Source organism: Pocillopora verrucosa, chromosome 6 (assembly GCF_036669915.1).
Source record: "Pocillopora verrucosa isolate sample1 chromosome 6, ASM3666991v2, whole genome shotgun sequence".
Lineage (NCBI taxonomy): Eukaryota > Metazoa > Cnidaria > Anthozoa > Scleractinia > Pocilloporidae > Pocillopora > Pocillopora verrucosa.
In genome coordinates this window covers 7315202-7459380 of record NC_089317.1, presented here as the reverse complement: position 1 = coordinate 7459380, position 144179 = coordinate 7315202, and the positions used below count along the sequence as shown (strand labels likewise).

The following is a 144179-nucleotide window of genomic DNA, read 5'->3' as shown; positions in this document are numbered from 1 at the left end:
GGAGGGGGACAGGGGGCGGGAGCCCGGGAGAACAGGGGGGGCAGGAGAGGGCGGGAGAGGGTGGAAAGAGGGAGAACAGGGGGCGGGAAGCGGGAGGAGAAATAAAGAAGGCAATAGTTTGTTATTTATTACTGGGTATTATTCAGTCAAAAACGCTCATCTAGCAAAGTTTTGAAATTTCCTATTAACATCCACCAAGGCTTAAAAGAAAATTTTGGAAGCAAGAAAACGTAAATTTGAACTCGGGCTGGAAAAACAGCATTTATTCAGGTGAATTTGGAAATCCCTTCAATTCGATTACGTCATAGGTCATGAACTGTAATAACTTTCATCGGGACCCAAGGGTCCCCCTGCCAAAACAAAGGCCAGCAAATGAACAATAATGTTAAGTTTTGGCACAGTTTGAAAGTTAAACCCAGGTTTCTGATCCTCTTGATTAACCTGAAGACAGAGCAAGACAATGAAGGGTGGGAGTCGGGAGGCAAAGGGGCACAAAACTACGGGAGGCGGGAGAACGTGGTACGGGAAGTGGGAGACTCTGACCCCCCTGTCTCCCCCCACAGTAAAAATCAGTGCACATTTTACAGGTTGACCACCATGCAACACCTGCAGTTCCATGAGCAGACCCAAAACTGCACCAATACCACTACCATAAATATATTAACACTACGTCTGGTTGCCAATATTTGCATAGAATCACCATGGTAGCAGCTAATTACTGAAGGGTACCTTGGAGACCTTACATTAGGATCAACTTGGCAAAACCTATGATAGACCGTTTGCATGAATGTACCAATTTCCCAAGACATGTAAACATGGGATAATAATTGCCAAGCCATGTACTTTGTCAAGGATGGAACCAGCTCTCTGCATAAGATCTTCCACATTCCTATTTTAAGAGGGGAGCTTAAACTTTGATTTTATATAAATTAATACGTCTTAAACAGTGAACCAATGACAACCAAATGACAACCAAAGCCAAAGAGATTTGATTTGCTCAGCATAAAATTAAGCCTCTCAAATGCTAATGTTCAAGTGCATCACAAAATGATCAAAACAACCCATAGGTCATTGTGCAGAGGAAGCACTCTACAAACCTAGCTCTACTCAATAATTACAACCAACTGTATATCAAAACTGAGAGAAAAAAAGAGTAGTAAGTCCTCCTACCTTGAATGGTCAGTTACCTCGGTTCAAGAAAATAACCCCTGAATCAGGGACAATGTCAGAAAGTCTGAAAAAGGGAGGAACAGAACAACAATTACTGTATATCAGTTTTGAAAGACAATGCATGGTGTTGCTACTGCTAATGTGCAGTTGTTGTTATGGTTATTGTTATTAGTATTTAGTCAAAAGCACTGAAAACTTGGATGTGATAAATTTGAACAAAATAGGTGTGCATGTAGCATTTATTTCTCTCAAAATAATTACCATAATTAAAGTCATGCAGTCATAATGTCCATCAATGTCCAAACAGGACACAATTATTCCCAGCAAATAAATTATTAACCCTTTAACTCCCACATCAAATTTGTAATTCTCCTTACTCCCAACCATACAATTCTAATAATATTAGTTCAGAGAATTTAGTATTGAATCAACTTATTATCCCCAAATTTTTATTTTTCTTTACTCTCATCACTTATCTGGTTGATATTGTGTTGATATTGTAAGGAGAAATTCTGTCTTGGTCACTCATGGCAATTAAAGGGTAAACAAAGATTCAAAAAGTGAAGGCAAGTTTCAAAAATGAGAGAAAAAAAGGGCAGCAAGTCCTCCTACCTTGTTTAGAGTTTCCTGGGTTCAAGAAAATAACCCTTGAATCAGAGATAAAGTCAGAAAGTCTGAAAAAGGAAGCAGCACAACAACAGTTACTATATATCAGTTATGAAAGACAATGACAGTCACAAATAAGGGCACTAACAGGTGCCCCAAGGTTATGAGTGGTGTTAATGGCCACATTATATAATTATATCAAAGTAATTTCATATTATCTGCTGAGTTAATAATATAAATTCGCTATTGTGGTGAGGTTAAAAGCTGGCAATTCGTTTGTCAGCTTAATTGCTCTGACAAAGGGCTAACACTCAAAATGTCATCTTTTTAAACCTTATGAACTCAGTTGATAATACTAAATTATCCTGGTATAGTCTCCCACCGCGGCAGCGCCACAGTTTCTTTAGAACTTACCCCCTTTATTCATTTATAATTATCAAAAGTCAACTAGAATTAAAAAAAAAACAACAACAACAAAAACCACCATGATTCACAAAGGCTGACCAAATATGACCCTCCATATGATATCAGGGACAAAGGTGATGACACACACGCAACACACCAACACATCGTGCAGAATTCCCATTGTTCCGCGACATTTACTAACAGAAGCCAAAAATATATAGATCTGTAATATTAGCAGCGAACTGTACTCTGGAGAGCTTTGATTAGTCATAAATTACGTGGGCTTTCCTCCTCAGGGAATATCACTCTAGCTCATTAACTGTTCAAGCAGAGCTAAGGGACAACTGCTTAATAGAAAGTTATTGTTAATGCTATTTTTAGAAAAAATCATCCATTCGTGCTTGTGTTACATGCTGGACGAGCGTTCAATTTTGAAACCTTCCGTTACATATTCATCTCTTTCTACACCTTACTCAATCAACACTTCGGTTCTACCATTAACCATACATAGGATTCTATTTTTAGTCGGGCGACCGACCATAGGTTTACCCTCGGGTTTCTCCACAAAGCTCAGTTACGTGCAATGGCGAATACCGCAGGCACGTAATGGAGGCGCAACCTTCTTTCCACTCTATCGAACATGGCGGATTTGTCGAATATCTTAGCGAATGGTGTCATCTTTTCTACGCTCAAGCATACAGACTCACGCATCGTTCGCGGTAGACCCACTCGAAAGGATGGTTTGTGTAATGAGCGTATATTTCGAAACGGGTCGTTCCGCGAACTCAAAATAGCAAAAGAATCAAATGATTTAGCGAAGGTCTCACTAGAATCAAACCAGAAATCAAATAAGTTATCAGAGAACAGAAAATGTGGACAGAGTGACCTAAGAACATTTGCTGATTAAGACAAGGTGCCTCGTTATCAAACTCTAGGAAACGACGACAAAGATGCCATGTTGGACTTTCATCAGAGTAATTTTTATATTTATGTGACCTCTATGGTGATTATTAAGCTTACATTCGTTATGTTTTCACTCAAAAAGAATACATTACCAGCTGTTATTTTTCCATTTGTTGCATTAGTTTTGTCGCTTTTGTGCGTATATTATATTCGCATATTGTTGAGCAGGAATGTTTGTTTGGCACCAAACGAAGTGGTGTCAAATGAATGCGATGATGTATTGGACAATGTAGCGCCATGTATAGAACAAAAGTGTGGCAAATCAGCGTTGTGTATACAAAAAAATGATGTTGCAAAAGAAATAAAATTGCAAAAGAATTCAGGTCTCGTTATGCGATGTTTGTTAATCATTGTAATATTAACAATGGTGATTACCATGTGCGAAGACGATTCGATCGTGAGCCCAGCAGAATACCTATAAAATCAAAGTGCTCTGTGAGCAAACTCGTGAATTGACACATGATTTTTTGGATTATGTTTAATGTTATCTGGTTTAGGGAATTTTGTGGTTGATTTTCATATCTAGAGTACGAGCAGTAGTTCAGTGTTCGCTAATGTAGCAAAGAAACAAAGTAACGTTAGGATAAGAAGGCATTACAACTGAAGTGATCATGCCATTACATTTGACAAGGGTGGATGATGTCATGTGTTTTAAACGTATATCATTTTTGTTTCTGGCTCAAAAGAAAAGGTTGGAAGTAAATGAGGGTGAAAAGTGAAATTTACTGTCTATCATTGTAAATGTTGGAAAATCAAAGCAGTACTGTCATAATGAAAACATTAACGATTCCCGCTTTATCAAATGAGACAAACGGGAACGAGTTTTGAGTGATATAACTAAGCCAAGACTGCCATCGTCATTTTGGATCTCCGCCTGGGTAGATTTAGTCACGTGCTAGGCAACGTATAATCAAGAACAAGATAGAATTTCATTTCAGGCCCATTTATCAATTTTGTGGAGTATGACTTTCGCATTTTAGTACGTAATATTTATTTTGAATCTTCAAGTTGTCTTGAAACTTAAAAGAAAATTGTTCTTTAAGAATTCGCTGAAAATCGGTAGCTAAAATTGTCTGTTTAGGTGTTATTTGATTTTCGTGTTAACTTGTAATTTCGTCAGTCGCCGGTGTCCCAGCGGATTTGGACCCCACTAGATTTGGACCCCCCGGTCCAAATCCGCTAGCGGATATGGACCCCCCGGTCCAAATCCGCTAGCGGATATGGACCCCCCTCTGCGGATTTGGACCCCTTAAAAAAACTGAGTGAAATCATCATCCTTAATGTTCTAATAAAAATGGATGATACTTTACGTTCCAGAGCGTACTAAAGTATGTTTTCAATTCAAAACATGCGTATCGTTAATGCATACGAACTGGCATCCCGTCGGATGTTTCTTTTGACCAAGGGAAATTGGGCAAGAATTTAGTTTGATGTCTGGAGAGAGGTCGTTTTTTAACCTTTTCCGCGATAGTCGAACACCGTTAGATTCAATAAGAAACAAACTTGTGACACTAATTTATTTTGTCATTGTTCAATGCCCGAGTGTTGGGACGACATGTTACAGTGCGAGGGATTTAATACTGCCTCGGAGGACGAGTGGCTTTGCATTGTCTGCAGATTGCCAGACTCTAGACGTCTTCGTAATTGTTAAGGTGTTATTTCGGATCCTTCAACAGTTAATAATCGTTAAAATTAGAAAATAAGATTGAGTTCGATGTAATAGTCTCCACTTTTGTTAAGACGTTGACATTAACGTTGATTTGCATCTGAAAATAAGCTGAGAGTTCCAATAGTTCAGAATAGAAACATTTTTACTTATTATAGGCTTTACGAAAGACTTGTAATACGAGTAGTTTCTTCGTTCTTGTTCAAAAACTGTTTAATGTTATTATTTTAGAAAATTAGACTGAGTTATTTCTGTGACTGGACGGAATAGTCTCCACTATTGTTATGACGTTTCGTAACAATGTTGATTCGCATCAGAAGAAGCAAAGATTTATTGCAACAAATTCAATAGTTCGAATGCAGTAGTTTGTTCACATCTAATTCTTGCGTATACTGTTCGACTCGCTATAATGAATGCGATAGAATTGGAACGAAATGGCTGTTGTTGTTTTTTTTACCTTCATTGAGGAAATGTTGTGTTGTGATTGAAAAGAACGTCGACAAAAAAGCTTGCAAATGGAATTAGTTACCAAATATGATACAAAGGATGCTTAAAAGGAAAGTTTGGTAGGGGGTCCAAATCTGCGAAGGGGGGTCCATATCCGCTAGCGGATTTGGACCGAGGGGGTTCCGAGATTCTCTATGCAAATCTTCACAATGGGGAATCTTTGAAAGCGGGAATCTTTAAAAACGTAACAATTTTTTTGGCAGATGGCAGTGTCACTCGATTATCATTTCTTTTATCAGCCTGAAAGATAAGTCAGTTATCAGCCCTGTAAGCAATCATGATTGAATACTCTGATCTACATCGTTCAGGGTTCAAAATAACAGCCGGTTGCCGTTTTAAAAGCTTTCTGGAAACGTAAACAAGTAGAAAGTTTCGAAATTTGAAACGTGCTACAGGGATAATTTTTGTTTACAGTATTCAGCTTTTATGTATTTGTTCAAACGTGCAAGTTTGTGTCCATACCGTCAATTTACCGTGTTTATGTTTCTGCACGTACATACTACTTTTAATCAAGATTTATTTTCCGCCAAATCCTGGTTAATGTAATGTTTAAAAAACGAGCAGGAGTGTTTTATCGGGTCTAAAACCACGCGGCGTAGCCGAGTGGTTTTTGACCCGATAAAACACGTGCTGCGAGTTTTTTGAACGGCTTCAAAAACATTCTTGGAAAAGCGTGTGTCAAGAGAGTTCATAACAATTATGCTTTTGTGAACGTTTGAAATTAGCATACGAGAAAAACATTAGCGAAAACGAGTTGGAGTCACTTCTGCCAACTGATCTTGAATTCGAAGTTTCAGATGATTTATTGTCTAATATGCCTTTACCAGATTACTGTACTAATGGAATAGATAATTTTCCAGATGTGTATTTCACAACGGTACTATTTATTTGGTGCAAAAGTAAATTTACTGTGTGAAATTTGTTGAAAGAACATTAAATATGTTCCCACCATTTGTTGTGTCAGTTTCTGTGTTGATAACTAATTAATATTCATAAGTCACGTGCAGTGTCTTTATATCTGATAAAACACCGCATACTAATAAGGATGAGGTTTATCGATATAAAGTCACTGCACGTGATGTATTATCTACCATTTGATAGGTTAATGGGTTTATGAATTATAAATGAGTTTTTGAAGTAAAATTAAAGTTCTGCTACCAAATGCATGACTTAAAGCGAAAACTGATTTCACAGGGAAAGTAGTTTTTCAAACTAGATGTTTTTATCGTTAAATTTTGTTTGGTGTTCTTGAAGATTATTATCTGCTGAAAGTCATTTTTCATGATCACCTGAGCAGAACCACAGCAAGATAACTTCACATGAGTTTGCATATTCTAAAGTCAAAGATGAATCGTTGAAGTGGTTCATCTGCAATCCATTTCTACATTCTAGTTGATTATTTTCTATCTTATATTTTTCCATCTCTGATAAGGATGAGTTGGCGCAGCATTTTTAAAAATCTTTGTGACAATGCTTTCTAAATATAATTCGGCTGATTGTCAACAAAATACGTTGATTGTTATGTATCCCAATCCAAAACATTTAGGGTAACTGAAAAAAAACTACGAAGCGTAACGATACATCAAGAGTTAGAGAAGAAGACTTTTGCTTGAAAAACAACTCTCTTTTGCAATATACAAGGATTGCCTAAAGGTTGAAAAATGCAAAGTTTTACTTTCAGTTTCGTTTGCATAACCTCCTCAAAGCTAATTACGGTTTCCTGCTTTAGCAAGGTGCTGTCGCTAATGTGGATAACAGGAAGGCTGTTGAAAAAATTTTCTCGCCACTGTACAGTAAAGCAGAAATATTTTGAAGCATGCAATCAGTATGTAAGCAAAAGCTTGCTGATTTGATCAAATATCAGTCGCGAAAGTCTGCTAGTAAATAATCACAAAGCCATTCATGGCTGACTGACTTACAAACTTTCCAAAACTTTTACTTGTTGCGAAATGATTCAGAGACATCCAATAACAATAACAAAGAGTCAAATGATTAAATACCTATAGCTAAGAAAGGAATTTTGTTTGACCGTATATTTAACACATAAACGATTTCACTTGATAAAAACGAGTTAAACTTTTACTGATGTAATAATGTAAAAAGAAACAACTTTGCAGGAAAGTTGAATAAAAAAAATTCAATCCAGTTGAATCCACGATCAAAACGCAAATACCTCTCAAATTTTTCTTCCAGCTTTGTGTCAAATGAACTGAAAGTGATAACAAACTTAGAAACTCAGAGCGAGGCCGGTTGACGACAGATCGAGACAGGAACTACCAAATTAATGGCAACCAAGAGGAAATTTCTTCTGTACATCAACACATTATCAGAACAAACATACGCTCATTAGTCCGATCGAATCAGAGAGACAAAATTTACTTTTGCCTCTTGGAAGTGCTCAATAATAGTCGTATGAGGCTAATTCGATCTCAATTAATCTCTGGTTGCAATTGATGTTCGTACAATAAACAAGCTTAAATTAAATGCACCGTATGATCATAGTGGAATAAAACTCCAGTTTTAAGTTGGACGATTACAGAACGAAGTAAAACAGTTCTAGAAAGTGTAATTTAAGGCTCGCATTATAAGTTAAGCTTTCTCACTTTTTCATTTACCAGAGCCATAGTCTACTAAAGTATCATCGTACGTAAACATGATCGAAGACTACGCAACAACATACCGTGACTCAGTCCTTGTCGCAACCACAAGTCACGCATGCATGCATTCATAAGTAGTTTCCATAATAAAAGATTCACAACATCTCGAAAACATTTTCAGGAACATTCCCGGCTGATGTTTTCCCGCTAATTTGACCAAGGTTTTTTTTATTCTTAGATGTAACTCTATATAAAACAGTTTGATTAAGAGCTCGAGATTTATCCTCAACTTTTGTTTGGTATTTTAGAAAGATTATTATCGGCTGCAAGTAATTTTTCATGATCATCTGGGCAGAACTACAAATAAATAACTTCACAGTAGTTTGCATACTAATAAACTCAAAGATGAATCTTTGAAGTAGTTCATCTGCAACCCATTATTTTCTCTCTTATATTTGCTCATCTCTCTAATAATTTACTTAGTTATATGCTTCACGTTTAGGATGAATTGGCGCGACGTTATTTTAAAACTATGTGACAATGCTTTTTAAAAATAATTCGGCTGATTACCCACGAAATGCGTAGTTTGTTATGTACTTAAAAGTAAAACATTTAAAGTAAGTTTCAAAGACTACGAAACCTCGCGATAAATCAAGAGTTAGAGAAGAAAACCTCTGCTTGAAAAGCAAGTCTCTTACAATATTTAAAGATTGCGTAGAAGATTGAGAAATGCGAAGTTTTACTGTTAGTTTCGTTTGCGTAACCTCCTCAAAACTAATTACGATTTCCTGCATTAGCATGGTGCTGTCGCTAATGTAGATCACAGGACAGCCGTTAAGAAAATTTGGTCGCCACTGTCAAAGTGAAAAGAGCTTGTAGAAGCATGCAATCAGTATGTAAGCAAAAGCTTCCTGACTTTATCAGTTCAAGTCAGTTCAATAACCGCACAGCCATTCATGGCTGACTGACTAACAAACTTTCCAAAACTTTTTCTTGTTGCAACATGATTCAAAGACATCCAGTACGAATAAAAAAGACTCAAATGATTAGAGTCCTGTGGCTAAAAACGGAATTTGTTTAATCATAGCAGTAACACATAAACGATTTTACTTGCTGAAAACAAATTTTAAAAAGTTTTACTTATGTGTTAATCTCAAAACAAACAACTTTGCGGGGAAGTTGAAGACAAAAACTTCAATCCAGTTGTGTTCACTATCAAAACGCAAATACCTCTCAAATTTTTCTTCTGGCCTTGTTTCAAATGAAATATAACAGTTTTTATGAACCACTCAATCAACTGGAAATTGATGACAAACTTAGAGACTCGAAGCGAGGCCAATTGATGACAGATCGAGACAGGAACGGCCAATATAAAAGCAGCAACGAAGAAAAACTTCTTCTGTATATGAACCCGTTTTCAGAAAAAAATACGTCCATTAGTCCGATAGAATCAGAGAAACAAAACTTTTTTCTTTTACCTCTTTAAAGTGCTCCATAATGGTCGAATGAGGCTAAATCAATTTCAAAATATCACTGGTTGCAAGTGATGATCACATAATAAACAAGCTGTCAATGTACAGTATGATCATAAGCGTATAAAACTCCAGCTTTAGTGACAGTGACAGAATTAAGTAAAGTAGCTATAAAAGGTGTAATTTATGCTTCTCACTTTTTCATTTACCAGAGCCAGAGTCTACCAAAGTATCATCGCAACGTAGAAATGATCCAAGACTACGCAACAACATACCCTGGATCAGTTCGTGTCGCACCCACAAGTCACGCATACATGCATTTATAAGTAATTTCCATAATAATAGATTCACAACATCTCGAAAACATTTTCGGGAACATTCACGGCTGATGTTTTTCCGCAAATTTGTCCAAGGTGTAATCTTCGCAAAGGTGTAAGCTACCTTGGACGCGGAGCAAATGTCGAATGATGAAATACCCGAGTCAAATCTCCATGCCTCCTTCATAATTCTTCTTTCTTCTTTATTTGTTTGGGTTCTTCCTAAATACCTTTTTGACTCTCAGATGTAACTCTCTTTGAAACAGTTAGAGTAGAACTTCGAGATTTCTATCGTGTGATAATTCAACGATCGGGGCATAACAGTGAGAATAAATAAAACAAAAACTATTTGCATCTTACTGAGTAACTCTGCTATCTGTAAAATTAAAGCTCTACTACAAAACGCATGACCTAAAGCAAAACTGATTTCACACGGAAAGCAGTTTTTCAAACCAGATGTTTTAATCGTTAAATTTTGTTTGGTATTCTAATAGATGATTATCTGCTGAAAGTCAATTTTCATGATCATCTGAGCAGAACCACAGCAAAATAACATCACATGAGTTTGCATATTCTAAACTCAAAAATGAATCCTTGTAGTGGTTCATCTGCAATCCATGTCTACATTTTAATTGATTATTTTCTCTCTTATATTTTTCCATCTCTGATAAAGATGAGTTGGCTCGGCATTTTTTTCAATCTTCGTGACAATACTTTCTAAATATAATTCGGCTTATTGCCCACAAAATGCGTTGATTGTTATATATCCAAAAGCAAAACATTTAAGGTAACTGACGAGGATTATGAAGTCTAACGATAAATCAAGAGTTAGAGAAGAAGACTTTTGCTTGAAAAACAACTCTCTTTTGCAATATACAAGGATTGCGTAAAAGATCGAGAAATGCAAAGTTTTACTTTCAGTTTCGTTTGCATAACCTCCTCAAAACTAATTACGGTTTCCTGCATTAACATGGTGCTGTCGCTAATATGGATCGCAGGAAAGCCGTTAAAGAAATTTTCTCGCCACTGTAAAAGTAAAACAGAAATATTTTGAAGCATGCAATCAGTATATAGGCAAGAGCTTCCTGATTTTATCAAATATCAGTCGCGAAAGTCTGCTAATTAAATAATCACAAAGCCATTCAGGGCTGACTAACTTTCCAAACTTTTCAAAACTTTTACTTGTTGCGAAATGATTCAAAGACATCCAATAACAATAAAAAAGACTTAAATGATTAGAGTACTATAGCTAAGAAAGGAATTTTGTTTGACCTTAAAGGTGACACATAAATGATTTCACTACCTGTAAACAAAGTTAAACTTTTGCTGATGTAGTAATCTCAAAAGAAACAACTTTGGGGTAAAGTTGAATACGAAAACTTCAATCCAGTTGAATTCACGATCAAAACGCAATTACCTCTCAAATTTTTCTTCCAGCTTTGTGTCAAATTAACTGAAAGTGATAACAAACATAGAGACTCAGAGCGAGGCCGGTTGAAAACAGATCGAGACAGGAACGGCCAAATTAATGGCAGCGACTAGGAAATTTCTTCTGTATATGAAAACATTCTCAGAAAAAACATACGCTCATAAGTTCGATCGAATCGGAGACAAAATTTTATTTTTGCCTCTTGGAAGTGCTCAATAATAGTCGTATGAGGCTAATTCAATCTCGATTAATCTCTGGTTGCAATTGATGTTCGTACAATAAACAAGCTTAAATAAATGTACGGTATGATCATAAGGGAATAAAACTCTAGTGTTAAGTCGGGTGATTACAGAACGAAGTAAAACAGTTATAGGAGGTGTATTTTAAGGCTCGAATAATAACTTAATTTTTTTTCACTTTTTCATTTAACAGAGCCAGAGTCAACCCAATTTCTCTTACAAATCTTCGCAAGGGTGTAAGCTCCCTTGGACGCGAAGCATAGAAAACATTACAGACAACAGTAATGATATCTAATGCTGAAATACCCAAGTCAGATCTCCAAGCCTCCTCTCTTTGCTTGGAAAGTAAGTCTCTTTTACAATATTTAAAGATTGCGTAGGAGATTGAGAAATGCAAAGTTTTACTTTCAGTTTCGTTAGCATAACCTCCTTAGAAAACTAGTCACTGTTTCCTGCATTAACATGGAGCTGTCTTTAATGTAGATCACAGGAGAGCCGTCAAGAAAATTTTTTTGCCACTGTCAAAGTAAAAATAGCTTTGTCGAAACACGTAATCAGCATTTAGGCAAAACCTTCCTGACTTCATCAAATATCAGTCGCAATACTTAGTTCAATAACCGCAAAGCCATTCATGGCTGACTGACTTACAAACTTTCCAAAACTTTTTCTTGTCGCAACATGATTAAAAAACATCCAATACGAATAAAAAGACTTAAATGATTAGAGTCCAAAGGTAAGAAAGGAATTATGTTTGACCGTAACGGTAACACATAAATGATTTCACATGTTGAAAACAAAGTTTAAAAAGTTTTACTACTGTAATACTCTCAAAACAAACAACTTTGCGGAAAGTTGAAAAGGAAAAGTTTCATCAGAACTTGAATGCCTCTAAAATTCCTGGTCCACACTTTTCGTGAATGAACTTTGAAAGTTCGTTCAGAACAAATCAGTTTGAAAGTGATCACAAAACTGAGAGCCAACCTGTTTCCCGTTAGCTGATCAGCCGACAACGGATCGAGACAGGAACGGCCGAAGTTAACGTTAGCCACGAAGATATTTTTCTGTATGTGCATGTACACATTTTCAAAGCAAGCATCTATTATTCTTCCAGACAAATAAAAGAGATCAAATGTTATTTTTTCCTTTTTTACGTGCTCTATAATGGTCATACACGGCTGTTTCAATCTCAGAATATCACTGGTTGATAATCGTATAATAACTCGGTAAGCTTTAAATTTACAGTATGATTATAAGAGTATTGAACTCCAGCTTAAGTTTAACAATGACAGAACCAAGTAAAATAGCGATAAAATGTTTCATGTAAGGCTCGAATATTGAAAAAAGTTTTCTCACCTTTCATCTACCAGAGCCACTGTGTACCAAAGTATAGTCGCAAGGTGGAAATGTTCTCTGACAACAACGTACCGCGAGTTAGTTTATGTAGCACTCACAAGTCACGCATGAATGCCATCATAAGCAATTTCCATGGTAAAAGATACAACATTTTGAAAGAATTTTCTGGAACATTCACGGCTGTTTTTCCGCGAACTTGAACAAGCTACTATTTGTTTTGTAAATCACTCCAAGCGAGTTGTTCTCCGGGGGGTGAGAAATTTCATTCTGTTTTTTAAAACGCCAGAGTTCAGAATTCATGGGTGTAAAAGCGGACTTGCTGATTGTTGCGAAGGCACGAATAAATGATGGTTTTTGCTAAATCGGTTGGAATCTTGACCGGTATAAATTGGCGAGGCCATTATTATGGCTAAACAATCCTCCCTGGTCATCGAAAGATAATAAACTTAGGGTAGAAGAAACGCATTTATTCGAAGTAGTCAGCTTCCAACCTAAAAGCGGTCCTTAACCTCATCACATTGACGATATTCACGTAAAACACGGCAAACGCTGCCAACATGAGGCGGACAAAGTTGATAAGGTGAATTTTTTGGAATTTAATTGACACAGAGCCACGGAATTGTAAAATAGGTATTTAGCAATATGAATCCAATCAACGGGAAACTCTTATTCGAACGTACCCGATGCCCATCTGATTGCCCTTTGATTCAGAGACATCAATTTTGTCGAAGTTCTCGTTAGGCTGAAAGCAAAACTTGGAATCCAAACATTGCCCCAAGCAATTGCAAAACTCACCAAAATTTGCATGTCAAACTTGATCCAAAAATAGAACTTGTTATACTGAAAAGCGGATACAACGTTACCTTTTGTTTTATTGGTGTAAGATCAAAGATATAACTGTATAAATCAAACACGAAATTCAAAACTTTAAATCTTTATACTTTTACACGAATATATTTTCAAAGGCTTTAACATTTTTTTCCGGTCCAATAATTTGTTGTGTTCGTCTTCCATATGTGAGCTCACGAGACCTTGGTCATAGACTGTTTACCTCTGATGGTTTGAGAAGTCCATGCGATGCAATTACCTCCTCGTTTGCGAACAATTTTACTGGCTGACGCCAAAAGAGAATGTAGGCATGTCTTGACTGACCTTTGTTTCTTGCCACCCTAAAATTTGCTAGTTCCCAGTCTTTTTGCGCGGCCGAGGGTTTCGCGAGAGATTAGCACTATATTGACAAAGGGAACGATGAGAAACGAACGAAAATCTTTTTACAGGCGGACCTCTCGAGCACTACCTAAATATCTAAAATAAGAGAGACAACTAAGAACGAGTCAGCCTCAGAATGGCATAGGATCATTCGCACTTTCCCAGCAGACAACATCATTTATACCCAGTGCAGGGCGAGTTACTAACGGGTCCATTCTTCCATCATACAAACCGAACACACCTCCTGTTGGAAAATCAGACACACCCTATCAGACGTGTGCGAAATTCGCATGAAAATGTTACAAATCAGGTCTCGCCATTTTCAAAGGATTGGTAACACCATCCTCTGAGCAAAAATATGAAAGTTTATCACCTGTGGATGTTGTCGTATTCAGTCTTCCAACAAAAGATATATCTTATCAGAATTCTTGGTTTGTTGTATCGGTAACTATTTTTACGAGTTGTGACATATTTTGTCGATCAAGCAGGGCGAGTCCAAACACAAACTATGAGTAAAAATACCCAGCGATACTACACACCAAAACGTCTCATAAGTTATTGCCCAACTGCTTTATTTCATGGGCAAAAAGTGGGAAAAGCGACGCAAATAGAGAAGTGCAGCACGTGCAGCCAACCGATTATACAAGTTTTTTTACAGTACAAAATAACCAAATGTACAATATCACAGGAAATTTTTTACTAGATTCGCGCGTTAATTGTACTCTACTGAGTGCAATTGAAAAATAATGAGCAATTATTGGATGAGGTTGAGCACAATATCATAAATTAGCAATGCCGGGGTCTGAGTTATCTGCCGAAGCCGAAAGCCGAGGCAGATAACACAGATGCCAGGTTTGATAATTTATAATATCATGCTGCAACCAAATTCAATAACTGATTTATCATTTATTTTTTGAAACAATTTGCTAAAGAAGAATCTTCTCTCTGATTTTGCAAGAGTTTGAGAACACTACACGGACGAAGGGCTTGGACACTAGGCAGAATTTAAACGCGACACGAGAAACCAATATCTGCTATTGTATATCGAATGTATGCTCTCGACCAATCAGTCTTCATAGTAAGTCTAACGTATAATAATTTTGCTTCCACGCGAAAGAAAGTACATACCACATGCAACCATAGTACATGTCACGGACCACTGATACTTCTAGAGGGATCAAAAATGGGATCTCAAGGTTGCAATTTACCTACCTGGTTGAGAAAAATATCATGGTATGTACAATTATTTACCAAAGCCGATAGCCAAGTTCAGTAATCGTTTTTTTCCTCTTTTTCATTTGATTAATGAGTTTCGTTTTCCACATCATTTCCCAAAATCACTCGTTGACAACTTAAGGTGATGTACCTTTTTCCTTCAGGCTGACAAGCGCACAACCACGCATGAGCAGAATATCATTGCAGGGAAATCGCATTTCCAAGAGATTACCTTTGAGAAACCATTATTTTCAAGGTATGCAGGCTCTTAGCCATAGGGAAGGAAGTATTTATCACTGATGATGTTGATAAATTGTACTCACCAGTATGAATATAAAGTATTCTGTGACCCTTAAATCGCCCTGGGTTGGTGTTCATCTCGTTTAGCATTCCTCTAATGGCTTTGACGTTGTACACGGGGTCCACCATAATTCCAGTTGTTCTGGATATCTCCACAATGTCCTCTTCATTAACAGATACAAAGATTTCAGGGTTCGTAAGAAGCGAATTCAAATGCAAATGGTTAAGAAAAATTTAAATCATGTTTTTATTTGGTAATCAAGCAATTTCGAATGTATTTTGGAATAAATAAGGAATAAATAAGCAATAAATTATAATAATTATGGATATAATTATCCATTATCATTGTCTTGCACAAACCTTAGGTAAAGAGGGGGGGAGGGGTGGGGGCAGGTAAACTTTGAGGTCTGAAACATCATTGAGTGATCATTCCTTCTAAATTGTAAAACAGATACACTGATCGCTTGTTAACAGAGTACATATAATTTTAACTTTCAGCCATAAAATTTCAGCTTTTAATTCGCACTGAAATAAATCAACATGCTGTCAGCCAGAGAGCATTCTGAAAACAAATTTTCCTTGTTTGGCGTTAGTACAGGATCAGAAAGAAGTGAGGGGCAAACTTTTTTTCATATTTTCGAGTTTTGTAAAGGTTATTTACTAATAGATAGAAATAACTCTTTTCAACTTGCATGTCATTTCAGTACCAAAATAAGCAGGTTATTATTTAATATATTATGTAGAAGACTACAAGAAACCCATCCTTTTGTGCAAAGTCTATAAAAGTTGTGTGACTCAAAAAGGAAAAAAAAGAGTGAAGAAAAGTTAGTGCGCTGCTGGGAGCTTACATCAATTTTTAAATTTTTTTTTTTTTAATTTGCCTGACAGACATCTCCAAAAAGGAGGGACTGCTTGTAGTCTAATTATGAAGAAACCAAAATCTGCAAAATTATTTGTATAAACACCAACCTAACTCTTCTTCAGTGGATTTTCCATAGCCCTTTCCTTTGTATCCATCAATAATATCAATTAACTCTTCTGCTTGAACATCTAGTCCACCTATTTGAAGGTCTTCATTGATTTTCTGGTAAAAATATGCTGCATCATCACACACGTTCACTGCATGACACCTGTGAATAAATGACAATGATGTTACTATTAAAGGTCTCAATTAGTCTCCAGTGTTCAAAGAAAATAAGAGAAAAATTCTAGAAAGATTTAAAGGCCTGTGAGAAATTCTCCAGAACCACAATCTCTTTGTCTAAAGTCTTAAGCATGTATAGCTTAGGTAGTTGCAGAAATTTTTTATCAGCCTATAGGTTGAGAATAAAGCTTTTTCATAACATTCATGAAATAGTTTGTCAGGGGTTCTTGAAAGGTGATATAGCATTTCAATGGAAACTATAACAAAATACTCTAATGTGATTGGTCATCATCAGCCCAATTTAAGCATAAATAGGACATTGTATGTGTCATGCTTCTGTCTGAACAGTGTAATAGAACAGTTGATGCATCATGCCTGTATGAGTCGATAGCATGTGTCATGTGCACATCTTGTTATGAAAATGCACAACCAATACATCCAGTTTCTTTCTCAAATTGTCATAGTTTTGATAAATTGGTAACAGGACTTAGTGTTAACATTAATATAACTGACTCCCACTTCACAGTCATCTGATTGTATTAATCACTTTTAAGATAACAGACCGAATTGAATTCCACTCAGTCCTATTATTACTATTATTATTATTATTATTATTATTTTTCCTAAGACCAGTAAATCCCTGGATGTAAATTTAACGAAAAAATTTTACAAAATCAAACCCTTTAGATGAAGAAAAGCAATGGTGGCAGTGGTGCCATAAATGATTGCAGAGCTCTGTATATGCAGGCCTCCTGAGATGCAAACAGCAAGAAGAAAAGAAGACAAAGAGTGCTGGTCAAATGACAAAATCCTTAATGACTAAGTGGGGACAAGCCAGACTGGAAAATATTTGGCTCCTGGTCATAATGAACAGATTAGTCAGAGAAAGGGTCTATATGTCATGACCTTGAGCCAGATTTTTTCTTGTCCAGCCCTCCCACACACAGTCAAGAAAGAAAATATCAATATTTTTATTTAGAGCTTACTTGAGTTTTGATCCTGTTAAATAGTTACCAATGGCAATTCCTGATGCACTTCCACCACTGCCAACTGTAACAACAACGTCATCAAAATTCTTCAGCACATTCTGAAACAAACAAAGCCAGCTTTTTGACAGATATCCGGAATAAAATATTTTAACAAACAGGCTTTTGTGTGATCAGTGTTTAACTGCATTCATCACCTCATGGCCAGAAATGCACAAAATGAGCACACGATGCAGAAAAAGCTTGTAATTTTACCTGATCTATCATTTCTTGAAATGCTGTTAAGTAACCAAACATCCCCATGTAAGAGGAGCCTCCAACTTCAATCAGATAAGCTGATGAGCCCTGTTCTTTCCTGAAAAAAAAGCAAACAAAGTCAGTAGGAAGGAACTTCAACATCTACAAACATGCCTTGGCATACATGCTGGGTTTTCATTGAGAAACAGAAGTAGGTGAGGCAGGTAAGTAAGCAAGTAATTTGAGGAGAATACTCTCCATATCTGGGTCAAAAATAACCTAGCCCATCAAAACTTAGTTCAAGAATTCTCCAATATCTGCTGCCTTCTCTACTCACTGCATAATAATTATAATAACAACTCTCTTGAGTTTTCCTAGCATTTCCCCAGAGTCATACAAAAGAGCAGAATCTATTGGTCTCCTGAGTGGTTTATATAACCTCCTGGCCAACAAGAAATAGGGAATGCCAAGAAAACATTTACCTTCATTACAAATTAATTACTTTTGTGTTTTATTCCCCAAGAGTGATTAAGCAACTAATTTCTCCAAACAGTATCATCCCTAATTTACACATTAAATTCACATGAGTAAAGGAAATGATCATCAACTACAGAAGCTCTCAGGCAATCAGTGATTATAAATATAAGATAAATGTATAGAGAAGAGCATAGAGAACATGTATACTGATGTTAGGGTGTAAAGGCTTAACAGAAGAAGATGTGTCTGATTTGCTAAACCTTTCACTCCCAAGATCTTATCAATAATTCTCTTTACTGTAATGTGTGCCACACAACTCTTTTGAAGTTAGTTCGGAGAATTTTGTATTGTTCAAACTAATAATTCCTTAATTGATACTTTTCTTAAAGAATGCTTTAAGAGGCTTAAAGAATGGTTGACCTGTTTTATTCATTCCTCTGTTTCTTTTTCACCTGTGTTTTTCTTCACTAATGATTTATTAAACTATTTATTATTTGTTCATTCATATTGGGCTTCTTACATTTGTCTTCTTCTTACTTTGTCCCAGTCTTCTGCCAAGAAGACTGGGACAAAGCAGTAAATTATCAAACTAAGGGGAAAGGGAGTGGGTTCAATCCACCATAGTCCATTTTACAAGTGTGTGCTTGGTTGCCAAGCCTTTCAATAGGAGTGAGACTAAGGGTGACCATGTTATGATATAAACCTTGCTGCTTTTCAAATGTAAATTGCTTTGTTGTTAAGCTAACAAGGTACTGGTCTCTATCACAACAAGGTCACCTACAGCCTCACTTCAAATCAAAGGCTTGGCAACTAAATACAGAACTGTAAAAAGGCCTAAACTTCTCAAGATTTCTGACATTCTAAGATTAGCACCTAAAAGGCTGCATTGTAGATATGACTCAATTTTCAATTCCTTTAACCCTTTTACTCCCATAAGTGACCAAGACAGAATTTCTCCTTACAATATGAATACAATATCAAGCAGGCAGGTGATGAGAATAGAGAAGAATATCAATCATGGGATTATTAGTTGATCCAATACCAAATTCTCTGAACTAACATCATAAGAATTGTATGGCAGATAGTAAGGAGAATTTCTAATCAGATCTTGGGAGTGAAAGGGTTAAAAGGAACCAACTTGAGAGCCAATAGCAGCTCCTGAAATATTTTTGCTTGCCTTCATGTTTCAGAAGATGCACTAAGGTGGTGGCCATCATGATTTTCATCAGTTTACACCCCAAAGATGGTACTGTTCAACTAAAATGTCCCAGGCATTACAGTAAATTCATGCAGTTTTTTTAAGCCTTTCAAGCAAGTTTTGCCAGTGAGATCTATCCCTGCAACTAAACCTGTTACTAGTAAATTAATACACAGTCAATTCCACTGTAAAATGGCTGCAACACAAATTTCTTCAAAAGAATTGCAATATTTTTATTGGCAATTATAATACAATAAGCTGGTCCATTACTGTCACTTAGAGACAGCTCTGTTTAAAAGTAAAGCCTAATGTCAGTTTGAGGTAGATTACTTTTAATGATTGCAACCATAGTAGTGCCAACTTGCTAGGTTTTACAGTTCTCTGATCTTTCACTTAAAGTTTTTCAGACACTTTCTCCGTCATTTGTTTAAGGCCAGATTTGTATTGAAGCTGAGGAGCAACAATAATTTGACTTCCAACTTATTTGTTTAAAAACAGGTTTCCTTCACAACCAATATCCGTGGTCTGCATGAAGAAAAAAAGATCAAATGAAAGTTTCAATAAGTTTATTAACTTTCTTAGAGTTTCGCCATCTATGTAAGGCAAAATTGGTGCCTTTTATCTCTGAAATGAGCAACAACAACAGTTTTTTCTGTCTGGTTCACATCTCAAAGAAATATCTGCTCAGCTATAGCATGTAACAGTGTAGTTGTGAATCTTGTCATCTCATCTTCATATGAGTCCACTGTTCAATGCAGTGTGAGGAGCTTCTATTTCACAAACAGATTCCATCTTTTGCAAATAAAAAAACAAAGTTTGTAGGTTTTGAGCTTGGTAAAGAAATATAGAAAGATGTTTTTTCATCTTGTTGTGAGTGTGGGAAAAGAAAAAGTTCTGAGATTCCATGTTGTTGTGTGTTTGTTGAGTTGTAGTTGGTAATAGATCACATGGGTGCCACTCTTTGTCTGATTAATCATAACTTGTGCTTAGGGGTAACAGATCTTTGATCATGACTCAAGCTGCATAAAATCTTCTGCATCAGTTCTTTCTTAAAAAGTTAAGAGTAAATCAAATACTTGCCTGTTCAGGACTTCTTAAGAACAAGTAACAATCCAAACCAAGTTGTCTTGCAGCAACTGCAGTGCTTCTACAATGATTGGACTGGATTCCACCACAAGTAAGTAAATATTGTGTCACACTTCTTGTCCAGGGCATCAGCCAACAAAAACTCCAGCTTACAAACCTAAAACAATATTGGCATAGCTGAATGAGACAGGCACAATTTAAGGTTACTCAGCAGTTAGGATGTGCTTAACCTTTTACACACTCAAATCAGTATACATATTCTCCATACTGTTCTGTATACATTTCCTAAGGTGCTGGCAAGGAGAATTTGTCTAACAGTCGAGAGCTTCTTAAGTAGATGATCATTTGCTTTATTCCCATGACCTTAATATGTAATCAAGGCGTGATTTGTAAGGAGAAATTAGATACTAGTCACTGAAAGGGTTAGTAAGAAAAAGGTATGAGATGACTTTGACCACAGATACAGACACAATACTCAGATGATAGCAAGGTAATGTTATATTACTGTCACTTGCATTAGAACTGCTATACTCTCTTTTGCATTTGTTTTAGCACAACAGCAGCTTCCACATTGCAATATTTTCAAACAATAGTGCTCATTCACAAATTTTCATTGCTCACATGCAAAATTCTAAGTTGAACCATCTTCAGCTGTCTCTTGATTGAGACCCTCAGCTATTCAAAAAATATCATAAGCTGTAAAGACTTAAATTTGAGAGAATAAAAACTCGAAAACCAAAGTAGCAGTCACTGTAAAAAAAATGTCTGTACCCTCAAAAAAGGCTGGCAAAAATGTAGCCCCTGTGAGCCTCCTCTCTCTTTGGTGTGAGCAGTTTAATTAGTACATAACACATTTATTCAAATGAACGCTACCCTTGAATAAATGCAGCATCATGATGTGATCAACACTTCAATCACAGTTGGAAATTTTGAGTGAACCAGACACATCCTTTTGAATGTACCAGTTCTGATGCAAATTGGGAATCTTAGAATGATATAAATAATACTCTTAGACAAGCATTAAAACATTAAAATGGTCAGTTACCATACTATTGTTTGCAAGAAACAAATTGGATATTTAATAAACACTGCCCTTGTATAAACACCGCCCTAGAAGAAACACTACCCTAGAATAAACGCCAAACTTGAATTATGAAAAATTTAATAAACCCTGGTGTGTTTGAGTAAATATGGTTAGTGTCATCTTCCACTGACTTGCACAGTCAGTGGATACCAAACCGACTGTTGTCTTGTTTTCCTACTGAACTTAAAAAAGAGTTCTTCTTTAAACCACAGGCATTCCAAATAAATTTTGCAACCTCTTGCCTGGATCTCCTGTGACTGCACCAACCTATAAGGTTCATCTTACTAAGCTCACTTATTTTTCATGAAGTTAATGCCACATCTTAATATTAATTTTATTAATCAAAAATGTGATCAAGAACTGACTTTCTAAGATGTGTACCTTGTTTCCAGACAGAGTGCTTCCTGTCATGTCATCCCTTTTAATAAATAATGAAAACTCTCTTGGGAGACTGGGAAGATTCCACTGATGTATTGGAGTATCATGCTGAGCAAGCCACAAAACAAAAATACTTAAAGTTCGATCAGAACCACTTAAAAGAGAACAGATTAAAATTGTAGATGTTCAGATCTACAATAGATCTTTCCTTGTTAACATAAATTCTTCCATGGCCTACAAAAATGTTTAAGATCCAAGTGCCAAAGGTTTTAGATAATAAACTTGATATTACTTTCAGAACCACTTAAAAGAGAACAGATTAAAATTGTATATGTTCCAATCTGCAATAGATCTTTCCTTGTTAACATAAACTCTTCCATGGCCTACAAAAATGTTTAAGTTCCAAGTACCAGAGTTTTTAGACAATAAACTTGATATTACTTTCAGAACCACTTATAAGAGAACAGATTAAAATTGTACATGCTTCGATCTACAATCATCGGCAGAAATATTGGACAAAATGGCGGCCGCGCTTGCGTATTTCGTCCATAATGGCGTCCAAATAATATAAGAAACTGTATGGAAATTTGTAAAATTTTTAAAATATGACAATCAGGAGCTCATGGTCCCGTTTGCTCTCGATCGAGACATATTCAGTTCTGATTCTGCTATTCATAAAACCTCACAGGGACTCGATAAATAAAAACCACTTACTTCCCGAGCCAGTTCTTTTGTCATTGATCATTGACCTAGGTCGCCATACAGTTCTTCAAAATCCGTCTTTCTCCATCCCAAACACTTGCCTATTACAGGGAAGTGCATCAATAAAGTCAACTGCTCTCGATCGAATTGACTGCTACAGAGTTCGAAGCGTCCAAATATCTTGTAAAATTGCCATTTCCTCCCATCAAAAAACTTCCCAACGCGCCAGAATATCCCTTATTTTCCATGTTGAGTAAGTGACAAGACGCCATGTTGAAAACTATGACTGAAATAGTTAAACAAGAGCAACGCTTATCTTCGAATCGTCGGCCATATTTGTTTATGTTCTTGCAGGGAAATAAATTAGTTCTCAGGTCCTTTTCGGAATAAAAATATGCCAGGCATTAGATGCAAATTTAGTAGTCTTAGCGCGAAAATTAAATTAAAGCAAATCAAAATTCTGACATCATGTCATCGCTCTGCCTCGAAAAATCCCAAAGATTTACTTGCAGGTCTTCTTTTCTTTTTCTTTTCATCAAATAGAAGATCTGTGGTGCTTAAATTGTACAACTCATGGTACGAAACACTCTTCTTTGCAGATCGAGCCGTGATTTGACGGAAACTGTTAATTGCAACTCTATTGTGTGGTCTTCTTTGTTTTTATTCTTCCAGCTTGGTCCTGACGCAATTATATTTCTCTTTTATGTTTCTTCAATTGCGGGTAAACTAATTTTTTTGAAATTATAACCTCGAGGCTATTTCACAGGCGACCGTGAGATAATTTCTTTAGGAGCAGACGTCTGTTTTTAGTTCGGCAGGATTTTTTCCTTGTTTATCGGGTAATGAATATGCATGTTAGATGTTAAAGTGTTTATGAAAACAGAAAACTATTCACAGTCTTCACACGGAAATCTAGGACCCGTAGATCCAACTGCAAGAACTAATAGGACTCGATCTAGTCTCTGTAATATCGTGGAAAATCGTACTTCAGCTCTTTCAGAGAAAAAAGCTTTTACAAGCCGAGATTAAGACAAGGTTTTTTCAGGTAATTACAAAAAATGCTTTGATTTGAGTCAGTTACCAAACGTTGGAGAGGAGGGTGATTCTCACGTGTTTTGCCACGGAAAAACAGCAAAACTAATACTCGAGAATAGTAGGTTTTCAATATGAAAATCAGGTCAGTACATCACGGAAAAGAAAAATAGAAACAAAACAACAAACCCTTCCTGAATAAAATCCAAAAGCTTGTATTTATTTGAAGTAATTATCGACTTTGGAATTTCTAACTCTGTTGTGTACCAGTACTATTCACAATAATTTGCTTGACTGAACACGGCTTCACAGTCGAAAATTAAGGTTATTCTCTGCAAAGACATTAAAAAAAAACCCCCACAAAACGCTTTGAAGACACTATGTAGATTTGACAACTCTTTTTGGATCAACTTTCATCATAGAGATACAGTATTTTTGGTAAAAGCAACAGACCACACTTTCTATTGGTTTACCGGAATGATAACCCACATGGGAAGTTGAGAGAACACTCGAAATTAATGACGCATGATGCGGTAGTCGAGCGAGTAAGAACGAGAAGGATTCAAGGATTTCCAAAGCAATTTATTGTAAATGCGAACCAACAGCAATACAGCAGGAAAATTACATCAGACAAAAACCAAAATAGAGTAAACGGAAGTAAAATAAAATGGTAAAAAACAAACGGGAACAACTAACAGATGTTACCAAGAAAAATGATACAAAATAAACTAATGTTTTACATGCAATAAAGGAATATAAACTGGAAAAATTACAGTACAAGCTGCAGAACCGATTTAACGCTCAATTTAGCAGAACCAAGGAAGTATGTTAACAACAAAATAATAACTAAACAAAAGGAAAGGAAAAGCTAGAGAAGAAAAGAAAAGGCTCTTGAAAATACGAGGACGTAATAGACTATAACCTGTTTGATATAACAAAACAAAACATAAATTGTGCAGAAAACATGAACAGGAAAGGCGCGTTTTGAACATAACAATAGACCGGATGTGGTGCATGGTCACACTACTGAAATTTCAGAACCAATGGCAAAATTACTCGACGCGTGTTGGACAAGCGATTCGTGTGAACGATAAAGTGTACAGGTCAATGATCAATGACAAAAGAACTGGCTCGGGAAGTAAGTGGTTTTTATTTATCGAGTCCCTGTGAGGTTTGATGAATAGCAGAATCAGAACTGAATATGTCTCGATCGAGAGCAAACGGGACCATGAGCTCCTGATTGTCATATTTTAAAAATTTTACAAATTTCCATACAGTTTCTTATATTATTTGGACGCCATTATGGACGAAATACGCAAGCGCGGCCGCCATCTTGTCCAATATTTCTGCCGATGATTGTAGATCGAAGCATGTACAATTTTAATCTGTTCTCTTATAAGTGGTTCTGAAAGTAATATCAAGTTTATTGTCTAAAAACTCTGGTACTTGGAACTTAAACATTTTTGTAGGCCATGGAAGAGTTTATGTTAACAAGGAAAGATCTATTGCAGATTGGAACATATACAATTTTAATCTGTTCTCTTTTAAGTGGTTCTGAAAGTAATATCAAGTTTATTATCTAAAACCTCTGGCACTTGGATCTTAAACAATTTTGTAGGCCATGGAAGAATTTATGTTAACAAGGAAAGATCTATTGTAGATCTGAACATCTACAATTTTAATCTGTTCTCTTTTAAGAGGTTCTGATCGAACTTTAAGTATTTTTGTTTTGTGGCTTGCTCAGCATGATACTCCAATACATCAGTGGAATCTTCCCAGTCTCCCAAGAGAGTTTTCATTATTTATTAAACGGGAAATTCTGAACACGGGATGAAGAGGGAAATTCTCCTCCGAGTTTTCACTCTAGTTTCTAAGCGTTTCTATATATATTTCAAACTCAAGCAGAGACGGCAAGGATGATCCTTCTTCCTGTATTATATACACAGGCCCTCAATTAACCTAATTACCCTCCATAGCAGTTGATAAAAAATGTTTATGATATGATTGTTTGAAATTGAAATTAATATTGCATATTATTTGTTGAGAATACAGTATATTTTCAGAACAGTCTAAAACGGTTTAAAGCGAAGCGAGGCATAGTATTGTATAAGTCACCATGTAAGTAAAGTATACTAACCAATTGTTAAGTTCGTATTAACTTTTAACGTCTTTGAACTGGTTACTCATTATGGTGGCACTACAAGAAACACTAGCAAACCGTTTTTCAGCTTGAAAAAAATTGTGTAGATATTTGGTGTATTCAGAACGGGGTGGAACATTACAAATAAAGGCAGAAAACATATCAGCCCAAGGCTATGCTATCCAAAAAATAATCCTAAGAGCAGACTGGAACATAGCTGGGATATACTTGAGTATTTTTAACCATCCAAAGAGTAAACTGTAATGCCTAAATACTTAAAAAAAATTCGAGAGAACTTTAGTGTACTAAAATTGTTTAAATCGTTTACCCCTCCCCTCCCTTTATTCTTGTGGTCCACCCCTAGGCATCTGATATATATCTATTATCAAAGACTGTGCAATTGTTACCTCATGTCACTCTGTTAGTTTGGCAATCATAGGTGACGTCTAAACCCAACTGATAACATTCGCGATTAAAGAACGTCAGCTAAAACAAGAAACTACAGAAACGCCCAGAACACACAAAGCTGGCGCCTTACCACATTTTCCCTGGGATAAAAATTGAATTGCTAACTACAGAACACGTGATATTAGGGTAAAAGAATCCGGCGTCATTTCTTCGTTAATTTTAATCTCAGCGCGTTGGTCCCCCTATGAATTAGAGCCAATCAAAAGCGTGCCTTCAGTAAATAACCTACTCGCGAATCTTACACCCAATATATATAAATTTCTACTCGAACTTACTTTTGGTTGTGAAAGCCTTCCTTCGGATAAAAAGGAAGGAGCTTCTTTACTTCTTTTAATCTATTTGACTGAACTCTGTATTCGTTTAGAACCGCCCTACGGCGCAACTCAATAGATTTAAAGGAGACCTTTCCCAATCTTTGCCGTTCTGCCTCGACCACTCTTTTGTATCTCTTGCTATCTATTCTGCGTAATTCGCAAATGCCAATATAATCCCTTAAAGTGTTGCGAGGGATGCCAAATCGCCCCATGGCTTGTGTTTCTTGACCATAATATCCAGAACTGCCTGATATCTCTGATGGATCACTTGAAAATTGGATTCTGTAATTAATCCTGAAATAGAACGACAGAAACTCGATATCAGTGAAAACAGATATTTGTCATTTTAAAAAAGCGCAATTACTTTGTGAGGTCTATCATCTTAAAACCAAGAAATAAATAGGTGTGATGATGATTTTCTTTAATCAGTAAAAAGGAAGTTGAATTTTTGAAATACTTATAACGTAAATGCGTAGACGGTGACGTGAGCATTGTTCCGTCCTTCGTTTCACTGCTGCAATAAACAAAAAGTTTCCTCTCATTTTGAAAATTGTTGCTAAAATAGATGATACAGTCCCTTCAAGTCCCCACGGCCACTTTAATCGATCAAAATGGAAAGGCAATAGATAATGTCAAATTGATCATGGTGTGTGTGTGTGCGTGTGTGTGTGTGTGTGTGTGTGTGTGGGGGGGGGGGGGAGAGGGTAGTTTCGTCACTTCATGATTGGCCATTTTCGTGGTGTTGAATTGCGCTTAAAGGGTGGGAAGCAAGTCGGGATGTGCCCCGATACCCTGACGAAATGCTGCCAATCGGACCTGTTGCAAAAAAAGACATAATCGTTTTGTAATTTTGCGCGCTAACATTGAAACCTAGTACAACCTTTAAAACCTGATTGTTTCATTTAGCTGAATATCAAAGTCAAGTGTTCAGTAAATAACCCTCATAATAAACTATGAGGTGATAGGAGAGTGTTACCTACCGCAGCTTTGATATACTTGGCTTAAGTTCAAAGTTTCAGTTAGTCTGAACATAGTTAATAGAGGAGATTGGTTACAAAGGCCGGCAAACATCAGAGGAGCAAACAAAGATTTCAAGATTTATGCAGAAAGGTCCACGACCGTGCACAATCTTTTGTTTTTCGCTAATACACTATGCATGAATTACGTAACCGAAACGTTTCTATTGGTTAGTTCCTAAGTCTGTAGTAAACAACAATTATATATTGTGCACGGTCAAGACCCAAAAAAATACAGTAAAGAACTTTCTCGGGTTTCATAACCATTCCCCTCTATTAACTATGGTCTGAAGTGTCAGCGGTCTTCTGGTGTGTAACCTTCAGGAGGGTCTCGATGGGGGTAACCGTTAGCTGTAAAACTGGCCAAAAATTTAGCCACTAGCAGCAAAAATTGGAACATTTTAACCGTTAGCCGTAAAAAATGTTAACCGTAAAAAATGTTAACCGTAAAAAGATTTAGCCACAAAAAGTGAAAGTCTTAAGATCTCTTGTCAAGACATTTTTGTGTCTTGTCTTGTGGCTTGGTAGTACGGGAAGAGCCGGGAGATTTAAGCAGTAAGCTATGTTAGTCTTCAATTGTTCCAATACCTTTTTCCACACTGAAATGGTCCTAAGACCATAATTAACTTATGCTATCAATTAATCTTAAGTAACCTATACCTGTGAGGAAAAGTGACTTTGACCTCAAGTTTTACGCTATGTCTTACTTATTTTATGTTTTAAATTTTACTTTTTAGGAAAGTCCTGGGTTTCAATGATGAATTTTTTTTTTCCTGAAAAGCCCATTTTATACACTTTAAAATGACATATTGTAGGTGTTATTCCTGTAAATATTTGTTGAGATATGAATTGAAAACTGAATGTGGACAAATTTTTGCTAATTTTTTTGGAATGACATGGGTGCACATAAAAATTCATAAAAAATTCATTATTTATTCTTTTTCTTTCAGATTTTCAGGAAATGTTGCTGACATGTCAATAATTAACTTCTGTTGTCAATTAATCTTGAGTAACCTATACCTGTGAGGAAAAGTGACTTTTGACCTCAAGTTTTACACTATGTCTTACTTATTTTGTGTTTTAAATTTTACTTTTTAGGAAAGTCCTGGGTTTCAGTGATTTTATTTTTCGAGCGTCTTTGTGCCGTTGCGAATGCTCCGTATCCAGGTGCTTCTTTGTAGTTCTCCCTAGGCCCCCAAAAGGTTAATCGTGATTTACAGAAAAAAGTTTCGTGAATCGTGATCGAAGTATGCTCCGTGAAATATGTGGTATGTGTGTACACGGGGCGGGGGAAGTCCATCTGAAAGTGAAGGGGCGATCGTCGTACTTGAGGGGTTATAATTGGTGATTTAGTGATGAAACGACCACCGGTAGAATTATCCTGAGACTGATGTGAACAGAAAAAATATTGTGGCTTTAGCTCTAAAAATTGGTACCTCTTACCGGTGTCTGTTAGGGCCTGGTTTTCTTCTAAAATTTCGGACGACTACCCCCGCACTCCCCTAACTTTTATGTGGGAATATTCCACACCTCCATTCCCGGGCGTAAGAATTACCCGCGATGCTTTGCCCGTCAATGGAGTTTACCGCACGAGTTATTGCTCAATTTTTTAGCGATGTGCTGCTCTATTTCCTTCTTATAAAAAAGTAATGCTAAAAGATCTCTTGAGAGATCGGCATAAAAAAATAAACTTGTACAGTTGCAATGAAAATAGCCGGGATCGGCGGATTTGTATACCCCTATTCAACCCTCGTTCACGACTCACGTCTAATTTAACTCTTTCTTCACGGAAAACATTTAAGTAAAAAATTGCGTACAATTTGCGTGTGAAAATATCTTAAAATTGGGAATGCAAAAAAACAAAAGCTTTAATCACGTTTCGCAGGAATATGAGCAGCCTCAATTACACTAATTACGATTCACGCGGAAAGAGTAAATAAACCTCAATTCTGTCATACTAAAGAACATCTTAGCGCTAACGTTTAAAATGTTCAAAGTTCTCAGATATTTCGCCTTCCCTGTATCACTTGATCACGAGTGTCAAAATATTACTGAAATAGCTGTAGATAACCTGTTGTCAGTGTTCGCCTTTCGTTTCGAAACCTTGTACTCCTTCTCGGCGGGAATCTGACATCAGTATTATAAATTAATGTTTCGTACGCATAGACTTTCATACAGCACTTGGATTCATTGCTACTGTTGCTACTCTTAGTTTTTTGAGGCCGGGGGGCATTGATGGCTCGTGGTATGGATTTTCGGAAACCCAGGTTAGGATAATACGTATACACGGCCCCTTCGAGCGTGTGTTCATACCAGTATCCGCCAGAGGTTTCGCACTGTTCAAGCAACAGGATATCGGTCAGCTCAGGAAAGGGCTTGGACTTCATTACAAATGATGTATTTCTGTTATTAAAATATGATGGAAACTGCAATTGGTGGGATTTTCATACGATAAGAAAAGCGCAAATGTGGAAAGACAAGGAGTATGAGTACCTCTCAAGCGCTTGAAATAAAAACAATAAGCTTGTGACACTCGCTTGCGAAATGTCAGCCGAAAAGAATGTTGAAAAATCGTGTACGGTGCAGGAACAGGCGCCTTAATCAGCATTATTTTTAGCTGAATTCATTGGTTATCTTCCCCTGATTTGAGAAGTGATATGTGTTCGTAACAGGCGCCTTCGAAGCCGGTATGAAGCACAAGGCCGACGACATTAAAGAGTGAAATCTCCTCGATATCGACAGTCGAAAGGCGTACATTTTGGCCATACAGCTACATCCTTTGCTATGTAGTATATAGAAATACCCAGTCTATGTGTATTATTCATGTAGATAACTATATTTGGCGCTCCAGCCACGCAATACGTTCGTTCTTTCTTCTAGATTTTTCCCTTCTCCACCATAGTTGAAATTTTCTACGTCATATCTATGTAACATAATCATTTTTGTCGCGCGCTTAACGCGCGACACTTTTTGGCCGCCAAATCGTACTTTCAATGCGCAAAAAAACGGTCAAGAAGAACTTGCTAGACGCTAAGGTCGATTATTTCTTATTTTAAATAAAATATTTACCACAAAATGCAAAAAAACAATATCGTGTCATAGGCACTTTAAGGTGTGCCCATCAGGCAAACGTCCCAAATCATGCACTTCTCAGTCTTCTAGCCATGTTCGAATTCCGTACCAAAAGCTAACTCCCACTAACATTAAAAGCAACCTGTAGCTTTCAGAGTCTTATACTTATATGTCCTCTTCTCTCCACCCTTGAGGGCGACGTCATTGAGATTGGGAAAACTAATAATTGCCAGAGAACTTAGCGTGAATTCACACTTTCAGTGCCGATTATAGGTCGTGTTTTTTTCACTTTCTAGCCTCCCGGTCATAGATCACAAAAGTAGCACAAGGAGCGTTCGCGCAGGAGGTTACTCATTTCAAAACATATGACAATTTTCACCGTCCATGAGCACCAGGACTCGCTTTGAAAAGGAGGCCAAAGGTAATTCGGAAATGGGCTATTAGCGCCTACAGCACAAATTATCTAAAATCTGATGATGAGCTAGTTTCGGAATACATAAAAAAGACGTTATCGCGAAAATCATGATCATATACGCCTAATACTGAGTTAACATGTGGCAATTTCTTTTGTTCTTTTCGCTCGCGTCTAATTTGTTTCTGTTTATATACAGGTGCAATCGATTCGCAGTTCCATATGAAGAAGCCTTGAAGGGAAGGTACTATGAAACATTTACTGCCTAATCAATTGCGGGAAATTTACAAACCAAGATGTCGTTGAGATTTTTTAGAGCGGCACATCTCAAGATAATCACTTTAAAACTCATACGGTGCTAATAGCCAGATACTTTGGCTGGGGGAAAGGCAGCCTGGCGAAAAACCGCGATGCACCCATAGCATGGCGCGATGTTTTGTTGACAGATTTTGTTCTCAAGTGCGATTGTGCCTTTTTCCTACAAACCTTTCGTCACTAGCCAATTTCATTCGATTTAATTAGATTACCCTTTAGTGCAACACCTGTAGCGCTATTGGTCATTTTCTTCTATCGTGTCGCCCTAAGAAGCATATTGTTATGATCCGAACGCCCGACATTAGCCAACCTCGTTCTTAAGGTCTCTCTCTCACTGCCTCCAAGAGACCCTGAGAACGAGGTTGGACAGTAGAAAGGCTTCTGTTCACAGCAATCAAACGCACTGCGCGTGCGCAGTTCCCACCAAACTGTAGTTAATAAACTTGGAATTCTTCGCTTTCAAGCCAAGAGTTAGGACAGTCACTGAAAAGTTAAGCTTTTGTACATCACACATGACTAGAGAATGTACTAATTGATATCCTCCTAGTTTACCCGCTCGTAATTATGTTTGCCAGTACTATGTTTTCGGAACTGGTGTTGAATTGTTGGCGTTTGACCACTGTAAGGGCTCTTAACTGTTTTAACATTAGCTATCGATATTACGCTCGTAATTATGTAGACTAGTAATTATGCCCCCAAAAATAAATTACTGCCTTAAACCATTTTCCCCCTCGGAAACAAAGCTTCCATACCGCACTTCGAAGTAAAACAAAAGATATCATGTAGCAGAAGCTGGCCATAAGCATTTAATACTAACAATAGAGGGGATGGGGTGGATGTACACAGGTTATACTTCACTACTTTTTAACCTTTTTTCACACAAAATGACAGTCGCAAAAAATAATGTCTACTGCACCAAACCGTCAGTTTTGACTTATTGTTTATTTCTATTTGTTATCCTTTATCATTTTTCCTTTTTTATCACAAAATTTTATTTTGCCGCAAAATTGGATCAGTTATATTCCGGCTGCGTCAACCCCTTTTACGTCCTCTGTCGACAATAACTATTTTAGCCTACTCAACAGGAAATGTTTCCGTTGTGGACGTGTCTCGTCAGTGAGAGTAAACTCATATTTAGCTGGAAGTAGAACTTCTTTAAGAAGACAACTGCACTTTCTTTGGAAATGGGCGCAAAGTGTGTCCATCAAAGTAATGAGGATTGAAGGGACGGCTTCACGAAAAGTCTTAGACAAGTCTGCACGAAAGGGCCAGGAGATTGCGTGGGATGCATTGCTGCACAACCCGATCCCACAGTTGGGCGGCCCAGGTGTTATTATACAAGTTGATTAATCAAAGTTTAATCACAAGTCCAAGGTATGCATATAGAAAGAACGCAGACCTATAGGACGGACCATTAGAAAAGTGTACTGCCCACAGATTTTAGAGCGAAAGAAGGACTGTACGTGGTCTAGCGATGTTAATGTTCCTTACTGTAGTCCAAAGCGGTCAGTACAATAATGGAGAACAAAGCACCAAAAGATACGCTTCGATGTCTCGTATGAGTTTGTTTTAAATTGTTTTAGGTATTTTTTTCTAAGCCAGGTCATTCTTCGGCATCAAACATTCTCACAAAACATAACATCTGCAATATATTAAATTTATCTTAGATCATTCTCCGTCTATTTATGGCCTACACCTGCTTACAAACGGTTTTGCTTAGTTTTCCTCTATTTCACAGACTATACTTTTTAATGAAAATTGTGTGCACTTCTGTCTCAATAATACCAAAGGGGACGTCGACCTCGAGGAGAGAGATGGATTCTCGGGCTTTTCGATACCCAGTATGAACCCGTTAGACCATATTTACAGCTTGCCAAAAGGCGAAATGCTGCTACGCTATTGCTGATTATTCGAAACGTGCAACCAGACTCTTTGGTTTATACAGATGAATGGGCGGCTTACAAACAAAACCAAAGGGCTTTGGGTTTCAATCAACAAACGGTGAATCAATCGCTAAACTTCGTAGATTCAGTCACCAGTGTCCATACCCAATACCTAACTTCTTTTAAATCGTGTTTCTCAAACTTCATTGTACTTGGTCAAAATTCCGTAATAACAGCTATTAGTCATTATGTAGCCCTTTTTTCTTTTTCGTGTGAACGCGATGCTTGTGCAAAATCAAATCAGCCTTTCTGTAACCATACTCACCACCTTTTCGCAGACGTTTCCTTCCCTCCGTTTTTTAGAGGGGGAAGACGGGTCCCGCTACGCTTAGCCGACTAATATCAAATCATAACGGATGGAATAAAGTTGTCAGAGTATTACTATAAATGAAGTAATTTTTCCGTGTGTGGTCTTAAACCATACGTAACAACTTATTGGGGTGTTGTTGTTTATCTATGCACTAAAGAAAAGACTTGAACACGCAAGCTAAAAGAAAACCTTGGGGAGAGGGGTGGTAAGAAACGAGGTCTGGGACCAAACAACGATGCTCTCACGACTTGCAAAGCGATCGAATTCGCGTCTCAGCCAGAGGTTATTCGCCTGTTCGATAGTAGGTCAACTTTTCCCGCAAAATTTGACAGCAAACTCTAATAGTGTTTCAAGAACTGAATATTAGGGAGCTTATAAATAAGCAACCACGAGGATAAAGTCGATTAAAAACTGATTGATATTCTTCTAAAGAATCTCACTGGCTAAATGGATTCTGTATTTCTAAAGGGGCCCATCCTTCCGGCTTATCATAATCTTTTACCATAAACCATTAATACCGCCTTAAAGAGCTATCCTTCTATGTTACTTCAATTAACAATTAACTATTTAACATAAATGTAGAGCTCTTATAGCAGGTTTGACAAGAGAAGTAAAAATATGGGCAACTTATTGGCACGAGAGAAAAAAAATCAAACAAGTTTCTTTGGTTTGACCTTTGTACAACTATTAACCGCTTCTAGCACGAACGATAACAAAGGCAAACATTTTAAGTTATCGATAATAATCGTGGAAATGTTATAGCGTGTTTTGCTTCTAAAGAGCCATTTTCTGACTTAACTACTTTAATTGTACTTGCAATATCTTTCGAATGATTTACCGAAGAGGATCTGCTCTCATTAATGTAAATAAACAAACCATCGAAACAAATCTAATTTTTTTCGTAAAGGGAACCGCGCTCCTTTAAGAATACGTTACGCGCTATACGCCTAATTGCTAATACTGGGTCAGAATGAGTCCTGGGATTGGCCGAGCCGGTACAAGGTCGCTCAAGGGGCATGTTGTTTCGCGCGGCCTCCATCTTTATTGTTGTTTTAGGAGATGTAGAGCCAAAAAAACTTCACAAATTCATTTAAATTTGTTCGTTTGAAAACCTTTTTTCTTTCCATGATGGATTGAGATGATCATTAATATCAGTGTGGGAATGTGAAAATAACCGTAGATATCCCGAAAGGTACAAAATTTTCAGGAAAACCTTTTATTTCCAATTCGTGGGTTCGTGCAGAAGTCCGTGATAAGTTGTTACACCTTCCGTTCCATTCCGTTTCACGCGGCCTGGATCCTTTTCGTTGTAGAGTCTCGAAAACCTTAACAAATGTTCAAAAAGGAATATATTTGCAACCTTCTTTCCCTGTATGATGTTACAATAACCGAAGATATCCTGTAAGTTACGTAAATTGAAGAAAATCTCTTATATACACGTCGCGTTAAAACGTTTTGTTCATGACATCTTCAGCTTCCGTGACAATTGAGTTATTCAATCTGGCCTGTTTTTCTCTTCTTTACCCGATTTTCGATGGAAATCAATTTATACCTTTACTCTGATGTTTTTTTCACAAATTAACATTTAAGATGTCAATATGCAGATTTGTCGGGATTATCAGATAACCGCGTGCTACCAAAGCAAGAGAATATAAACTCGTGAGAACACAAACTGTATATATATTCTCTAGGCCAAAAGCTATTTATAAAATGCAAGGAAAAATGACTATATTGACTATTAATGGCAAACTATTAAATTAAAATTATGACTAAAGCGAAACAAATGAACGAAACGTGAAAACAAAACTAAGAAAATATAGCACAACAACAAGAGTTGTAAGAGAAACAGAGGTTGTTTTGCAATAAACTGATGGAAATTATGACCAACTGTGCGAAAATTGTGCATACAAAAACGAATGAAGGGAGCTCGTTTTGGAACAAACGCGCGTCTCCAATTACGATAACAGCAGATGAAAATAAAATGAGAAATGCCAATAAACAAAAGAGCGAATGTCCCTGATTCCTAACTACGAAAAAGCAAACGCAAAAGCGGGCTAAAAACAAAATACAATGAAATCATTTGAAACAGTAAACTTAAATAATAACTAAGCGAATTTGCGGAGTTTACGCGCTAGACAACAACCTTAGCGACCAAAAGCAATTCGATAATTAACAAGGTCAAGCACATGTACTTAATGCAGTAAACAGCGTAAACAAACCTACCTTGTCAGGAGTAAGTTCTCTAGCTCTTTAGCCTTCTCTCAAGCGAACAGTTTAGCACGGCAGCACAAATCCAACTAAACTAAAACCGAACAGTGGACATTCGGGGGCTCCGGTTGTCACAGCGGATTTGGACCCCCTAGTTCAAATCCGCTAAGGGGTATCGACCCCCCTTCGCAGATTTGGACTCCCCTTCCGAACTTTCCTTATTAGCATCGTTTGTATCATATTTGGTTATTAATTCTATCTGAAAGCTCTGTGTCAACATTCCTCAATAAAGGAAAGAAAAACAGCCATTTCGTTCCAATTCTGCCGCATTTATTATCGCGAGTCGTACAGTATACGCAAGAACTAAATGCAAATAAACTACTGCATTCGAACTATTGAAATTGTTACAGTAATTCTTTGCTTCTTCTGATGCGAATCAACGTGGATATGAAACGTCATAACAATAGTGGAGACTATTGCGTCAAGTCACAAAAATAACTCAGCCTGATTTTCTGATTAAATAACACTAAACAGTTTCTGAACAAGAACGAAGTAACTACTCCTACTAAAAGTCGTTCGTAAAGCCTATGATAAGTAAAAACGTTTCTATTCTGAACTATTGGAACTCTCGGCTTATTTTCAAATGCAAATCAACATTAATATCTAGGTCTTAAAACAAGTGGAGACTATTACATTGAACTCAATCTCATTTTCTAATTTTAACGATTATTAACTGTTGAGGGATCTGAAATAATAACTTAACAATTACGAAGACGTCTAGAGTCTGGCGGTCTTCAGACAATGCAGAGCCACCCGCCCTCCCGGGCAGTCTTAAATCCCTCGCGGCTCATTTGCAACCATTCCTCGCACAACTCCCACTGTACCATATCGTCCGGGCATGGAACAATAGCAAAATAAATTGATGTTACAATTTTGTCTCTTATTAGAGTGGTCTAGTAAGAGGACGGGAACGTCAGTTGACAATGGCGCGCGTAGCAAAAATACCGCAAAGAAACTGGTCGAGAACGTCGCCCCGTTGTGTCTCAGAAGTGACTTAGCAGTCGTTACAACGAACCGTCAAAGTTATATTTGTTCTTGAATATCCTAACCTCGGCTCTTTCAAGATCAACATCACCTTTGAATTTTCGGTTTCATTGACCACTTGAAGGACAACAAAATTATCCTCTTTGAGAGTTATGTAACAAGTGCGAACAGAGGATAGTTATAGATACTACAAGTAAGTTGTTAATATGAATCCACATAGGCGATTAAGCTTTGAAATTATTTCATTCCAGTTAATTCTCGAGTCCACTAATTCATCTATCAAATTTTGAAGCCCATTGAATATTTTTTTCCATGATTTGTGTCACCGTCATTTTGTTTCGTGCTATTAGATTTCAGCACTTCTCGTTTTTCTTCATAACTTTGAAAAGTATAATTTGGAATTGAAATTATCGTCGTTTTTCCCCTTGTTTACTGAATATTCTTCTCCATGATGACAGTACATCTCTTTTGAGCACCACCTTCTTAGAGTTGCGATGCATTTTGAACGGAGTTGTCAACAGTTAAGGCGAAACCATATAGAAACCAAGCGATCCAACGATGGATTTGTTTACGATGAGTTTCTGTTTAACCATGAGAGAATGAAATGAAGTCAAACTAGTCACCAACGAAACGGTTATACTGAGGAATAAGACTTCGTTCCTGTTTTTTGTTGTTGTTGTTGTTTAATTTTATTATTATTATTATTATTATTATTATTATTTTATACATATATATATATATATTTTTTTTTAACGAATAAAGTCGTTTAAGACTGAATCAAATTAATACTGAGATTTAAAAAGCCGTGCCGAAATCAAACTGATTGTCGTTTTCTTTTGCAGCGAGAGCATGATTTTCTTATCTCAGTTTTCACCAACGCTGATCAAGAATTTAAGACATAAAAAAGTGCAAACCCAAGCTATTCCCAAATTTTTATCTCTGGATTCAATTCGTCGAACATTATTTCATCACTATAAGGATGATAGTGACAACAAATAACACCGAATAATACAGAAAGTAAGCTTCGTGATATTTCATTTTGATAAACTTTATCATGAAACAAGCTTATTGATGAATTAATTCACGGTAAAATTAAGAGCATCCCATTCATAGAGTTTTTATACAAGAAATGTATCAAAGAAAAGCTTAAAAGTGAACTGAGCCCTGAAATTTTGGATCCGGCGCTTGCTATCGATTGTGTTTATGCTGGATTTGGGAATCCAGCATAAACACGACCGATTGGGGAGAACGGCAACGCCAACACTGGAAGTCGAAATATAGTCATGTGCAGACTATCCGCGCGCTTTCCCGTTCTGAAATGACGTTCCCGTCCTCTTGCTAAATCAGTCTATTGAATGTAGCGGTTTTCGACTGTCGCGGAAAAGGTTCGAAACGACCTTTCTCCAAACATTAAACTAAATGCTTGCGCATTTTCCCTTGGTCAAAAGAAACATCCGACAGGTCATTTCCAGCAGCCAGTTCGCATGCATTGACGATAAGCACGTTTTGAATTTAACAACATACTGTAGTACGAACTGGAACGTAAAGTTTTAGCTATTTCTACTAGAACGTTAAGGATGATGTTTTCACTCAGTTTTGTTTGGGGGTCCAAATTCGCAGAGGGGGTCCATATTCGTTAGCGGTTTAGGGCTGGGGAGGCCGTATCCGCTACCGGATCTGGACCGGGGGTCCAAATCTAAGAGGGGGTCCAAATCCGCTAAGACACCGTGAAACCACATTCGAGCTTACACTTGCAGCTGTAAAGGCATTCCTAAGTGATATCATAAGCTTGCTGAATCATATAAAAAAAATTCCTAAGAACAAAATGAAATAGTAAAAACTACGCGCCACTATACATGTAGTTACTCGGAGAAATTACATGTCTAGTGACTGTCACACAATCTTAACTAAAGCATTTCCCTGTCCCTTTAATGTAGATCAGAAACGACTGCTGAAAGTAAAACGGTTAGTCTGAATACAGACTCTTGTCAAAGTATGAAATTCAAATAAAGTAACCTTTTAGTGCGCATCAATTCATACTTCATGGATCGACAACAGTGCTTCAAACGAAATAATTACGCCCAGGGCACGTAATGAGGCTAAGCAACCTACTGAAAAGAGAAAAAAGGTAGCTAATGTATCAAATATATGTTCAACATACGCTTACCTCCAAAAGCTCGTGTTAAAATTTTCATAATTATACACATTTACGCGTGTGAAATACCTTACGTCAACAACCGATTACTGAAGTTTAAGTTACAGATTGAATAACTTTACTTTTCTGTATGTACCTGCGCTTTCTTCGGGTCAAATCTTCACATGGAGAGTGATGTTAGTGTAAACCAATTCGTTTCCCTGTTTCCTGATCTTCCGACAAGAATGATGCGTTCGTGTTCTTATATTTTCAAAATTTTGAAGGGCCAGAATCCGTCCCTTCCCCCCCACCACCACTCTTAAAAACCCGGCCACGCTCGTAGTTGTGACTTAATCCCAATCAAAACTTCCTTTCTTCTCATAAGCCTTTACGTCTGTTCCTTTGACGTTTTCATCGTCGACCCGTCCAGAATATCAGAATATTGTATACAATGAATACATAGACAGAGAGTCGGATACTCTTGCCGGGATGAAACAAAGAAACTCTGCGGCCAATTTTAAATTACCGGATGATTGTGTTCAAATATATTTAGCTGAAGCGACAAAGGAAGAGCATAAAATTTGCCAAATAAATACTTCACAAAGCTCTACTGAAGAATTATTGACCGCATTTTTATAACTTGCAATTTATCTGTGCAATGTGAACTGTGAGTGGCGGTTTTCCAAAGGTCATTATTATTCCTGCGTCTTATCTGCGATGCTAAGAGCCGGTGTGGGGTCTTTCTTATATAACTGTCATAAAAGAACAAAAGTTCGTTTTCTGGTCGTCGATTTATTGCAAACACAATAATATTGAACGTTTCAGCGAAAGGAAAATTTAGAAGAAGATTTTAGAAGAAGATTTTAAGAGCTAATGTCAGCATGCGTCAGAGAAACAGCGCTACCTAAGTTGCGTGACCTCTTGTAACGAATATACTAGACCTACGGTATTTCTGTCAAAATAATACTTTGTTTTATCATCTAAACTTAATCCCCTGTCATTATTGAAGCTGGCAAAGAAATTTTTTTTGGTGAATATTTTTGTCCGACATACTTTTCCTGTGTCGAAAAGTAGCATCAAACAAAGACAGTTTTGACAATGACCGATATGATAGAATCTACTGACCTTCAAGCTTTTAAAAGACAAAAGGATGGTTATAAAATTGCTGTAAAAATTTCCTTGTGTATTTGTGTTGTTCTATCTTGAGACGAACTCAAAGTCCGGTAAAGTTTACTTGATAGCGACTATGAAACATACATGGTGTGCCTTCTTGTCGCCGCCGTTAACTGGCATAAATCATTACAATTTCCGAAAAAATCTAACATAGCACTCTTACCTCGTTTATTTAGGATTTTATTAGCTGTCTCGATGATCACGTTAATTATGCTCTACCACATTCTAGCCAAATTGGGGTTCCGGTTTATATATCTTCTCTATCTTATTATATCAGTTGCATGACAAGCGTGACACAGAAATTTAAAGATGAATCAACCTCCGAAATATCAAGAGATGGTTTTTTTTCCCTCTTTGCATGACATCTTGAAAATCCCTTCAGGAATTACTGCATTCAGAAAACTAAAATGTCCATATCTATCAATGATTCCTTTGCCGGCTGAAATCAAAGAATGGTTACAATAGTCAATTTGAAAAAGCTGCATACTGATTTAGCTTGATTTAGATTGATTTATCTTACATCTTACTGATTTATTTATCTTAAAGTTGATAAAGTTGATCTTATTTTGTCGCGTGCCGACATCTTCGAGACGCCAAAGGATATAGATGATTTTACAAATTGCCGCACTCATAGATCAAATCTCGGTGTTGGGTGGAGTCGTGGTTCCAGTAGCAGATGTAGGGTGCCAAAATAAGTGTCCGGCCATGGTAAAGGTAGGGTTAAGTCGATTCCAAAAGCCGATAGGGGAATCGGCAAGCTTGTATCACAGATAGAACCCAAGATGTCTGGAAAATTCGTACAATCTGGCTTCAGTAAGTAGGCTACTTACCACAGTGAGCAAAATAACGCGTGACGTCAGACTTAAGTCTCGATTGGGAATTGGTCCATAGGCTACCAAAAATCCAGACAGAGTCGGAGTTTTCTGAATTAATGTCTAAACACTTTGTTGGCTTTCCGCCGTCTAGGGGGAAGCGTAATTATGCACACGGTGGTAAATGGCCCTTCCGCACTAGACGCTGATAAAACTTGTTTCTCTTCGCCAAAAATCACACAAAAATTTGTCCTTGCTAGATTTCAAGAGAGCTGCTCGTATCAGCACCCCCTGGGGAACCCCTTTACATAAGAGGGCGGGGGTGCGCGCCCGGAATTTCGAAAGCGACCGCTATAAATTATAAAAGGTACTTAAGTCTTATCCGTGTGGGAGTGGCAACAATCGATGTCTACCCCTAAAAAGTGCCAATTCAAAAACAAAAAACCGAAAAATCCCAAAAATATAAACTCCTTTATCGATGTGCTTGAGTCAGATCATTAAAAATTGTCCTAGTAATGCTTATTTCAGGTATTTCTATTAAGCGAAAAACACCCTAAAACGTACCAGCTAGGTCTTTGGTGGTCCACTAAAGTTTGAGACATCGTAAAAGGTACCAGGTCGCTGATTTTACCTCCTAAAAGGTACGACACAAGCATCCTCACCCATTTCCGATCACCTTCCCCCCCGCCCCCCCTCAGCACCTAAAAACGAAAAATGAGATTTGTTCCGTAGTGAAAAAAAAAAGTGATTTGCCCCAGTCCCCCCTCCCCTCAAAAATCTAACGATCTGTCCCTGAGGTACTTTTACCTGGAACCCATTACTCCTGCTTTTACATAATTCAAAAGTAAGTTTCGTTCCGGAAAGAAATTAATTTCATATTAATTTAGCCTGTAAAAACAAGTATTTATGTCCTTTTCTGTCTTTTTCTATGCTTTCCTCGCTCCCAAAGAGGGTTCATACCAATATGAGAGTCGTACCGCGTTTACAGTAAACAGGTGGAAAAGGTCGTCCAGAATGAGTCTTTCGTTCTATAATGAAAAACCCAAAAAACTCACTCAGAAACGATTAGTTTCGAATAAATTTTGGTCTGGTATCATGTGGCAACCGGTATTAACTCGTTCTTGAACAAAACTTATTCAGATATCACGTAAAAGGCCCCTAAAAGTTTTTATTCCCAGAGCATCACGCTTTGCTCGCCTGTCTGAATACTATAAATTTCAATAGCGTTGAAGCAACAACCCGCTTTTAACTGCTTCGCTGCCGCTGAAACAACGACTAGTGACAAAAAAAGCACATATTCTAATATTTTCACTTCAACATAAACATAAATCTTTATACATGGTAAATTCATTTATGTCAGTATCAATTATTGCGTGACTAGCTTATGATATAAATAGGGGAGGGGGAAAACACCACGCGAAACCTGGGCTTATGTGAAAAAATTAATTCCCAGGCGTAATACATTAATCAAAACGGCTAATAAAATCATAAATAAACAAGGTAAGAGTGTTATGTTAGATTTTTTGTACAAATTGTTGCCAATTGTGTTTTATGCCAGTTAACGGCGGCGACAAGTAGGCACACCATGTATGTTTCATAGTCGCTATCAAGTAAATTTTGCTGGAGTTTCAGTTCGTCTTAAGATAGAACAGCACAAATACACAAGAAAATTTTTACAGTAACTTTATAACCATCCTTTTGTCTTTTAAAAGCTTGAAGCTCAGTAGATTCTGTCGTATCAGTCATTGTTAAAACTGTCTTTGTTTTGATGCTACTTTTCGACATAGGAAAAGTACGTCGGATAAAAATATTCACCAAAAAAAATTTCTTTGCCTGCTTTAGTAATGACAGGGGATTAAGTTTAAATGATAAAACAAAGGATTATGTTGATAGAAATGCCAGAGGTTGAGTGGAATCGTTACATGAGCTCGCACAACTCGGGTAATATTCACGGTGAAAATTTGCATATTTGAGCGGTCGAACGAAAAAGTCAGTTCTCGAAAACTGAAACATATTTTCACAAAAAAACTACACCAAAATTATTAGAACATATTGGGCTACAAAATATGAAAGTAGGAGTAAAAAGGAATTTTGGGCGACTTTCCACAATATTTCAAATTTGTTCGATGGACGCTGACATTCTCTCTTAAGAAGTTTTGAAGTATATTAATAATAAACAACTGTGTTTCTCCCAGTACTATTTCACGGTGTATACGGTACCTCAAAAAGTTGTCATGGGCTGCAGAAAGTGTCCGAAATGGCTTCATGGGAATTTAAAGGTAATAACTCGATCATTATTGCGAACGGCGTGGAATAAAAGTTTGTCAATTCAAATATTCTGCTGGTTAACTCAAAACAAAAATGTTACGCTCTTGATTAATGACTCCATAAGTCTAGTTCGTTGCGTGGCAATTGACTCAGTGGCATGTGCACAAACGACAACATCGTCTGCGTTTCTCATAGAGGGAAGCCAAGAGTTATAATTTCCGTAATCAATTCAGATTTGACGTTTTAATGTGGTTCTAAAACAGGAAAACTTCTCCGTTAGATGTCTAAGTCACAGCTGGATAGGGATGAGAAGGTAATTAAAAAAAAATGCAGCTTCCGGGCTTCTATGTCGAGATATCGAAGCAAAACTTGTTTGCTAACTCATGCGATAAATGATGGTAATGGGACCGAGTGAAATCCAATTCGGTTTGTAATCATACGAGTGATCGACAAAAGTACCAACTGATCCTAACCGTTACAACTCCGAAAACAACAAAATACATTTGGGCCAAATATCTCCGGTAGAGACAATTTCTAAAGTAAAAAAAGACTTCTCCATTTTGAAAATTCCTCAGATGTTTTTAGGATAAGTGGTTGTTGCTATGGTTATTGTGATTATTCTGTGATCGGTGGATTCGGCTGAATGGATTAAGTATGATTGGCTGTTTCAGCTGTCGGACTACAAGTGTCCGATTACAGCCAACTGTCCGACTACGTTGTCCGATTACAGCTGCACAGAATGATTTTTGAAAAATAAAGCAGCTAATGCGCCGATCAAATTTGAGGAATTGTAATGGTTATGAATGCAATATGGTGCATTTGGTTATTTTGTACTCTAAAAAAAAAGTCCTTTAAACCTAAAGCGTAAGCTGCACTTCTCTATCCGCTCTACTTTTCCCACCTATTTTCAATCTGGATTATTCTGGTTGTCTGAGTCTAAGTAAAATCTAAACTACATGCATATAAATTCGCTATCGCTAGGCAGGAGTGGGCTTGCTTGAATCTCACAAATGAACAACGACGTAGTTAATGTTTCCGAACAACTGAATCAATCTTCGACTGCATAACTCAAAATAAGAACTTTCGAGTGGTTTCATATCAAGTTCAGAAGACAAACTAAGCACGTCCACTACCGGAAGTTAGACAAGATAGTCACAAATATTAATCACTGGGAACTCATCTTGGCAGCTTACTCCTAAATATCTTCGGGCTTTGAATTCATATAGTAACTACAAAAGTACAAGCTAAATATAAATGAATGACGAATTCATACTCAACAAACTTAAGACTCTATGACGATGTTAATATTCCTACTGATGCTCTGGTTACCTCGTATCAACCTCCTTGAGCTTAATTAAATGAAGTGAGCTAATAATGATTTTTTTTTCACTTCTCAGAAATAAATTTCAACTAAAAGTCGTGCATGCAGCGGGAATCCGTTTCATTACTCTTAAGGTGAGTGCCATAAACCCCACCCGATAACGTGACACGAACAAATCAAGGTCAGCTCCATAACGACAATTATGCAAAGATTTTAGGTTTCTAGCACAATCATTCATAACTGAAATATTCGATTATTTTTCTAGATAAGGTGTTAGACTTCCTTGATTATGAAGGTGTACATCCGCAAAAGAAGTAAGGTCACGCATGAAGCGTTCCAGACGAGCTTAAGTTGGTTTATTGAGACGAGAGGCCCCTCAGCCGTTTTGGTTTCTGTGTTCAGCTGGTTGTCAGCCATTCGATAAATCTGATGTTAACTCTTTCTAGTTTCTTTGGCTTTGTAAATAAGACCGATGGTTGAACAATGTGCATAAGGGCGACACATTCATGTATAACTCCTGTGGTCCTACAATTACGGAATAATTGAGGACCAAACCGCTAGTATGTCCGGGTAATTTAGTATTATCAACTAAGTTAACAGCGTAAATTGCCTACCGTAAAGAGTTTTAAAACTGATGTTTCGAGCGTTAGCCTTTCATTAGAGCGACTAGATGAAGCTCTGAGGAAGGGCTAACGCTCAAAACGTCAGCTTTGAAACTCTTCACGGCGGCAAATTTACGTTATTAACTCACTTGATAATACTAAATTACCTTGTTATACTCTCCCACCGACGCAGCACCACAGTTTTTGCTAGTATGTCTGATGAATTAAATCCAGTGTCTATAGTAACACACTTAACTTGTTGGACAGTGACTTAACTGAGAAGTGAATGACACTGAAGTGTGATCAATTATGAGATGAAACCAAATCTCATTCCAGCTAATTCAATGCAACGGGAGGCCATTTACAACGGAAGGAATGAATGTTGATATTTATATTCAATGTTCCTTCGTCATAATTTCCTCTCCCGTGACAACACGAAGATAACGTGATAACACTTGTAGTTACCCACAGCTCCCTCAGCACTAATTGACGTTGTGTTTGCTTATTTCAGGACATTCCTTATTATCTATCAAGAGGGGTTGTCCTCGCTGTTGAAACATCATATTTAGCGTTATTGTCTTCTTATGCAGTAATTCAAGTTAGAATGGGAAATCTTTTACCCAAAATTACAGCTCGATACTTGCTCCTCATTCCGCGTTTTAGGATATTCTGTCATTTCGCATTGCGTGAAATTCTGCCATTCCATATTTTACCTGAGGATGTTCTGTCATTCTGACGTTCCGGTCACCTTCAGAAAATGCTTGTTCTTCTTCCTCTTCCTTAATTGTGCCACCTCTCTATAAAGAAAATACTTATGGAGAATCTTGAAAGATTTATAAACAATAACAAGGCCAGACCACAAGAACGGAAGCTGCGTCCCCTTTTCTTTGCGAGAAGTGGGTGGGTTCTTTAACGTCCCCTTCCTAAACCAGTACAGAGAAGATTCAGGAGAAGGGGCGTGTGGTCTATCGTCCATATCTGTGAAGACTAGAACAGCTAACCGTTTGCAGACGTCACAGCAAAGGACACGCATTCTTCTTAGTTATTTTAAGACCCCGAGTGTGTGTCCGGTTAAGGCTTGAACCCTCTAACTCCCCACGATAGCCAGGACTCGACCACCTATGCTGACCAAGCGGCGGTGACCTGCATTGAAAGGTTTTCGCGAAAATTAGCCACGCGAAATTGCAAACCTTGCAATATGATAAGTTAATTAACGTAAATTTCAGTTTACCACATAATCGTTCTAGCCATGTTCTCTATTTTAGTTTCAGCGTGTGAGTTCTCTTTGATTGCATAAGTATCACCTTCTTCCTGCTTTGTTGTAAGATATCTTAATTGCAGTCACCAAACAATCTATTCCTAGCTGGCTCCTTGCAAAGTAACATATGTGACGGTCTTCAGTTTCCTTTTTATTATAATATACTTTTGCTCAGTGTTATTGGAAACTATTGCCATGGAAGATTAAAACTAGTTGTGTCAATTCTCATAATCGGAGAACTAAGGGCCGTGGGTAGACTTCTAGCTCTCCCTCCCTGACTTGAAGTCGACTCCAAGCTCCTGGGTCTCTGAGGATGGCCAATTCTGAAATTAACTGTTTATTGATACAGATCAGTATTTTGACAATTTTCACGAAATTTAGTTCTTTTTAATACACATTTTTGGCCAAACCGCGAAATCAAATTTCTGCAAAATACATACCTGTTCCATTTTCGCGAAATTAAGTTCCCGCGGAGGGTAGTGTAACACTAGAGCGAGATGTTCAAAAGTTCTTCCTAAATTGGTAATTGAATTCAAGCCTACTTCACATTGTATTTTAGTTGTCTCTCTGCCTGCATGTTTTTATTTTCTGAGTCATCCAAGATGCCAATAGCCAGAGGAACGAGACCAAAGAGCATAGAAATATTCCTCAAAAAGGTGATTCCAATGTAGTGTTAGACTAACATGGGAGTTAAGTTGGCTAAATATGCAAGCTGTAACACTAGTCGGCAGCATTTCAAACCTTTCCAAGATCCCAATTTTAGTACACTATTTTCTTACTCAACCTATGTAACTTGTTTCCTCCATCTTTCATCACAGGTATTTCAGTACAATCTCGACCAAATCCTTAGTATCCAAGCAAAATTGTTCCATCCTGTTTCCTTAATATCGCATGTCAATGAAATTGCTTCGGTAACAAAAGTCTGAAAATAATGGCGTAGTACAGTTTCTCTATCGGAATGAAATAGATGTTTCAACACACAGCACATCTTTGAAAACAAAGTTTCGAAAACGTTACACAGGTTACTGCAAACGGCTCGACTGTACTTTGATTACAAGGTGCGTGGCTTTAAACGACTTTCAAAATGTGGAGAGGTCATCGGAATTCTTTAATCAGTTCAACACAATTCACATATCAGACTTTGCCTATTGCTATGGTTTAAATTTTTTAAGACAATAATCCTTTTGTTGTCTGGCCTTAGGGATTTTTCCGTCCGGTTTCGCAAAATTATGCTCGAGTCAAATCGGTTTCAGTCGACAAATTGTCACTGATGACATTTTTTCCCAACGGTAGCCTACTTTGGAAATCAAACCAACAGGGGGTGGGTCAGTAAATTTCAAGAGTACGCCAACTGCTTTGACTAAACTTTTGTCTTACTGCGCGCGCATATTTCGGCCTTACTCAGCCTAACTGTACTTTACTTTTATTTTAGTCGTCAAGTAAAATAACTAATACTTAGAATACAGAATTATATCCGTGTAAGTTTATGTTTTAGCTCATGTTTTAGCAAGCAAGCGGCGGTGAGTAGCTGGAAGCGATGAGAACGGGCGGCTGCTATGCATTATCTCAGTTAAATAAGCCTTATGCGTTATGCTTCTATGAAAATGACTTCTGTTTAAATTTACTTTGTGCATGGCTTAATTATTTAACCAATTGCGCCTGGATCTACGTCGATCGGCAAGAAGACAATTTTGTCTTTTGCACCTTTTCACATTTAAATGATTTCGCTTTTCGATAATTGTTTCACTGCTAACAGAAGAAAAGAAAAGAAAAAAATAGAATGAAGACACACCGCTCGATGTCGAGAGTGCGTGAAAAGGCGGGTTTACTTAGACTATTGTCAGGCCTCGCGTTTTTGGTTTTTGGTCTATTGAAGCAAGTAAACAGCGCTGTTGAAGGCAAAACAAAGGTTGCGATTTTCGCACCTTTTTCCGTTTCAGTGATTTCATTCTTCGGTTAGCCAAAAATTCTCAAACAAAAATCTTTATCGTCACATTAGGTGAGTGAAAAAAAAAATAGTGTGACTGGTTTGGAATTGCTTGCACAAACCTTTGTTTGTTATTCCTTTTTTTCGTGACGACTCCCTACCTCGCGCGCTCATGTTTGTCGCAGATTTGTTTTTTATCCTTGCCCACGCGACGCCGCTCAGTGGGCGGGCCATTCACTAATTTAGGGTATTGCTCTGCAATGATACTTGCATATAAAAGCTTCGTAAAAACAAGTCATAATCATGATTGAGAGAAGAAAAGAAAAAGAAAATTTTTTTTCGACGATCTCTTCTGATGACACGAGCGAAATGATTGTTGTCAAGTGACAATAGCGAAGTGATCGTTGTCAAGTGCACGCGTCTCTATAACCATTTACCATTAGCATGACAACAAGAAAACAATGGTGTCAACTGAGCGCGAATTTCAAAGACGCTCAGCTGCGCTCAAAACATGTTATAGGCCGGTAACTTAGCTTTTGACGATTAGGAGACAAAGACGAGAAAAAAATACACAACTGACCACGGAAGCGTTGCAAGTTATGAATACTCTAGTGGAACTAATGCACTGAAGGTGTTTCGTCACTAAATTCCCCAAGAACCCTGTTACAATTTCTTAGATTGACTAATTATAATCTGCAATATGTGTGCGAAGAGTTAAAATCGATTAGTTTGAATTGGGGGACATGATGATCATGACAATTTAACCCTCCCAACAGTTTTACTGATATTTCGAACATAATTGATAGTAGCGGCAGTTCCACGCTGCAGGTAGGCTACTTTCCCCGCAGTAGGTTTGGCTTATCAGCTGGCCTATTGCGAAGCATTTAAACAGACTAGACAAAAGGCTTATTACTTCGCTTCACTTTTTGAGTTTCTTTTCCGATGACTGGGTTTTGCTTGTAGTTGTTTGGCGCTTTTCCATTTGTATTTAAAAATACAAACCCTAGCTCTTTAAGCGTGCTTCTGAACGTTGACACTCGCCGGTTTGCGCGAAGAATACAAATAACTTCTACAGCCCGCGCTTCATGTAACAAAGTTTCCCTTTCGTACCCCCGGTAAAATTGTCTCTGTTCTGAGCGACATTTCCCTTACCCCACCCTGAGAATTGTGATATTGTCAACATCTGGTAGACACCGAATATTTTGAATCTCGACATTGGCATGCGAGTAATACTACCTTTTTCTCTCAGAATTTTTTCCTCCTTTTATTTCTCTTCCCAGAAGGATATTTGGTGTCAAACATCAGAAGTCACTTCCAGGAAAGACTAGAAATGGGTTTTGACAGCGAAAACAAATGAGATGGGAGGGGAAGGGGGAGAATACTACCTTTCTGTTTCTTCCGCCAAGCTCTTACTAAACTTACTGATGGAGTTTTCAAGTTTTTCTCTCATTCCAGCCTGTGTGGTCACGTAATTAACGGAGGGATCATGGCTCTTGTAGGATAAGGAGTGGAGGGTGTGAGGTGAGGGGTTGTACGGGAAGTGAGAGAGCATAGCAGCATTGCTTTAGCAGCAGTCAATTTCCTGTCCTTCCTAATCCCACTATTAAGGCTTTGTTGGGGAAAAATTAAGATGTTTGCGATTTTCGTTTTCTTCACACGTTTTTGCTGTCCGCTGGTAATATATTACCATTTTAGAGTTATCCACAACAACTTTGTTTACCTCGCCCTATTGTTTTCGTGATCGAAACGCCTGGGATTTGCGTAAATTTGTAAATTTTGCGCTTATAAACGAGATAATGCTGTTGGAATTATTTCAAAAATTATTTTAGAACTCATTTCCAGGATAACCTAGTCCCTTCCCTTGCTTTATCCGGTGTAATGTTGGGAAAATTTACTTCTTCATTTATGCTGAATTCCCGAAAGGGAACACAATCGTTGGCAAGCGCCGGATCCAAGATTTTAGGGCTCAGTACACTTGTAATTGAGCAAGGCTTAAAACAGCGAAAGGGCTGTTCTTTGACACATTTCTTTAATCCTGTATGAAAACTCTAAGAAGGGGACGCTGTTAATTTTATCATGAATCAATTCATCAATAAGTTAAACTTGCTTCATGTTGAAGTTTATCAAAATGAAATATCACTACGCTTACCTACTGTATTATTCAGTGTTATTGTCGTTTTTACCGTGATTGAAAACTTTTCTGCGAATTGAAATCAGAGATGAAAAAAATTGAGAACAGCTCAGGTATGCACTTTTTTATGTTTGAAATTTTTGATCAGCACCGGTGAAAACTAAGATAAGAAAGTCATGCTCTCGCTTCGAAAAGAAAAGACAACCAACTCGATTTTGGCACGGCTTTCTAAATCTATTAATTTGATTCAGTCTTGAACGACTTCATTCGTTAAAAAAAAATTGAATTAAACAAAAACGAAAAAAAAAAAAAAAAAGGAACGAAGTCTTATTCCTAAGTCAAACCGTTTCGTTGGTGACTAGTTTGAGTTAATTTCATTCTTTCACGGATAAATAGGAACTCATCGTAAACAACTCCATCGTTGAGTCGCTTGGTTTCTACATGGTTTCGCCATAACTACTGATAATTCCGTTCAAAATGCATTTCAACTCTAAGAAGGTGATGCTCAAAAGAGATGTAATGTCGTAATTGAGAAGATTATTCAGTAAACAAGAGCAAAAACTCAAAATCAGATATTGCATAATTTGGCGATGTTTACATCTAAATGTTCTCAACAACAAACGTTTCAGAAAAAAGAAACGTGCGAGGCTTTGAAAGAATGTTATCTTATGAGCAATATCCCGAAGAGAAATCTTGTCTCTGGTTGTCATCAAAAAAAAAAAAAAATTGATCAAGCTTCATGGGGGACAACTCGACTTAGCTACAAACATATACCTCAAATCGTGTACATATCATGCAGATAGTGCTGCACTAGTCCAGAATGCTGCACCTTCTTTCATGGAAGTTTTAGCAATTCGAAGTCCTCTGAAGGTGCACTGTTATACTTGTATGTCATTTAAAACATGTTGAAGTCGGCGGATCTACACGAAATTATCCTCACACCGGTCATTTGTCATAAAATGTACGTTATCACGATGCTGTATTTCTCCGTGAAGTTTCTATCGGTCGCTCCGAAGAAGACGAGAAATGGATATTTTTCATGAATTTTAGCAGATTTCCGCTTTCTGAAGTAAAAACAAAACAACCCAAAGAAAAAAGAAAAAATAGGAAAACTTCGAATGAACGCTAATAAACACTGAGAATCTGAAAGTATAAATCGTAACTGTCAGCGGCAGTACCACATGTAAAACCCAGTTGCAATCGCAATTTGAACGACATAGGCATCTCCTTTCAAAGAGCAGATTCGGGCAGTTATCACTTCCTTGTGACAGGAACTAAGATATTTCGAATCATCTGAAAACTGTCGGAAAACTGTTAGAAAATTTGCCTAAGATATGATGAGGAGAGACTTATCACCGCCGCAGTGCAATCGAGTCAATCGGTATTTCCTTCCATAACAAAGTTCGAAATAAAAGATTTAATGGAATCATAATGTCATAATTCCACCTTTCAAACAACGTATTATCCACACGCAAATCGTAACTTGTCACTTGAACGAATTTTCCCACGGTTAATATGTAATCTGGATAGCTTCATGTCCTTCAGGAAAAAGAAGAGTCAAAGGTCTCTTTAATTTTCCCCTGAGGTGGCCGGCTCACCAGGAAGAAACAGGAGATCGTTCGGTCCAATAACGTTGGTCTGTAGAGATTATCAAGCTAATAACTGAGAAGATTGTGCCCTTTGGTTCATCAGGGACAGCATTAATTATTTCAAATCTGTATTTCTCGGTCCAACTGACACTAAAAATAGTTCCTTTGTAATTTTGTAAGCACTTTCTATAGCATTTTATTGTCAAGGAAAATAAATCTCAAGGCTCAAAGCCAATATAACGTTCGAGCACGTGAAAGACTTCCTGAAAAATTTTTGGAAATTGATTGTGATGAAATCCCTGTCCCGTTTCCTGTACTGCAGGGATACTGAGTAGTTCAAAATCTCCACTTGGTGATGATTTTCGTGCGAGTCGTACAAATTGCTATTGTGGCGACTGGGTTTTATATGTAGTGCTGCCGCTGACAAGTTGCGATTTTTGCCCTCTCAATGTTTACGAGCGTTCAATCGTGGTTTTCTTCTTCTTTTTGGTTTTTTTCACCTAGAATGCGCGGAAATCTGCTGATATATCGAAAAATGTCCAGTTCTCGTCTTCTATGGGGCGACCGATGGAAACTTCATGGAGAAATACGGATTCACGCCACCGTGACAACGTACATGTTAATGACAAATGACGGTGTGAGGATAGTTTCGTGTAGATCAGCCGACTTCAACATGTTTTAAATGACATACAAGTATAACAGTGTATCTTCAGAGGACTTCAGATCGCTCAAATTCCCATAAAAGAAGGTGCAGCATTCGGAATCTGGATGATATGCACACGATTTGAGGTATATGTTTGTTGTTACGTCGAGTAGTCCTCCATGAAGGTTGATCAATTTTTTTTTTAAAGATGACTACTAGAGGTGAGATTTCTCTACGTGATACTGCTCATAAGATAACATTCTTTCAAAGCATGGAATGTTTCATTTTTCTGAAACATTTATTGTTGAGAATATTAGATGTAAACATCGCCAAATTATGCAATATCTGATTTTGAGCTTCGTTCGCGAATTTCCCCCATAAAAAGTAGAGGCAGGCCCGCAGAGATTTTTACATATTTAATAACAAGAATATTATAACCAGCTAGGTGGGTAGTTTCAGTTGCAGAATCGGCGCACTTTTGGAGAAATTCAGATAAACGTTTTCCCTGTTTTACTCGACAACAAAAATGACCGAAACTGTACCGAGATGAATAATCTATTGGTGTGTTCACATTCACTCCCAGGGAAAATTGAATGAATCAATGTAGAGACGAATGATGTTACTATGTATGATAGAAGTGCCAATTTGTAATGTTTTATTTAGCTTGAGATAGAAAAATAAAAATTGCACTCTTTTTTTGCGGCGTTTCTGTGTGAAAACGAGGCCCTAGGCCTCGAACAAGCAGCCGTTGTTACCATGGCAACAAGAGTGCTGCAACCTTTTAAAGGGTATTTTTGTGCATCCCCCTGAGCGCCTAACTGCATGCAAAATTTGAAGGGGGGTTGAAAACTTTCATTCTCCAAGATGTTTGATTCTTACAGAGACTTGTTCTTAATTCGGCTGTTTCGTCCTCGTTAGCAGCTAAACCTCGTCGCATGCGCCCTCCAAAGGTTTTCAACACAGCACCACCACCAGGTCCAGGATCTGCAAATGAGGATGTTCCAGTGATAATTGTACATGATGTTGGTGTACAGGCAACTGATGATGACGCCCAGTTATTCTATTCTGTTGAGGAAGAGGTAGAGGAAATCTCCAAAGCCTTGGAGCTGCCAGATTTGGATGCCGAAGATTCTAATTGCGGCTCTGACTTTGAGTTTTCATAAAGTGCAAAAAGTGTCAGTTTCACACTTTATCCCTTTATAAGCTGAAGTTAAAGGCCCATTTCCAACCTTGAGCCAACGCGGTCGTTTGTTTTCGTTTTGAACCACCGCTTTTGTTTAAATAGCGCCTCTGATTGGTCAGTTATTTCTACCTGGTCACGTCTCAAATACCTTCTGCCTTTTCTCCGATGAATTTGAAGACCTTATCAAAATAATTCTGTTTAAAACAGTTCTATACGTTTTAATCCGGTATGGAATTGGATGAATCTATTGATTTAGTAGATTCCGAGGCAGTAAACGCTAATGGATCGGTTGTTGCTAAAGAGAAACGCGAAAATCCTTGCGAGCATTTCGAAGAAGGTGAAAATGTTGATCCACCACGTTTTCATTCATTCATCAATTTTTTTTAATTGAAGTTTGCCATCCCTGTTAAATAGGACCAAGGGTCAGTTGAAGTTTCCTGCCCGTGGAGAGGAACTTGCGCTCGAAAGAGTGGTCGGGGTTGTTGTCCATGCAAAGCAGCAACTAAGAATTGTAACGCAAACTGTCAGTGTCGCTGATAATTCAACGTCCAGCAGTGCGATATTTTTCCATATTTCTCTTCGAAATCCAAAAAATATTTATATGAAAATGTTCTACCTTTATGTACAATCCTCAAGCGCCTCCAGGCAGCCTAAAATTTCGAACGTGATGTTTCTCGCTAACCCTGTATACAGAGTACGAAGCCATCCAAGCGCTTAAAATTTCAATGACACGGCTGGACACGGTCCTCAAACAACTCCATATTTCTCTTTGAAATATACTAATTTTTCATTGGAAAATATTCTACCTTCATTTCCAATCCTCAAGCGCTTCTAAAAAGTGAAAAAATGCCAACGTTCTCCGTTTCGCTGACCTTGTACACAGAGTGCGAAGAGATCCAAGCGTGACACTAAGAAAATTTTCACCAGACACTACCGGACAGTCTTCAAATAACTAAACGTCCGGCAGTCTGATATTTTTTCCATATTTCTCTTTGAAAAATACCAGTTTCTATCGGAAGTATTTTGTCTTCATTTAGAATCCTCAAGCACTTCTAGAAAGTGAAAAAATTTGAATATTGTCCTTTTCGCCGACTCTTCACAGAGTACAAAGAGCTCCAAGCGTGACATTTAAAAAAATTTTTCTTCGGATTCTTCAAGAAAAAATTCAAAATACTATAAGAAAACAGTGAAATAACGAACGCCGAATGTATTTACCGTGAAACTGTTGACTATATGTTCAGGATGGCTCTTGAGAAAGACGATCTTAGAAGGTTTTCAGTGATCTGGGAATTTCGTGTTACAGGAAATTGGGTCGCGGCGCGAGTTGCATCAAGTTTGGAAATGGGCCTTTAACTTGTAACTGTAGGATAAAAAGAGGCTCCGAAAACAATAGTGAAATAAACAAATTCTCCCAGAGTACCATTCTTTTTTATTATAATAGATTAAGTATGCATCATTACAAGAAGATTTCTTTTCCAAAATGCAGGAAAATGCGTTTCTGGGAGACTTATATTTTAAAAATTTCCCGGGGGAGCATACCCCCGGACCCCCCTAGAGGCTCGGTCCTTCGGCCCTCAATTTTCAAAGGTACTTGCCTACTTTAAAGGCAGTGCCCTTCTACTTCACAGTTGTTTAAACCCTGCCTCAGCAAGACATACCATTCTAAGACAAATCAAACTTGGTAAGCGTCTTATTCACTTTGATTGCCTCAGCAATACATGTAGCACCCGCATCACTAATATCATTTCTTCGCAAATACAACTTGGTTAGTGTCTTGTTCACTTTGATTGCCTCAGCAATACATATAGCACCCGCATCACTAATACCAGTGAAAGACAAACACAACTTGGTTAGTGTCTTGTTCACTTTGATTGCCTCAGCAATACATGTAGCACCCGCATCACTAATACCAGTGAAATACAAATCCAAAGTGGTTAGCGTCTTGTTCACTTTGATTGCCTCAACAATACATGTAGCACCCGCATCACTAATATCATTTCTTCCCAAATACAAATTGGTTAGCGTCTTGTTCACTTTGATTGCCTCAGCAATACATGTAGCACCCGTATCTCTAATACGATTCTCAGACAAATACAAATTGGTTAGCGTCTTGTTCACTTTGATTGCCTCAGCAATACATGTAGCACCCGCATCACTAATACCATTCCAAGACAAATCCAAATTGGTAAGCGTCTTGTTCACTTTGATTGCCTCAGTAATACAGGTAGCACCCGCATCACTAATATCATTTCTTCGCAAATACAAATTGGTTAGCGTCTTGTTCACTTTGATTGCCTCAGCAATACATGTAGCACCCGCATCACTAATACCAGTGAAAGACAAACCCAAAGTGGTTAGCGTCTTGTTCACTTTGATTGCCTCAGCAATACATGTAGCACCCGCATCACTAATATCATTTCTTCGCAAATACAAATTGGTTAGCGTCTTGTTCACTTTGATTGCCTCAGCAATACATGTAGCACCCGCATCACTAATACCAGTGAAAGACAAATCCAAAGTGGTTAGCGTCTTGTTCACTTTGATTGCCTCAGCAATACATGTAGCACCCGCATCACTAATACCATTGTGAGACAAATCCAAATTGGTTAGCGTCTTGTTCACTTTGATTGCCTCAGCAATACATGTAGCACCCGCATCACTAATACCATTTAAAGACAAATCCAAATTGGTTAGCGTCTTGTTCACTTTGATTGCCTCAGCAATACATGTAGCACCCGCATCACTAATACGATTCTCAGACAAATACAAATTGGTTAGCGTCTTGTTCACTTTGATTGCCTCCGCAATACATGTAGCACCCACATCACTAATACCAGTGAAAGACAAATCCAAAGTGGTTAGAGTCTTGTTCACTTTGATTGCCTCAGCAATACATGTAGCACCCGCATCACTAATATCATTCTCAGACAAATCCAAATTGGTCAGATTCATACCAGTTCCAAACGACTTCGATAACTGCGAGTGAAAATCACTTTTTTCTCTTTTGCATTCGTTGATGGCCTCCAATACAATTTTTGCACCACCGCCTTCATTTTTGTTGACTTCATTTGTTAAACTCTTTACAAGAGCCACAACCTGTTCATCGCATTTCATGGCCAAAATTCCACATGAAAACAAAAGTATTTGTTTAAGTTCAACAAACCTTGGATCGGAAACTAGTTCTTCAGGTTTCATTTCCTTGCTTTGAATCTGAGAACAAATGAAGAATGCTGCAAAGAATTCTTGAAAACTTTTATGTAAGAAGGCATAATGCAGTGTTTGTCTCAGTTTGCTGCCACCAGGCTGCACTGACAGAAATCCAAATTCAGTCAGGTCTTTTGCATGGTTTCTCACTTCACTTTCATTAAAATCCAACTTATGGTCAAGTAAACCATTCCACGCTACCTTTCCAAGGTGATTCAATTGCGGTTTGTAATGGTTTGTCAGGTCTTCGATCTTTTCTAATAGTCCCTTCTTTTTTCTATATCTTCTCAAAACACATTCAACCATACCCAAGTACAGTTGAGCTCTGCTTTCGGGGAGTTTGCCCTCAAACTCTTCGCATTAAAGGCAAAGAAGTGCTGTGTTTAGAGGATTGGCCGCTATTTCTCTCAGGTTTTTATCTCGCGACATCCGTTGCGAGAGCTTGATGGCTAAATCCGTCCTTTCTTTAAAGTACTTGGTGATAAATCCTTTCATTTGCTTTTCAGTGAATCCTTTGATCTGAAGCAGCGCATCACAACATTTTCTCACCTCTTTCCCAGCTTCGTGTCTTGCTGTTGCAACTATGTGGCATCTGGGGAGTACTCTTCCTTCAATTAATTCGGAAAACATCGACAATTTACTGGACGATAACTCATCCAATCCATCCAATATGAATAAAATGCTGGACTGATTTTCACGAATAAACTGAAAGAATTGTTGTTTGACTTCTTCATCGATGTCTCGGGGCAGCAGCTGATCATCAATGGCTTCCCAAACGTCAGAATGGATATCTCGACATTTCAGCAACAATACCACTTTAAATGCTGTTGAGCCGCAGCCCTGAGGCTCTCTCTGTTTTGTGGCCCAGTCGTAAGCGTACTTTTTACAATAGGTGGTTTTTCCCATACCAGGTTCTCCTTCAATCAACACTGTTCTCGGCGCTGAACAATCTTCATACGGGTCTAGTATTGACGACATCTCAACAAATACTTCAGTGATTTCTCCTCTCGTTTTCTTTCTTCTGACCACTTTGAGCCTTGTAAAAATATTTCCAAGAAAAAACTGAAACTCTTCACACCATGGAAATGGTGAGAGCCATCCCTCGCGAGTCTTGTACAGCTGGCGAATTCCACTGATAAGCTCAGTTGGATCAAAAATACCTAGCAGTAGCAAAATAAGTAAGAAATCTGATGAATGCAGCATTAAAAATTGTGGTGCCTCTCTGGTATTCGGCACTGGATTTAAATAAGTGAATGAGTACGATACCGTTGCCAAAGAAATTACTTGGACGATGCAAAAAGGTTTTAGTGTATGATTCATGCTTACTGATTAAAAGCCATTTAGATTATGAATTCAGGTAAACCTACTCTGTTTGTTCGGCTTTAAGGGTGTCTGACAGTGAAACTCTGTCGTAAAATAAATCACTCGGGAGATAAATATTCATATCATTGGAGCCGTAGTCTGAGAAAGGCTTTTTCGGGATATACCGAGACTACCAACTAATAAATGAAAACCAAACAACGTCTTTCTGCCTTCTTTGTCACGCGGTTTCATCAAAAATGCTGCAGAAAACTGGAGGCTCGCCTGCGATGAAGTAGGAGGTTTTGCCAACAGTCTTTTCCTCAGGAAATGTAAAATAACCACAAACATCTTATTCTAACCCATTTTACTCAAGACGATCCTCATTCAGCTATTTTCCCATGTAGAATTGAATACTCCACAATATGAGCGAAGGAAGGGTTTACTTATTTTATTCAGAAATATGCGGATCACATTCAATGCTATTAGGTATTCGGCACTGAATTTAAATAAGTGAACGAGTACGACACCATCGCTAAAGAACTTAATTGGACAATGAAAAAAGGTATCAATGTATAATTCATGTTAATTTAATGACCAAAGGCCATTTAGCTTATAAATGCCGTCTAACCTACTCTGTTAATTTCTAACAAGGAGCCGAACTTAATGCCAATATTTTATTTAAAACGGTACTTTATTTTTATATCGTTCTCCATTCTAATAAAAATGTAATGTTTCTGGGCTAATTACGGGTGAAAGTTTAAATAAATGAAGGGAAGGAAAGCACACCAGAGAGACTATTCCAGAGATTGTTTAAATTGAAAAACTGAATCTCATTAAGATAGGATGATCTCTCTTACATACAGAACATGTTTACTACGACTAAATATTGTATAATTCAACTGACCTTCATCCTTGCTTTCTCCCACAGGGGCTGCCAAAGTACACAGCTTTCCCTTCACTTCTTTAAGTTCACTGTCCATCTTTGCCATTTCGCTTCTCATTTTTTCAAGAGACCCTTTGTGGAATAACATTGGAACTTTTAGTCCGAGTGGGAGTCACTTTATTCATTAAAAGTTAACTAAATAGATCCTTTTCCCTTCCTCTGTGTACTTTTTTTATTCTATACAACATTCTAAAAAACCTTATGACCCGGCTTCAGCGGTTTCTAATAGTGAAACTCAGGAGATAAATATTGATTTCATTGGAGCCGATAGTCTAAGAAATATTTTTGTCGGTAAAAGCGACATTGTAAGAACTAATTAATAAAAACCAAAGAACGCCTTTCCGCCCTCTCATTTCTCCCTATGTCCTCAACAAAAGTAAAACTAGTATAAGACAATAGCCTTCTAAGCTAAATATGTATGAGTGTTGTCAGAAAACTATCCAACACCGTGAGGTAGCCTCACATCCGTGCCATCCCATTCATCCCACACATAACCAAGTATCTTCATTTGTAGCAAGGGCAGGTTGGAAGCCAGGGTGTGCTCTTACAACAATACATTACCTAATAAAATGTTAAATTGGCCGACATCACGCGAATAATGTGGTCATGCTCAAAAGATGTTTTAATAAATCCCTGTTGGTAGGTCAGTTTATCTGTGAGTAGCTCTTTCTAGTAACCAACCTTCATCTGCGCTTTTTTCCACTGTGGTCGCCTGGCTACTAAGCGTCTCTAAAACCTCCTTCATTTTAATCTCTATCTTCTCAGTTGTGTCTCTGAGGTCGTGCCTCATCTTTTCTAGCGAATCTGGAAATGTAAGAAAGATAAGCGCAATTTCATAAGAACATTTACACCACAGATTCACGTTTAAGTGTAGACAAAACAATGAAACGTATATCAATATCTAGTCGATTCCGAATAGATCAAACTCAATAGGACGCTTAGAAATTACAACTCCAGCAATTATACGCGAGCACCCACGAACAGAAAAAATACTGCCGATGAAAACAAAGTGTGAACATTTGGGTTAATTCTTCATTTTTCACACATAACGCTAGAATAACGTTTCAAGTATGTGACTAGTTCCGTCCTCAATGAAAACATCCTGAGTAACAGTGTGCGCGCGTTTTGAGCTATCAGCTCAGGAATCAATACGTCTTTGCCATGTTTTAACAACGGGGATATCAACGCTAAAAAATTTCTTCAAATGAAGTTCTTTCTAGTCGGTGATATTGTCTGAATTTTTCTGGATCTTCATAATTCAATTCGCGAACAATATTTGCACATGCCCCTTGGGTTTGGCGGCGTGAGACCCAAGATTTTACCCACGTCTTTCGGTTAGCTGTTCTCAAGCGTCTTCGTCTTCGTCTTCGTCGCAGCATTAAAAGGGAAAGCAAAACCTCTTCATCCTCCGACGAGCTTGAATCTAGATTTTCACCGACATCGGCCATCTTGACTTCAATAAAACATGGAAAGGACGCATGCGCGTTCGCATTGATTCCTGAGCTGATAGCTCAAAACGCGCGCACACTGTGAGTCAATGTTCACTCGTGCACGAAATTATTCAACATGTTGAATATTCTGAGCTCATGGCACGCGTGACAAAAATCGCAGAACATGACACCGCACACTTGAGGAAACAGCTTACGCCAACAGCCACGAGTCACGCTCAGCTCAGCTGATAGCTCTAGTGTGCGCCGGGCTGAACGGAGTGGGAGGTTCTGCCTGCAATCTTTTCCTCAGGAAATGTAAAATAACCACACGCATCTTATTCCGGCCCATTTTATTCAAGACAATTCTAATTCAACTATTTTCCCATGTAGAATTGAATACTACACAATGTGACCGGAAGAGGGATTTGGTTATTTTATTGAGAAGTACGTGGGTCACATCTAACGCTACTAGGAAATTAGATTCATTATGAGAAAGATGATACGAAAAAAAAGAACGATAACCTATCTCGCCTAAGATCATACATATGTATGAGTGGTGTCAAAACACCATCAAATCCGAGAGGTAGCCAGGGCAGAATATCTCACATTCCGTGGCATCCCACACACTATAGAATATCTTCATGTATGGCAAGTGCGAGTGGTGGCCAGGGTGTGCCCTTAGACCAGTAAAGTACCAAAGTATGCTGTGTTGGCCGACATCCAGCGATTACCGTCATCATGCACAAGAGCTGCGTCGTGTACTCAAAAAAACAGTGTCGCTCTTCATAACCTTTTTTCTGTGAGTAGCTCTTTCTACCAACTAACCTTCTTGTGTGCTTTTTTCAGCTGAGGCCGTCAGACTAGTAAGCTTTTCTTTCACCTCTTTCATATCAATCTCTATCTTGTCAGTTGCGTCTCTGAAGTTTCTTCTCATGTTTTCCAGCGAATCTGAAAATTTCAAAAGGTATGCGCATTTTCATAAGCAAAATTATATCACAGCTTCACGTTTACGTACAGATAAAAGAATGATACCTATGTCAATATCTAGTCGATTCCGAACAGATCAAACTCAATAGGACACTTAGAAATCACAAAAATGTAGTCCAGCAATTGTACACGAGTACCCCGAACAGACCAAAATATTACAAATGAACACACAGTTTAAACATTGGGGCTAATTCTTCATTTTTCACACATGACGCAAAAATACCTTCCAAATATAAGACTAGTTCCGACCGAAATGAAAACTTCATGAGCTCGCCTGCACTGCTGTGCTAACTGAAAATATATACATTTGTAGCCTTCTGGTTCATCCTCATTGACAGTACACAATGCTTTTCTTACCTTCAATTTCTTCAAGCTTGTCTTTGATGCTGTCGTCGTCTTTCTTCCATTGTTTCATCAGTCCACGATAATGCTCCTCCATATCTGGATCCATGCCGTCGTGCTCAAGTTTGTCGATTTCAACTCTCAAATGAGCTCCTCCCAGTCTCACCAAAGCTTCTCTTACTTCTTTCCAGTAAGCACTGAAACTACTGTCATCCACAGTGGCTTGAGAAGCATGGGCGTATACAGTGTTCCTGTAATACTTGACTCTGGCGATGTCATCTGCGATGCTTATGTTTGTAGCTGGGGGAAGACGATCCCATCCATTGGCAGGAGGGCCCAAACCACAGATATTTCTAAGAAGCACCGTTAGAAGTGTGATATCGAAGGCTGCAGAAGACACAGGTGCGTGAGAAGTTTACATCTGTCACCATTGCGTGGGATTCAGCACTTTGTTCCTCCCTTTGTACAGTGATTTCAATGTGGCGTAATGCACTGAGGTACTTCCCAAAACTGTATGTAGAGTCGCTGGTGGATGTATTGTGTCAAAAGTGGACCGAAGCACCTGAGATCCAACATCCACCAGGAGGCGGCATAACCTTGCATAGTTGGTAGTCTCTTTCGTAGACGCAAATGGTGAAATAGCCATAGCCATAATACTAACTTTTCCAGGATGACCTGTCAAACAGAGAATTGACATTAAGTGATGCTAATCAAACCCATTCGAAAAAAAGAAAAATCCTGATAGCCAATTGAGACCGAGAATGGTTTCAAATCGTGATATCATTTTCTAAATCCTTTGGAGCAAGGAACACCAACGAAAGAACCTAACAAGAGATTTAATCTAAGATTTTTCATTTCAACCCAGTTTTTAGATTAAGAGTTTTGTTTTTTAGTAAACAAAGTACCAACCAGAGACATAAACAGCAAAAATGAAACGCGATTTGAAAGTTTGAGGGGAAAGGAATCACCGAAAAGAGTGTTCATTTCCTCTCGGGGGCCGTAAACTTAGTCAGTTCTGGTGGCTCGTTGACGTTTGATTCTTAATGGAATGGAATCTACCTTCTAAGTACCAAGGTCGACATAAGGTGTAATAATACTCTTGAATATTTTAAGTCAGGCATCTTCTTGAGATCTACCAATCCAAGACCTCTCCCTCACTAATAATAAAAGCATCTGTTGAAATCTTTCATAACCCAGCACGTAACCTTACCTTGAGTGTCGTATTGCAAACCAATTGACCTTAAATACGTCTGAATTGTTTATCGATGCTTAAAAAGAAGATAAAACTGGACATTAGCGTCTGCTATAAGATTTCAATGTGGAATGGAAAAGTAAATGCAATTCCTCACAGGTATATCACCTAACCTGACACCAGGTCTCCCTTCCAGTGCCAAAATTCCTGGAGCAACTCAGAAGGAATTTGTAGATTTCCTCACCAGCTTCTACTTCACTATCACACCTGGGAACATCAAAAGCATTTTTAAAACTCAGGCAATTCGTGGTTTCTCTGCTTATTGATATTAGATCAGTACAGCCCTTGAGAACAGATTGCACAGTCATTGTTATTAAATGCACCTTTTTTAAGTTATGTACTAATTCTGCCACATGAAGGTAACTCTAATTGTTACTGATACAATACAAGGTCATTGAAACTTGTGCACCAGTACAAAATATGGTGTCCCAGTTCATGGAACAAAAAAGTCTGAGTCAACAGATTTAAAAGTCTCTATAATATTACCACCTCCACCAGCAAAATGTGCCTAACAGCAAACCCACCACTTGCAGTTACCACTACAGTTAGGGAAAAGAAACTCAACAAAAAACTTTGTTCTACATGCAGCATCCCAAAAATTTAGGGGATGCAACCTCCATTTGCAACTGAACCTGCAATGACAAAGAAGCCACATGGGATCACTAGCATGCACTATCATGTGGCCAGCAGGAACATAACTTCTAGAACTGGAGCTAAATTCCAGTAAGAGGTTTCCTACCAACTTGGTAAACATTATTTTATCAGAAGAAAGATATTTTATGCCCTGTCATGTGCATGGGACAAAGTCAGAAATCTGAATCACCACAAGAAGTTGAATTATAAAACTTCAGCTGATTCCACCCACCACTAAGCCAGTAACAGCAACTGTAAGCAAGGCAAGGCCATTAATTACTAGGTTAATCTGGCACCCCTGTCACAAATTGCTCGCAGGTCTTCAACCACTGGCATTAATTATTCAGTCAATTACCAAAATAAACAACTGTTAGACTAGACCTTTTCCATATTCCAGGGTAAGAGAGGGGAACTCAGTCTGAATTAATGCATTTTCGCACCAACAACCTAGGGATTAACTCAGCATCAGAGTGACACTTTTTACCTCTCAAATTGGTGTCCCGGTGCATTAATCTTTACACAAACAAAGCCCCAGACATCAGGATAAACTAGTCAGTCTCAGTATACATCACCACTTTAAAACATTTACAACATATAACAGTAAGAAGCAGCTCTGGCCACCAATATAAGGTTAAGTGCAGCAATCCCAGCCATTTGTTACTGGTGCCAAAGCCATATTTTCTAGGTGCCTCTAACCAATATATACAGGAAAACAAACATCTAAACACAGTCAGAAGGGGTTGCTGTGTTTGGAAAATAAAATCTCTCATTGCCCACCAGAAAAAAAAGATACATATCATTCAGTATATAATTTCATGATCAGACTGAGCATATGCATCCTTCATGGCCACTCCTAGAATGACCACAGCAATTACAAGCTAGAAAAATAGTTATTAACAACATTGCTGAGGCACATCCACCACCACTCCAAGAAGGACAAACCATTGATATTATACAACATTGTGGTGGGAATAAACTAGTTTGATAGTCATCACAAGCACCATGCAACACCACTACCTGGTGATTATACACACCTACTGCTCCATAAGTAATGACCAACAATTGCATAATAAATCAAAACCAGTCAGAAATCTCCTTTATGATAATGCATGCAAGTATTATCAGATTAACCACAAGTGACAAATGTCTAAACATAAAATCAGGTTTCCCTAACACTTCACCAAGATACTAAACCCATACAAATCTGCAGAACACAGCCCACAAGTCAGTTATACATGAGAGAAAAAATATTTGCCAGCTGCCCTGAGGCAAAGCTCCATATACACTCATATGAAACTTCTATTGGCCATTGCAGCCCTACAATAATGACAGAAACCAGACATACACTTATAGAACTGCAGAGCTTCCAAAGGATATCATACACCACCACTCTCAAGAGTAGATCAACTATTTAAGGAGCATCACAGTAACTTCATTGTGGTAGGAGATTGATCAGTAGCAGTAAAAATCAGTGCACATTTTACAGGTTGATTACCATGCAAAACCTGTAGTTCCATGACCAGACCCAAGACTGTACCAATACCAATACCAATACCATAATTATATTATAACTACTTCTGGTTACCAATATTTGCACATTTTAGGTAAGTAATATTATGCATAGTTCTTGACATAACATTACCAGACAAAATAATTAATACTCACATGGATATGAGTGCAGTGAGAGCATGCAGAATTTTAACATATGGAAACAGGACACAATTATTCCCAGCAAATAAATTATTAAATACATACAGATTGACAAAATGAAGGCAAGTTTCAAAAATGAGAAAAAAAAAACAGCAAGACCTTCTACCTTGTATAGAGTTTCCTGGGTTCAAGAAAATAACCCTTGAATCAGGGATAAAGTCAGAAAGTCTGAAAAGTGAAGCAGCAGAACAACAGTTACCACATATCAGTTATGAAAGACAAAGACAGTCACAAGGGCACTAACAGGTGCCCCAAGGTTATAAGGTTATATATATTTGTTACCCCAATTGCTCTGACAAAGGGCTAACACTCAAATTTTCATTTTTTTAAACCTTATCAACTCAGTTGATAATACTTAATTATTCTGGTATATACTCTCCCACACAGGCAGCACCACAGTCTCTTTAGAAACTTACCCCCTTTATTTATTTAATTATAACTATTAAAAGTCAACTGGAATAAAAAAAACAATAACAACAACAACAACAACCACAACAACAACAAAAACTACCATTATACACAATGGCTGACTGAATGTGACCCTTGGTATGATTTCAGGGACAAAGGTGATAACACACACAAACAACACCCCAACACAACATGCTTAGCATGTTCAATATGTGCATATATTATTTTTAAACAATAAAGGACACACTATGTTTTGTTTTGGTCAAGTTTGCATGCTTGGTCTTTGTTTTGGTTTTAAAAGTCTGATTGATGTCACGCTTAGCGTATAATAAGTTAACACAGTATAACGCAATTAAATGATAATAATTCAAGAAAAACAAAAACTAATGCACATGTAGCTAGAAATTTCTTTTGTTCATCCACATCTTTTCCTTTTGACCTCAATAGCACTCAATTGTGATGGGTAAGCTTAAATACTGGTAAACAAATGGGTGTAACAAATGAATTTTAAAGCTGTATAGTTTCCAAAAATGAACATTGTTTGTATGCACAAAATTTATACAGTTACAATGTTTTTTTCTCCTTTGTTGCCAAAGAACATTTGTGGTGTAACAACTCCAATATTGAAATAAAGAAAAATGTTTCTTTTGTCTTGTCAGAACGTGTGACAAAGAAAAAATTCTGAGTCCCTATGAGGAATAGAACCGAAATTAAACTATTAATCAAAAGTTGTACATCATAATGTTACTAAACAGAAGTTTCTTGCATGTGTGCTTATTCTGAGAATCATGAGGGCAATTCCATGTTACAGACATTACATTCAGAGACCAATTTTTTGGAAACTAATTTCCTCAACAAACGTATTCAGCACACTTTTCAATTTATAATTTGTAAAAACATTCCTCACAGGGTACTTGACTATCAGCAGTAAAGAAACTTTCCTTTAACAAAGGCTTCCAAAATTTTTGTGTTAAACTTTGTTACAGAAATTACAAAAAAAATTCAACCTTCAATTTTTTGTGTTCACTTGACACTTTTTTCTTGTGAATTGACAATTCAGACAAAAATCATTTAATAATAATAATAAGAAGAAAGCTGCTTTATATAGCCTTTTAAAAATCTAGTGGTATCCCTTATTCTGTAGTTAGATTTTGCGCCTAGGGGTAAAAACTTCCTATAATGGACACAACTTTGGTACGGATATTACAATGTGGAACTTTTTTTTTTTTTACACTGGTAAGAATAAGGGAGTATTTTTGTTTATTTCTAAACTTTTAATAATTGACTTCGTCAAAACTGATAAATTTATCTTAATCAGGCTCAATTACAAGTTAAATCTCTTTTCTGGTTGTGCTGATATCCATAATATTAAAACTACACTTGGGTGTACATGTAACTTTGGTATGTGGAGTATCCCATTAAGAGCATGCTCCTTTCAATTCAGTTTTATTGAGCATGTGCTCTAACTAATGTTTCTGCTGTCTTCTGATTCTTGCTTACTGAGACACAAGGAAGATTTCTCGTGTGACACTGAGTTTTACATTGGAAGAGCCCTTAGGGTTACTGATGATGAGGTTGAAATCAAATTTCTTCACCAAGTTCTGGAAACATTTAATTGGCCTCTGAGAAACAATATTGATATTGTCAACGGGAGAAAAGTCTTCTATGGCTCTAAAGAGCTGAAAGGCACAGGACATTTCAATTTTCCAAGTCTTTCATATATTAAGAGGCTTTTTAAATATCTTCAAAAAGAAAATGTTTGCAAATAAATAATCAAACTAACTGCAGATTGCAGTAGTTAAACACTGCTTTAATTACTAAACTTGGATTGTTCTGAACTTTTGGCAAGAGTACTATTCATTGACTCTTAATAAGCCAGTTGATACTATTTTGGAAAGTTACACTGCACTGAACTGTATGAATTGACAACTTTCTCTATAGTATTATCAGTGCAATGGCCTTTGGAAGTTGAAGTATTGCTTGTTCTAAGCTAAATTTCTGAAACATTGCATGCTATATTTTAATTTATTATCTTCAGATACAGAAGGTACTGACTCTAAATACAATATGTTTTTCAGTAAATTTAATTCACACTCAGACTCAAAATTTTTGAAAATTTATATTCCTCATGCCAGCGTTGTGTTGCTACTGCTAATATACAGTTGTTGTTATAGTTATTGTTATCAGTGTTTAGTTAAAAGCACTGCAAACTAGGATGTGATAAATTTGAACAAAATTGGTATGCATGTAGCATTTGTTTCTCCCAAAAGAATTACCATGATGAAAGTCATGCAGTCATAAGGTCCATAAAATAATGTAAGATGTGATGTCCATAATGTAATGTCTGTCATGTAATGTCCATGACATAAAGTAAGATTTACTTTTTCTTGTGTTTTTCCATGATTTTGATAATTTACAACACTCAAGTTTAGGCCCCTCAAAAGTAAACAAGGAGTCAAGCTGATAAAAAAAAACTGGTTTTTAATTTCAGAGAAAACGAAACAAAACACTGTTTTTGTTATGGACATACCAAAATAATGTTACTTGCTCTCATTTACGAAATACATCCATTTTAGAAAAAATCTTATCCACAAGTTCTTCTTTGTGTTGAGTTCTGTTAGTTTTGTTCCTCTAGTGAGACTTAAGGAATACATTGCTGAAATCATTTTCAACCTTTCAGCATGCCAGCTATTTTTATACACTTTTCATTGGAAAAAAATAAACAGCCTCTCTTAGCCATTTTCCACAAAGTTAACTTTCATATTACTATATTTTAAACAATCTAGGGTCTCCTTATTCTAAAAATCCATGATTGGGCTAGATACGAAATATTTTAAATTTCATCATTTAAGCAGTTGCAAAATGGTATGGGCCATGATGGTTTTCATTATTTTTACCATCCCCTAAAAATCTCTCTGGCCATACTTTTACACAAACGTTTTGGCTGTTAACAGCTATATATATTGGTGATTTATGAATATCTTGATTTATGAATATCTTGAACATGTTGGATTGTTTACACAATTCGTCCCGCATTGAGTTAGATTTTGTGCTTTAACATGCTATAAACATCATCAAAAGTAACCTCTACATGAAAAAAAGTAATTGAAGTGTCTGCTTTAAATCCTAATGCAACTCATTCACAGCCAAATGTTCCAACTTTGTTTTTGCTAATCAAGAAGTTGCATGATAATTATAAACATGGATGTCTTTGAGTAGAAGCGTGTTGTGAGCTTAAGCTTGCTATCGCCTTTCTCCCAAAAATCATATAGATGGTCACAAATACAGAGTCTTGCATTAGAGCAAGCAGTTGCATCCTATATTGGTCATTACACCTGTAATGACCAAAGCAACTTTTTAATCATTAGATGCATTTCAGCTGCAAGGTGCAACGTAATAGGACATGGTGTCAAACACTATTGAAGGATGACAACATTCAATTTATACTCCTGAGCGTAAATTCAAAGGATCGAACCACTGGATAAAGACTGATGCAAATTTAATTAGTGACCTATCTTACTACTTTAACATTGTTTTTCATATTCAAAGCAAAATGATATTCATGAAAAAAAGAGAATGGTACATAATAACATAAACATTTTTCATGCCCATGAGAATAAGACACAAAAAATCCTTACATATATGTATCATATTTAAAGAGGGAAAAAATGGAAAAAAAACATATTATTATATACCTACCCTGTTTAGATTTCCTGCCTTCAAAAAATCACAATATGAGCAGTCAGAAAATGATGGACATGTAATAATTTCTGAAAAAGAAAAACATAAAATAAATATTAATCAAATGTGAGAGATATTGACGGTCACAAAAATTCCATTTAAGGTGCTATTAATTTATTCCTTTAACTCCCATGAGTGACCAAGACCAAATTTCTCCTTGCAATATAAATACATTATCAACCAAATAAGTGACAAGAATTAAGAAAAATATCAATTTGGGGATAATTAGTTGATCCAATATTAAATTCTCTGAACTAACATTATAAGAATTGTATGACTGACAGTAAGGAGAATTACAAATTGGATCTGGGAGTTAAAGGGTTAAGGCAGTAATTGTTGCTATTGAACAGTGTAATGAACTGAAGAAAGCTTTAGGATAATCTGAAAGACATAAACGACATAAGGCTGTTTCACTCAACCATGCTCAAAAGGGGTTGTTGGAAAATAATTGAACTCAAGAGGAATCCGATAATTGTAAAACCTTCAGATATTTCAATTCATAGATACTGCATGTGTCTGCTAACTTCAGAACAGAGCAGGTTGAAACTGGAAACTGAGGAAATCTAATATGTAAATATGTCATTCGACAAACTGCAAAGGAAAACATTGATAGTTTTTTGGAAACTTAGCTTTGAATTGGCTGTTGCATAATTTAACATCTGCAGACTATTCAGTGGTTCCTATTACTAGAAAAGTAAAGCTATATGCTGAAGCACAAAGAAAGATTGCTTTGGGATTAGAGTTCAAATGCTCAATAGCCTCTTCAGTGCACACGGAACCTCATTCCCCATTTTCTTTCCATCCCACCCTCCTCAATGGTTATTTGTTATGGAAATATTCCTTATCTTTTGGGTTTTCTGTATAAGAAAGCCTCTCTGTTAATATTATGTTTTAGCACTGTTAGATTTATCTGCTTATATGCATCAAATAAGAGTCACATTTTGTGGAAAATTAGCTAACTATAACTAAGACTGAACGATTTGCCCAAACATTACTTAATTGTCACAAACAACTCCATAGCGGATTAAACGTGAACCTCAAAAATTGAGGTTGTTAAGTATTCATATATTCAGGCTATTGTTCTTTCTCATTACTTATTCATTCCGATAAGTTTGACGACATGCCGGCATGCTTCCGAAGATCGTGAAGAGCGCAACATCTCTGATGTAGGTGAGATATTTTTCTTTTGTTAACAGATGAAATAAACTCTCCCGGGAATCTGCTTGATTGATGTCGAATAATTGCTACGCATTCCGGTGTGTTGGGCAACATGTCAAAGACATCAACCTCGGATCAAACCCAAGCACTTATCAGCTTACATGTCTTTTCAAGAAGAAGTAAACATTGCATGCGCCGCGCGCCCCCAAACGGAGCTCGCGTATTTTAACATAGTACGGTATTTGCGATGTGAAGTTAAGAGAACAAGCGGTATAAATATACCATATAGATTTTAAACAGGGTTCTTAAATCATTGAGAACTTGCTTTGTTGCTTTCTAAGATATTTTTATCCAGTGGAAAAAATAAAACAACACGGTCAGATCACAACAAGTTCATTCGAACAAGACGAAAGTTGTGAAAGAATGAACCGCCAGCGCGCAAACACGAGCACTATTTATGACACGCAATATTTACATAATAAAGAAGTAGTTTAATTCAAGTGCACTCATTCGGATCAAAACAAAACGATCGGCGCTCGAAATGATAAACTATTTTCGCTTTTGCTCTTCGCAGTGATTACAACAACTCGTCCAAGATCCATTTTAAATCTTTTGCGACGCTCTTTAATCCTAACAACATATTAAGGCTAAAAATACACCGTGAATAGAAACTAAATCCATTCAAATGATTGCAGTTTATCGATCTTGAGTTCATTCATCTCAAGACAATGTAAACAAAAGGATACAAGATCACAAGTCTGTTCGCGCAAGGTAGCTTAATTACACTATTGTCCAAGTCTTTTGAAGTACCTTCCGCAGTTCCTTTGGTCTTCTTCCAAAATATCTCACCTTTTTCGAAACGAATAAAACCGAAATCATTCGACACGTTTTCGGCAGCCACCGAAAGAAATGCCCTAAGGAATAAACCGAGCCTTCGAGGTAAAAAATCCAGCGGTGTCACCCAATTCATGTCGAGTTAGGTATTATTTATCGATGATATTTTTTCGACAAAATTATTGTGCCTTTAAATTCAATCTGATAAACTATTGGACACGTGACCACTTTTTGTCGAAAATATATCATTGATAAATAATACCTAACTCGATATGAATTGGAGAAGGCTAGTCATCCTCTAGCAACGGAAATCGAACTGTGAAGAAAGGGTTTCGGTTTCAGTTTCCTGTCGCCTACGAAAACAGCAATTCCGCCCTCACTGATACGCATTATGTGTTCCAATCTTAACTAAAGCATTTCCCTGTCCCTTTAATCTAGATCAGTAACGACTGCTAGAGGTAAGACAGCTGGTCTGAGTACAAAACAGATCCTTACTGAAGTATGAAATTCAAATAAAGTGACGTTTTAGTACGCATCAATTCATATTTCATGAATCTACTTACCCCTCACACAATCTTCTCGAAAACGGTGCTTCAAACGAAATAATTACTCCCGGAGCTCGTGAAGAGGCTACGCAATCGTCCTGAAAAAAGAAAAAAAGTAGCTTATGTGTCAAGTATATCTTCACCATGCACTTATTTTCAAGGGCTTGTATCAAAATTTTCGTAATCATACGCATTGACGCGAGGGAAATACCGGAAGTCAACAACGGGTTATGAGGTTAAAGTTAAAGTTACGGAGTGAATAACTTTACTATTTTGTCTGTACCTGCTCTTTCTTCGGGTCAACTCTTCTCATGGACAGTAATGTCAGTTTAAACCGACTCGTTTCCTTGTTTCCTGATCTTCCGTCGAGAGAACGAAGAAAGTCATAAAAGGTAGGTATTCCAATAGACTCAGAGAAGGGTGATGCGACATCGAAGGCGTTAGTCGAGGGTCGAACACACAAGTTTATAGTACAGCGGTTAAAACAAAAATATGTCATGTAAGCTTCAGCACTTGTTCCCCACGAAAAATTCAAAAAAGAATTGTTCAAGATCGTTCTGAACAAAGGAGCTTTGAGCTCCTGCGGCAGTTTCTTGATTTTGTTTGAGTATTTTGTGGTTGTCATAAAATAACCACTGAGATATATTTCTTTTGAACAATTTTCATGGGATTTTTACCTGTAAGATAAATGCGAGTTTAAATTATTTTTTTATAACGGGCACATAAAATAGCATGACACCGTTATTATTTTCTTCCGGTATCAATCATTAGGAGAAGAAGAAATATTACTAAATGCGTGATCGCGTAGTTTATAGCAATTCCCAAAATCCTAGATTCATGAAAACAAGCCATCAAACTATACTTCTCGGTTTTTGTTTACTCACACGTGGCTCACAGATATACAAAAAACTAATAAAAATGTTTTCAGTATGTTTGAGCTATTTACTAGGTTATCAATGCGCTAATAAGCCTAACAGTAACGTTTGAATTTTAGACGGTAACGTCGTCTCTTAAAAAGTAAATTATGAGAGAAATTCTCCTCGCAGCGTTGAGTCCATCGAGAGAAGTTCAATGTTTTTTACTTACGTAATGCGAAAAATTTGTCAACACTGAAATGTCGGATAATTCGTAAAATAACGAACGGGAATTTCAAGAATTGTACACACCCTACGTTTATGGGGAATTCTGAAGTAAATGGATGTAAATGACCCTCCCGATTTTGTTTCCTCAGTATGCGAAAAGCTCGATGGATGCCTCCACTAAAATACCAAGAAAAGTTATAACAGTTTCGCGGGTTATGCAAAAATCGAATACTATTGGTACTTTTCATTATATTTCAAACTCTTTTTCAAAAGGAATTCTCACCTTTGTTGGTCTGCGGAGGCAATGCCGAGTTTCAATGCTTACGATGGTAAACGGTTTGCCAAAAAATTGGATCGGTGCATTACCACCATTGTGTTCAAAGATGGGAGACGCTGCAAATGTATAATTTGAAAAAGTATTTCGGTATACTAGATTACACACTTAGAGTGATTTCCAAGGGCTTTCCTATATATGAAATACTTTTAAATATTTCAACACTTTCACGCCCGGAGCATTGCGTAAGTTTTTACAAAATTGCGGCCAAAGATCAAGTCTCTACGAGGCCCACACCGAATTGATAAAGGCAAACAAATCAGCTAAAAATAAAAGAACCTGGCTACCATTTTTCGAAAACTTCTTGTGATTTAATTCCTTTGATTGCAAGGCCTTCTTTACAAAGCATGTGGAACTAATAAGAAGAAATCTCTCGAGCGTATCCTCGAACTCGTCTCTTTTCCCGTTGAAATAACCCAAGAAGTACTGGTTTTCAACCGAAAGATTTTTAAGGTTTTCCTCAAGGAAGTCAATCTCCGATTTATTTAAAGAAGAATGATTAGTCGCCGCCATCATGACGCATTCCGCATTCTAGTGTCTTAATCAAAAATTGTCTTCTGTCTTTAGATGTCATCCTTTCGCGGGCTTTCGCAATATTCGCAGGTTTCATAATGTCCCCGCTGACCAAAATTACCGTGTACTCTTACCCTCGACGAATGCCTTCGATATAGCGTCACCCCTCAGAGAAGGGAGTTGTTAATGACATGCGCAGATAACATTATTCGCAAATGAAATATAACACCTAAAATCGAGTAACACTTTCACGCAATGAAACTAGCTTTCCAATGCGTTTCTCGGCCTCCGGAAGAAAGATCGTTCAAAAAAATTGCAACGGCATTCTTTTAAAGTACACATGAGAAATGAGCAACCTTTTTTTTCTCCTAAAGCTGGAGACGAGTTTTCGTTAGAGCTGCTTCCACACAACAACGCGTGATCCACTTCATACCACCTCTCACTACAGGTCACGCAACTTAACGAGGCACGCACGGCAGATTTCAAATAGCATTTTATTGCCAAAAACTATCGACGAGTGAAGCGTTCGTCTTTCCCCCCCCCCCTTAAAAACACGGCCAGAAACTATTAACTTCAACGCTCGTAGTTGCCACTTAATCCAGATCAAAACCTCCCTCCTTCTGATTGCTAATTGTTGGAGTCTGATCAGCAAAGCTAAACTGTAAACCAAGCCTTTAAGTCTGTTCCTTTGCCGTCTTCATCATCGATCCGTCCAAAGACTGGCTAGGCGAGAAGACTGACCTAGATTGACCTGATCAGAGTAGTATACGCAATCAACATATGGACAGAGAGTCCGATGGTCCTGCGGGGATTAAAGAAAGGAATTTTGCGACTGATTTTAAATTACAGGATAAATGCTCTCAAATGTATTTTTAAGCTGACGCCTGCAAGGGAAAAACATAAAGTTTTCAAAATAATTACTTCATAAAGCTCTACTAAAGAATTTTTGACCCTATTCCTATGACTTGAAATTTATCTGTGCAAGCTCAAATAGTGAAGATAAAATCTGAATTGAATCCTGAGTCAAACACTCAGAAAGACTAGCTTCATTTTGTAAGGTGTCGCTCATTATTTATCGCCTATGGGGGGGCTGGAGGATTTTGGTTGCGTCACGACTTAATTTACCTGCTTCCCCCATAATATACTTATGATTTCTCATTGACAGTCAATTGGCGGAAATTTTCTATGGTTCCCCTTAGAACTCTGTTAGCGGCAACTGATCAGCCTCCGTTCATTGAAAACCATGTATACCCCATCCATCATCCCCCTCCCCCTCAAAAAAAGGGGAAAAACAAAAAACAAAAAAAAAGGAAGATTAATCGTCCCTCCCCCGGTGATAAATAAAGTTTTTGGTCTCTGAAACTCTTCACATAATTCAATTTTGTGAGTCTTTGTAAAAATGTACTCGCGCTTATTTATTCCAAATTGAACTCGAAATCATGTGATTACCTCTACAAATTCAAATTGGTTAGCGTCTAGTTGACTTTGATTTCCTCAGCAATAGATGTAGCGCTGGCTTCACTCATACCATTGTCAGACAGATCCAAACTGGTTAGCGTCTTGTTGATACCCCTGCTACACAAATTCAAATTGGTTAGCGTCTAGTTGACTTTGATTTCCTCAGCAATAGATGTAGCGCTGGCTTCACTCATACCATTGTCAGACAGATCCAAACTGGTTAGCGTCTTGTTGATACCCCTGCTACACAAATCCAAATTGGTTAGTATCTTGTTGCCTTTGATGGCCTCAGCAATAGATGTAGCGCCGGCTTCACTCGTACCATTGTAATACAAATTCAAATCGGTCAGATTCAAACAAGTTTTAAAAGACTTTGCTGACCGTGATTGAAAATCACTCTTTTGTCTTTCACATTCGTTAATGGCCTCCAATACAGCTTTTAAACCACTGCCTTCATTTTCGTTGACTTCGTTTGTTAAACTCTGTACAAAATCGACGACTTGTTCATCGCATTTCATGGCTAAAATTCCGCACGAAAACAAAAGTACCTCTTCAAGTTTAACAAAATACCTTGGATCGGAAACTAGTTCGTCTGGTCTAATTTCTTTGCTTTGTACCTGAGCAGAAAAGAAGAAGGCTGCAAAGAATTCTTGAAAACTTTTATGCAAGAAATCCAAATTCAGTCAAGTCTTTTGCATGGTTTCCCAATTCACTTTCATTCAAATCCAATTTGTCGTTGAGTAAACCACTCAACGCTACTAACCCGAAGCGATTCAATTGCGGTTTGTAGAGATCTGTCCGGTCTTCTTATGTTTCTAATAGTCCCTTCTTTTTTCTATAACTTCTCAAGACACATTCAACCATATCCAAGTACAGTTGAGCTAAATCTTGCCTTTTTTTTTAAAGTACTTGGTGACAAATCCTCTCACATGGTCTTCAATGAATCCTTCGATCTGAAGCAGCGTGTCACAGCATTTTCTCACCTCTTTCCCAGCTTCTTATCTTCCTGTTGCAACTATGTGGCATCTGGGGAGCAATCTTTCTTCAATTAATTCGGTAAAAATCGACAATTTACTGGATAGTTACTCATCCAATCCATCCAATATCAATAAAATGATATTTTTGTTTTGACTTCTTTATCGATTTCTTGGGGCAGAAGCTGATCATCAATGGCTTCCCAAACATCAGAATGCGTTTCTCGACATTTCAGCAACAATACTGCTTTGAATGCTGTGGAGCCGCAGCCCTGAGGTGCTTGCCTTTTGGTGGCCCAGTCGTAGGCGTCCCTTTTACAATAGGTGGTTTTTCCTATACCAGGTTCTCCTTCAATCAACACTGTTCTCGGCGCTGAACACTCTTCATACGGGTCTAGTATTGACGACATGTCAACAAATACGTCAGTGATTTCTCCTCTCGTTTTCTTTCTTCTGACCACTTTGAGCCTTGTAAAAATATAGCCAAGAAAAAACTGAAACTCTTCTCACCATGGAGACGGTGGGAGCCATCCCTCGCGAGTCTTGTACAGCTGGCGAATTCCATTGATAAGCTCAGTTGGATCAAAAATACCTAGCAGTAGTAAAATGAGTAAGAAATCTAATGAATGCAGCATTACGAGTAAGAATCACATATCAGTAATCATATGCTTGCAATATGCAGGAAGTTTACCTTCGTGGACATAGTTAATCTGGCTGGCTTGCTACAAGTTTACTGTATCTAAGCGTTGGAGTGTCTGAAGTAATGAACGGAAGGTGGTAGGTTTGAGTCTCAACTGAATAAGAGTCGTACGCTCTCACTAACCATTTCTAGTGTTCTTATTGGTTCTCTCAATTTCGGTTATATGAAAATGATTTATCTAAGTGTCGCTCAGCTAAATCTATTTTTGGCCGGAAGCAATTAATTCTTTTTATACATTGGAAATTAACCAAAGCAAATGCTAGTCAACGTCATATTGGTAACAAAAAGTGTAATGTAACTTGATTAAATAGGACTTAAGAGAGCGTCTCTGTAGGAGCGGCCCGGTCGATTTTGCTTGAGACACGGATTTCACTCTTACAGAGACACTCTCTTAAATTTGAAGTTTAACTTACAGCACTAGCCTCAGGTCAACGCTTTATGGTCAAGAAAAGGCATAACGTTGTCACAACAGAAAGAACAACCGGTTACCTAAAAAAAATTCCATTATAGGAATTACAGAATTTGTGTCGAAATATCTACACTTTAACAGGATCTTTCATTACAAAAACTCAACTTCGACTGCGGGTCTGTTTAAGCAACCATAATACTGGTTTCTCCGTTCGCTACCACGCAGCAAAACATTTGAACATTAGGGTATAACGTTTTACTGATTTAACCAAATGTTTGTCTCAGTGGGAATATAACTCTTAATTCGTACACTCGAAGCTAGAAATTGAGGTCAGGATATTGAAACGAAACCAATCCTCGATCGCAAGCTTTGCTCTGTTCCAGTTAAACAAAACACTAAATCAACCTGTTCACAAAATTTTTCGCTTGCCTATACGTTGGAACTCAAAGACACCTGATTGCTTGTCTACTAAGTATTGTATGTCGTACCCTTAAACGTTTCTTCGATCGTAGATTAATGTATTTTGTGTACAGCTGAATAAACTGCTTGCGTTGAATTTTCATTCAGCTTCGGACGTAGCTTAACTGTTGCTTATGTGATTCAAGTTTTGCCGTTTTGACGATCAAATATGATATTGACTTCAGGTGGCTTTAATTTGAAGAAAAATTGATATTTAAAACGGATTACCAAAAAGTGAAAAAAATTGATAACTCACTGATTCCATTCGCTCGTTTCTGACTTCAATTGAAATTTCGATGTCTGGAATAGCCAAAGAAGTGTCGTGTGACGATAGGTTTTCGCCCGCTAACTGGAAAACTGGAGGACTGAATCTTCGCGGACGGCACAACAACAACTGAGGGAAATAACTCTGTAGAGACGACTTGGCAGCGAGAACGGAAACTCGTCACGATTTCCTGGTACACGGAGATCTGCTTCGAGCGAGCTTATACGGACGTCAAGGATAAGACAATCTTTGGTTCCACAGTACTTTTATTCTAGGTCCGGCCAACAAGCGACATGACCTCTAGCATACTCTAGTTTGTAATCATCAAAGCTGTACAAGGTACTTGCTTAAGAAGTAACTGGTGCGAAGTGCTATTGTTACACAAATCGCAATATTTGGATAAGGACACAAAGGAGCGGAAAAAAGTCTCTTTGAAGCTAAACAAAAACTACTTAAATATTCCATCTGTTTCTACGACGGAAAGAATCTCAAAATTAAAAAGACGGATGCAATAAACTCTAGGCCATTAAAGTAGGAAACCTAGGTGCGAATTTACAGCTCTGGTATAGAAAACAATACCTATCCTAATTGCAGTAGCGCAGCTCAGGAAATAAAAAACGAAAAAGCAATTAAAGTTTCTGCTTATTTACGCAAGATTGGTTTGGAAACTATTGCATGAAAAGAAATTAGATTTACGCGTTTAAACTCAGCTGCTATCTACCATGAAAACCAATGTTTCCAGAAAGACCATTAACACTTATATTTACCTAAAAAAACACATGTACTAGATGACAAAAGTGCCGACAAGCAGGTGCATAGTAAAAGCGAGTAATCGATAAAAATCCATTCTAAAAGCCACTGTGGTTTTTGTACATTTTATTTAACTACCAAAAGAAAAAAACCCGAATAACCGAATATTCCAAATGTAAAAGTATATGAATATATTTTTAAGATGTTTATCCCGAAACCCACGAAAACCCTAAATACAATATTTTTGTGATATGTCAACAATTTACTTTTTCTGGTTATAACTAATTTGAATAATCAACAATTTGAATAGAACAACTCGTTCACCATTCTTTACCGCTCAACCGGTCGAGTAAAAGAACGAACAAAATACAGAACTGGGTCTAAACCGATAAATAAATATAAATTTGTCCTAAAGCTAAAATACATAATTTTTTCCCCTGACAGTCGGGAATTTCCCAGGTATATTTCAGAGCCAGGCGAAATGAATTGATAACAGTTGAGTCAGTTCATCCCTGGTAGAGGAGGTGGCGCTGATACAGTCGTCGATGTAGCGACCGTAGAGTTCAGGTTTGGGGTCGTTGTATTGACTGAAAAATTGGTGTTCGATAAAACCTACGAAACAATTGGCGTAGCTGGGTCCCATTTTGCTTTATTAAAAGCAATTAACTTTTCTACCCCGCATTTTTTACCCCATGGCTCGGGTGTCATCTTTCCTTGAATGTTTTCTTCAATACACCCATTTCATTTACATAACGATAAAGCAAAAAGACCAGAGTGTCTATTAAGAAGCTTTTAACAAATCATATTTTATTCCAGCGTCAATCTGAACTACATATTAACCTAACAATTTTTTTTTGCTTCGTGAAGCCTCTGAGTTTGGGTTTGGGTTTGGGTTCTATCAAATTCTTGATCCACATATTTTTTTAAACACGTGGAATTCAACGTCTCCCTTTTACTTTCTTTGGCTACACAGGTTTTCTGATGGGGTCAATTTTTTAAATCCAATTGACAGAATGAACCGACAGGAATCTAGAGGTAACATTTCATCTGTACAAGCTCATTGGTCAAGTCGTGCGGTAAATTATTCCATAGGTTCCTGTTTCTGACTTGGTGGATACGAGATTGGTATAGCCAGTTCATATCAGGCGCGGGCTCATGGAACAACTGTTAAATATAGTACACATATTATAATAAGTATATACAGTAATTGCACGAAAGACAAAGGTTCTTTGATTACGGCTTACGTCCATTTCTTAGGCAAGACCACTGAATTAAGAAAAATGCGGGGACTTCGATTCATTAGCCGGTTCTAGGCGTTCATTTAGTAAAACAGAACGAAATAAATGAACTGCGCGATGGTACCAACAAAACAGTACGCGACCCAACCCACCCCTGGCCCGTTTTTTTCACTCAGCTGCTATCATCGCATCATTTACTATAATTACACTTTGCATTTGCAGGAATTGTACGTGAAAAGTTAAGTGGTTTTTTCAAAGACAATACTCTGGATGCCAGTAATAGCAATGTACACTGTTTGTCCCGTTACAAATCCATTTATTTCCTCTTTCACGACAAAGCGCAGTTTACGTGACGATAACTACCAATAATTCCCAGAGCACTAACTTTTGTTGACTGTTCCAAAATTGTATAGTCAGCACTCGTTCTTATTATTTTATTTTTTTATCCTCTCCAGGCTACTCGAGAGAGCACTAATGATTTAGTAAACATCTCCAGGGGTAAAACCTGTGCATTTTAATGGTAGGTGTTAAAATATTATCACACTTTCGCGACATGCTCCTGATTGTGGCGACAAATCCTAGGAGATAATTAAGTTATTTACCTGCATAAATCAGATCTTAAAATTTAGCTTCTTGTGGTCTTACCATACCATGTATTTCACAATTTCTCTACATTTCGTTTCCCGTAGAAAAGTTAGGAAATAGTCATTTCCCTCTGGGCAAAAATCTTCAAAATTTTATATACAATTTTCAGCAAATTCATCTCTCAAAGCTAAGACGATTGCACAAGTAATGTGCCAATTATAATTTTTATTAGGATAAGGCTAATTTTTAATTAATAATACTTTCAGTGTAAAAGTATTTCGAGTTAGTATCGCAGGTAGATGCGGTCTTAGGGAAAGCAGTTTATGCGCCGGATAGCTTTCCTAAAACCAAGCGGGTTTTGCGGCAAAACAATTTTTTAGCAAATTACTAAAACTGCAGACAACTACGGCACACAGAACGAGATCTCATCAATCTAGTTAATTGGATATTTTCCGCATTATCCTGCCTTTCAGAATTGAGTCAGAAAATAAACTGAACTCCAACGCTTGTGTCGAGCATGCGTGTAAGTGCTAAACATGTAAAAGAGAAAATGAGAGTATACTTTATCGGTAAACTGATAAAAGCGTTACAGCGTTTAAGAATATAAAATCAATTGAGTTATAACGTTCCAGCCTAATTGCTTCACACAAAATGGTTTTTTCTACCAAGTAAGCGTGTGAGGAAAAGATGATTCAGCCCTGAAACTTGCTGAGGCAAAGTGTTCAAACTGTTAGCCGGTCATATACCGCGGAAATCTATCTAACTACACCATTAAATCCTCGACGTTTGCATACAACTGCTTGTCGTACATTGTCATGTTGATCAGCTTCTGCAGAAAAGAATAATATAATAATTGGCATCATTAAAAAAGTGTTCCTCTTACGTTATAAGCGTTTATCCTCCCAAGTGGTCAACTTTTCACACCAAAACAAATTCAAGAAAGTATTTTACGGTGTCGTTTGCTACTCTTTGTGCGTCTCAATACAATTTTGCAATAATCCTACCATCTTTTAAATAACCATAATGAGTCAATTGTCGCAAGGACATTCTAGTTCGCTTCCTCCTTGTTTTTCGTGGAGTGCTAGCTTCAGTGACATAACAAGAAGATGCAATCCCAACTTCGTAAAAAGTACGCTATCTAAGCTAAACGCTTAATTAAGTTTAAAACCCTAATTAGCTAAGCCTAAGTTAGTCGGTCTAACGTCAAAAGAAACTTTCATGTTGAAGAAAATTCTCACCTTGTGTAGGGTTTCCATGTCCTTAAGCTGATTTTTCAATTCAGTAAAAGTTGGTCTTGCATCTGGGTCATTCTTCCAGCACTTCATCATAATCTGATACCTGGTATTGTTCAAATTATCTATTAGAGATTTAAAGAACGTTTCCTTGTAGGATGAGAGAGAACGAATTGAAAAAAACACTTACAATTCCTCATCAACGTGTTGTGGTTTAGGCATCCTGTATCCATCCTGAAGTAAGTTTGCAATTTTTCTTCCATCCATTCGTGGGTAAGGCGAACCACCTGGAAGAACCATAAGACCATCGAAATATAAATGTGACGAAAAAACGACCTTCACTGAAACACCACCCATGTCATTTGATGTAGTTTGAAGCTCTTTACGTTTGTCTAAGTGAACACCTTACATTGCTTAATTGAACATGGTATATAGCAAAAAACATCTACAGGGCCTTATAAATTTCCATTCGATGTTACCTATAGTAAAAATCTCGTACAGCAAAACTCCATAACTCCATCTGCAGAAAGACAAATCAAACAAATATATATTGGGTGACTGAAGACATAAACATTTTATACGACAACTAAAATATATGTATTCTTTGACAAAGCATAGAATTCATGTCCTGATTGAAACTGATAAAACTTAGAGAAAGATGTTTTTCGTCTTGTCACGATTGTGGGACGAAGGAAAAATTTTGAGTCCCCACGAGGAATTGAACCTCAGACCTTCGGATTCCGCGCTCCGATTCTCTCTCTTATTTTTATTTACAAACATGACTCTATCGACATTGCTGATCCTTGCAATATGCAAGAGAGTAGAGTCGTAGAGTCTCTGTGACTCAGTGGTATGAGCATCGGAGCGCGGAATCCGATGCTCTGAGGTTCGATTCCTCATGGGGAGTGAAGAATATTTTCATTGTCCAACGCTCGTGAGAGGATGAAAAACATCTTTCTCTATTTCTTTACCGAGCCCAAAACTTACCCTTCCTCTTATTCTATTGGTAAAACTTGTTGGAAAATTGCTACGGGTAATAATCGGGTATACTTACACATCACTTTTGGTGGTATATTTACCATACATCAAGGCCTCATAAGCTGTCCACTTCACTGGAAGACGGCCCTAAAGATTTCAAATATCCCTTTTTGAAACAGCTAAAAAATTATAGGAAGCGACCGGTCAAAGACAGTGATATTTAAAATTATACTCGTATACAAATGGCTGTTTTCATTATGGTCCCATCCAAGGATTTTGTCATCGAAATCAGGAGTATATCAGCTTTATCACAAAATGATTGTGAAAGATAATTGAACTGAACGATATGTAGTACCGCCCCCACCTCCCCTCTTTCTTGATTACCTTAGTCTTTCGTTCATAAATATTTTCCTGCTGCACATCTCTGGCCATTCCGAAGTCTGTCACTTTACAAGTTTCCTTTTGTCCAACCAACACATTACGAGCCGCAAGGTCTCGGTGAATGATCTAAGAAAGCATTGATACGAGAGCAAAAATTAGCGATTTCAGAAGAAAAAGAACTGAAATGAAATGATTCAGATAGGAAAATAGAAATATCCAGCGACATAATATGGTGTGCGTATTTCTCTTTCTTCCAGATGGCAGAAAATTAAAATTATTATAGTTACTGCTCCATCTTCCAAAGGGAAGCAAACTACTTCATTTCTGCAATACCTAATTATTTCATAGAAAGTTTATCTTAAGATTTTATTCGAAATAGGATTCTGTAATGTAGCAGTTTAGCAACCAAAGACGAATTTTTGAATTTCAAGTTTTAATTCCTTTTCTTTCTTGTCACTAAAATGGATATTCGTTGTACACTCAGTTTAGGCTGAATAAAAGATCCTATTCATTCACATCTCTGCCTTTGCCTACACGAGAAAAACCCAGATATTTAATTTCGATGAGGTGCACTTGCAGCGATGCACAAATATCGCCATTCGCACACTGAAATATAACTTTGGTGATGACGTCAAAACTGGTAGGGTTCCCGGAAACAGCCTCAACGAGACGGTAAGAATACGTTTGCATATCCCGGGCGTGATCTTGTGAAGACATATTATTCTATGCAAGACATAGCTTCACATGACGATACACCTTACAAGAAGGTTTTAAAATTGTTCTTCTTTGGTGCCTTTGTAATTAACTTACAGATTTTGAGGACAAATAACTCATTCCATCAGCAATTTGCCAAGCAAACTTAATCAGCTGCTGTGACGTCAGATTTGTTTGTGGTTTGATATCCGGGTCTTTGAAGTAAGTGTCTTTTAATCCACGGCTCTTTCTCAGGTAACCCAGCAGATCCCCAAAAGGCACATATTCAATCAAAACCAGCAGCTGTTCTGAAGAAATTAAACAGTTTCATTTATATATTTCTCCCTCCTACAAAATTAGTAATAAGTAAAATAAATAAATAGCACAGTCAGGTTCAATACTTTTGAAGAAATCGCACGAAAACAAGATGTAGTTTTGCGAAGAAAAGCAGAAAAACTTTGTAACGGTCTCATAAGAAGATACAGGCCAAATATTCCCTTAGAAAAAACGATTCTGCTCATACAACAGAATGGCTTGTACAATGGCAAATATTTGGTCTTCGTCTATCAGCAAATCCAAGAGCGTCGCTGTTAGCTAAAAAAGGATAAAATTACCATATGCGATGGTTGTTTGTTGTGCGCGATTGTGAAGCAGTGAATCTTCCATTGAAGCAAATTATCAATGACGAGAAAGCGTTACAGAGTAAATCAGATGCAAAATGTGTACAGCAAAATTGGACCTCATAATCAAAGCTTACCAGATTCTGTAACGCATCCCACAAGTTTAATGACATAAGGATGTGGTTTCAGCTGCTTCATTGTGTCAAGTTCTTTCATCAAATCTCTCTTGTCCGATTCAGTAGCGTTTGCTGGAGCGTTAAAAACAAGGAGTAAAATTTGGTTAACGGGAATAATATGCAAAATGTCGAATAGCGACACAAGTTATCGAATGACAAATAGCCAAAAGTTACGTAACCCGGTAACAGTATAAGACTGTAGGCCAAGACTGTCATTCAATTTACAGTTCAAGAACTCACTTTTAAGCATCTTAATAGCCACTGTGGTCGTTTCAGGACTCCCTTGAAGTCCTACTGTTGTTCCCTTGGCAACCTGACCAAAAGCACCTTTACCAATGATTTTTTCTATGGTCACGTGGCGTCTTGGAACTTCCCAGCAGCGTGTTAACGGATGAAGAGGCACGTAATCAGCACCTGAAGCAGTACTTTGTGCTTTTCTATCATGTTTGTTGACTCCTATGAGATCCATGTATTCCGCAGGAGGCTGGGTGAGTTTTGCTGTATCGGGTAGACTTGGTTCGCTATCTTCCAATCCTGTTTCATTCTATTAAACCAACATACCGTTAAGGTATTCATATACAAATCTGTTATTAATCCCAATAAAATGTCCCACATGTTTATAAAAATCAGATTACCCGTTTTCATCAGAAAACTTTTATATTATTCCATAACAAGAGATTATTAATAGTTTCTAATCTCTTGCCCTTAAATATTACTAATATTTCTTATTACAAACACTTTGTTCTCTGCCATTGAAACTATCATGTCCAATGGAGCGATCGAGGTTCACAGCATATTCGCTGAAGCTACAAACTGCAACAAGAAGATTGCGATTGGTAGTGTATTTTTTGACAAATACACACACGAAAAAAATTCTTGCTGTACTCAGCTCCTGGACTAACGTTTAGAAAATAAGGCATCAAGATAAACAGACGGCCAAAACTACGCGAAAAAAGATTATTTACAAAGCAAATATCAACCGGGTGCAGACCAGTTAGCGATCTATGAAGTGAAGCCACGCAGTTGAACCAGGGACAATCGAAGGAAAGTCCATGGAGCAGCTTGGTAAAGTACGTGATCCCAGGACAAAGACCCTATCGAGTCAAACTTCTTCCTATATTCTATTGTACCTGTCATTAATGCATTATGCCTTTTTTGTAGAACTACACTTTTTTCCCTTCCTATTTGTTGCAAGCGTTTATTTCCTTCTAGCGAGTAGAGGTAAAGTGAGATTACATAATTACTGGCCACACTAACATGACCTCAATATTTTGCCTGTAACTTACGTAGGAAACACCTCTTTCATCTTCATAAGTCCTACAATTGATCGAAAAAGCATACAAATATTTATGACGAGCTGAGAATCTCATCAGTTTTAAGGGGAAGTTTGTTATAAGATGATACCATATCTGGAACATTACATCGACACAATCCAAGTGGCAGCGAATTCTTACCTCTGTTTCCCAACAGCGCCTGAAAAAAAAACGAAAGGAAAAAAAAGACAAATGATGTGGATGTGGGTCAAGATTTTCTTTTGCTTAATAATGAATCTCGCAGCCAAACCCTCTATCATAGATTATGAATTTTTTACCTACCTTTCTTATGTAGCCAGATTATGTAAATAATTAGAAGGACGATTATGAAGGCAAGAACCCCATTTATGGCTAACGAGACGTTGTTAGATGGGCAGGTACATTCCTCAGGACCTAAAATGATTCATTTTACAAAGCTTGATCAGGTAACATTCAAACAACATTTAAAGTGATCGTGGTCAATACACTGCTCTAACTACATAGCTTATGCTCATAAACGAAAACCGTTAACTCTAATTAGCAAGGTACTAAGGAAAAGCAAGGCGCCACACTCTCTATAATAATTTTTAAAAGAAAGATTTTGTTCGCTGGAATTAAACAACAACGGCGACAAAAATAAAACTTGGAAATATATGACTCACAGAATTCAGTCGTTTAATTAAACAGATACGGAATGCAATTAGAAAAAGTCCATCTTCGGACGAATACGTGTGAACATTTAACAATAATATTTCTTTGTAAAATGTACCTTTCGTTGTGCTTTCCGAGCCGTCTGTGGGTATAAAAACTTGTTTAATTGATTCTGGATCGACTTTAAAACCTCCGAATTTGTCTTGCCTTGCAGCATCCAACAGGACAGTCAAAACATTGCTGACGACTACACTTCGATTGAACCTCATCATGAAGTCGAGAACAACACTGCCACACCTAAGTAAGGGGAGAAGGATGTAAAATGCCGAATCGAACACCGTGCCGAAAAGAGCAAGACGCATAAGTTATGACTGATTATACAGTCGGTATTAAACAAAACGAAATCGTGGGAAGAGTTCATTCAGGTTTGCAAGTAGTTTCTTCATCCGCTTTTACATTCCTCACCTTTTCAAACATTTATCAACTTTGAGGGATAGAACTACATCTCTCCCATGAAAGCTTATTACGATTACAATACAAAGCCAGTTGTTACAATAAATAACATTTTCATTGTAGGACCTTGTTGTTGTCTTTGTTACGTGAAAAAAAATTGTCGCCACCTTAATTAAAATAACGTTACTTTGGTAACAGTTAAACAAGTTACGAATTAGGAGACCCGCAATACTCAATTTACGCGACGTTTCACTTGGGGATATAGGCGTCTTGTGGTCTGTTTTGACTTTTTATGTAATGAGTAGCCTAAAGATTCGAAAGAATCCAGCGCCAAACAAAGTACGTTACCGAAAGGACAGCGTTTACAGCGAGAGCAATTCGACGAAGGCGTACCCTGCGTGACAAAAATTGAGTAAGCACACAGCTTCAATTGCATAATCAATCATAATTTATGCATCGTGCTCTTTACGGCACGGTGCTCTATTCAGCATTCTATTTGTACTTTGGTGACTTTTAAGTGTTAAATACATTGAGATCTAACTTAATAAACCAAGGTCAATAAAATTAATTCATGTCATTCTGTGTCAATCTATTGCTGTACATTAAATAAAATGTACTTCAAATGAAGATTATTTTGCATTAAAGAAGATTTTTTCAGAACAGAGACACCAGTTTAAAGCTAAAATACGCCAAACTGAGATAAAGCTCCTCCCTGCCCCAAAACACAGATTGCGTTAGCGTTTGTTGTTTCAGTGTCGAGACAAACTGCACCTTACCTGGTGTTCACGGTGTTGGCGGATAAGCAGCCAAACTTAAAGGCAATTTGACAAGCCTAGAAGGACATTTGAAGAAAAAATGTAAATTCGAATACTTGTTTCATAGTTGAAGATCGTTCAGAATGTTATTTTTTTAACAGAAATATTGAGATTTCGTTCAAGAGCAGATTGATTAAGATTCCCTTTTAATTATAATGATAAATCTTATGACAGTATTCTATACACTCCGGTATATGGATCGAGTAGATTATCTAACCATTTCTGGAAATTTCGCAGCAACTTCTGAACGTCTGCTACAGTTCCCCTGTATTGTCGCTGTCAGGTAAACTTCTGTACTTTCTGAAGCTAAAGAAAAGCCGTGTCCTTTTACATTTACAAAAAACATGAAGAGCCTTGGATCACAAAAACTGCTGAGAAGTGGTTCCATCTACCAATAGTTCAGCTTGAACATCGTTCAATAATCCCAGGAGAGATCGTTCTGACAGTATGCTACTAAGCTCGAGAATAAACTCATGTTTTGATGCACGTAATAGCATGAACATGTTACGATTAGCCTTGTTCACAATGTTTTAATATTTGATACAGAAACTTGAAACATGTGTAAGTAGGCCCACAGAGGGATTGAATTATACTTTCTGGAACAAAAACCATGGTGCATTGCCCCCCCCCCCCCCACCCCCCTTGAAAAATAGTTTTGCAGCGTCACATGAATTAAGTTATTTGTGTTTGAAGATATCCAGCATAATATGCCCCAAAATATTCATTAAACTACACCTGGAAGGGTTCTTTAGAGAAATAAAAAGAATACTTTTATACATCTGTAATTATGCTTATTCTTACTCCTTCAATTGCAGAAGGTACAGCCTACTACATAAAGATCTTTTGCGTCGCTGCATGACACCTGACAAGATTCACATAATTGTATAAGTTTGTATTAATGAAAGGCAATTACGGAATAGTAACAACTTTGCAAAAAAATTTTTTTCAATTTTGACATAGATTTAGCAGCATGTGTTGTGACTGTTTGTGAGTCTACAGTCCTTCGCTAAGTTCCAGACTTTTAGTGACTTAATTCACTCTTTGTCTTTTACTCAAACTGATTTCGTAACACCAAAGAACAAGCTGTTATGATGACATAGTTTTACATGGTGGCAAAAAAAAACGCCTTTAAATAGACAGTTACCTGCGGGAGTTGTTTGGGATGAAGTGGCAACTGTACTTGAAACTGTTTGAACTGAGGAAAAAAAAATAAGACCTAAATTGATCGAAAAGCAATTTTAAATTTTATTTAATCATCATACCAACCTCAAACCACATGACAATAATAATAATAAGTTAGCTTAAATTTTTTTTTCACGGAGGTTCTGGGTATGAAGGACTATACTTCCTAAAACTGTTATTATTATTATTAATAATATATAGATTTAGCCAAGCCTAAAAGCGGAGCTCTTATTAGTTTATTTTCCAGCCCTACGTTACACAGAATAAAAACTGTAATAAAACTATCTACTGGCAAGTCTTTGTATTATATTTCAACCCAACCATTTCCTCAACATATAAACACTACTACAAAGTAATTAGTCAGGGAAATGGAAAACTTGTGGCATATACACCATGTTTGAAATGCCATGACCATAGTGAGCTAACAGGATTGAGGAGGATGTATGTGGGAATAGGCCCTCTTGTCTGTATCAATAATTTGCTAATCACTCCTGTTGGCAATGTTTTGTTGAGGTTGGGCTAGCAAGGCAAAGGAACTGAGGATTTTAGTAGGCAGTGACTTTTTTCCAAATCTGGAAACTATCATCATGAAAGCCATACTTGTTCCCGGTAACTCATTCTTATTCTGATAAACTAGTTTTGAGAAGGATACAATATTTTATAACAAAAACTCGATGCATAGGTTGTGCAAAAACCTTTAATTTGACTATACTTTTATAGCCAATACCAGTCCCTTCAAATGGTAAAATGTTAGGAGGTTCAGAGAAAAAATAATCTGCCATATATCTGCAAGATTTGATGTAATTATTTTAATTACAAGAATATTAACTGATACTAGGAGATTTTATAATGTTAAAAAAATAATAAATTTGGTGGAAAAATTGGAATTCAGCACAGGCTGGATAAACAAGGTTCTTAGAAAAAGAAATGCGTACTTATGAAAAAGCTAAGCAAACTTTTTTTACAACACCTGCCTGTACCTATATGGCATGTAGTAAAGTCTTTTGAAGTAGTCATAATACCAGTTTCATATGTTGAAAACACATGCACATGTAGATTTCCTGTAAACCTATAGTTTAAGCCTGTGATGACTTCGAAATTTTGATGCACACCTCAAAAGGAGAACAAATAAAAAGGAGGTTCTGGGTGTGAAGGACTATACTTCCTAAAACTGTTATTATTATTAATATCATTGTCACCAACATTATTATCATCGATAATTTTATAACTCTTATCATCATTATAATTATTATCATTGTCAACACTATCACTAAAAACCATTCGAAATGTCAAAGAACTACAGAGAGGCCCATAACAAGAACTGACCTTTCAGTGTTAAACTCAATAGAACACAGATATCAATGGACGGGGCCAACTTTGAAATAAAAGGTTAAGTGACAAAGAGTCAAGTGTTAATATGCTAATATGATATATTATAATAATTAATTCTATTTAATTTTAAGATGAAGCCGAATGGTTTCTTCTAATATCGAAAAAAGTGCATTTCAAAGTAAAATGGAAAAGGTATTGTAGCGCCAGGTTCGCCACAAAATGAATGCACAGCTAATCTGTTCGCTTGATTATTTTATTGATTATAGACGAATATTTAGATGTAAAGATACGTTGATGTGTAGTTGTGTACATGTGATTCGACTGAAAATAAATAATTCATACAAATATAACAACAAGACTAACGACAGAGCTATATGAAATAAAAACGAACTTACAATTTGTGGCGTAACCAGGTCTGATGGTGAAACTCTTGAACAAAAGTAACACGGCGCTTGCATGCAAAAACTAACGAAACGACTGACTTATTTGATATCAACTAGTAATGAGAAGTATGCAACGAAAACGAGAAATAAAATGCTACCAGCACTACGTAATTCTTACACAACCTCATGCAAAAACGCGGGCTTAATTGAGTCGAAACAGAACATCACAATAGTATTTCAATTGAAAGAAAAACAATACAAAATCTGTTCGCAGTTGCTTGACAATAGACAGAAATGCAAATTCTAGTTGCTACATTCCAGCTCCTTAAGTTTACTTTAAGTATTGCGCGACTAGAATTCAAATAATAATTAACATAAGAGTCCCTTAAGTTAGTCTGCTAGTGTTCAAAGTTCACGTACATCTGGTACGCAAATTCAAAGGCTTTTTTCACTTTCAATGAACAACAAGATAGTCAGGTAGATTAAATAGAGCCCTTCTTCGGGAGTAGGATCTCTTGTTCGAGGAAACAAAGCTTTGACATTAGCCTTGTGAATGTAGAGGACTTTGTAGCAACCTTGACAGATCGGATAAAGCCGTCTCTTCCTGGGTGAACTCCGACAACGCGACCCAAAGGCCACTGACTATGGTGAACTCTTTCATCAGGAATTAAAACCAATTCACCAACAACAAAACTATGACGTGGTCTGATCCATTTCTGCCATCTAGGTATTGAACCTGCTGGCAGAATACGTAGAATACCAGTATTGAATACGTCAGCAAGGCATTGAACCTGCTTCCAGCGACGTTAGCAGTACAAATTATTCTTAACGAAGATTCCTGGCGGCAAATTTAAATGCAATCGAAGTAACAAATGGATCGTAGTCAAAGATTCCGAATCAGTAGGACTGTGTGCCATTGTTGATAGTCAATGGTCGACCATTAAGAATTCCCTGAACTTCTGCCATCAACGTTCGCAGTGCCTCTCCAGAACCACTTGTTACTTGAAAAGGACTCTTAAGATCTTTCTCACTGAATGAATCATGCGTTCCCAGACTCCTCCCATGTGTGATACCCCAGGGAAATTAAACTTCCACTTGATGTTTAGCTGGTGTAGGAAAACTTCTATCTTCTGCTGATTCCAGTTGTTTAAGGCTTCACGGATTTCTCTCTCTCCGCTACTTATGTTCATACCATTGTTACCTCTTATCATCTTTGGCGTCTCTCTTCTACTGATGAATCTGCAAAGAGCGCAAATAAACGAGTCTGTTTCGAGAGACTCGGTCACTTCAAGGTGGGTTGCTCGGATTGTTACTGCGGCATTCTCACTTAATGATTTCTTTCTTTTTACGTCCCTAATAACACTTTTGTGCTTTTACACGCACATTTTTCTTGTTTCCGCATTCCTTTCATTCACCGTGATTTGTATTCTGTTAGATTTTTTCGCATGATTCTGCTTTGTTTTATCTCATTCATAAAAAGTTTTTCAAAAAATTTAACATTGGAGTATCAGTGATTCCTTCCCTGCGATCGTTTTTAGCTTTTCCGTTCTTCGTGCTTACAAGTCATACAACGTTGTAAGTGTCTTCCCTTGTCCGATCGTATTTCCTCTGTTGTTTTGCGTTTTCCTATACCCTCTACTTCGTAATAACTTGTAATTATTTGTTCCTTTTGCGACCACGATGAACCGTAATGAAAATAGATTTTAAAGCGTTAGCGTGTTGAAACTTGACTTTGTTGGCAGTCGCACGGATAGTTAAGCAAGAGAAAAGACACCATCATTTTTAACTGTATTTCTGCCTTGTTTCACCTACAGTGGACCAAAGAAATCTATGCCAACGTTAGAAAACGGGGGTTTACTGAGTACTTTTCAAAGAGCAGCCCGTCCCTTGAAGACCCAGTACTTTTGTCTCAAACTGATCTGGACATTTTCTTGATTTAGATGACCCACAGACTGATGAACATCCATAATGAGCAGCTTGGTAACATGGTCCTTTGAAAGTAAGAGCAATTGATGTTTCGATTAGTAAACCGAAGAAGAATTTTGAAGCTGACCACCAACTCTCAATATTCCAGCTCCGTCCAGAAATGGTCTCAATTTGTACACGGAACCAAATGAGCCGAAAATCTCTAATTTACACATCCCGGATTCTCCTGGGCTCAAGTCTAGGAGGGCCCTAACCACTAGCGAGAAAACTAATTTTTGCACGTAAGGGATTATTTGAGCCTCTGCATGTCGTAATCCGTCTATCGACAGCCTCCCACAAGGTAATGGATCAACAGGGTCCTCTTGTAAGCACCTCTTGCTTTTAAGGAATTCTTCTTAAATCTCAGACGCTAAGCAACTCCCTTCTTAAGCTTAAACCATGACGAATATTGCAGAACCACTCGGTCCAGAGGTTGTTTATCCTCCGTAAGAGTAACATGGTTTGTTCGAGCTTGACCTCTGACCGCTGGGTCTTACTCAGAAATGCTGACTGATGAGACTGGATGGTTGGGCTACAATGTTTCACTTTCCCACAAAAATTTAGGGCCCCTGAACCAAACTTCCCTCTTTAATAACTAGGTTGATGCTTGTTGGCTCAAAGTGCGACTGGGAAGGTTCTGAGCCGTCATTTTTCACTGCCAGGCGATTGGCCACAGACATGCAGAATCGTTTGTCTCTTTGCTCAATGCAACACTTGAAAGCATAGGTAGATCAGATAGTCATGGTCTCCAAAACTTATATTTCTCTCTCACTATCTCTTCATCCTAGGTGAGTCCTTGTTTGCAGAGATCTTGAAGGACCTTTTTAGCTAGTAAGGTGATTGGTGATACTATAGCAAGTGGATCATAAATGGTGCTAGGCACTGATAGAATCCCTCTTCGTGTGAAGGGCTTATTCTGTGGTACTTTGAAGATAAATATGTCGCTATCCATGTTACAATGAACACCAAGGGTTATTTCAATAAGGAGTACACCAGAATTTAAATCCAAATACAATATTGTTGAAGCTCTATCTGAGGTTGGAATGGATTTGAGGTCTTCCCTTCTGTTACACAACCGTTAAGTCAATCCAAATCCACCTCTTGACAATAGGACACACAAATCTTCTCTCAATTTACAGGCGACTTCATTTGATTGCACCGATTTCAATCAGTCATCCACATAAAAGTTCTTCAATACTGTGTCGATCACGTCATTGTCAAAGTCTCCTGTATTGTCTTGAGCTATCTTTCGAACACCAAAATTGTCCCCACTTGGTGAAGACGTGTTACAAAAAAGGTGTACTCAACAGGCTCCTTAGATAAGTCATCGTCAGGCCACCAAAGGAACCTTAAGGTATCAACATCGTTTGGATTAACCATTACTTGATGGAACATTGCTTCAATGTCTGAGGAGGGAGATAGTGGTTTCTGACGAAATCTTAAGAGGACACCAAGCAGGCTGGACCACTGAGTGGTTGATCATTGAGCGATGTCCCTTTGTATCGGGCTGTGTAGTCAAACACTACTTGCAGTTTCCCAGACTTATTAGGATTGAAGGCAGCATATAACTGACTGGTGATTTCTTAACTCGAGGTTGTTCATTGTGATTTTTTTAATTTTGGCTCATTTTTGCAAACCAACATTTTAATTCCTTTCGATAACATATCAGTTCAACTGATACTGACATCATACATTACATCTAAAGAAAACATTCCCTACCCTCGAAAATCTGATCAAAACATCAGAAACATCAACAAAATTCTTCATCTGCTTGAGAATACTGCTAACTAGCACATGTGTTGATCACCAAGCACAAAACGCCAACCTCATCACCAGGGTCTCTATTCCTCCCTGTTCGGGGTTGTAATGATTCACTGTGTGGGAAGTTTTATTGACGCACTGTAAACTGGTATAAAACATCTTTCCCGTTTTGGATTATAGATCCAAAGTACTTAAAAATGCTAAAAGATGTTCCTACTCACCCTCGATGTTAAGTCTCACAGTGGCTTTTGCTCCATCTCCAACGTCATTATGTGGGACACATTTGTACTCCCCATAGTGCTGAGATCGATTGACGTTATTGAGAATAAAGTCACTGTTTCTGTTATTGCTTAGGAGGCTGCCATTGAAATAGAACTTGTAAATTGACACTTGAGGCACAGCAGCCATAACTATGCATTTGAACGTAACAGTGTCTCCTTCAGTGACGGTGTTTTGTGCAGCATTAGTGGTGAGCCTCACACCTTCAGGTTTGTCTAAAAGTTTGAATCAAATCAAAATCTCAATTTTAGTTTATTTCATCGCTCATACATTTCGCCTGGTTGTAAATCATAACCTCTTATGAAAGTCTAGAAGGTTCATGATAATGCAACAGGAGGGGGTTTTAATCTTGTACCAGTCCATGGAGTGCCTTGGGTAGAAAATATAACGCTTTTGTGATGGAAAATTGTAGCAAGTCATTTACCTATAGTTAGAATTCTGACTTTAAGCAAAATACTTTAACTTACACATTGCACACTGAAAAACAATGGCATTTCTGCAGCAAGAAAAATAGCACCAACTATGTTGTTACTGGAATAGCTATTTTAAATTCTCTGTTAATAAAAATTAGTAATTTGCGAAGCCCAGCTTTATTTTTTAACGGACATAAAAATGTTGCCGCTCATGAACAACAGCTTAATTTTGAGCCAGAAGACGGGTGCAACAGTGCCCTAGACGCTGCACGTGTGAGGATCTCATCTCGCAAAAAAGCGGAAACCCAATTTGAATCTAAGACATTCCTTATTTTCCTCAATTGGTACCAGGATGATATATTTATCTAAGAAATTCCTGAGGAACACAGCCTCCCTTGATCAATTTGAGAGAAACCTTAAGTCAAGGCCTCATAGGCTATATGCTTCTAGGTAGAGGAGCATCTTGAAAATCATCACGGATTTTTGGCTCAACTCCACCACCAAAAATGCAAACAAACAAAGAATTCAATTTTTTGTTTGTTTGCTTCCTCAAGTTTGCTGTTGCAAAGTGCTTTAGCAGCAGCAGAGCGAAAAACCAAAACGTAAAACCAGGGAGATTTTGGTCAGGTGGTGTTCATACTACCGGGGCTCGTTTTACTTCCTGAGAGTCTGAAATAGGCTAAATATGATAAGTGTTTTAAATTTGCACTGGCAATAGTATGTAAACCACTTGTCTGAATGAAAAACCTTGGGGAAACTAAATGAATGTAGGAATTCATCACAAATTCCTGGATACCTTTATAGCAATTCTACTGCGTTGAAAAGAAGGCAATTTCCCGGACACAATTCAGGATATTTTGCCACACTGTATTTATATCATATGTATAATTTCTGCTGACTGGCATCATAATTAAATGTTGAAAGTCAATGAAAATAAACCAGGACGAGAAGAACCAGAAATGTTATCAAGTTCTTAAAACATATTTTGAACGCGATATTTAAATATGGTTTCAGCTTTCTAAATCGTTCTTTTCTTCTGTCAACCAAACTCCTCTAGCTAATCCAAAACTGTTAAAAATTTGAAATTATTTTTAAACCAGAAATGGATAACTGTGCTTGTGGTAGAATAGTATGGTTTTAGATATGGTTATAGTGTATCAACAGCCGAAGTATTGCTATTTTTTATTCCACTCTGATCTAAAAATTGGACCAAAAAATTAAGTTCGTAACAAATAGAAATTTCAGACACAATTCTTGAAAACTGTCTGTTTCAAATTGTAAATATATATTTACAAAAAAAAAAATACTTCTAATGTCACCCACGTGTAGGCGAGCGCAAGCTCTCTTTTAGGAAAAAAGTTCAATTGGTGGCGTAATCCCCCTGAAGAATCCTGACCTTAAACCCATGAAACCTTGTGGCGTGAACTCAAGTTCTACTTCGAGTCAAAGGTAAAACCTAACAACAAGCAGGAGCTTGTAAATTGTATAAAGAAGTTCTGGGAGAGGAAGGTCACGCCGAAGAAGCGTGCAAAATACATGGATCATGTTTTGCAAAAAGTTGATCAAACTGTGGTGGAGGCTCGAGGTGCTGAAACAAAATATACAAACGGCAGCCACCGCGCCCTGCTCCACCTAATTCTCTGTTGACATTGCCTTGTAGGTCGCTCAAAATGGCTCTTTAAGGAGCCACCAAATCAGATGAAAGTCAGTGACCAATCAGATCTTTGTATCACGAAGAATTTTCTACAATATTGATTTAGTTAAACAGTGGGAAATCATTTAGAAACTTCGTTTCCCACGCTAAAGCTGTTAAATGAAACAAAACATGCAGAAATGACAAAGATTATGATTTGCGTAAAACTCTTAGGTTATGTGTAGCCACTCAATTATAGAACGCTACCCGTTTAATGAAATATAATATGTTATTATCACGAAGATTATCATCAGTTTACGCAAAACGAAACCAAGGTGATTTTCGTCAAGTAATTTTCGCCAAATGCTTTTCGTCAATGTTTATTGAACCACAAGAAACTTAAGTAGAATGAAAGCTAAGATGTAGTGGTATATTGCAACTAAAAGAGCACATAAATACAGTGAAGTTCACAGAGACGGACTTGGCGTTCTTCCATCATGATAATCACAAAGAATGACAACGTAACCTGTTACATGAGTTTCGTTCTTACGAATGGGGTTCGTTATAAGATCGAATGAAATTTATATCATATGTAAGGTTAGATCTTAAAGTTAAACTAATTTTTGGTTTTAAGAATGCGAAAATTGAAAGTGTTCACAAACACGGTGAAATTTTTCAGAAAGCAACTTGCTTTCCTCTGGGAGTCTCAGCTGTCAAACGGATCAAACTTTGAAAATATTAGTTCTAAACACCATCTTTTTCTCGGGATTTGAAACTAGTGTCATCATGAAGCAGGACAAGGGAAAACTGCTTTCCATTATCTTCCAATAGCAATGATAATTCTTTACTGGCGAGTTAAGAATAATCAACATGCATAATTTTTTTTACATTTAAACGACCTGAGACAAAACTATCAAGTAATAAAGGCTTGGATTAGAATGCTTTTACCAAACAACACCTACGCGTTTCTAACGTCATTATAATTACTTTAACAACAATTAACACGAAAAAGGACGCCAAACTTAATTATTGTCAACGTAAAGTTGCAAACAACGAGGTAGTTTGCACGTAATGTAAACTAAAAGAGACCAATCAGATTACAGACTTTTCGATCTGAAAGGTTTAGTTTCAGCCGATTTTCGCACCTGTCAGCTGATCTCAGCCATTAGTAAAGAAAACTGTAATTTCTCAGATGACATAACTTTTACCAATTGTCAGCTTTCTCTTAGAAAATTAAGGTTAAAATATACTTACACTGAACTACAATTGATGTGTCAACAGAAGTGACTTCCACTGAGTTATTGGCTCGACATGTGTATTGTCCTGCATCCCTTCTGTTTATATTATCGAACTTTAAAAACGTAGCTTTCCTCCCTGAACTTTCCAGCACTCCATTTCTAATCCATGCTACATCTGGCAATGGTTTCCCAGAAGCTTCACAGGCCATGGTGACAGAGGATCCTTCAATGTAATATTTTCCTCTTAAAGAGATGTTTATAAGTAGTGCCTCTGAAAGGTAAAAGAGATATTATCATTCCTCATATAGCATAGCAAATCTAGCTTGGACTCAGCCTTGAAATTTACCCAATTTCAATAAAATATATCAAAGCATCCAGCAGTTGGTACCCAACAACCAGCTAGTATAGGAGGCTCAAACTTCATTCAGTACAAGTCAACCTGGCACTAGCTACTGGAGAACTTGCTTACAAGCTCAATTATAAAGCAGAGCCTCAGCCTAGTAAATGAAGGGATAATTCAGGAAGTTACTCTTTGGGCTAAGGACCCAAGCTTCTAAGCTACTTGCTTAGGGTTAGGGTTTAGACATGGATTGGCTTTGGGATACAAAAACCAAATGCAAATGATGATTCGTTTGCCCATTTTAAGCCATAATAACCTGGTATCTTTCTATCGTAATACGATAGGAAAAGAGAAGCGGTGTGACAGGTACTGTACTACAGTTCAAATAAGCCAACAGAACTTAGCAAATGCATGATTAAATGAAAGAAAAGAAAGAAGATTATGTAATGGCTGGTGAGCTCAAACAATTTTTGTTCATGAGTCATAAAGGATCAAAAACAAGCAAGTGAACATTGTAAAAAGTGAGTTTGGATTCTTCACAAGTGAAGAAAATCGTTCCAGCAAACAATGAGGTAAATTGTACATGAGTATTGAGATGTCACAAACGTTTTTCAACTTTGAATCACAGTCAAATGACAAAGAAGTTACATACTCAATATCACACTCGTTTAAATGTATTTAATGTTGTTAGGATATCTTAGATACTGTAGTCCAAAATGAAAGGTAAACACTCAGAAAGAAGATGAAAAAGTTTGTTCAAAGAACATTTATTTGGGCTTCCGTTTTATACATGAAAAGTTTTCTGAAAAGTTTAGGTTACATAAGCTATATTGACTGTTACATCATTCTATATTGAATAATTTTCTTTTTGCATGCTCAGCGTCTTTCACAGGCATAGAGAGCTTGAATTATGGACTTCATTCTTTTGCTGCTTTCAAAACTTTAGGAAAATTGTGCTCCATCACACAAATCTTCAAGTCTCAACTTGCTTCTTAGTATCAGAAATTACTTGAGGAAGTCACCATTCTGCTGGCTAAATTTACATCTGCAAACCTCTAAGATCATACAATCCTCAGGAAGCAGCAAATGACGCAGTGCCGACTTTCATTGCATTTGGCAAGTCCCTTTTTAAGGCATGAAAAGCAATACAATCTTTTTCACACCATTTTAATTTTACATGCTGCCTGTGATTGGTAATGCAATATATTTTCCTTCATTGATTTTGCAAAATCATAAAATCAAAACCAGTTGGATTGTTTCTAGTTTCAACTGACCATCCTGAATTGAAAGCTTTGCTAAGAGAAAATCTCTGTACTCATATATTAGTAATGGTTATCTATGCATAACAGAGCAACCCAGTAATTGGTGCCAGAAGAATAAAGCAATAACTCTCTGATAACTCATTGATTTCTTCCTTGTGACAAACAGCAAAGTAAATGGTAGAATTTCTTTTCTCCTTCTAGGAGTGTGGTGTTTCATGCGAAGTAAAAGAAGCGCTATTGTTCCCAAAAGTCAGGTTAGCTAGCCACTTTCTGCCGTGCGTATAAAGGTTTGTGCACATGTATGCTATTGTTTACTTTCTCCAGATCTTAGAAATATGAAAGACATGAGTTGAATGCATTTGATTTACGTTTGATTATTTATGTTTATATCTGTAATACTTACCTGCCACAATAAGCTGAACTGTACTTTCAATCGTCCTTACAAAGCTTCCAAACATAACACATTTAAATTTGGTATTGTCTCCAGGGTTGATGTTCTTGATAACCAGGGTAGCTCTTCCTTCAATTTTAACTCTTCCTTTGTAAAGCGGAGGAATATTAGGATGTTCTTGGACACCACGACTGCCATTAACCATCATTCTGACAAATGCACCATCTACCAGAACACTGTAGATAATGTCCTGAATCTTATTATGTGAATCAGTGTAGTCCCACACCAGGTTGGCATCACTACCATTGTTAAAGTAGCTTGGATTAGAAGGTTCCTGGGTGAAATACACATCCACACCCCCTAAAATAGGCAACCATAAACATAATATTCTCAGCCCTTTAGTTACAAGTGTAAGGATAATATTTAAGAAGAAGGGCTCAAATAGAGTCCACCAAAGATGCACTTTAGCATAAGCATGCAGTTTAACAATAATAAGTGTAACTATGCAATTCATTGGTATTCATTGATATCAATCAGCTCAAATATATACTTTCATTTGCTAAGAAATAAGGCTCAAAATTTAAAAGTGGTACACTTGTAGAAATCTTTTGAAGAAGAACTTTTTGAGGTGGAAAATGGAAAGTGGAAATGCCCACACATATTATATGTTAAAACATCAAATGAGGGATTTATTATTCCACTCATTTCATTTTCTGGTCTTTTGGCTTCTAGTTATCAAAAATTTTGTACAGCCTTATCTGAGTACCCATCTTACATAAGATGCGCATGAAAGAAGAAAACAACAGAAAAGGAACCATTTAAGAGTTCTTGATGACCAGAACAAAATTTTTGTGGGCTTTAAAGTTCAGTGCCGAAAAAATTATGCCTAAAATTTGGAAAAGAAATCAAGAATCACATGCATCACTTCTCTCCCTATCCTTGCCCTGTTCTGCAGTGTATAACCAAAGCATATTTCATTCATTTCATTGCCCTAACAAGGTAAAATAACATAATAGTGAATAAAAATGAACAAATATTTGCCAAAGGTCAAGTGAGTATTATTCGATGATCTTCCCTTTGCCTTAATTCAGCAAATAATTGTTTTAATATAATCACTCAGGTGTTTTCAAATTCTTCAATAAATTTTGTAAATGAAAAAAGTATTGCACACATTTTTTTACAATTGTGTTGATTACCTGTACACTGTATCAAGATGAGCAAGCAGTTTTGAGAGGTTTATTCTTTTATACCAAAAACTTTATCCCTTTGTTTTGAAAAGTGTTCTGCTAATCTTTCAGCATCTTTCATGCTCTTTGCAATTTAATTTTCTTCTACTGCATCTATCACTCCCTCACAAACATTTGACAGAACATGAGGCAGCCATTTTGAAATTTAGGGCTCCTGCTATAATCACCCTGTTCTCTGTGATTATAGCAAGATATGATGTAATCCTTGACCAATCAGAGCATGCACATCTCTATAATCACCTGAGTGAGCAATTATACTAATAAAATATTTATCATTGAAGTCATCACATAACACAAGGTAAAAACAACAATGACAGCACAAACAACAATGCAATGATCAATCAGCTGTCACTTGTGCATGATTTTCCAAAAACTTAGGTGTATTATGCTGGCATAAAAATTCCAATGTAATCAAAATAAAAAAGAAATCAAACACAATTTTCTATTTTCTATAACCTTGGCCATAGAAAGGATGTCAACAATTTTCAAAACTTGTACTGTGCCTCCTTAAACATCTTTGAATATCTTTGACCTCATTTCTGCCATCAATAAGGTTTTGTATAATACGCTAAATTCTACATGTATTTTGATTGGTTCTTTCATGAAATTATGATCTATTAGAGGAAAAATGCATAGGTGATGTCACCATTAACAATTTTTGCTTCTTTATTAAATAAAACAAATAGGTTCCACGTTGCCCTTGCTCTGTACAGTTATAAATCATAGAGGGCGTCAAAATGTGCAAAGAACATTTATTTAGTGACACACTCAACTGCCTCTAGCTTGTTCTCAGCATTCAGTAAGTAAGCAGAGCACCATAGTAAACAGTACTGTAGTCTCCCTTGTTTTTTTACTCCCCTACTACTGTCATGCTGTTTGTTATTCTGCTCTGTTTTCATAACTGACAACTAGAGCAAGCTTAGAAAGCTGCATCTTATGTGCCACTTTTTTGTTCTTACCATATTCTGACATCATATGTGATCTATTACTGAACAGGTGCATAGCAACATGGAATCTATTTTTAAGTAGATGATGGAAAATTATGGTGGATTTGTTTAAGTACTTTTCTATAAATTGATTGCCAAGCTCACTAGTGGCTTGCCACCAGCTATTCACCTCACCTTAAAGCAATAACCAAAGCAGCTGTCACAATAAATACAAAAACAGCAACCAAGTGTGCTTTATATTACCGTAATTTCCGGTCGATTACCCGCACGGCCGATTACCCGCACCGGCCGATTATTGCATACGGCGAAAAAAAAAGTCAACGGATTACCCGCACCGGTGGATAACCCGCACGTTGTTATTCAACTTTTTCGGTGGCGAAAACGTGACATTAAGGCGATACATTTCAGTCTTTCGATTCAGACATGTGCACAATTCTGTGTCAATATTAGCTTATACTTTATTGATTGATTATTGCTGCTGCTCTATTACCGATTTCATCGGCAAGAGTTATTACTCTAAGCTTATAATCAAACGTAAAACTGTGACGTGGGCGTTTCACAGCAGGCATTTTAACTTAATTGGTGACTCGTGGATACACTTATCGCGAATGATCGAGGTTTATAATTCTTATTCAGTCAGTTACCTTTTTATAGCATGTAGGAGCGTAATGAGCAATATCCATTGTTCATTTGTCGTTAAAATACTTTTTCAGCGCGAAATTAGTTAAGTTTCGCACCTATTATTTTCAACATTCTGGTGATGCATTTGGGATTTAAAATTACTGTCGGCAATTTCTCAAAAAAATCGATATCTCCTGTTCTACTGGGCCTAACAAGTCCCTTAAAACGGGAAAATTCTCTTTAGCTCAAGCTAGTGAAAACTGGAAATTTGTTACTGATGCGCCGGATATCCTTGGATTATTTTTGTCACCATCAAGGTTTTGTTTTCACGCGTGCCGATAAAAATTTGTTTGTCACGCAACTAATTATGCGCGAAATAAACTCGAGTTGGCATCATGTTTTCGTGCCGCTTTGTGGCACTTTTGATACAATAAAATTCATTTGAGAGGTGGAAACGCAGGTAGGTGAGAAATTTTTTCAATTCAACTTCCAGAAGAATTTAAAATTGTCACATAACCCGCACCTCCCTATTACCCGCAGTGGCGCGGATTTAATGCAAAATCAACAGATTACCCGCGGGTAATCGACCGGAAATTACGGTAATAGCATTGAATTATTAATTAACCAACCTTTTAAACCTTAATTTCTTACAGAAAGAACAGATTTTTTCTTACACTGTACTGTAAAGCTTTATACAAGTGAAAGATGAAAATTCAGCTTTTTTTTGTACATGTACCGTTGTGTCATTAAGCCCTCTGATGTTCTACGTGTGTGCAAGACAGCAAGACAGGAACTAAATGTACTTCTTATGTGAAGTATAGTTCTGCCATAAAAAGAGCAGGATTTGGTAGAATCCTTGATTATACCCTGAAAGCCAAATTTGCTCTCGTCTTTTTTTCCCTATCATGTATTGGAAGCCTGAGATAAGCCAATTTGAAGCACAAATTTTTGCTCATTCACATAAGCATGATCGAATCAAATCACAAAGGTGGATTGCAATGCTTTCTTGTGAGAGTCAGAATCTGGACATATAAGTCTTTTGTACCATTTTAGAGGAGATTCCACTTTATTTTCCTGGACTGCAAATGTCAGGGACTGATCAAAGCAAAAGAATAGTAGATCAGTAGACAAAGATTTTGATCAGTTTCCATGAAGTGAAATCAGAATGATTTACACAAATTTCATGAAGTCTAGCTGACTTCTTGTTTTCAACCTTGAAGTCACAATTCTACAGTTGTCAGCAACCAGAAAACCTTGTTAACATTTACTTTCATTAACTTTGGCCAGCCCCTACAACACGAAGGCAAAAAAACCCATGCTACTGTTTTCAGTGGTCAAAAATTTTATCTTCATCTTGTGATTAGTCAGATGGCCATTTCTCAATTGTGAGAAAAACCATCCTACCTATAAGGATTTGTGCATTTTATTACAAATCCTTATTTGTTTTGTCAATTTAGCTTAGAGTAAATCTCAGTCTGTATATGATAAGCAAAGATATCTTGACAAAGATTTCAAATGGTTAAAATCTTATCTGTTTTTAATTATACAACAAAAATAAGTTGTCAACGACTACCATTATGGGATACTACAATCATATGTGCATAAAGCTAAAAGCTGGTCAAGTAGATAAATCACACATGTTGGTGTATGAGCAAACAATGCTCATTTATCAATCCAAGTGCATCATGTAGTCTTTTTACCTGATTGCTGCCTAAAGGAAAAGTCACACACAACTTAGCTAACAGCAATTATCCTTGCTGAGGTCATTATTTGCACCAATAATGAGCGGAAAAATTGGTATCAGCTCTTCTCAAAAATGAGTGATTGATGGCAAGGATAAGAGTTTATGTGCATATGGCATTACTCTCTTCTGGGTTTGCATAGCCATTATGTTTGTAATGTAAAGCCACCTGACAAAGCAGTAACTTTTCTCATGGCTAAAAAGACAACTCACACTAATTAAGAAAGTATTGCACTTCTAAGTTTCAATGTTTATGTTAAATTCTGAACGTATGTATTGTTACACTTGAAGCATAAAATCCTTTGCTCTTGATTTCTATCGTATCATAGTTATTCAGACCTCATTTATCACGGGAATGAAGTTCCAACAACATATCTAAATTTTTAAATAAAAAAACTGTTGAGAGCCACCTTGGAAATCGGAAATCATTTTGACGAAAATTGCGTTTAGCAATAAAGGTCGGCGTTTTCAGTGTCCAAGCTTAAAATGGCACATGGTAAAAAAATACTGTCAAATCCTTTGTACGAAAGAATAACTTCACACTTACCTGACCCGTGAAACTTTACCAGCAGAAGAAAGAGTGAGTAAATTTCATATTCACGCAAAGACACCATCCTATCAGACCTTTGCTGATGCTTCAATGAGGGAAGGTTGTGTCTAAATCTTACGGAAGTCACTTGAAGGATGGACTAGAATGCTCTTCTTCGTTTTGAGACTGGGACCGAGTGTCACGATCATAGTCGGCAAATTGCCTGAACAACATGATGGATGGTGCGATTTATGGTCGAAAACTCCATTTACGCTAGACACTTAGGACATTTACATGAATTGTAGAGACTTTTCTTCCGGAGAAATGTTCCATTCGGATTAAACTATGCGTAAAACTTGCGAATGTGTCGAATGAGAACAGAGGCACCGATCGATCACGCGCGCGTAAATGAAAGTCACGCAAATAAAAAATAACTTGTAACAGACAGATTTCTACTCCTCTTTCTTGTTTATCAACCTTGGATTCTTTTCCTAAGGCTACTAAGTATAATCAAGGTCGGGCTCTACTGATTTATCCCCTGTGGGGATGCACCAGAGTACCCATATTTCTGGGGCCGGAAACGGAAGTCAAATGGATTACAAGTTAGATTATAACGCAATACAGACGCGCAAACTCAGTCAGTACATAGCAAGAAATGCGGGAAAGTCAATTTGAAGACATCTCTTTTAAAGAGTAATTTTCCTCAATCTTAATATCAGCTTCGTCGTGTATCTTCGAACCATGTCATCTAAAAATATCTCTAAGACTTTTAGTTTTGTGCCCGATGTAAAAAGGGACTTTAAGATACGGTATGGTGAATCTGTACTACGGCTACCTTGGCCGCGATAGACTAGGGTGAGTACGGCATATTTCCCTCCAAATACGAATTGTTAAGTTACAGCGACACTACGGCGAAAAGCTCAGAGCTCAAAGTGTTGTTGTGCAGTCATTCTATTGGCAAAAATGTCATCCTTCAAGGAAGCAAGAGAGTTATTCCGTCTTTGTTACAAGATGAACTACATTAGTGATGACGAATTTTTGTTGCTTTCAGCTAGCTACGAATCGCAAAACCTAGAACTTCCGTATGACTCGTTCTCTGAATTTGACTTCAAAAATTTTAGCGACGACGAATGTTTGGCACAGTTTAGACTTTAAAAAATGCACATACCGTAATATTAGATGCAGCCAAAGGAGTGTTTGTGATGGAGAAGAAGCTTTATGTTTGCTGTTAAAACGCATGTGTTTTCCATGTCGGTACAGCGACATGGTACATTTGTTCGCCAAGCCTGTTCCTGTTAGTAGCATGATAACAAATGAAGTGTTCACTTACATTTAAGGAACTCACGGTCATCTTATTCAACGATGGAACCATCAGCTACTAAGACTCAGGAATCTAGAATACTACGCCGTTGTGGTTCACAAAAAAGGAGCACCACTGGATAACTGCGTCGGGTTTGTCGACGGAACTGTTCGGCCTATATCTAGACCAGAATGCAACCAAAGAATCGTCTACATCGGGCATAAACGTATCCATGTTATAAAATTTCAGTCAATCGTAACCCCAGACGGAATGATTGCTAACATGTTTGGACCTGTTAGCGAGTGCTTTAAAATTTTTGCATTTCAATCTTCATGTTTGCTTTTATGTGTTTGTATGGTTTTTGTATTTGACCATTAACAAATGATTTATTCTAAGAGTGTGGCAACAGCAAATGCAACTTTATTTACGTCGTACTTACTAATTCTGAGTTATCAACTAACATAACAGGGACCGTGCAGAGGGGGGGGGGGGCTGAGTGGGCCTTAGCCCCCCCCCCACTTTTTTGCAAAAACAAAAATAAACTTAACAAAAAATAATTTAACAAAAAATAACGGAGTCAAAAATCGCCCCCCGCTCAAAAACTTGCTACGCGGTCCCTGCGTTGTATTTTTCAGGAGGGAAGAAAAGATGATGCTGAGATGTTGGCAGACTCCAACCTGTTGGCAGATCTCAACCCATATGCCCTTTCGCCAGCTGGACGGCCTCTGTGTATATATGGTGATCCGGCTTATTCTTTGCGGGTGAACCTCCAAAGCCCATTCAGAAATGCAGTTTTTACGGCTCAGATGGAGATATATAGCGAAGCCACGAGCTTTGTTAGGTCTTCTGTGGAATGGCTCTTCGGAGACATTGTAAACTATTTCAAGTTTTTAGATTTTCAAAAGAACTTAAAATTTGGTTTTGAGCTCAGTAGGGAAAATGCATATTCTAAAAAGACAAAATTGGCATCTGGCAAGCATTTTCATGATAGGTGTTTTTTGACTTATTTAAATGTTGGAAAATGAATGGAAATAAGATATTGCCATAAGCCATTCAGTAAAAATTATAATAAGCCAGTAGATCATTTCTTATTCCTTTTGGCGGTCTTACCTTACAAGTAGAATTTCGGTCGCCTTTTTCTTAATTTGATTGCGAATTTGACATGGAGAAAGATGTTTTTGCGTAAACTACAATTTGCGGCTAAATATTGGTATATTGCCATTAGGTTGCGAAACGATGTATAATTACGAAGAAGAATGACTTTACCTTATAAAAAATTGATCCCGTACAGGAATTTCCTGGAAATAACCCTCCTTATACTTTTACCACTGATATTCCAGTTGTCGAATTCCCGATCAGGATAATAGTTCTCAAATGTTAATCTAGCACGTTCGACACCTCTTTTTCTTAGAGGTGATTTAGGGTGTCAACAAGTAGTACCTTTCATCCTCCGCACTGAATTCATAATCAGGTAACTTATATGAACAGCACGTAGCTCTTTTAGGGGCAGTACCTTGGGCACGCCCTTTCTTCTCCGAATTTTCTGTTTATTCTGCTGTTATGTAACAGTCTTCGACGACTATTTTCTCTTAAGATATCTTTTCAAGTATGATTATAATTCTGTTAGTGAGTTTATTATCACTTTTATATCACCAATCTTGTTTTAGATATGACCAACCTTGACAGCAAGATTCAGAAATTTAAGGTAGAAAATGATTTTGTAAAGCGTAAACATCCCGAAGGTACCTACTTAGTATGTGAACTCCGTTCTGCATAGCTTAACGTGATTCGCTAATTAAGTGTAAAAGGATGACGAAGGTTAGAGATTGATAGCTCAGTAAGCGTCACCTTTATAAGCGGTGACCCACACTTCTCTTGAGAGAATTTACCCTGGTTCCCGTTATAGTAACTTGTGTAGAAAAAGGAGAGAATAAAGAAATAGTCAACAGAACAAGTGTTAAAAAAAAATCTAACAATATCGTTTGCGCACTTTTAAGGAACAGCCTCACTTGCCTGTATGAAAATAACACTTCTAAGTTCTTTCGGTGTAAACCCTCCCGAACCTTTTTTCTTACTTTGCATAATACTATGTCTTTTTTTAAACTGAATACAAAGAAAGTATAATTGTGAGCACTAAAATAATTTATTCATTTAAGATATATCTTGAATGGTGTAAACCACTGAACAAATTTCTGGCAAAATAGGTGGAAATCATATTTGCAGAACCCAACAGAATTTATTCCTACTGTAAAAAAACAGAAAATGCAAAATGACATTTAAAAAACAAAATCGTTAACTTGAAGCTGCAATAAATTTACAAAGAAGAATAAACTAATGCAATGTCATCTCTGTCGGGGAACTAGTTTGTAATTACTTTTTCGCAAGTCTTTCTAACAACACCATCATAGCCTCCTGGGTTTTAAACATCTGTGCTTGCTTCTCTTTTTCGTTGTCAACTTCTCTTGCTTACAAAGCGAGCTCCTCTTCACGGATCTTAAGCTCATTTTCTGACTTTTCCCGTGGAAATTCGGTAACATCAGCTCCGCTTCTTCGCTGCCTTTTCACTTTTCTTTCACAGTCTTTATTAGCCTTTATTTTAGTTTCATTAAGTCTTTCCAAGGCTTGGGAACACATGTCCTCGGCTTTTTTTGCGATCTGTTTCTACGCTCTTGCTGCTACAAGATTCTCTCGTAGATTCTGTTAGTTTCTCGCTCAGAAATTTCTTCTAACAGTACACCGAGCTCTGTTGGTTTGGGAGTTGCACCACTTACTTTTGCCTTTTCTCTACTTTGCTGTCGAAATCTTCAGAGTAGCAAGTCAAATCTCTCTTTCACCGTCCATTGATTTACTTTGAATTTGGCTACAGTTACACTATTGAGGTTTTCAGAACTTTGCGTCCAAATTCTTCCTCTTTCATTGCTTTCTTTCTTGAACTTGTAAAACTCTTGTACCAAAATTTCTTTGCACAGCAACACGTCCTGCGCTGTTGTCCACTTTATTACACCCATTTTGAAATCACTTATGGTCCCTGTAATCTGATTGGCTCTAATTGGTGCGATTTATTCACAAATTGCACCATTTTTTGCTTTAAATCGCATCTTTTCCCCAGCCAGTGAGGAGGCTACACTAAAAACAAAACAACCAATCAGACTTCAAGGCTTGTTTAAAGTAACCGATCATATTGCAGGAAGATGAAAGACATGGAGTATCATATGGCAAATTTTGAAACTTTTGTTTCCAAAACTCTTATTTTTTCCTCCCAAAAAATGGATGAATTTAATTTTAAACCAGCTCAGTATTGTATTAATAAAATATTTGAATTGACCAAGTCCTGTATTTGGGTGATTTCAAAATGGATGTAATAAAGTGGTAATTGAACCTCGTGTTGTGCAATTTTGGTCTGAAATCATACTTATGATTTCAAATCGAACTCGCGCTGCGCGCTCGTTCAATTTTGGAATCACGCGTATGATTTCAGCCCAAATTGCACTCCACTCAGTTCAATTACCATTATAAAGTGGCCTGTTGTAAAAATCAAAATTAGCAGAAATGAATGAGCCACCACCCACCAGCCTAGTGTCGGAAAAGCAAACTGAAGAACTCAACTGAGTCAAAAAGAATAAAACGAACGAAAATGATAAAAAAAATACTTACGATTGCCGCTTGGCAGTGTTGGCGGCGGAACCTGGTTTTGACATCTTTTTTCTACTGATAAATTTTGACCAAATTTCGTTCAGCTATGATTTATCAACTCGTAAAGAGACGTAATTAATTTAATCGCAAGAAAAAAATTCAAATAACTAGGACTTCAAACAAAATATTATGGCAAATCTGACGTATTCACCACTACGGGAACGAAGCGATTTTGCCGTGGCAGATGGCAAGAGTACGGCGTGAATTCCCGCCTTAGACATGCGCAGTCCGATGGGTTTTAAGTGTACACTTCCGGTCGCCGTGGTGGAGCCTGCATCTTGAAGTCCCTAAAGTCAGCCGAGAAGCTTCTGCACGCACACGAAGTGGTAACAACAACTAGCTTTGTCATGTATTACGGCTACGGTGTTGGCAAAGGTAAGTCTATAGTTAGAGGGGCGCCTCAGATGAACTCTGGTTACGAGGGGGAATATTAAGTGGAGGGATGCCGGGGTGTAGGAGCTATGGGGAGTCCAGGAGGAGAGGGGGGATTTAAAAAAATTCCATAAAAATAGCAAATTAAATATACTCTTTATTTTGATTTTTAAAAGAAAAATGTGTCGAAAACATGAAAAAGCTGTACTATACTTCCTTATTTTAAAAGTTACGTTTTATTCACTTGATTTGACGATCTTACTACAACGCTTCGGTTAACTCCCACACACAACTCTCGGCTTATTCTAAAGAAACACACACCCAACTTTTCGTTGTAAGCACGTGGAACAGTGCCATATATGGCGCTATAAAACACGTGTTGCATACATGTTTGTTTGGTTATGTATAGATAAACGAAATCACTCATAAATGTCAATCAAATTAAGAATAACTAGCGTATCGTACAGTTTCCAACACAGGTGTGTAATTCACTTACGTACCTAATTTTTTTCTTCGCAAAAATTGGAAAACATGGTATGGAATAAAAAAATAAAAACACTACAGATCTTCAAAAGCTAAAATGCGGTGGCTAGCCCGATAAAAGGAGGGGTTTAGATGTGGTTTTTAATACCCTTTTTCAGATATGATCCAAAAGTCAATACTTGTAGTAGATGCCTCTCGCACAGACTTATTGACTAACTGACTGACTGACTAACAGACCAAATTAACACAAAATTAATACAGGAATGACTGAATGAATGAATGTCTCTTCAATGCCCCCCTTGGTTTGTCACAGAGAATGTGGAAATGAAAGAATAAAAGTATTTTTTCAAGATTCCCAGACTGCAATGTTCCAACCAAGGATCACATATGATGGAATTCCTTTTGTTATCACTAGAAAGCGTGTGTATGATTGTCATCAGGGCACTGACAGGCATGCATCTGATAAGCAGCGAAGAAAAAATGCTAAGGTGACAAACCTTAGCATTACGCTATCGTAATGTTTGAAGATATGTTAATCCATGAGCCTGTAGAGTCCAGTGTTTTGTGACCTTTGCCTCCGTGAGGCGAAAAAGTAAATAGTTAAAAAAGAAAAAAAAATAGGACCAAAGCTGGGAAAATAGTTGTGCAGAATGTGTTTGTTTAGACAAATATAATGAAATAAAAGACACAGAAGACTCACATTTCTGCTTTCCAAGGAGCAATAACCACCATATTTTCTACTAAATGGTGATTGCACGGCAGAATTGCTTTCTTTCGCTGATTTCAAAATTCCTACCTGCTAGAGGTACAAGACTAAATAAACAAAAAAGAAAACGTAAATTTATTCATGAAAATAATTCCAAGGAGTGTGCGACTCGTTTGGAGTGCAGAAAAGTAATATGTGGAACAAACCATAGTAAATATTGGGCAAAGTCGACTAAATATGCAAGATGTACCTCCAGCCAGTAGTAAAAAACGTTTTCACAATCACATATTGGAAGAACCGTAGCCGTAAAAATTAGGCAAACACGACTGATGTTGTGTAGTGCCGCCATGGACGAAGGTAAACGAGAGGTGCGTATTATTTCATCAGTCAGTTATTCTTTTTTTTTAATATCATCCAGAACCGTATCATTTGGCAAGCAGTAGTTCCATTTCTGCTGCTTACATTATTATTGCTTGGGTATAATCAGGAAATTATGTGAACAACTGAGCACCTACCCCTCCAACGACCCAACAACAGTCAACTGATGACAAGTTATGGTCAACGTTCTCTTAGGGGAAGGGGTAGGTAAGTATTTGCTCAGATACTGACATCTAACTACATGTGGTTACCCCTCCAAAACTTTGGATGCAAAAAGCCCACCTCGTTTTTCCGCAAACGTGCCTTCTTTAAAGAAGTTAATAGGGTATGAAATTTACGAATTGCCTTGAAATTTGGTCAGAAGACTCCCAAGATAACAATCTATAAAAAAAACTGTGTGAGGGAATTCCGTTTTTCGAAATTGGTAAAATTTTGATAAGCAAACTAGACAGAAAAATTGCAAAGCAAAAAATAGCAATATCAAAAAAACCCCGCACGATTTTGAAGAGCAACCCCTCAAGATTGGAATTGTGCAGAAATTTAATTGTGCGGTCTGTGCTGATACCCAATTTTCTCAAAGAAACATCGTCTAATTGGAATTTTTGCACTTCAGTCGGTTTACGATTAGATCAAGCTAAAAGCAATGTTTTTTTCCTGATAGCGCATTTCGTAACTTTGCCAGTGATACATAGTTTATGGTGGTTACGCTGTAACTAGGCGTTAACAGTATCCTTTTTCCGCGAAGGACAACCGTGAAAGTCGACCTTATCCTTAAATATGAAGCCGATCGGTGACACTGAGCATGTTCAAAGGTGTTAGGTTGCAAAAAACAACAGGCGCGATCGGTAATAAGCAAAGATGGTGTAGATTATGTTGCATTAAATAATCTCTTTTCGGGCATAATCTTAAAGGGCATGTAAACCCAAAAATACATGTTTTTCTTAATCTATGTAAAAAGTGGCGTAGAAAACAAATTTGAAATTAGTTTTGTCCAATTCGACTTATTTTAGGAGAAAATCGGCATTTTCAACTGAAATTCCATTTCCGGTAAAAACAATAACGAGAAGTCGTGACGTAAGCGGTGGAACCAAAATATTGCGCAACACATATTCCCCAGTAGAACTGGTGTGGAAGTTCGTGTAAGTAGCGGTAGTTCGGAAGATGTTTTTTCAGAAGATAGCGACTCGAGTGCCTTAAGCTTAGTACATGACAGTGCTGGGGATAATCCAGAATCTTCAGGAGAGTCTGGGCCACGTCCTTAACAATATGAGCCGCGTAGGGTTCACCGAAGCGATCCGCACGAAGACAGTACAGAACATGTCGACAGCGATGCGACCGTCTCGGAAACTCAGACTGGTATTTAATTTACTTTGTGATTTATTTGTATTAAACATGAAAATGCAATAAAGCGAGGGTACAATCTAAAGGAATGCAACAGAATTTTTTTTAACTTGAGCTTCTGTAAGTGTTTTATATAAAATTATCAAAGGTGCGAGTGTGGAACTTGTCAACCAATGCCGACAACTCATGAAAGTGTTTGATGTACGGAAATCGGGCAATTGTGGCAAAATGGCCTGAAACCCAGATAAGTTGTATTACTGAGCATCCAGGTTTTCAGTCAGTTTGCCTCGATTTCTGGGTGCTGGAGACGGCCAAGTACGCGTACAGGCAGCAGCAAAGCACAGATAATCACACCGGAAACGACTAAGCTAAATATTTTCTGTTTCATCTGTTTTGTTACATTTTGAGATCGATTTACTTGAGTTGTTTCTGCCATTGATTTAATAATACAGTACTAGAGCTAGTTGTTTTTCGCTTCTTTCCTGGCAGGAAATTTCGCTAAATTGCCTGCAGATAGCTTGTTCGTTGGTGTTGGGGATATCTCGGCAAACACTTTAGGGTCGCTGTGCTATCTTGTGCGGTAAAAAAAAACCTTCATCTCAGAAGCATTTCTATCGATAAACAAGTTGTATCATGTACATTTCCTTGTGTGGCCTTCATAATTATCCAACCCTGTTTGTGTTTGCTTCGATTTGAAATATTGAAAAGATAGTTTTGCAAGCTGAAATCAGGATCTTTTAAGTTGTACTCAAAATGATGAATATTGTCCTACTGACCTTTGAATGTATTTTCACTGCTGTGAAAACCGTGACACAAATTCTTCTGCTGTTTCTCTGCAGGGTTTCTCAAAGGAAGCACCAAGTGGGCCTGGCTTGGATTTTCTTATAGAACATAAGGGTTGATTATAGGATCCTGTATAGAATTCTTTGTATCGAACCGACAAAATTTCAGATCACGTTATTACTCAACGAATTCTCTTTCTTTGATACGTGTTTCGAATTCAGGCAAAGGTTCAGACATGTCAGTGTCTTTTACGGGCTCAGCGCTGGCTCCCGAACAACTGGCTTCCCCATAATATTTCATTAGATGAGAAAAAAGATGTTTTTAGAGAACCAATAAAGCTATTGTTGTTTAATTAACGAAACGTTTTCATGTAAAGCGATTTTGTACTTTCTCTGTTGACCTCTAACTTTTGAAGAGCTCAACTTCTTTCTCAGTTCGGTCGGCCACTTCCGAATCCTCGTCGTCTGCCGACTGTATGGGTCGTTTTTATACTTCCGAATAATTTGCTTCTGGTGAGGCCTGAATCGTCGGTACAGCACCAGGAAGAAAAATGACTGCTACAAACAACAGAACGTTCGAACGGCTCGACGAAATCGGCTATTTTCACTTGAACAAATTTCACAAATTGTCGCTTCAGATTTGCGTCATTTGGAAATATTTGCATTGTATGCCCAGTTTTGTTTGAATCAGTACAAAACTGGACGACACAACGCTTCACCATTACGAAAAAATTGAATATATTGAAGCAAACTGTAAGTAAAAAAATCATGACGAGACCAACAAACAACGGCTGTAGAAAAGACTCCTTCGTGCCTCACGCGATTATAAAACGAGACTTTGGAGGGTCCACCCGTGACGTCACAGGAAAGATGGCGCCATTCAAGATGGCGAATGTTTCGAATTTGGAAGAGCTTTTACAAAGTGAAAATGGACTTTTGAGAATAAACGAATGGTACCTTTGGTGTACTTGATATATTTACTAAACATCTATGTGAAAAGAAAATGAACGTTTTTTGGGTTTACATGCCCTTTAAGGAAATATAACCCGGACATATAAACCCGTTTAAAAAATAAATCAATTGGAGAGCCTTGTCAGCAAGCGGTAATCGTCCAACAATACTTTCCAGCGTTGTAAACAGTGGACGGCTCATTTTATTACCAACGTATTTGCGTATGCACTATTCTATAATAGATCACACATGAGCTACCTACCATAAAGATGCCCGGCTACATTTCCAAAATGGCTACCAAAACAACGAAGGAAAAGTGCCGATACTGCAAGCGTTTTCTACATTGCTCACCTTGTTGTGACACATGTCTACTTAACCGCGCATTGTATGAACGAGCGAATTATTGCTCTTCAAATTCCTTGATTTGTCCGAACTTTTAAATCGATCTACAGGAAATTTCTAACGGCTTTTGAAGCTTTGTTTCCAGACGACGCAGTTGGGAGTGGGAGTTACTACATGTGATATTGCAGTTTTTTTTTTCAGTATTTCTTAGACCATAAGCTTTTAAACTACGAGTGTTTATCGTAATTGATTATAATATCGTAATAGTTTTAGGCGGATACAGGGCCCCTCTGGGCAACAGCCTCGTAGCTGTGGCCATCCTGTTTTAAATAAAGTTCACTCATTCACTCATATATCACGGGCGACGAGCCGAGAAAGAAAAATAGTCCAAAATGTGAGTGGTCAGCGGAGAAACAAGTTTTAACTATTTATATGGAGGCAAATCATTTGCAGTTGCAGAAAAGAATCGTGTTGTAAAACCGAAATGTCACCAAGTTATACTTCGCTAATTAAAAAAGTTAAGGAATTTTCCAAACACTTTGACTGTAAAAATATTTTTTACCGCTATATCAACCAACGGAGGCATTGGGAAAAGAAATCGGTGACACCGGGAGAGGCATCAAGAAGAATGATATTTACGTTTGCTAATTTGTTGTGTGACGATAAAAATGTATCTTGACTTCCAGTTGTTCAAGGCGTTAATGACAGTTGGCTTGCTTTTCACTTGAATTTTGCAATCTAGATTGTTTTTTTCCTGAAAAACAAAAAGCTACGCAACTCTACTCTCGATTTTTATATTTTTGAGTTTTTAATAAGTTTGTATCCACCCATTGTTTATTAAAGCAATAAAGGATATATGTAAAGTTAACACTTTTCAGTGAAAAATAGCTGAACTTCTTATTTAGCGAGGTATCCTGTCAACAGAGAAAGATGTTTTTCGTCTTTTCACGAGCGCGGGACAAAGAAGAAAATCTGAATCCCCACACGGAATCGAATTTCAAACCTGCGGAAGCCGCGCTCCGATGCTCTACCTCTGAGCCATAGAGACTCTATGGTGAACGAAGTCTATTGCGAAGTTCATATGACACGCGTCCTGCACACGGCTGGGATCAGCGATGTCAATAACGTCATGTTTGTAAATAGATTAAGAGAGATGGTAAAGTTTTGAGCTCGGTAAAGAAATAGAGAAAGATTTTCTCTTTGTCCCACGTTTGTGACAAGACGAAAACATCTTTCTCCATTTCTTTACCGAGCTTGAAACTTACCATCTCTCTTATTCTAAGGGCGCGCGTAGATAGTGCCGCGAACGAGTGAGATGAGAAATTCCACATCTGAAAGCAACCATGTATTATTCTGTTTATCGTTTAAACACAACAGCCCTTTACTGACAAGAAAAGCCGACTTAAATAATGAATGAAAATAAAAGGATCAGCAATCTCCGAATAAAAATCGTAAAATGAACGACAAAAAACGATGAAAAATGCTGCGGTAAAACCGTGTATGACGACTACAACTGAACAACAAGAGAATTCTACATACAAGTATGCAAGGTTAGATGGAACAGAAAAGCACTTATTGGGGAACTAATTGTTCTAACTTAGATGGCGAAATATGAAATAGAAACTAAAAAATTGAGCAACACAAACGAACGAAACGTGAGAACAAAACTAAGTAAAATAAAGCCCAACAACAAGAGTAGTAAAAGGAACAGAGGTTGGTTTGCAATAAACTGATTGAAATTATGACGAACTGTGCGAATATTGTGCAAACAAAAACGAATGAAGCGAGCACGTTTTTAAACAAAGGCGCCTGTCCAATTACAATAACAACAGATGAAAACAAAATGAGAAATGCAAGTAAACAAAAGAGCGAATGTCCCTGATTCCTAAACACGGAAAAGCAAATGCAAAAACGAGCTGAAGACAAATTACAATGAAACTATTTAAAACAATGAAATAAAATAATGACTAAGCGAATTTGCGGGGTTTACGCGCTAGAGAACAAGATAAGCGACTAAAAGCGATTCGGTAATTAACAAGGTCAAGCACATGTACTGAATGTAGCAAACAGTATAAACAATCCTCCCCTACCAGGAGCAAGTTCTCTAGCTCTTTAGCCTTCTCTCAAGCGAACAGTTCAGTAGGGCAGCACAAACTCAAAAGCATCGTTTCAAAAAAATTTATTTCAGGATTCTATCAAGATTCACCTAAACAATAAGTAACTTTTTTTCTCTTTAAGCTGCAGACGAGTTGCCGTTAAAGTTGCTTCCAAACAACATCGCGTGATTGCTTTCATATCACCTCTCGCTACAGGTCACGCACCTGAAGATTGAAACAAGACACGCACGGCAGATTTTCCGCACCTCACATTGCAGTCAAAGACTTTCCGTTTTCGCCTGGTGATCTCTTTATTTTGCTCCTTTCCTCTGGCAAAGAAAGATAATGTTTTCCCTTCTATAGTAATAACATAATCCTTCGTGGTTTTTTTTTGTATATTTGGGCGTATCAGCGTCAGATAGCGTTTTTCTGCCAAAACTACGAATGATGCGTTCGTCTTCTTATATTTTCAAAGTTTTTAGTGGCAGGAATCCGCCTCTCCCACGCACTACCCCTTTGAAACTCTAGCCTTCCACGCTCGTAGTTGCGACTTAATCCCAATCGAAACTTTCCTCCTTCTCATGCCTAATTGTTGGAATCTGACCAGTAGAGCTAAACTGTAAACCAAGCCTTTGAGTCTGTTCCTTTGACGTCTCCATCGTCGACCCGTCCAAAGACTGGGCCAGAGGGACTGACATAGATGGACCTGATCAGAATATTGTACGCAATTAACACATAAAGAGAGAGTCGGATAATCTTGCGAGGATTAAACAAAGAAACTCTGCGCCTAATTTTCAATTACGAGATGGTTGTATTCAAATGTATTCAGCTGAAGCTACAAAAGAAAAGCTTAAAATTTACCAGATAAATACTTTATAAAGCTATACTGAAAAATTATTGACCGTATTCCAATGACTTGCAATTTATCTGTGCAAACTCAATAGTAATAAAATCTGATGATAATCTCGAGTCAAACGCTTAGAAAGACTCGCTTCATGTTGTTAGCGGTCGCTCATTATTTATCGCCTATGGGGGGGGGGGGGGAAGCTGGTTACGCCATGATAAAATTTATGATTCCCCCTCATTGACAGTGAATTGGTGGTCAACCTTCTATAGTACTCCCTTACACTCTGTTAGAGACGACTGATCACCCTCCCTTCCTTAAAACCATGTGACCCCCCCTCCATCAAAGAAAAAAAGGAAGTGGTGGTAAATAAAATGTTTGGTCTCTAAAACTCTTTTCATGACTGTGGGAGCAAGATGGGTTGACATTCACTCTGACACCTAAGTTTGTTATCCATTCGCCGAATTTATTTTAAAAATTCTTTCCTACATTCCTACATACCCTAATTTAATACACTATTCTCTTTATTAACCTGTATAACTGGTTTCTTTCGTCTTTAACCACAGGTATTTTAGCATTATCTCGACCAAATCCTTAGCATCCGAGCAAACTCCTTCCATCCTGTTTCCTTAATATCGCATGTCAATGGAGTCGCTTCGGTAACAAAACTGTAATAATGACGTGGTACACTTCCTTTATTGGAATGGAGCAGATATTTGAACAGAAATCTCATCTTTGAAAACGAAGTTTCGAAAAAGTTATACAGCTTACTGGAAACGGCTTCATTGTAATTGCATTATAGGGTGCGTGGATTAAAACGACTTTCAAAAGAAGGAAAAGCCATCAGGGTTCTTAAATCAGTTCAGCGCAATACATATGACATTGGTATATGAGAAATACTACCTTTTGCTCTCAGAATTGTTTCCTCCTTTTATTTCTCTTCCCAGGAGGATATGTTGGTGTCAAACATCAGAAGCCACTTCCAGGAAAGACTGGAAATGGGCTTTGACAACAAAAACAAATTAGAAGGGAGGGGAGGGGAGGGGAGGGGAAAACTACTTTTCTGTTTCTTCCGCCAAGCTCTTATTAAACTTACAGATGGAGTTTTCAAGTTTTCCTCCCCTTACAGCCCGTGTAGTCAGGCAATTAATGGAGGGATCATGGCTCTTGTAGGATAAGGAGTGGATGGGGGGGGGGGGGGGGGTGGGAGGGGAGGGGAGGGGTTGTACGGGAAGTGAGGGAGCATAGCAGCGTTGCTTTAGCAGCAGTCAATTTCCTGTCCCTCCTAATCCCACTATTATGGCTTTGTTGAGGAAACATTAAGATTTTGCGATGTTTCGTTTCCTTTACATGTTTTTGCTGTTAGAAATTAAAAACCCAACTGTTGTATCCTCCTAATGCATATACTATGCCTTGGATTCGTACAGATAAGATTTACACACTGATCGACCATGTGCTTCTTCTTTTATTACCTACTTCATATATGAGTACATGAAGCCTGTCTGCGCTCAGTACGTCATGTAATACATGACATCCCTCCTTTTCTTGAAGAAAGAAAACAATAGTCCTTAAGGCTTAATCAAAACAAAACATGCGAATCTGAAAATTGGACGGAGAGCTGGTAATAACTAATTCGCTTAATTTCAACACGAGATTCACCGGTTCTAAGCAGTCCTTGTATCAAAACAACATTTAACATTTCGAATCAAAGTTCACTGTTTCAAACGAAGTTCAACATTTTAAAACAAAGTCTTTATATCTCCCAGGGAGTCTCCTCTGTCTCTGAGGTCTTCCACCTTTTGGTGTTGCTGGTGGGCTAGGTACTGTTGCTTGATCAACTGCTGCATTCTTACTAGCAGAGGTTGTACCAGATTTGCTTCCTGCACTTGCTTGTGCTAAAGGTGTGAGATGAGTTAGGGGTCTACTGGGAGGTGTTGTAGGCACTACTGGTGTAGATCCACTCATCACTTGATTTGGTACCACGGTAATTTCAGGTGTTGTCGGTACATCGACACTGACAGGTGGTTCTTCCGGATTGTCAGGGCTCACAAACTTCTTGACATGGGATGTATTCCTTGAATACTGCGTTCCACCTGGAGTTTCCACAACAACACTGTTACCGGTCTTGCTAACCACTTGGAATGGTACTGGATTAAATGGCGTGGAAAACTTGTCTCTTTTCTCTTGCCTCACCAGGACTTGATCACCAACTTGAACTTCTGATGGTTTTGCATTCATGGATTTATCAGCTATTACTTTGGTCTTTGCTTTCACTTCGGCATCTCTATCTCGAGTTTCCAGGTCCAAGTGATGGTCGGCATGTAGCTCTGGTAGCTTTCCTCTCATCTTTCTGTTAAACAATAATTCCGCAGGGCTCTTACCGGTTGTCGCGTGATCAATACCTCGGTATTTAGTCACATATCTTCTTAGCTCCTTCCCCCAGTCTAATCCTTCGGCTTGGGCAATGCGGATCCTCTTCATCAGCGATGCATTTTGTCTCTCTACCTCCCCGTTGGCTTGAGGCCATTTTGGTGTGGTCTTGGTGTGAACAATTCCATTCTGCTTACAATATTCCCGGAATTCTTCGGAGCGGAATTGTGGACCATTGTCTGACTTTATGGTCAGAGGAAGGCCATGGCGGCTGAAAATCTCTTCCAGGTTGTCAATTACTTTCTCTGTGACGGTTGACATCATGATGGCGTACTCATAATAACGACTGTAGTAGTCCACAACAACAATGATTGAGTGTCCCGAAGGAAGTGGTCCTAGGAGGTCTATAGCTAGGTCTTGCCAAGGACCTTCTGGTAATGTCGTGGATCTCAATGGCTCAGGTGGGTCTGGGCGAGATACCAGTTGACATCCGTGACAGGACTTGCAGAATTTCTCTGCTGCCTTATCCATACGAGGCCACCACACCTTACTTCTTAAATTTTGCTTTGTTCCCACAATTCCTAGGTGTCCTTCATGGGCTAAACTGATTGCCTGAGCTCTGAGCTTGTTTGGTAACACAATACGGGTACCTCTCAAGACTAGCTGTCCAATCACACACAGTTCTCCTGCGGCTGGTGCATAGTTTTTGCACTTCTCAAATCTGCCAGTTTTGATTGCTTCTCTCAGGACTTTTAATTCTTCATCTGTTGCAGATGCTTCTTCGACTTCTCTCGTGGTTAATGCTTGGGGAGTGGCACTGATAGCTGCGAATCGGATGTACTCTTCTGCCCCATGTGGATGACTCGTCACTTTGTCTTGCTTAAGCAGGCGGGAAAGAGGATCAGCTATATTATTCTGCCCTGGAGTATATACAATTCGGAAGTCGTAGGGTTGTAACCGTATTGTCCACCGTTCGATGCGGGCACAGGGCTTGGAACGTGGCCCGTAGATGACCTCCAACGGTTTGTGGTCAGTTACCAGATCAAATTTCATGCCATAAATGTATGCATGATACCTCTCACATGCCCAAACGAGAGCGAGGGCTTCCTTTTCGGTCTGGGAGTACTTGCGCTCACACTCTGTCAAGCTGCGGCTTGCATAGCAAATTGGCACCCATGCTTCATTTTGGTTCTGTAGTAACACAGCTCCGAGGCCGACTGGACTGGCATCAGCTATTACTTTGGTTGCTGCGCCTTTGTTAAAATATGCAAGTGTTCCTGCGTCAGCCATGCTCTGTTTCAGAATCTTAAAAGCGGTTTTCTGCTCAGGTCCAAAGTGGAATGGAACAGCCTTTCTGGTCAAGCTCCTTAGTGGCTCAGTGATAGTAGCGAAGTGAGGAATAAACCTGCTGCTATAATTGGCCAATCCCAGGAAGCTTCTTACTTCGCTGACGGTGGCAGGTTCCCTTGTTTCTTGCAAGGCTCTGATTCTTTCTTCTGTTGGGCCAATCCCTTTTTCAGAGAGAAGAATTCCCATGAAAATCACTCTGTCCACATTGAATAGGCATTTGTCAGCATTGAGAGTTAAGCCATGCTGCTTGAGGCGTTCCATTGTCTTATATAGGCGTTGGTCATGAGTTGCCTGATCCGGGCCATGTACTATGATGTCGTCAGATATATTATCGACTCCTTCTATTCCAGCTAAAGCTGTGGATATCTCATGTTGGTACTGCTCACTCGCTGAACACACGCCAAATAATAGACGTTTGTACCTGTACAAGCCTTTGTGCGTCACAAAGGTGGTGATCTGTCGTGACTCTGAATTAAGTTCCAATTGGTGGTATCCCCACTTTAAGTCTAACTTGCTAAAGACTTTGGAACCATTCATATTGTGTAGCAGTTCATCTACAGTTGGTATTGGGTATCTGCCACGTACTATGGCCTTGTTCGCTTGTCTCATATCGATGCAGAGTCGTATGTCACCATCTGCCTTTGGTATGATCACTACTGGATTTACCCATGGTGTAGGCCCGTCTACTTCCTCTATAATATCACAATTCAACAACTCTTGAACCTTCTTTTCTACCTTCTCTTGCAGATTGAAAGGAATTCGCCTCAGGGGTTGGGCTACTGGTTTCACTGTTTCGTCTATGTGCAATGTTACTTGCTTGGACTTCAACTTTCCTATCCCACTAAACACTTCAGGGAATTTTTGCTGCAGCGTCTGTTTGCCTTCAGCAATTGTGGCAATGTCAACACCTATTTTCAGCACCCCCAACCTCATTGCGGTGTCTTTGCTTAAGAGTGGTATTCCCTTTCCTTTGATAACCAGGAATTCGGTCTGGACTCTTCCTCTGCCCACTAGTACCTCACATGTGAAGCTACCTTTTACTGGGAGGGGTTTGCTGGATGCATAAGCGTACAATTTTCTGTCAACGGGAGCTGCTTGTGATTTACACTTGATCTTTTTAGCCTTCAGATCTTCCCATGTACATTCATCGATAATGTTATTGGTGGCCCCAGAATCCACCAACATTTCCAATTCCACTCCACCCACAGACAATTTGAGCATATTTGACTGACCTTTATTGGTGACCCTGAATGCATAATCGACTTGCTCCCCATCGGGTTTTTGTTCTTCTTGCACCTGATTGACTCCTGGCTTCTTTGGTTTGGTTTTGCAGACACTAGCAAAGTGACCTTTCTTTTTACATTTTTTACATGTTTGACCTCTGGCAGGGCATTTCGGATCTCCACCAAGGTGACCACTCCACCCACAACGAGGACACTGACTGTCTCTGTTCTTGCTCTCTTTGTTTCTTTGTTGATCTTTTGGTCTCCTAGGTTTTTCATAGACCCTGTGTGCTTCTGTAGTCTGTTCACTCAAGCTAAGCTGAGACATTTGGTGTTCTACACTTTCACACTGTTCTGCAAGCTCTAATGTGCGTGCGAGAGTAAGTTCATCTCTTTCTTCAAGCAATTTACGTTTGACATAATCTGACCTGCATTTGCATAAAATCGCATCTCTTATCTGATTGTCAAAGTCTGCCCCAAAATTACAGTCTTTCCCTTCTTTTCTCAGTCGGGTTACAAACTGCAAAACGGTCTCACCTGGCTGTTGTTGGAGTCGGTGAAATTTTTGACGCGCAAAAGCGGAGTTAACTTTGGGGAGAAAATAGCCATTCAGTGCTGTTACAGCGGCGGCGTAGTCCGTTGCTTCGCCGGTGTTCGCGAGAGTAGAGAAAATTTCTTGCACATCTTGTCCCGCTAAATGGAGTAGCATAGCTCTTCTTCGTTGTCTGGTTGTTGCATTTGTACCTTCAGTGATAATCAGACCTTTGCCATCGGCAAACAATTCAAAAGATGTGAACCATCGCGTCCAGCGTGGTCCTAACGTGGCAGGTTCCGAGTGACAATCGAACTTAGGAATCCCATTGGAAGCGCCATTTTCGCTCAAAGACATCTTGTGTCTCACAGAATTATCCTCGTCGCCAATGTTGTATCCTCCTAATGCATATACTATGCCTTGGATTCGTACAGATAAGATTTACACACTGATCGACCATGTGCTTCTTCTTTTATTACCTAATTCATATATGAGTACATGAAGCCTGTCTGCGCTCAGTACGTCATGTAATACATGACACCAACGAAAAAAAAACTTACTGAGTTGTGCTCCAAATCGTTAACTGTGAATACTACCCGTTGTTTAGATCACTCCACTAACTAACAGTCGTCCACCTGGTCCTCATTGTTCGATAACGATAACCACTGCATAAATCTCCATCCGATAGATGGTGCAGTATTCTTTGTTAACACATCAGCTGGATAGCGATGTATTCATTGGATAGCGTTATCCGCCCTTTGAACAACTGGGTCCTGTTCTATTTTAGAATCTATTAATTTTTTTAAAGTATTTTTATATGACTTCGAGGATGTCGGTTAACGTTTCAAATCCGTTGTCTTTATTTCTGATGAAAGTGAAGACTTTATCAGCTCCATCTTTCAGAGAGTTCCTTTATAAAATTTGTTCGAACGATTTGGTTACAATCTGTTGACCAAGCTCTAACTGCCAGTCTCTTTAGCAAAGAATCTATAATTGGTACAAATCCAGATCTTCCTGTATGGGAAACCGACAATCATCCCTTCATTCCTGGGGCTATGCGTCCTCGCCTGCCGAATCGCACATCTACTAACTCGTAATGAGGCCCCAGACCTGTGTGGAAACAGGCATCCGCTGGCAATACATTACCCTTTAAGAGTTATCCACAGCACACTTTGTTTACCTCGCCCCTGTTGTGTCCCCACCCATCCCCTTTCCCCGCACAACTCCCCTTTAGGAACCTCCCAGTGGTCAAATTTCATTTAATGGCTGTGCAGATCGAAACAGAAATAAAAACAATGCCTATAAAATTTTTTTTGCTTTGGTTTATATTGAAAGAGAGGCGCTCGAGGCTTATAAAGAATGGAAAAAATATTGCTGCTCGTGGATGATACATACTTATGATATTCCTTTCATAACAAAACTCTAAAAACAATGGCGTTTTACACTTCTTTTCGTCTAATGTAAATACCTCAGAAGCATAAGCATCACCTTAAACTAAAAAAACATCACAAAGGTAGCTATTATAACTTGAATGTAATCTAATCAAAGAGCAACTAAAGACAATTAAAAAAGCTCCTTCCTGCATCTGCAAAAGGGAAAATTTAAAAAACGTTACTTAAAAGGAAAAGTACAAAAGGAAAAGTACAGTCAATTCAATCATTCCCCCAGAAGTCAGTTCAACTCACTCACAGTTTTGTTCACATTTGTTACCATTGTTAGACAAATCTTAATTGGTCAGAGTCTTTCTGACTTTGATTGCCTCGGCATAAAAGGATAAGATATGATGAGGAGAGACTTATCACCGCCGCAGTGCAATCGAGTCAATCAATATTTCCTTCCATAACAAAGTTCGAAATAAAAGATTTAATGGAATCATAATGTCATAATTCCACCTTTCAAACAACTTATTATCCACACGCAAATTGCAACTTGTCACTTGAACGAATTTTCCCATGGTTAATATGTAATCTGGATTGCTTCATGTCCTTCAGGAAAAAGAAGAGTCAAAGGTCTCTTTAATTTTCCACTGAGGTGACCGGCTCACCAGGAGGAAACAGGAGATCGTTCGGTCCAATAACGTTGGTCTGTAGAGATTATCAAGCTAATAACTGAGCAGATGGTGCCCTTGGGTAGTGTATACCTGAGGGTTATTTTTAATCCCTTCTATACCCTCTTGGGTAGTGTATACCTGAGGGTTATTTTTAATCTCTTGCATACCCTCTTGGGTGGTGTATACCTGAGGGTTATTCTTAATCTCTCCTATACCCTCTTGGGTAGTGTATACCTGAGGGTTATTTTTAATCTCTTGCATACTCCGTTGGGTAGTGTATACCTTAGGGTTATTCTTAATCTCTCCTATACCCTCTTGGGTAGTGTATACCTGAGGGATATTCTTAATCTCTCCTATACCCTCTTGGGTAGTGTATACCTGAGGGTTATTTTTAATCTCTCCTATACCCTCTTGGGTTGTGTATACCTGAGGGTTATTTTTAACCTTTTTTTATCCCTCCTAACTCGGCAGTCGCGTAAGACGATATTCATACGTGTGAATTTGTTCCCAATGACCTAAAATGCAATAACGATGTTTTAGACCAGCTTCTCCCCTGTTATAGTCGATTTTGACAGGACTGTTGTCTTCGGAAAAGCTACAAATGCCGTTCCAAACTGAAATCTTCGCACATAGAAGGTCATTATAAGAATAATTGCATTGCGCCGAAGCTTGAAGACCGAACGAGGAGACCATCGGTTGGAAGCAATGTGTATTCTCTGGATTATCTAATCAACACAGTTTCTGGACTTTAAAAGTTAAAAAAAAACCATGACCTGTATGAAGAAGGTTTTGTCGGAGTTAACCTTACCTAGGCCTAGGTCTTCGATCATGGAGGTGAAATCAGCTTTACCGGTGCCGCTTTTTAGGCTATTTTTGAGTTTCTTCGTTTTACGTGTTTTAAATTATTCCTGTTATATGTTTCTGTAATATTTGGTCAGGAATATTCGTGGACCTTGTGTTAACGATTTACTGTTGTCTTCTGTAAGACATGTATTGTCTCTACAGAGAAAATAAGCTAAGCGTACCGCCCTTTAAGTTTTTTCGAATTAGACCCGTGAAGTTTGTATGAGACATTTCTCTGGACTCTTGTTTCTGGAAAATGAGTGAACAAAGTAAAGTTGCATCTTGAAAATGATTAGAATTGTAATCATCGGAAGTTGCGGTTTTTTCCATTTCATGCGAGGGGAGCATAATTACATTTTTTGAAGCGATTATCGGATGTCCTGGAATGTTTAGCGAACACCTCATGCCACCAAGAGGCGTCGAACCTTGGCTTTTTTTTTTTTTTTTTTTTTTTTTTTTCGACGCAAAGCTCGTCATGAAGGAAAATAAATCTCAAGGCTCAAAGCCAATATAACGTTCGAGCACGTGAAAGCCTTCCTGAAAAAAGCTAAATTTTTGGAAATTGATTGTGATGAAATCCCTGTTCCGTTTGCTGTACTGCAGGGATACTGAGTAGTTCAAAATCTCCACTTGGTGATGATTTTCGAGCGAGTTGTACAAATTGCTATTGTGGCGACTGGGTTTTACATGTAGTACTGCCGCTGACAAGTTGCGATTTCTGCCCTCTCAGTGTTTACAAGCGTTCAATCGAGGTTTTCTCCTTCTTTTTGGTTGTTTTCACCTAGAATGCGCGGAAATCTGCTGATATATCGAAAAATGTCCTTTTCTCGTCTTCTATGGGGCGACCGATGGAAACTTCATGGAGAATTCGTGTAGATCAGCCGACTTCAACATGTTTTAAATGACATACAAGTATAACAGTGTATCTTCAGAGGACTTCAGATCGCTCAAATTCCCATAAAAGAAGGTGCAGCATTCGGAATCTGGATGATATGCACACGATTTGAGGTATATGTTTGTTGTTATGTCGAGTAGTCCTCCATGAAGGCTGATCAATTTTTTTTTAAAGATGACTACTAGAGGTGAGATTTCTCTACGGGATATTGCTCATAAGATAACATTCTTTCAAAGCCTTGAATGTTTCATTTTTCTGAAACATTTATTGTTGAGAATATTAGATGTAAACATCGCCAAATTATGCAATATCTGATTTTGAGCTTCCTTCGCGAATTTCCCCCATAAAAAGTAGAGGCAGGCCCGCAGAGATTTTAACATATTTAATAACTAGAATATTATAACCAGCTAGGTGGGTAGTTTCAGTTGCAGAATCGGTGCACTTTTGGAGAAATTCAGATAAACGTTTTCCCTGTTTTACCCGACAACAAAAATGACCGAAACTGTACCGAGATGAATAATCTATTGGTGTGTTCACATTCACTCCCAGGGAAAATTGAATGAATCGATGTAGAGACGAGTGATGTTACTATGTATGATAGAAGTGCCAATTTGTAATGTTTTATTTAGCTTGAGATAGGAAAATAAAAATTGCACTATTTTTTAGCGACGTTTTTGTGTGTAAACGAGGCCCTAGGCCTCGAACAAGCAGCCGTTGTTACCATGGCAACAAGAGTGCTGCAACCTTTATAAAGGGTATTTTTGTGCATCCCCCTGAGCGCCTAACTGCATGCAAATTTTGAAGGGGGGTTGAAAACTTTTATTCCCCAAGATGTTTGATTCCTACAGAGACTTGTTCTTAATTCCGCTGTTTCATCCTGGTTAGCAGCTAAACCTCGTCGCAAGCGCCCTCCAAAGGTTTTCAACACAGCACCACAACCAGGTCCAGGATCTGCAAATGAGGATGTTCCTGTGATAATTGTACATGATGTTGGTGTACAGGCAACTGATGATGACGCCCAGTTATTCTATTCTGTTGAGGAAGAGGTAGAGGAAATCTCCAAAGCCTTGGAGCTGCCAGATTTGGATGCCGAACATTCTGATTGTGGCTCTGACTTTGAGTTTTCATAAACTACAAAAAGTGTCAGTTTCACACTTTATCACTTTATAAGCTGAAGTTAAAGGCCCATTTCCAACCTTGAGCCAACGCGTTCGTTTGTTTTCGTTTTGAACCACCGCTTTTGTTTAAATAGCGCCTCTGATTGGTTAGTTATTTTTACCTTGTCAGGTCTCAAAATACCTTCTGCCTTTTCTCCGATGAATTTGAAGAGCTTATCAAAATAATTCTGTTTAAAACAGTTCTATACGTTTTAATCCGGTATGGAATTGGATGAATCTATTGATTTAGCAGATTCCGAGGCAGTAAACGCTTATGGATCGGTTGTTGCTAAAGAGAAACACGAAAATCCTTGCGAGCATTTCGAAGAAGGTGAAAATGTTGATCCACCACGTTTTCATTCATTCATCAATTTTTTTTGAATTGAAGTTTGCCATCCTTGTTAAATAGGACCAAGGGTCAGTTGACGTTTCCTGCCCGTGGAGAGGAACTTGCGCTCGAAAGAGTGGTCGGCGTTGTTGTCCATGCAAAGCAGCAAATAAGAATTGTAACGCAAACTGTCAGTGTCGCTGACGTTCGAGTTCCTGCAATGAAGTGACCACACTTAAAATAATTGAACGTCCGGCAGTGCGATATTTTTCCATATTTCTCTTCGAAATCCAAAAAATATTTATATGAAAATGTTCTACCTTTATGTACAATCCTCAAGCGCCTCCAGGCAGCCTAAAATTTCGAACTTGATGTTTCTTGCTAACCCTGTTTACAGAGTACGAAGCCATCCAGGCGCTTAAAATTTCAATGACACGGCTGGACACGGTCCTTAAACAACTCCATATTTCTCCTTGAAATATACTAATTTTTCACTAGAAAATATTCTACCTTCATTTACAATCCTCAAGCGCTTCTAAAAAGTGAAAAAATGCCAACTTTCTCCGTTTCGCTGACCTTGTACACAGAGTACGAAGAGATCCAAGCGTGACACTAAGAAAATTTTCACCAGACACTACCGGACACGGTCTTCAAATAACTAAACGTCCGGCAGTCTGATATTTTTCCACATTTCTCTTTGAAAAATACCAGTTTCTATCGGAAGTATTTTGTCTTCATTTGAAAATAATTTGAATATTGTCCTTTTCGCCGACTCTTCACTGAGTACGAAGAGCTCCAGGCGTGACACTTAAAACATTTTTTCTTAGGATTCTTCAAGACAAAATTCAAAATACTGTAAGGAAACAGTGAAATAACGAACGGCGAATATATTTACCGTAAAACTATTGACTATCTGTTCAGTATGGCTCTTGAGAAAGACGATTTTAGAAGGGTTTCAGTGATCTGGGAATTTCGTGTTACAGGAAATTGGGTCGCGGCGCGAGTTGCATCAAGGTTGGAAATGGGCCTTTAACTTGTAACTGTAGGATAAAAAGAGGCTCCGAAAACAACAGTGAAATAAACAAATTCTCCCAGAGTACCATTCTTTTTTATTATAATAGATTAAGTATGCATCATAGCAAGAAGATTTCTTCTCCAGATTGCAGGAAAATGCGTTTCTGGGAGACTTTTCTTTTAAAAATTTCCCGGTGGAGCATGCCCCCGGACCCCCCTAGAGGTTCGGGCCTTCGGCACTCAATTTCCAAAGGTACCTGCTTACTTTAAAGGCAGTGCCCTTCTACTTGAAAGTTGTTTAAACCCTGCTTTAATTGCCTCAGCAAGACATTCCATTCTAAGACAAATCAAACTTGGTTAGCGTCTTGTTCACTTTGATTGCCTCAGCAATACATGTAGCACCCGCAGCACTAATACCATTGTCAGACAAATCCAAATTGGTTAGCTTCTTGTTCACTTTGATTGCCTCAGCAATACATGTAGCACCCGCAGCACTAATATCATTGTCAGACAAATCCAAATTGGTTAGCGTCTTGTTCACTTTGATTGCCTCAGCAATACATGTAGCACCCGCATCACTAATATCATTGCCTCGCAAATCCAAATTGGTTAGCGTCTTGTTCACTTTGATTGCCTCAGCAATACATGTAGCACCCGCAGCACTAATATCATTGTCAGACAAATCCAAATTGGTTAGCGTCTTGTTCACTTTGATTGCCTCAGCAATACATGTAGCACCCGCATCACTAATATCATTCCAAGACAAATCCAAATTGGTTAGCGTCTTGTTCACTTTGATTGCCTCAGCAATACATGTAGCACCCGCAGCACTAATACCATTCCAAGACAAATCCAAATTGGTTAGCGTCTTGTTCACTTTGATTGCCTCAGCAATACATGTAGCACCCGCAGCACTAATATCATTGTCAGACAAATCCAAATTGGTTAGCGTCTTGTTCACTTTGATTGCCTCAGCAATACATGTAGCACCCGCAGCACTAATATCATTGTCAGACAAATCCAAATTGGTTAGCGTCTTGTTCACTTTGATTGCCTCAGCAATACATGTAGCACCCGCATCACTAATATCATTGCCTCGCAAATACAAATTGGTTAGCGTCTTGTTCACTTTGATTGCCTCAGCAATACATATAGCACCCGCAGCACTAATACCATTCCAAGACAAATCCAAATTGGTTAGCGTCTTGTTCACTTTAATTGCCTCAGCAATACATGTAGCACCCACAGCACCAATACCATTCGAAGACAAATACAAATTGGTTAGCGTCTTGTTCACTTTGATTGCCTCAGCAATACATGTGGCACCCGCAGCACTAATACCATTCCTTCGCAAATCCAAATTGGTTGGCGTCTTGTTCACTTTGATTGCCTCAGCAATACATGTAGCACCCGCAGCACTAATACCATTCCAAGACAAATCCAAATTGGTTAGCGTCTTGTTCACTTTGATTGCCTCAGCAATACATGTAGCACCCGCAGCACTAATACCATTCTTTCGCAAATCCAAATTGGTTAGCGTCTTGTTCACTTTGATTGCCTCAGCAATACATGTAGCACCCGCATCACTAATACCATTCCAAGACAAATCCAAATTGGTTAGCGTCTTGTTCACTTTGATTGCCTCAGCAATACATGTAGCATCCGCAGCACTAATTCCATTGTAAGACAAATCCAAATTGGTTAGCGTCTTGTTCACTTTGATTGCCTCAGCAATACATGTAGCACCCGCAGCACTAATTCCATTGTAAGACAAATCCAAATTGGTTAGCGTCTTGTTCACTTTGATTGCCTCAGCAATACATGTAGCACCCGCAGCACTAATACCATTGTAAGACAAATCCAAATTGGTCAGATTCAAACCAGTACCAAACGACTTCGATAAATGCGAGTGAGAATCGCTTTTTTCCCTTTTGCATTCGTTGATGGCCTTCAATACAATTTTTGCACCACCGCCCTCATTTTTGTTGACTTCATTTGTTAAACTCTTTACAAGAGCCACAACCTGTTCATCGCATTTCATGGCCAAAATTCCACACGAAAACAAAAGTATTTGTTTAAGTTCAACGAAATACCTTGGATCGGAAACTAGTTCTTCAGGTTTCATTTCCTTCCTTTGAATCTGAGAACAAATGAAGAATGCTGCAAAGAATTCTTGAAAACTTTTATGTAAGAAGGCATAATGCAGTGTTTGTCTCAGTTTGCTGCCACCAGGCTGCACTGACAGAAACCCAAATTCAGTCAGGTCTTTTGCATGGTTTCTCAATTCACTTTCATTTAAATGCAGCTCATCGTCAAGTAAACCATTCAACGCTACCTTTCCAAGGTGATTCAATTGCGGTTTGTAATGGTTTGTCAGGTCTTCGATCTTTTCTAATAGTCCCTTCTTTTTTCTATATCTTCTCAAAACACATTCAACCATATCCAAGTACAGTTGAGCTCTGCTTTCTGGGAGTGTGCCCTCAAACTCTTCGCATAAAAGGCAAAGAAGTGCTGTGTTTAGAGGATTGGCCGCTATTTCTCTCAGGTTTTTATCTCGCGACATCCGTTGCGAGAGCTTGGTGGCTAAATCCGTCCTTTCTTTAAAGTACTTGGTGACAAATTCTATCACGTGCTTCTCAGTGAATCCTTCGATCTGAAGCAGCGCGTCACAACATTTTCTCACCTCTTTTCCAGCTTCTTGTCTTGCTGTTGCAACTATGTGGCATCTAGGGAGTTCTCTTCCTTCAATTAATTTGGAAAACATCGACAACTTCCCGGATGGTAACTCATCCAATCCATCCAATATGAATAAAATGCTGGACTGATTTTCACGAATAAACTGAAAAAATTGTTGTTTGACTTTTTCATCGATGCCTAGGGGCAGCAGCTGATCATCAATGGCTTCCCAAACGTCAGAGTGGATATCTCGACATTACAGCAACAATACCAATTTTAATGCTGTTGAGCTGCAGCCCTGAAGTTCTTGCTGTTTTGTGGCCCAGTCGTAGGCGTACTTTTTACAATAGGTGGTTTTTCCCATACCAGGTTCTCCTTCAATCAACACTGTTCTCGGCGCTGAACACTCTTCATACGGGTCTAGTATTGACGACATGTCAACAAATACGTCAGTGATTTCTCCTCTCGTTTTCTTTCTTCTGACCACTTTGAGCCTTGTAAAAATATTGCCGAGAAAAAACTGAAACTCTTCACACCATGGAAATGGTGAGAGCCATCCCCCGCGAGTCTTGTACAGCTGGCGAATTCCATTGATAAGCTCAGTTGGATCAAAAACACCTAGCAGTAGCAAAATAGGTAATAAATCTAATGAATGCCGCGTTGAAAATTGTGGTACGTCCCTGTCATTCGGCACAGAATTTAAATATGCGAATGAGTACGATACCGTTGCCAAAGAAATTACTTGGACGATGCAAAAAGGTTCTAGTGTATGATTCATGCCTACTGATTAAAAGCCATTTAGATTATGAATTCAGTTGAACCTATTCTGTTTGTTCGACTTTAGCGGTGTCTAACAGTGAAACTCTGTCGTAAAATAAATTACTCGGGAGATAGATATTCATATCATTGGAGCCGTAGTCTGAGCAAGGCTTTTTCGGGATATAGCGAGACTACGAACTAATAAATGAAAACCAAACAACGTCTTTCTGCCTTCTTTGTCACGCGGTTTCATCAAAAATGCTGCAGAAAACTGGAGGCTCGCCTGCGATGAAGTGGGAGGTTTTGCCAACAGTCTTTTCCTCAGGAAATGTAAAATAACCACAAACATCTTATTCTAACCCATTTTACTCAAGACGATCCTCATTCAGCTATTTTCCCATGTAGAATTGAATACTCCACAATATGAGCGAAGGAAGGGTTTACTTATTTTATTCAGAAATATGCGGATCACATTCAATGCTATTAGGTATTCGGCACTGAATTTAAATAAGTGAACGAGTACGACACCATCGCTAAAGAACTTAATTGGACAATGAAAAAAGGTATCAATGTATGATTCATGTTAATCACCAAAGGCCATTTAGCTTATAAATGCCGTCGAACCTACTCTGTTAATTTCTAACATGGAGCCGAACTTAATGCCAATATTTTCGTTAAAATTGTACTTCATTTTTATATCGTTCTCCATTCTAATAAAAATATAATGTTTCCGGGCTATTTAAGGGTGAAAGTTTAAATAATTGAAGGGAAGGAAAGCACACCAGAGAGGCTATTCCAGAGATTGTTTAAATTGAAAAACTGAATCTCTTTAAGATAGGATGATCTCTCTAACATACAGAACATGTTTACTACGACTAAATTAACGGTTAAGCAGGATAACTTTTATTGTATAATTCAACTGACCTTCATCCTTGCTTTCTCCCACAGGGGCTGCCAAAGTACACAGCTTTCCCTTCACTTCTTTAAGTTCACTGTCCATCTTTGCCATTTCGCTTCTAATTTTCTCAAGAGACCCTTTGTGGAATAACATTGGAACTTTTAGTCCGAGTGGGAGTCACTTTATTCATTAAAAGTTACCTGAATAGATCCTTTTCCCTTCCTCTGTGTACTTTTTTTATTCTATACAACATTCTAAAAAACCTTATGGCCCGGCTTCAGCGGTTTCTAATAGTGAAACTCTAGATAAACTCGAGATAAATATTGATTTCATTGGAGCCGATAGTCTAAGAAATATTTTTGTCGGTAAAAGCGACATTGTAAGAACTAATTAATAAAAACCAAAGAACGCCTTTCCGCCCTCTCATTTCTCCCTATGTCCTCAACAAAAGTAAAACTAGTATAAGACAATAGCCTTCTAAGCTAAATATGTATGAGTGTTGTCAGAAAACTATCCAACACCGTGAGGTAGCCTCACATCCGTGCCATCCCATTCATCCCACACATAACCAAGTATCTTCATTTGTAGCCAGGGCAGGTTGGAAGCCAGGGTGTGCTCTTACAACAATACATTACCTAATAAAATGTTAAATTGGCCGACATCACGCGAATAATGTGGTCATGCTCAAAAGATGTTTTAATAAATCCCTGTTGGTAGGTCAGTTTATCTGTGAGTAGCTCTTTCTAGTAACCAACCTTCATCTGCGCTTTTTTCCACTGTGGTCGCCTGGCTACTAAGCGTCTCTAAAACCTCCTTCATTTTAATCTCTATCTTCTCAGTTGTGTCTCTGAGGTCGTGCCTCATCTTTTCTAGCGAATCTGGAAATGTAAGAAAGATAAGCGCAATTTCATAAGCACATTTACACCACAGATTCACGTTTAAGTGTAGACAAAACCATGAAACGTATATCAATATCTAGTCGATTCCGAATAGATCAAACTCAATAGGACGCTTAGAAATTACAAAAATGCACTCCAGCAATTATACGCGAGCACCCACGAACAGAAAAAATACTGCCGATGAAAACAAAGTGTGAACATTTGGGTTAATTCTTCATTTTTCACACATAACGCTAGAATAACGTTTCAAGTATGTGACTAGTTCCGTCCTCAATGAAAACATCCTGAGTAACCCGACACGGCGGTGATTCAAAGCTGGAGAAATCTAGAGACCCGCCTTCAATGAAGTGGGAGGTTTTTCCGACAGTCTTTTCCTCATGAAATGTAAAATAACCACATACATCTTATTCTAACCTATTTTACTCAAAACGATCCCCATTTAACTATTTTCCCATGTAGAATTGAATACTCTAATACGCCAGGAGGAAGGATTTGGTTATTTCATTCCGAAATATGCGGGTCACATCTAACGCTACTAGGAAGTTAGGTTCATTATAAGAAAGGTAATACTAAAATAAGACGATAAACTATCCCGACTACGATGATACACATGTATGAGGGCTGTCAAAACACCATCAAATCCGAGAGGTAGCCAGGGCAGAAAATCTCAGATTCCGTGGCATCCCACACATCACATAGAATCTTCGTGTAAAGCCAGTGCCAGTATTGACCAAGGTGTGCTCTTAGACTAGTAAAGTATGCTGTGTTGGCCGACATCCAGCGCTTACCGTCGTAATGCATATGAGCTGCGCTATGTACCCAAGAAAACAGCGTCGCTCTTAATAATTTTTTTTGCTGTGAGTAGCTCTCTCTACCAACTAACCTTGTACGCTTTTTTCAGCTGAGGCCGTCAGACTACTCAGCTTGTCTTTCACCTCTTTGACTTCGATCTCTATCTTGTCAATTGTGTCTCTCGTGTTATCCAGCGAATCTGAAAATTTCAAAAGGTATGCGCATTTTCATAAGCAAATTTATATCGCAGCTTCACGTTAGGTGCAGATAAAACAATGATATGTATATCAATATCTAGTCGATTCCGAATAGATCAAACGAAATAAGACGCTTAGAAATCAACAAATGCACTCTAGCTGTTGTACACAAGTACCCACGAACAGACAAAAATACTGCAAATTAAAACATAGTGTCAACATTTGGGTTAATTCTTCATTTTACACACAACGTAAATATACCTTCCAAATATGAGACTAGTTCCGACAATGATGAAAACATCATGAGCTGACCTACACTACCGTGTTAATTGGAAATATATACTTTTGTAGCCTTCTGATTCATCCACATTGGCAGTGGATAATGTTTTACTTACTTTCAATTTCTTCAAGCTTGTCTTTGATGCTGTCGTCGTCTTTCTTCCATTGTTTCATCAGTTGACGATAGTGCTCCTCGATATCTGGATCCATGCAGTCGTGCTCAAGGTTGTCGATTTCAGCTCTAAAATGAGCTCCTCCGAGTCTTACCAAAGCTTCTCTTACTTCCTGCCAGTAAGCACTGAAACTGCTGTCATCCACAGAGGCTTGAGAAGCATGGCCGTATACAGTGTTCCTGTAATACTTCACTCTGGCGATGTCATCTGCGATGCTTATGTTTGTAGCTAGGGGAAGACGATCCCATCCATTGGCAGGAGGGCCCAAACCACAGATATTTCTAAGAAGCACCGTTAGAAGTGTGATATCGAAGGCTGCAGAAGACACGGGTGCGTGAGTAGGGTACAACTTTCCCCACTGCGTGGGATTCAGCACTTTCTTCCTCCCTTTGTACAGTGATTGCAATGTGGCGTAATGCACTGAGGTACTTCCCAATACTGTATATAGAGTCGCTGGTGGATGTATTGTGTCAAAAGTGGACCTAAGCACCTGAGATCCAACATCCACCAGGAGGCGGCATAGCCTTGCATAGTTGGTAGTCTCTTTCGTAGACGCAAATGGCGAAATAGCCGTAGCCATAATACTAACTTTTCCAGGATGACCTGTCAAAAAGAGAATTGACATTAAGTAGTGTTAATCAAACCCATTCGAAAAAAAAACTCCCGATAGCCAATTGAGACCGAGAATGGTTTCAAATCGTGATGTCATTTTCTAAATCCTTTTAAGCAAGGAACACCAACGAAAGAACCTAATAAGAGATTTAATCTGAGATTTCTCATTTCAACCCAGTTTCTAGATTAAGAAAGAGTTTTGTTTTTCAGTTTACAAAGTAACAACCACAGACATAAACAGCAGAAATGAAACGCGATTTGAAAGGTTAAGGGGAAATAAGTTTTTTTTTTTCCTCTCTAGGGCCTTAAACCCGGTCAGTTCTGGCTGGTTGACGTTTGATTCTTAATCATCATCATCATCATGATCATCATTTTATTTGATAATGCAGGTAACAAATTGGCAGCCAAGAAGGTTGATGTGGACCTACACATCACTAAAATAATTAAATGATATATACTATACTGCTAAAATAAAAAACTAATCTAAAAAGAGAAACTTAATCTTAAAATTTAGGATTTATTATATCTAACAAAATTCCCCATTTCGCCTAAGAAGTATCTAATAATAAAAGTAATCACAGTTGTACCAGAATTAATACAAAAGCCGCACCCGTTTTTACTACTTCATGCAGCATCACAAAGATCTGACCATTGCCGGCGTAACCATTATACCTAAACCTTAAAACCTCCATAGCTCCAAAACGATGCACAAGCAGACACAAATATGTAAACTACAGTTAAAAATCAAAGCAAGACTGCACAACCTCCATTTACCACCCTGCAAAGATCACTGCTACAACTTGGTCACTTGAAACATAATTGCAAAAGCATCATCTATCACCATCCCAACAAGAACAAAAACTACACAATCACAAGCAAACTACATAACCATAAGCAAACAACACTGTGTTAAGAAAATTTTCGTCAATATGGGAATCACGCAGTTACACTACACTGAATCATGCAGTTAAACTGCACTGAACTGTTTGAATTGACAACTTTCTCGATAATATTATCAGTGCAATGGCCTCTGAAAGTTGTAGTATTGCTTGTTTTAGGCTACATTTCTGAAACATTGCATGCTATATTTTAATTTTTTTATCTTCAGATATTATAAAAGAAGGTACTGACTCGAAATATGACATGTCTTTCAGTAAACTTAATTCACACTTGGACTCAAACTTCTTGAAAACTTATACTCCTCATGTCAGCTTGGTGTTGCTACTGCTAATGTACAGTTGTTGTTATGGTTATTAGTGTTTAGTCAAAAACACTAAAAACTTGGATGTCATAAATTTGAACAAAATTGGTATGCATGTAGCATTTATTTCTCCTAAAAGAATTACCATATTTAAAGTTATGCAGTCATAATGTCCATAATATAATGTCTATAATGTGATGTCTGTAATATAATGTCTGTAACATAATGTCCATAACATATAGTGGGCTTTATTTTTTCTTGTGCTTTTCGAGGATTTTGGTAATTTACAACACTCAAGTTTAGGCCCCTAGAATTTGTAAAAAAGGAGCCAAGCAGACCAAAAAAAACTGGTTTTCAATTTCAGAGAAAACAAAAAAAGACCTATTTTCATACACTTTTCATTGGACAAAAATAAACAGCCTCTCTTGGCCATTTCCTGCAAAGTCAACTTTCAGATTACTGTTTTTTAAACAATTTAGGGTCTCCTTATTCCAAAAATTCATGAGTGGGCTAGATATGAAATATTTTAAATTTCACTATTTATATATAGGTCAATATGAATAGGTCATGATGGTTTTGGTTATTTTTACCATCTCGTAAAAATTGCTCTAGCCATCCGATGAAATATACTTTTACACAAATGTTTTGGACGTCAATGGCTCTATATGTAATGGTAATTTATGAATATCTTGAACATGTTGGATTGTTTACATGATCTTCGTTATTCATCCAGCTTGGGTTAGATTTTGTGCTTTGACGTCCATGCTACAAAAATTATCAAAAGTTAAACCTCTCCACACAAAAGAAATAATTTATGCAAAATCACCATGGTAGCCGTGCTAATTGGCAAAGGGTACCTTAAAGGACTTAAGTTAGGTTTAACTTGGCAAAACCTTAATGATAGACACTTTGCATGAATGTACTAATTTCCCATGCAAGACATGCAAGCATGGGGTGATAATTGCTAATCCATATGTACTTTGCCAAGGATGGAACCAGATCTCTGCACAAGATCTTCCATATTCCTGTTTTAGGAGGGGAGCTTAAACTTTGATTTTATATGAATTAATAAGTTTAAATCAATGACCCAAAATTGAGTCTCTCAAATGTTAATAGTCATAAGTCAACATACAGTTGAAACAATTCACAAACCTTAAGCTGCATGTAATCAGTAATTAAACCAGCAGTATATCAGAAGGACCACCAGAATTTCAGCAACATTTTCTAAGAGTGTTTCCACATGTTTGTAGCCAAACATAATCATGCACAACCATCGATCACAACATAATTAAATAGGTCATTAATATAATGTATAGTTCTTGACATAACATTACCAGGCAAAATAATTAATACTCACATGGATATAAGTGAAATGAGAGCATGCAGAATTCTAAACATATGCAAACAGGACACAATTATTCCCAGCAAATAAATTATTAACCCTTTAACTCCCACATCAAATTTGTAATTCTCCTTACTCCCAACCATACAATTCTTATAATGTTAGTTCAGAGAATTTAGTATTGAATCAACTTATTATCCCCAAATTTATATTTTTCTTTACTCTCATCACTTATCTGGTTGATATTCCGTTGACATTGTAAGGAGAAATTCTGTCCTGGTCACTCATGGCAATTAAAGGGTTAATAAAGATTGACAAAATGAAGGCAAGTTTCAAAAATAAGAGAAAAAAAGAGCAGCAAGTCCTCCTACCTTGTATAGAGTTTCCTGGGTTCGAGAAAATAACCTTTGAATCAGGGATAAAGTCAGAAAGTCTGGAAAGAAAAGCAGCAGAACAACAGTTACTTTACATCAGTTATGAAAGACAACGACAGTCGCAAATAAGGGCACTAACAGGTGCCCCAAGGTTATCAGTGGTATTAACCACAACATTATATAATATCAAATTAATTTCATATTATCAGCTGAGTTGATAATGTAAATTCACCACTGTGATGAGTTTAAAAGCTGACAATTCCTTTGTCAGCCCAATTGCTCTGATGAAAAGGCTAACACTCAAAATGTCATCTTTTTAAACCTTATGAACTCAATTGATAATACTAAATTATCCTGGCATACTCTCCCACTGAGGCAGCACCACAGTTTCTTTAGAAACTTACCCCCTTTATTTATAATATTAGCGGTGAACTGTAATCTGGAGAGCTTTGATAATTCATAAATTACATACTAGGCTTCCCTCCTCAGGGAACATCACTCTAGCTCATTAACTGTTCAAGGAGAGCTAAGAAACAATAGCTTAGAATTCTAAACATATGCAAACAGGACACAATTATTCCCAGCAAATAAATTATTAACCCTTTAACTCCCACATCAAATTTGTAATTCTCCTTACTCCCAACCATACAATTCTTATAATGTTAGTTCGGAGAATTTAGCATTGAATCAACTTATTATCCCCAAATTTATACATTTCTTTACTCTCATCACTTATCTGGTTGATATTGTGTTGATATTGTAAGGAGAAATTCTGTCTTGGTCACTCATGGCAATTAAAGGGTTAATACAGATTGACAAAATGAAGGCAAGTTTCAAAAATAAGAGAAAAAAAAGCAGCAAGTCCTCCTACCTTGTATAGAGTTTCCTGGGTTCAAGAAAGTAACCCTTCAATCAGGGATAAAGTCAGAAAGTCTGAAAAGGGAAGCAGCAGAACAACAGTTACTAAATATCAGTTATGAAAGACAAAGACAGTCACAAATAAGGGCACAAACAGGTGCCTAAAGTTATAAGTGGTATTAACCGCATCATTTTATAATTATATCCAAGTAATTTCATATTATCAGCTGAGTTAATTGATAACGTAAATTTGCTACTGTGACGAGTTTAAAAGCTGACAATTTGTTGCTCTGACAATGGGCTAACACTCAAAATGTCATATGTCATCTTTTTAAACCTTATCAACTCAGTTGATAATACTAAATTATCCTGGTTTACTCTCCCACAGTTTCTTTAGAAACTTACCCCCTTTATTCATGTATAATTATCACAATTCAACTGGAATTAAAAAACATAACAACAACAACAACAACAAGAGTTAGATTTTGTGCTTCAATATGCTACAAACATCATCAAAAGTAACCTCCACATGAGAAAAAGTAATTAAAGTGTCTGCTTTAAATCCTAATGCAACTCATTCACAGCCAAATGTTCCACCTTTCCACCTAATCAAGAAGTTGATAATTATAAACACGGATGTTTTCAAGTAGAAGCCTGTTGTGAGCTTAAGCTTGCTATCACCTTTCTCCCAAAAATCATATGGATGGTTACAAATACAGAACCTTGCATAAGAGCAAGCAGTTGCATCCTATACTGGTCATTACACCTGTAACAACCAAAGCAACTTTCTAATCATTGGATGCATTTCAGCTGCAAGGTCCAACATAATGAGACATGGTGTCAAACACTACTGACGGATGACAACATTCAATTTATACTCCTGAGCGTAAATTCAAAGGATCAAACCACTGGTTAAAGATTGATGCAAATTTAATTAGTGGCCTATCTTCCTACTTTAACATTATGTTTCATATTCAAAGCAAACTGATATTCATGAAAAAAAGAGAATAGCCCATAATAACATTAACATTTTTCATTCCCATGAGAATAAGACACAAAAAATCCTTACATAGATGTCTTATATTAAAGAGGGAAAAATGGAAAAAAAAAACATATATACCTACCCTGTTAAGATTTCCTGCCTTCAAAAAATCACAATATGAGCAGTCAGAAAATGATGGACATTTAATAATTTCTGAAAAAGAAAAGCATAAAATAAATATTAATCAAATGTGAGAGATATTGACAGTCACAAAAATTCCATTTAAGGTGCTATATTTATTCCTTTAACTCCCATGAGTGACCAACACCAAATTTCTCCTTACAATCAACCAAATAAATGACAAGAATTAAGAAAAATTTCAATTCAGGGATAATTAGTTGATCCAATACTAAATCCTCTGAACTAACATTATAAGAATTGTATAACCGACAGTAAGGAGAATTACAAATTGGATCTGGGAGTTAAAGGGCTAAGGCAGTAATTGTTGCTATTGAACAGTGTAATGAACTGAAGGAAGCTTTAGGACAATCTGAAAGACATAGATGACATAAGGCTGTTTCACTTGATCATGCTCAAAAGGGGTTGTTGGAAAATAATTGAACTCAAGAGGAATCCTACAATGGTAAAACCTTCAGATATTTCAATTCATGGATACTGCATGTGTCTGCTAACTTCAGAATAGAGCAGGTTGAAACTGGAAACTGAGGAAATCTAAATATGTAAATATATGTCATTCGACAAACTACGAAGGAAAACATTGATAGTTTTTTGGAAACTTAGCTTCGAATTGGCTGTTGCATAAATTTAACATCTACAGACTATTCAGTGGTTCCTGTTACTAGTGAAGTAAAGCTATATGCTGAAGCACAAAGAAAGATTGCTTTGGGATTAGAGTTCAAATGCTCAATAACCTCTTCAGTGCACACTGAACCTCATTCGCCATTTTCTTTCCATCCCACCCTCCTCAATGGTTATTTGTTATAGAAATATTCCCTATCTTTTTGGGTTTTCTGTATAAGAAATCCTCTCTGTAAATATTATGTTTTAGCACTGTTAGATTTATCTGCTTATATGCACCAAATAAGAGCCACATTTTGTGGAAAATTAGTTAACTGTAACTAAGACTGGAAGATTTGTCCCAAACATTACTTGTAGTCACATGTCCTAATTGGTTTATCAGATTGAATTTAAAGGCACAAT

At 37.8% G+C, this 144179-nt stretch overlaps 4 protein-coding genes and 3 pseudogenes across 4 annotated transcripts in view; all 7 read right to left on the bottom strand.

Annotated features, from left to right (window-relative positions):
- The window catches only part of LOC131792922 (protein NLRC3-like), a 20124-nt gene extending 6951 nt beyond the window's left edge, over nucleotides 1-13173 (bottom strand). Inside the window, exons 1-3 of the mRNA XM_066168285.1 lie at nucleotides 12725-13173; nucleotides 1783-1844; nucleotides 1171-1234 (exon numbers count right to left, since the gene is read on the bottom strand). The gene's annotated coding sequence lies outside the window, so the exon portion shown is untranslated. The remainder of the gene's footprint in view (nucleotides 1-1170; nucleotides 1235-1782; nucleotides 1845-12724) is intronic.
- A 405-nt stretch (nucleotides 13174-13578) lies between these two features.
- Nucleotides 13579-23083, bottom strand: LOC131786395 (uncharacterized; annotated as a pseudogene).
- A 32388-nt stretch (nucleotides 23084-55471) lies between these two features.
- On the bottom strand, nucleotides 55472-72978 carry LOC131768932 (NLR family CARD domain-containing protein 3-like; annotated as a pseudogene).
- An 8161-nt stretch (nucleotides 72979-81139) lies between these two features.
- Nucleotides 81140-105987, bottom strand: LOC131788608 (fibroblast growth factor receptor 3-like). Its single transcript, XM_066168694.1, has 20 exons — nucleotides 105885-105987; nucleotides 100794-101141; nucleotides 98805-99059; nucleotides 95447-95719; nucleotides 89747-89797; nucleotides 88820-88908; nucleotides 88564-88619; nucleotides 87453-87631; nucleotides 86987-87097; nucleotides 86846-86864; nucleotides 86678-86708; nucleotides 85632-85935; nucleotides 85353-85463; nucleotides 84713-84903; nucleotides 83906-84028; nucleotides 83598-83668; nucleotides 83023-83063; nucleotides 82734-82830; nucleotides 82550-82649; nucleotides 81140-82140 (listed from the first exon to the last, which is right to left on the bottom strand). The coding sequence occupies exons 1-20, from the start codon at nucleotides 105949-105951 to the stop codon at nucleotides 82075-82077; spliced, it is 2583 nt and encodes an 860-aa protein (XP_066024791.1). The 5' UTR covers nucleotides 105952-105987; the 3' UTR covers nucleotides 81140-82074.
- Nucleotides 105988-109536: 3549 nt separating this feature from the next.
- LOC131788607 (uncharacterized) lies at nucleotides 109537-110174 on the bottom strand (annotated as a pseudogene).
- Nucleotides 110175-124108: 13934 nt separating this feature from the next.
- LOC131781807 (uncharacterized) lies at nucleotides 124109-124986 on the bottom strand. Its single transcript, XM_066168868.1, has 2 exons — nucleotides 124171-124986; nucleotides 124109-124120 (listed from the first exon to the last, which is right to left on the bottom strand). Exons 1-2 carry the CDS (start codon nucleotides 124984-124986, stop codon nucleotides 124109-124111), a joined length of 828 nt encoding a protein of 275 aa, XP_066024965.1.
- Nucleotides 124987-131004: 6018 nt separating this feature from the next.
- On the bottom strand, nucleotides 131005-142009 carry LOC131792777 (NLR family CARD domain-containing protein 3). Its single transcript, XM_066168547.1, is given in 6 exon segments — nucleotides 131005-134210; nucleotides 135276-135386; nucleotides 136005-136127; nucleotides 137032-137139; nucleotides 137533-138192; nucleotides 141990-142009. Coding segments are annotated over 5 exon segments (3936 nt in total). The 5' UTR covers nucleotides 138170-138192; nucleotides 141990-142009; the 3' UTR covers nucleotides 131005-131253.
- Nucleotides 142010-144179: the final 2170 nt, after the last annotated feature.

What these genes read in the sequence shown, in the direction of transcription:
- LOC131788608 (XM_066168694.1), bottom strand. Translation starts at nt 105,951, where the DNA reads ATGGTGTCTTTGCGTGAATATGAAATTTACTCACTCTTTCTTCTGCTG. An exon ending in GGTAAAGTTTCACGGGTCAG is followed by an intron (nt 101,142 to 105,884) that starts GTAAGTGTGAAG and finishes TGCCTATTTTAG; the next exon opens with GGGGTGTGGATGTGTATTTC. An exon ending in GTTATTTGTCCTCAAAATCT is followed by an intron (nt 84,029 to 84,712) that starts GTAAGTTAATTA and finishes ATGCTTTCTTAG; the next exon opens with ATCATTCACCGAGACCTTGC.
- LOC131781807 (XM_066168868.1), bottom strand. Translation starts at nt 124,986, where the DNA reads ATGTCTTTGAGCGAAAATGGCGCTTCCAATGGGATTCCTAAGTTCGAT.